The 144,179-nt window shown below is 44.5% G+C and overlaps 2 protein-coding genes and 1 long non-coding RNA gene across 3 annotated transcripts in view; 2 read left to right on the top strand and 1 right to left on the bottom strand.

Moving 5' to 3' along the window:
* Window positions 1–4,825: 4,825 nt before the first annotated feature.
* Window positions 4,826–8,706, top strand: LOC143817747 (uncharacterized). Its single transcript, XM_077299234.1, has 5 exons — window positions 4,826–7,204; window positions 8,106–8,166; window positions 8,245–8,328; window positions 8,411–8,500; window positions 8,578–8,706. The coding sequence occupies exons 1-5, from the start codon at window positions 7,188–7,190 to the stop codon at window positions 8,704–8,706; spliced, it is 381 nt and encodes a 126-aa protein (XP_077155349.1). The 5' UTR covers window positions 4,826–7,187.
* Window positions 8,707–66,846: 58,140 nt separating this feature from the next.
* TNFSF11 (TNF superfamily member 11) lies at window positions 66,847–132,835 on the bottom strand. Its single transcript, XM_077297331.1, has 4 exons — window positions 132,617–132,835; window positions 81,331–81,376; window positions 81,164–81,250; window positions 66,847–69,136 (listed from the first exon to the last, which is right to left on the bottom strand). The coding sequence occupies exons 1-4, from the start codon at window positions 132,779–132,781 to the stop codon at window positions 68,709–68,711; spliced, it is 726 nt and encodes a 241-aa protein (XP_077153446.1). The 5' UTR covers window positions 132,782–132,835; the 3' UTR covers window positions 66,847–68,708.
* Window positions 132,836–140,283: 7,448 nt separating this feature from the next.
* Window positions 140,284–144,179, top strand: part of LOC143818432 (uncharacterized) — a 16,267-nt gene continuing 12,371 nt past the window's right edge. Inside the window, exon 1 of the long non-coding RNA XR_013224540.1 lies at window positions 140,284–140,410. This is a non-coding gene — a long non-coding RNA (uncharacterized LOC143818432). The remainder of the gene's footprint in view (window positions 140,411–144,179) is intronic.

The raw sequence follows: 144,179 nt of genomic DNA, 5'->3' as shown, positions 1-144,179 counted from the left end.
AGTGACTCTAGATTAGAAGCACCAGTCCAGCACTGAAAAAAAAATGCAGGAGTAGTACTTTAATTGATCCATTTAAAAAAAGGGGAAAACACACTAAAGCAACATGTTTTCCATTGGCTCTGTTAAGCTGCATCACTTTATTGTCTACCTACATTACTTCTGCTACTCCTGCATCACCTCTGCTCTTTCCCTTTCTCTGTATCACTTCTCATTTTCCATTATACGTATTAAAAATACAACCTTGAATAAATGGTCATTAATGCTGCTTTTTGTTGTACGCTTTGGTAGAAAGTCCCATACATAGTTACATACGTTGAAAAATGTCCTAGGTCCTTCAAGTTCAATATTTCTCCACCAATCATACCAAAATTAAGCCACCCGAAAATGTGAAAACATATCAGTCATGAGTGGATTGGCCACAAGTTATTTTTCCCTGGTTTCTTGTATTTGCCAGTTATCCTGTAAGTCCCTTGTGTATAAATAATCACATTGCTATAGCAGAAAATGTGGCTGTTTATTTGGATGGCATTAACCAGCAACCCTGTGTTTCTCTAGTGCTTCACTCCAGCCCTGGAGCAATGAGTTTATAGTGTTAAGAAACAAAAATAAAGTGGAAGGGAACACTATTTCATCCTACAGTTTAAAACCACAGGCATATTCCAACATGCAGAGCCAAGTAGGACAATTTCCTGATAGCGATAGTCTTAATTTTTCCTAATTCCAGTCAACTATTATTTTCTGCTGGATACAGGGTCAGAAGGTTTTCACCAACCATAGTTTCCATTTGTTTTTCTATTTATAGTAGCAATTTTGACAAGCTAAAGACAGTTTTACCAACAAAACACAGTGTGCTGTCATAGGGAACAGCATCTGAAAATATGTCCATGCACCATTCTGGATAAATCCGTGGTCTAGTTGTTTGTTATTCTTAGAGGTCATTGTATTATGAAATCCTTCTAAACATCAATTGGTAAGCACAGATCAGCATGGTGTGTCTTTCTGTAGCTTCGCCAAGATGTTATTGATTTACAGCAATATCAACTAATAGAATTCAGCATAAAGAAACACTCAGATTTTATTTTATTATTGTTTTTCCTTTTGTTAGCAATCATGTACAGTGCCTTGCGAAAGTATTCTGCCCCCTTGAACTTTTCAGCCTTTTCCCACATATCATGATTCAAACATAAAGATACCAAATATAAATTTTTGGTGAAGAATCAACAACAAGTGGAACATAATTGTGAAGTTGAAAGAAATGTATTGGTTATTTTAAATTTTTGCGGAAATTTAAAAACTGAAAAGTGGGGCGTGCAATATTATTTGGCCCCTTTAACTTAATACTTTGTTGCAGCGTCGGACTGGAGCACCTTGGGCCCACCAGAGAAAATCATTCTTGGGGCCCACTATGTAGCTACATAAAAATAGATACAAGACCACCAATTGTGCGGTAAAAAGCGCTAATATTAGGGTATAATATAAGGTAGTACACGTCTTAATTATGTAGCAAGGGTTGGGGTAGCCCCCTCACAGAATATAATGTCGCCCCCTGATAGAATATAATGTAGCCCCCTCATAAAATATAATGCAGTCCCCTCTCATAGAATATAATGCAGCATCCCACAAAATATAATGCAACCCCTTCAGGTATAACACAGTCCCCACCATAGAATATAATGTAGCACCCTCATAGGGTATAATGCAGCCCCCCTCATATAGTATAATGCAGCCCACCACAGAATATAATGCAGCCCCCCATAGAGTATACTGTAGCCCCCTCATAGGGCATAATGCTGCGCCCCTCATATAGTATGATGTAGCCCCCCAGAATATAATGTCGCCTGAGAGAATGCAGCCCCACCACAGAATATAATGCAGCCCCCATAGAGTATACTGTAGCCCCTCATACAGTATGATGTAGCGCCCCCATAATATAATGTAGTCCCCTGAGGATAACGCAGTCCCCACACAGAATATAATGTAACCCCCTCATAAAGTATAATGCAGCCCCTCTCCACCCCATCATTGTCCTCATCACCACCTCCATCATTGCCTTCTCCCCCACCACCCCTATCATTCTCCCCCACCACCCCATCACTGCCCATTCCACCACCTCCATCATTGCCTCCTTCCCCACCATCATTGTCCATTTCATCACCTCCATCATCACCTCCATCATTGCCTCTCCCCACCATCATTGCCCATCACCTCCATCATTGCCTCCCCCCACCACCATCATTGCCCATTTCATCACCTCCATTATTGCCTCCCCCACCACCATAATTGCCCATTTCATCACCTCCATCATTCCCTCCCACCACCACCATCATTACCTCCCCCCACCACCATCATTGCCCATTTTATCACCTCCATCATTGCCTCCCACCACCACTATCATTGCCCATCACCTCCATCAATGCCTCCCCTTACCACCATCATTGCCCATCACCTCCATCATTGCCTCCCCACTATCATTGCCTATCACCTCCATCATTGCCTACCCACCATCACTGCCTATCACCTCCATCATTGCCTCCCCCACCATCATTGCCTATCACCTCCATCATTGCCCATCACCTCTATCATTGCCTCCCCACCATCATTGTCCATCACTTCCATCATTGCCTCCCCTCACCCTCATTGCCCATCACCTCCATCATTACCTCCCTCACCATCATTGCCCATCACCTCCATCATTGTCTCCCCCCACCACCACCATTGCCCATCACCTCCATCATTGTCTCCCCCCACCAATATCATTGTCCTTCACCACCCCACACATACACCCACAGCACAGCTCACTGCAGCAGCAGCTCAACACACACACACACACACACACACACACACACAGGTACACAGACACACAGTACAGCTCACCTCCCCACAGCAGCAGCTCATCCCAGCAGCCTCTTCCTCACTGGAAGCTTTCTGTCTGAAACAGCGCTCTGGATGATGACGTCTCAGACAGGAAGCAGGACGCCGGGAGGTGAGCTGCTCTGTGAGTCTGTGTGCCTGCATGTGTGTGCATGTGTGTGGTGCTGTGTGTGTGTGTATGTGGTGCGGTGGTGGGGTTTTACATGCAGGCAGTGTTAGCTGCAGCCTGTGGCTAAAGCTGCCCGCTATTAGAAATTGTATTCACGCCTCTCCATGCCCATAGGGGCATGGGGAAGCATGAATATTCATTTTGCTTTAGCAGCGGGGACAAGATCCTGTCTCCCGCTGCTGCTACGCTGGCACAGGGTGGGCCCCCTTGACTCAGGGGCCCCATAGCCACTGGCTGGGGGCCCCTGGAGCAGTGGGGGCCCTAGGCAGCTGCTGGCCAGTATGCCAGCAGGTGTCACTGCCTGGGCCCACTGGAGAATCCTCCAGTTCTCAGGTGGGCCAGACCGAGAATGCTTTGTTGCACCAACTTTTGCTGCGATTACAACTGCAAGTCGCTTGGGGTATGTCTCTATCAGTTTTGTACATCAAGAGACTCAAATTCTTGCCCATTCTTCCTTGGCAAACAGCTCAAGCTCAGTGAGGTTTGATGGAGATCATTTGTGAACAGCAGTTTTCAGCTCTTTCCACAGATTCTCGATTGGATTGAGGTCTGGACTTTGACTTGGACATTCTAACACCTGGATACGTTTATTTGTGAACCATTCTATTGTAAACTTTGCTTTATATTTGGGATCATTGTCTTGTTGGAAGACAAATCTCCATCCCAGTCTCACGTCTTTTGCAGTCTCCAATAGGTTTTCTTTGAAAATGGTCCTGTATTTGGCTCCATCCATCTTCCCATCAATTTTAACCATCTTCCGTGTCCCTGCTGAAGAAAAGCAGGCCCAAATCATGATGCTGCCACCACCATGTTTGACAGTGGGGATGGTGTGTTCAGGGTGATGAGCTGTGTTGCCTTTACGCCAAACATATGGTTTGGCATTGTTGCCAAAAAGTTCAATTTTGGCTTTATCAGACCATAGCACCTTCTTCCACATGTTTGGTGTGTCTAACAGGTGGCTTGTTGCAAACTTTAAACAACACTTTTTATGGATATCTTTGAGAAATAGCTTTCTTCTTGCCACTCTTCCATAAAGGCCAGATTTGTGCAGTGTACGACTGATTGTTGTCCTACGGACAGACTGTCCCACCTCAGCTGTAGATCTCTGCAGTTCATCCAGGGTGATCATGGGCCTCTTGGCTGCATCTCTGATCAGTCTTCTCCTTGTTTGAGATGAAAGTTTAGAGGGACGGCCGGGTCTTGGTAGATTTGCAGTGGTATGATACTCCTTCCATTTCAATATGAACGCTTGCACAGTGCTCCTTGGGATATTTAAAGTTTTGGAAATCATTTTGTATCCAAATCCAGCTTTGAACTTCTCCACAACAGTATCACGATACTGCCTGTTGTGTTCCCTGGTTTTCATGATGCTCTCTGTGCTTCAAACAGAACCCTGAGACTATCACAGAGCAGGTGCATTTATACGGAGACGTGATTACACACAGGTGGATTATATTTATCATCAGTAGGCATTTAGGAGAACATTGGATCATTCAGAGATCCACAATGAACTTCTGGAGTGAATTTGCTGCACTGAAAGTAAAGGGGCCGAATAATATTACACGCCCCACTTTTCAGTTTTTGAATTTCCACAAAAATTTAAAATAACCAATAAATTTTGTTCAACTTCACAATTGTGTTCCACTTGTTGTTGATTCTTCACCAAAAATTTACATTTGGTATCTTTATGTTTGAAGCATGATATGTGAGAAAAGGTTGAAAATTTCAAGGGGGCCGAATACTGTACGTGTAATAAGCACAACAGACTCACCAGTTGCTGTGTTTAGCTGTTTTTAGCTGTGATCTTGGTCTCGCCGGCTTCATGTAACTTTATTTGTGACCTGTCAAATTGTAGAAATCGCAGGAACGTGGGATGCAGTAACGTGCGGGAGACAGACCAAGGGTTAACAGGTTTATTCACAGGGAAAATACTCCACGCAGGGAAGTAGAGAGTTGAACAGTGTAAGTGGCAAAACTGAAGTATGACGGTACAGATGACAACAATATGGTAGCAACGGGGCCGGCGTTATGGGCAGGCAGACCAGGCAGCTGCCTAGGACCACCGGTCCCCCAGCTAGCAGCACATCACACAGCCGCTATGGGGCCCATGTGAGGCAGGGGGGACCGCCTGCGGCCAATGCCGACTCCCCCGCTGCTGCCGCTTTGAACTGTACCGACGCTCCCTCTCCCATCATTCCCCGCTCTGCCTCTGACACTACAGCTGCTGAGACAGGAGCAGGGAGCAGCGCGGGCACAAGGAGAGTGTGATATTTTTACTATAACAGTGAGTGCTGGACTGTGGGGCCATTCTCAGGGGGGGAGTTGCGGGCTGTGCTATATACTATGCGGGCTGCTATATACTATGCGGGCTGCTATATACTATGCGGGCTGTGCTATATACTATGTGGGCTGTGCTATATACTATGCAGGCTGTGTTATATACTATGCAGGCTGTGTTATACTCTGTGGACTGTGCTATATACTATGTAGGCTGTGCTATATACTATGTGGGCTGTGCTATATACTATGCAGGCTGTGCTATATACTATGCGGGCTGTGTTATATACTATATGGGCTGTGTTATATACTATGCGGGCTGTGCTACATACTATGTGCACTGTGCTATATACTATGTGGACTGTGCTATATACTATGCGGGCTGTGCTATATACTATGCGGGCTGTGTTATATACTATGCGGGCTGTGCAATATACTATACGGGCTGTGTTTATATACTATGCAGGCTGTGCTATATACTATGGGCTGTGCTATATACTATGCGGGCTGTGCTATATACTATGCGGGCTGTGCTATATACTATGTGGGCTGTGTTATATACTATGCAGGCTGTGCTATATACTATGCGGGCTGTGCTATATACTATGTGGGCTGTGCTATATACTATGTGGGCTGTGCTATATACTATGTGGGTTGCATTATATACTATACTGTTAATGATCTATTAGTGATCATTCTGTCCCCATCATTTTTTCTCAGACGGTGGAAAGAGAACGGGATACAAGCGTTGAACGATTTCAATATTGTCTATCACACTCATATAGTGGCCTGAACTCAGCGCATGTAAATACAACTGAAATGCTTCTGTGTGATGTGCAATATGTTAGCATTTGGGGCCCCATTTTAAACTTTGCCTAGGGCCCCACTTTGCCTAAAACCTGCACTGTAAATATAATTTGGCCTGCACTCTAAATTTAGATCGGGGTGCTGGTGAGACAGACCGTAAGGTCTAGTATCAGTATTATTGAAATCCACCGCACTCCCAGGGTCACACGAATTGTTTCTGAGACCACTACAGCAACCACCAGACTCGAAACAATGTCACAGAAATTTCAAGAAAGGAGCTACCCACTGAGATTACTGGACAAAGAGAAAACCCGTGCCCTCACTCCATCTTCACCTCCTCTGCCCACTCAGCACAGAGAAAGGGTGCCATTTGTACACACATACCACCCCCTCATGCCGAAAGTCCATACCATCATTCGGAAACACTGGCCCCTTCTGGCCCAGGCCTACCCCAATATTGAACCCTTTAACACCCCTGCACTGATGTGCACCAAAAGGGCAGCCAACTTGAGGGACAAATTAATACGAGCGGATATAGGCAGTGCACACCCCACAACCACACAAAGGCTATTAAGCACTAGACGTCATGGCACATTTCCTTGCCTTAACTGTGCCTCCTGCTCAAATATTATAAAATCAGAGAATATTGTACATCCAAGAACTGGTAAGTCCTATCCTATAAAAGGTTACTATACCTGCAACTCAAATTTTGTTGTGTATGTCGTGAAATGCCCATGTGGCCTCCTTTATGTGGGGGAGACCACACAACATGTTAAGGATAGGATATCCAGTCACAAGTCCACTATTAGATGTGGCAAAACTTGGCTCCCCTTACCAGACCATTTTCGCAAATACCGCCATTCGGTGGCACAGTTGAAATTTCAAGTGATTGAGCAGATAGATCGCCCTAGGCGAGGGGGTGATCGAATAAGGACCTTGAAACAAAGAGAGGCTTACTGGATCCATACTTTAGACACGTTGGAACCCAGGGGCCTTAATAGGGAAATCAATTGGCTCATCTAAATATCTCTAACCACTCTCCTTTTGCCTTTTAGACACGCTGATGCCATTCGGTTCTAGGTGAGTGTCCACTCCTAACTCCCCTGGATATATTATTTTTATTTTATTTTTTCCTTTTTTCTTTTTCCTTTTTCATTTTTTAATTTATTTTCGTTTTTATCCAACTCTATTTTCATTTTATTTTTCTGTGTTTGCGGTTTTGCATTTTTTCTTTCTTGATACATATTCTTGTCCTTTTATTTTTTCCATTACGTTATCATCCAGGTCATCCACATTTATTTTATTTTTTCCATTTATCTTTCCAGTACATGAATCTATTTTTTCTCAACATACCAAAGAGGTTCATTATTCAGGGGTAAATTCCTTATACTATCTAGAATTCATCACTTAGGGGTTAATCCAGGGGGGCAGACCATGCATCCAGACAGCTACTTTCCTACACAGACTCTTACAACATGGCTCAGGTTACACCCTGCCGAGATCACTCAGTACACAGCAGCAGCTGCTGCCATGGTTACTTAGGGACGCTGGGACATTCACACAAGCTCTTCACAGGAGCTCGGCCATGAGGTTTATCATTTCCAGCTGGGACTGAAGCGATACAATCTCCTGACATGCACAGTCACAAGCGCTATGTCAGCAACCCACCTCCCACTCACTAGGGAGCAGCACCATGGTTACTGAGTACACAAACACTCGGGCATGCGCAGTAGCCCAGTTTTACTGAACACAACGTCATTTCCGGCCAGCAATCCCCATTAGAGCAGTCAGACTATTTAAAGAGCCCCACATGGAACATATCATGCCTTCCCACAGGACGCAGGAGCGCTATCCCCCATCCACTAAGGTAACAAAGCTGAGCACCTTACATTATCTACATTATCTGTTTGAGGAAGCTGATCTGTTTGTGCCTGGTTATGCATGTAATATACTGATTACCGCATTTTGGTGATCCCCTCAGGGTACTAAGCCTACATGTCCACCAGCAAGACGCAGTTGCGCCGCTGTTACCCCACTACAAGGTAAAAACTCACCTTACCTCCCTGAGGACACTGCCCAATACCAACAGCATGGCTGACCAATTATCTATAACATTACAGGCTTTATCCAGAACTGGCAAATCCATTAAACCACATACAACTTACCAGCAATTTAAGGCTGATACATTGGCACCTGCAAGAAAGGTATTTTCTCCCCTCTAGCAACCTCTGGACACCACTAACATATATAGTTATCGCCCCTTACCATTGCAATTATACATTCCAGGTTGTCTCCAGTGACATACCAACTTTCTATTTGAATCACGTATGCAAACAGCAGCAAGACGCTGATGCACCGCTGCTATTCCTCAGCAAGGTGATTATTCATTCTGGATACACCAGGGTGCTACTAGTAACTACCTTTCACTGACACTCATGTATATGGTATTACAGGTCATACTCAGTGAGAAATCAACTATCAGGCCATACTTGGTATCAAAAAGACTGTACCTGGTAAATCACTATTACTTTTGGACGTATGTTGGGCCTCTATGTAACTGCCTATCCATCACAGGCTACTAACATTACTATCATTCTCCCCAGCCCCTTGACACTACAGGGATAACATCCTCACTACCATAAGAGCCACTCATAAATCCTGGATTAAGGTAACAACTATACTTTTTACTACAGAAGCACTCGTAGACACAATGTCACATGACTGATTCCCGTTTGACAGACCCCATGCTATAACTTAGCCTCATAACATAGTCTATTGGGGTATAATACTGTAAACATACTTTTTATACTGTATATATTGTTTTGTATGTGTTGTCTTGTAATTTCTGTATATTATGTAACTAAAGATCTTGTTTATACTGTTTTGTATTCACAGTGCGACTTTAGAGTAAGACCCGGGAGGGTCGAAACGTCAAATCACTCAGTCGCTTATACTGCCTACTATTTGATCTGTCACATTTGATTTTCTGTTTTTCACTTGAATAAATTAGCAAATTTAAAAAAATCCTTTTGTTTCTAAGATATTCCACACAGGGAGTGCGGTGGATTTCAATAATACTAAAACCTGCACTGGGTAGCAAGGGTTACAGGAAGTAAACACTGCAGCTCCTGCTGCGTATTCTATAGCGCCGGCAACGGCAGGCGAGGTGTCCATACTAGTGGGGTTCAGCACACAACAATATCCAGTCTTCTGGTGACAGTGGTCGGTCTCCGGTAGCTTCCACTGCCCCTAGTCCATATACTGTAGTGGCTAACTAACGGTGAAGGCCACAGTCCTGTAAGAGCCCAGTGTGGCTCTGCTAACATATGCTGGCAAGGTTAGGTCACAAATGTCTGGGCCGATATTAACTAGCACAGTCAGGGGTAGCTGACAGTCACGCTCCAGTCTCTGTCAAGCAGCACGCACACGGTACTCTCTATCCTGGAGCGACTGGCACCTGGCTTTATGGCGGTCACTGGGCATGCACTGCCCGTCTGTCTCTCTCTGGTCCCCGTTGTCGATGGTGGGCATCAGCGGTCGCTGGTCTGTGTGGTGCTGGTGCTCACTGGACGGAGCACTCCTCTCTTTGGCTGCTGCAGCACCCGGCTTGGCTCTGCTCTGTGGGAACAGCTCTGCAAGATTCTGATCTGCACGGCTCTGCTCTGCAAAGCTCTCTTCACAGGCAATGGAGGCTCCTTCTATATGGCCCGTCGCCACGTCAGTCATCTCAGGTGAGGGAAGCAGAGCGCACCGCTCACCATTCTGCGCTCTGCTCTCTGCACTGCTCTCCACCGGCACCAGACTGCTCTGCTTTGCGTGCTTTCCTCCTCTCCTACTCCTTCGCTGAGCGTGCTTTTTTTGCTCTTCCCGTCCTCTTGGGACAGCAGGAAGCTCCGTCACACTAGAGCTCCCCCCAGGCTGCAGGGGAAGGTTCACCTCCTCAAAGCTTTCCCCCAGGAACAGAGGATGCAGCCCTTTCAGTTCTGGACCCAGCATGCAGGTATCCGTAGTCCGGTCTATCTCCTTAAAAATTAACACAAAGATTACTGTGTGGAGCGGAGGTCACTTTTTAATTTTATAAATATAAATCTATGAGATTCAGAATGATGCTCTCTAACCTGGTTCTGAGTCTCATAAACTTAAGAGATCCTAGAATTTTCCAATTCAGATTTTCATTAGACTTACCCCTTCAGATTTTCTGTTTTTGTTTACTTTTCTCCCCTTCTTGCATTTCTTTCAAGAACCGTAACTTTTTTAAATTTTGAGTTATCATAGAAGGCTTAGTTTTTTGAGCAACAGATATAGTGTTGAATAGCACCATTGATTGTACTATTCAATTCACTAGAAAACATGAAAAAAAAAAACAAGAAAAAAATCCAAATACAGTGAAAGTGCGCAAACCCCACCTCAATTCCACAATTGTTTTTTGGGTTTTATTTTTAAGGTATTAATTGCTTGGTAAAAGGGACTTGCAAACATGTTTCTCCAGGTCAGTATGATTATACTGTTCTACATATTTTCAAATGTTGTCAGGTTCTGTTATGAAATGTGCTATTTCTTAATGATTTTGACCTAAATTCAAATCTGACAATGACATTTTTGGTTGACCCTTGTTTCTATGATGTCAAAGAGTTTTTCTTTTTACTGCTACATATAATTAATGCATAAAAGTTTCAGCATTTTGAAACATTATTATTTTTGCAAATATAAAGATGCAAAAAATTTTATCACAATTTTCTGATATTTATACAGAGGAAGCTTAGCAAGATTTCAAATAACTAAAACATGTCTAAACGTTATTGCAAATTATAAGCTGTTAGATAAATTGCGCTACACAATTTGGTCCTCGTTCAGTGACAACTCTTTTTTGCTTGTCTGTTGTAATCCTGCATCAGATCATCCCCTACAAATTTTTCAAACGTAATTTGCAAGCTTGTAAGGATTCAATTTTCCTTTATATCTTTTCTCCATAGCTGCAATATCTTGGCTAAATCTCTGACTTTGCTCATCGCTAACTGCTCCACATTTTGGTGGAGTAAAAGTATACATGTGAATGTAAGAAATGAAACCAAAGAAGGAGGTGTCTCATACATTACCAAAGCCTCCTTCACCCTCTCAGATGAAGCCTGGAAAAACTGGCTTTACAGCGCCGGATCATTCTACTGTGTATCTGTGGACCAGCGCACAAACTAAGTACAGTAATCCTCTGCCACCCTGTCTCCCTGTTGCAAGGAACGGATCCTACACTTGGCCAATGAAGTTCTATGAGCATCATCATAGATTAGCCCGAGAGTAGCGAAAAATCCATCCACTGTAAAAAAATAAATAAATAGGTGAATCAGAGGGTAATAAAAAGGCCCATGCCTGCGGGTCCCCACTCAATAGAGAAACAATAATTCCCACCAGCTGTTCCTCTTGTCCAGAGGAATGAGAATGAAACAAAAATACAACTTACATGCCTCTTTGAAAGCAACACACTGACTGTGCTCCCTGAAAATTTCTCCAGAGGAGGCAGTTTGGGTTAAAGAGACGATTGAGCTGCTGTGGCCGATTGAGCTCACTGCTGAAATGCCCTCTTTTATTCAGCCACCTGTGGAGACAAAGCCTGCATTTGGCTAAAAGAGACGTAACCGGATCCATACTGGAGTGTAGGGAAAAGTAAGACAAGCTAAAATGTCACGGTGTGACTGCAGGATAGTACCGTATTTTCCGGCGTACAAGACGACTTTTTAACCCCTGAAAATCTTCTTAAAAGTCGGGGGTCGTCTTGTACGCCGGGAATCGCCTTGTACGCCGGGTGTATATGGTGGGTGGGGAGGGGGAGTGATCCTGATGACGAGGGGGCGTCTCACAGGAAAGTGAGTAATCCCCATTACCTTATCCTAGCGGTGCAGCGTGGGGGTGTCAGTGCTGGGAGCGGCGGCAGCTGCTGTGTTCTGGTGCGGCGGCTCCTCTTCTGTGTGGGGCCTCTGTGCTGTGAGGTGGCGGCGGCAGCGGCGTATCTTTATCCAGTTGGGGCTCCTCCGGCATCTCCTTAGCCCTGGAGGCCCCGCCGCAACTCCATCGGTGCGATGCGGTGGCCTCCGGGAAAATGGCCGCTGCTCAGATTCAGATCTCGTGTCCCGAGATTTCGGGACGAGATCTGAATCTGAGCAGCGGCCATTTTCCCGGAGGCCACCGCATCGCACCTATTGAGCTGCCTCCGGGAAAATGGCCGCTGCATTGCACTCATGGAGTTGCGGCGGGGCCTCCAGGGCTAAGGAGATGCCGGAGGAGCCCCAACTGGATAAAGATATGCCGCCGCCACCGCCACCTCACAGCACAGAGGCCCCACACAGAAGAGGAGCCGCCGCACCAGAGCACAGCAGCCGCCGCACCAGAGCACAGCAGCCGCCGCCGCTCCCAGCACTGAGACCCCCACGCTGCACCGCTACGATAAGGTAATGGGGGATACTCACTTTCCTGTGAGACGCCCCTCGTCATCAGGATCACTCCCCCCCCCCCCAAAAGGCACATATTCACCGGCCCTATAAGACGACATAGGGTGTATAAGAAGACCCCCGACTTTTAAGAAGATTTTATATTTTAACTGGTAAAGTTGGGGGGTCGTCTTATACGCCCAGTCGTCTTATACGCCGGAAAATACGGTAAGTGTGCTCCTAGTCTGGCCCTCAGGCTAGGGGTCCGTAGCTATCCTTGCATTCGGGATTACTCCTGAAGGTGGAGATGCCAGAGCCTCATTCCTTACTCTGCTCCTAAGCAGCACTAGTCAGAAATATGTATGGGATTGCAAAACAAGCCAGACAGGGCAGAACTGAAACACAGTCACACAACACGCTCTGAGGGAAATACACAACGGGACAAGGGAAGGGTCAAAGCCCAAGAGGCAACAAAGTAATATAAGGATACTAGGAAAAAGGAAAGGGTTAACCAAACACTGCTCGCAACTACTTTAGTAATAACCAGTGCATCAGAATGTGTCCACCTCTCCTAGACCAGTATAGGGAAAACTATTGCTGACATGCACTGATCTGTAGAGCCAGCTTAAATAGGGAAAGAGCAGACACCACTGGTTCGCCTGAAACAAGTGACCACAGGCAATCAACAATCTACGGTAAGTTCAGCAAAGATTTAACTCTTTCTAACCTGCCTAGGAGCTGCAGCTCTAGAAGGTGATGTCCACTCTGTTCTGACTACAGCTATCTATGAAGTCACAATGAGGATTGTCTGAATCTGTGGAATCCATATAGACCCTGATGACGACAGTTGGAGCTGTTTGAGAAAACCTCCTTATGACACTATTACATACCGTTCTGTCTGTTCAGGTAGACCACATAGGCAATAATGCCACGTTATTGTGCAGCTGTTATAGCTAAACAAAAACATGTTCATATTAAGAATCATAACTTTTTTTAGAATTTCCTCACATCCTGTTTACATAACATCTCTAAACATAATTTTTTAACCCAAGCATATATTTCATGTTTCTACTAAAATACTTGTGTTGGCACAGATTTGATTTTAGCAATATGACTTTTAATGAGTTTCACCTGATAGGATAAAATGTGTGAAAATGAGTCAGAATTTTCTCAAGAATGAGTTATTCACTATATTCCAGGCAAGAAGACTATATTTCACAAGAACGTTAGGATATCAATTTAGAGAGTTTGAACCAACATCTTGCATTTTTTGCTTTTCAAAAAACCTCCTAAAATGCACTAGATGAAATGATGTCCTCACCTGACTATCCTGATGCCGCTTGCTTACAACAGAATAGGCATGTGACATGAGCAGCCAACCTGGGGCCAAAGCAATGTCTAACGCATTACTGCTCCAGTGATTGTCTGAAGCAGTCACATGTCCGTACTGCCAGAACAGTACGCTTAGATAAGTTACCTCTAGAACCAATCTCCTGCAGCTGAGGCAACACATAGGTACCACAGTGACCAATGTTAGTCTATAGTGGTCACATACCCATCCAGGCAAAATAATAAACATATCTGTGTATGTATTTTAGACCATAGGACTTCTTTGCAAAACCACACCCATTTCCAATAAACCATTTATTAACCAATCATTTATTAAGTGAGGTGAAAAAGGTATCTAAATTTGTGGAGGCAAATTGTGCCAAAAATCTGGTAACTTTAACTTTGTAAATCTCCTCCAATGTGTTTCACACCTACAGTGGTGACTCTTCCTATGTACCACAACACAAAGGCGTTCTTACAACCTATTTTCCTACACTGATCTCTAAGGGCACAGACAGACAAACATTTAAATCAGAATGCATGGACTGGCAGCAGCTCTCCTGACTCGAGCTTGACAGCTTTATATATATATATATATATATATATATAGAAGGTAGACATGCTAAGGCATCCACTATAATAAGGGGGCAAAGGATAATTTATCATGTAATTCATTGGGAGACATGGTCCCTAATGTGACGATCGACCGACATTCAACTTGCGCCAAAATGGGTTTTTGATCGCCACCCCTAATGCCACAATGTACTCTATCTATGCCTATAAATTTATGGTCCGCTGGGTTGCAATTATGGTGCAGCTTGAAATGCCACAGGATTGTTTTCAAGATGGAGTAGTCTTCAACCTCCCTAGCCGCCCTGATGTCACAGACTTGTTCCCTAACTCTAGTGCGGAATTCCGTGGATTAGCCACACAGTGGCTTCTTACTAAAAGATCTCTCAAGTTCTTACTCCTCCTTGCTGTGAGCAGGGGGGTGATCCGGTAAGATCTTTCTAAGGATCTATTCAGATTTTAATATAGGCCAGTGTTTATGCAAAATTTGACATATCAGGGGCCATTGACTACTATAGGTTGAAATGAACCTAAAGAGTGGATCACTGTTCACTGGTCTACGAGGGGTGCCTAGTAGCTGGTTACGAGGTGTTCTCCTGGCATGGGAATAGCCCTGCCTCACACTCCTCCTACTGTTATCCGATCATAGAATCTCTGGGATAGGTCCCGGGCCTGGTCCTCAAAGACCCTGTTGGTAGAACAGATACACCTTATTCTAAGAAATTGACCTGTAGGAATAGTCCATATTGTGGAGGGCATATGCGCTGATGTTGCATGGAGGAGTGCATTAACTGAAGTTTTCTTCTGGAAAACATCAGTTTGGACAGTGCTATCTTCCTGCACCATGATCTTGATATCCAAAAAATCAATCATATTCCTAGAATATTTATACGTAAATCTGATGTTCCGGTTGCTTATATTGAGTGTGTTTATAAAATTATGAAGACCAGGCTTGGGACCTTGCCAGATAATAAATACATCATCGATTTATCTGTACCAGCATAGCACCTTCTCCCAATGACCGAAAAAGAGGTTTGCATATGACAGCATGCACGCCACACCCATTGCCGTGCCTCTTTTTTGTAAGAAGAAACGGCCTTTAAACGTGAAAAAATTATGAGTAATAATGAATTGTAATAGTTCCATGATCAGGGACCGCAGGAATGAGTCAAGGCCACCCATGTCCAGGAAGAACTGTACTGCCTCTAATCCATCGGTATGGCTGATGCTGGTGTACAGAGATTCAACTTCCGCTGTAACAAGGAACATGTCTGGCTCCAGAACTAGGCGATCGATTTTCCTCAGGACTTCGGTAGTGTCCCTGACATAGGAAGGCAAAGTTTTGACCATGGGATGCAGATAATATTCAATGAATTTATACACCGGGCCACACAGCCCCCCTATGCCAGAGACAATAGGATGCCCGGGGGCTCCAGGGAATCCCTTTGGACCTTGTGCAAGAGGTAGATGGTAGGGACCACTGGATCAGCAACCACTAAACCATCGAAGACCACCTTGGGTATAATGCCCTGAGTCGGGGCCTTCTCTAGAATTTCATAAAGGGCACATGAGAAGGTCTTCATAGGATTATGTGGGAGCAGGGTGTAGGCTTCCAAATCTCTCAGTTGCTTGTGGGCTTCTTTTTCATACTTCACAGTCAGCCAGATAAACACATTTCCCCCTTATCTGCTGGTTTGATGACCACATCCCGCAGAAATCTTAATTGTCTAAGTGCCTCATATTGTGCCTTAGTGGGCCACGAATGGATCCTCGTCCCCAGAAGAAATTCAACAAATTCTCCTTTCCCAACTTCAAATGCTCCCCCTCCTGTCTGAGCCCCAGTGTGCCTAAACCACATTTAGCACCCACATGTTTGGCATTTCTTTAGTGATGAGAGCCCGCCTAATTTACAGGTGCATGTCTCCAGAAGCATGGGCAGGGCATAACGTACTGGCTACTACAACAGCAGTTTGCAATTTTCACTCAGCAACATCCACTACTGCTTGTTTCTGGAAAATGCCCATAGAGTCAAATCGTCACTACATCTGTAGATAAATTCTCAAAGGGTTATAATTTCCAAAATGGGGTCACTTGAGGGAGGATTCTGCTTTTCTAGCACTTAGAGGATCTTTATATGGAATCCGCATATTATTCTAGGAAAATGTGTGTTCCAGGAAGCAAATACAGTGCCTTGCGAAAGTATTCGGCCCCCTGGAACTTTTCAACCTTTACCCACATATCATGCTTCAAACATAAAGATACCAAATGTAAATTTTTGATGAAGAATCAACAACAAGTGGAACACAATTGTGAAGTTGAACAAAAATTATTGGTTATTTTAAATTTTTGTGGAAATTCAAAAACTGAAAAGTGGGGCATGCAATAATATTTACTTTCAGCGCAGCAAACTCACTCCAGAAGTTCATTGTGGATCTCTGAATGATCCAATGTTGTCCTAAATGCCTAATGATGATAAATATAATCCACCTGTGTGTAATCAAGTGTCCATATAAATGCACCTGCACTGTGATAGTCTCAGGGTTCTGTTTGAAGCACAGAGAGCATCATGAAGACCAAGGAACACAACAGGCAGGTCCGTGATACTGTTGTGGAGAAGTTTAAAGCTGGATTTGGATACAAAATGATTTCCAAAACTTTAAACATCCCAAGGAGCACTGTGCAAGCGATCATATTGAAATGGAAGGAGTATCATACCTCTGTAAATCTACCAAGACCCAGCCGGCCCTCTAAACTTTCATCTCAAACAAGGAGAAGACTGATCAGAGATGCAGCCAAGAGGCCTATGATCACTCTGGATGAACTGCAGAGATCTACAGCTATGGTGGGACAGTCTGTCCATAGGACAATAGTCTTACACTGCACAAATCTGGCCTTTATGGAAGAGTGGCAAGAAGAAAGCCATTTCTCAAAGATATCCATAAAAAGTGTAGTTTAAAGTTTGCAACAAGCCACCTGGGACACACACCAAGAAGCTACTCTGGTCAGATGAAACCAAAATCGAACTTTTTGGCAACAATGCCAAACGATATGTTTGGCGTAAAGGCAACACAGCTCATCACCCTGAACACACCAACCCCACTGTCAAACATGGTGGTGGCAGCATCATGGTTTGGGCCTGCTTTTCTTCAGCAGGGACAGGGAAGATAGTTAAAATTGATGGGAAGATAGATGGAGCCAAATACAGGACCATTCTTGAAGAAAACCTGTTGGAGTCTGCAAAAGACCTGAGACTGGGATGGAGAGTTATATAACCCAAAAAGATATTCACCAGACCAATTTGAATAATCAATAATATTTTATTAAAATATAAAAATATATATCACCAAAACATTTAATAAAAGATGGAAACTTTATTGTGCTGATAAAAAGATTTATAATTTATTAAAAAAATAATATTAAAATAATGTTACACAGAATATTGGGGTCAACCACAAAACTATGTATGCACAGGGCAGGGCATACTGAAACTGACTGGCACAAAAAATAAATAAATAAAAAATAAAAAATAACTGTGACCTTAATTAAAGTGCATAATATGCATATACCAAATGATACTAAATATATCAAGGAATTTATTAGCAAAACATTTCATCCATTAACCACAATAAAAAGTGCAATGTGCTAATAAATATAAATAAAACCAAATAAATTCATACAATCCAGTGACAAATCCATGTAACAAAGGGTTAGTGCAAACCAGAATATCTCAAGTAAGGTGCATAAATATATAATGAATGAATATGAGGTAACACAAACCGCAATGATTTTATATCAGGATTAATACAATTTGTGCCATATAGTGAGTGCAAAAAAGTGTAAAAAGTAAATGACCCAGCAATATAAAAAAATGGCCACAATACCAACCAGTATCAGGACGCCAACCAGTATCAGGACGCACTCCCTGACGAAGCGGCAAGCGAAACGTGCATTGGAGTGGTGTGTGCAGGGCAGTGGCGTCTTGATACTGGTTGGCATTGTGGCCATTTTTTTAAATTGCTGGGTCATTTACTTTATACACTTTTTTGCACTCACTATATGGCACAAATTGTGTTGATCCTGATATAAAATCACGGCGGTTTGTGTTACCTCATATTCATTCATTTTATATTTATGTACCTTACTTGAGATATTCTGGTTTGCACTAACCCTTTGTTACATGGATTTGTCACTGGATTGTATGAATTTATTTGGTTTTATTTATATTTATTAGCACATTGCACTTTTTATTGTGGTTAATGGATGAAATATTTTGCTAATAAATTCCTTGATATATTTAGTATTATTTGGTATATGTATATCATGCACTTTGATTAAGGTCACAGTTATTTTTTATTTTTTATTTATTTATTTTTGGTGCCAATCAGTTTCAGTATGCCCTGCCCTGTGCATATATAGTTTTGTGGTTGACCCCCATATTCTGTGTACCATTATTTTAATATTATTTTTTTAATAAATTATAAATCTTTTTATCAGCACAATAAAGTTTCCATCTTTTATTAAATGTTTTGGTGATATATATTTTTATATTTTAATAAAATATTATTGATTATTCAAATTGGTCTGGTGACTATCTTTTTAGGTTATATCTTTTGGTTATATTCATTGACTATATAAAGGCTATTATTCTGGTATTTCTTTTCTGTATAGGAGTCTGGGATGGAGATTTGTCTTCCAACAAGACAATGATCCCAAACATAAAGCAAAATCTACAATGGGATGGTTCACAAATAAACGTATCCACGTGTTAGAATGTCCAAGTCAAAGTCCAGACCTCAATCCAATCGAGAATCTGTGGAAAGAGCTGAAAACAGCTGTTCACAAACGATCTCCATCAAACCTCACTGAGCTCGAGCTGTTTGCCAAGGAAGAATGGGCAAGAATTTCAGTCTCTCGATGTACAAAACTGATAGAGACATACCCCAAGCGACTTGCAGCTGTAATCACAGCGAAAGGTGGCGCAACAAAGTATTAAAGGGAACCTGTCACCCCCAAAATCGAAGGTTAGCTAAGCCCACCGGCATCAGGGGCTTATCTACAGCATTCTGTAATACTATAAATAAGCCCCGATGTAACCTGAAAGATAAGAAAAAGAGGTTAGATTATACTCACCTGGTCGGGCGGTCCGATCTGATGGGCGTCGCGATCCGGTCCGGGGCCTCCCATCTTCTTACGATGACGTCCTCTTCTTGTCTTCATGCTGCGGCACCGGCGCAGGCGTACTTTGCCTGCCCTGTTGAGGGCAGAGCAAAGTACTGCAGTGCACAGGCGCTGGGCCTCTCTGACCTTTCCCAGCGCCTGCGCACTGCAGTACTTTGCTCTGCCCTCAACAGGGCAGACAAAGTACGCCTGCGCCAGAGCCGCAGCATGTATTCAAGAAGAGGACGTCATTGTAAAAAGATGGGAGGTGCTGGACCGGACCGCGACGCCCATCGGAACGGACCGCAGCGGGACTGCCCCTGGGTGAGTATAATCTAACCTCTTTTTCTTATATTTCAGGATACATCGGGGGCTTATCTACAGCATTACAGAATGCTGTAGATAAGCCCTTGATGCCGGTTGGCTTAGCTCACCTTCGATTTTGGGGGTGACAGGTTCCCTTTAAGTTAAAAGGGCCAAATAATATTGCACGCCCCACTTTTCGGTTTTTGAATTTCCACAAAAATTTAAAATAACCAATAAATTTCGTTCAACTTCACAATTGTGTTCCACCTGTTGTTGATTCTTCACCAAAAATTTACGTTTGGTATCTTTATGTTTGAAGCATGATATGTGGGAAAAGGTTGAAAGTTCCAGGGGGCCGAATACTTTCGCAAGGCACTGTAGCACTCCGTCCCTCCTAAGTCTCTCTGTATGGCTTAGGCTACTTTCACACTTCTGTCGGTACGGGGCCGTTGCAAACTGTCGGCCCGACGTACCGACGAGCGTTGTGCTAAATTTAACACAACGTGGGCAGCGGATGCAGTTTTTCAACGCTTCCGCTGCCCATTATGATGAGCGGGGAGGAGGGGGCAGAGTTCCGGCCGCGCATGTGCGGTCGGAAATGGTGGACACGTCGCACAAAAAAACGTTACATTGAACTTTTTTTGTGCGGCGCGTCCACCAAAACACGATGGATCCGTCGCACGACGGATGCGACGTGCGCCATTCCGTCGTGATCCGTCGCTAATCCAAGTCTATGGGCAAAAAACGCATCCTGCAAGCACATTTGCAGGATCCGTTTTTTGCCCATAACGACGGATTGCGACGGAGGACAAAAGACGGAAGTGTGAAAGTAGCCTTAGTAGTACTGTACAGCCACACATGGAGTATTGCCATGTTCAGTAGAAATTGTGGGACAAATTTTGATGCCATTTTTACCCATTTCCCTGTGTGAAAATGTAAAACTTGGGGCTAACACACAATCTTGGTGGTAAAAGTATAAATTATTTTATCTTCAATGCTCAATGGTATAAAAGTATGTGACACACCTGTGGTGTCAATATAACCACTGAACCCCTAGACAAATTCATTGAGAGGTTTAGTTTGTAAAATGAGGTCAATTATGGGGGGTCCTGCTGTGTTGGCACCTCAGGGGCTCTGCCAATAAAGCATGGCACCTTCAAACAAGTGCAGCAAAATCTGTACTGTAATATGGCGTTTCCTCCCTTCTGAGCTTTGCACTGTGCTCCAAAAGTAATTTTCGACTACATATGGGCTATCGGTGAACTCAGGAGAAACAACAGATTTTGAGGTCCATTATCTCCTGTTACGCTTGTGAAAATACAAACTTTAGAGCTACAAAGATTTTTGTGGACACAATATGATTTTTTTTTATTCTTACGGCTCTACGTTATAAACTTGTGTGAAGCACTTGGGGGTCCAAAGTGCTCACCACACATCTAGATAAGTTTCTTGGGGGTCTAGTTTCCCAAATGGTGTCACTTGTGGGGGGTTTCCACTGTTTACGCACATCAGGGGCTCTCCAAATGCGACATGGCATCCGCTAATTATCCCAGTAAATTTTACATTCAAAAAATCAAATGGCGCTAATTCCCTTCCAAGCCCTGCCAGGCACCCAAATAGTTGTTTTCCTCCACATACTGGGTATCTGCGCACTCAGGAGAAATTACACAACAAATTGTATGGTCCATTTTCTCCTGTTACCCTTGTGATAGTAAAGAAAATATAGGTCTAAAGGAAAATGTTTGTCAGGACTCTGAACATTTTTTACCTTTTGTGCATTACTGCCCTCTTCCAAGATGGCGTCTTTGGTCTCATGTGCACTGTGTCTTCCTGCTATAAAACTCCACCCCAGCTTTCAGTCTGTGCTAGAGTATTCTGCCTTGCATCCAGCTCCTGACCTCTGATTACTCCCTGGCTATACACCTGCTCCTGTGAACCTGTGTGGTGATCCTGCTACTCTGCTCTGAGTTCCTGCTGCATACACAAGTTTCCAGTAATCCTCCTTCATCTGCTGCTCGTGTTTACTTCATCTGCATTTGCTGGACATGTAAGCTGTTGCTGCTTTGCAATAACCTGAGACTATTAACCAGGCCTCCCTGGTTGAGCTAAGATATGATTTGAACTGCCTATAAGCATATCTATCTGTGTCTGGACTAAGACAAGGATTTATTCGTGTCAAGTATCCTCTAGAATAACTGTGCTTCATAGACTTTCTGCTTGATTGCATTTTTCTCTGTAGACTGCTAAGCTGCGTTTATTATTTGCACCAAGTGTTGTGGACTTGAGTTTCTCTCTGCACCTGTTTGAATCACCGTGTGATAATATAGACTTTACCGCTTATAAAACTGTGTCCTGTAGTTGTCTTGTTCCACGCAAAGAGTCTCCTGAGTTATCCCCTATAATTATTACAGGATACTCTAGCCTAAAAAAAAAAGGAGACTGCTGGAACAATGCCTGCAGAAAGCAGATTAGAGCAGGTGTTTTCCATAATTAGATCACTGCAGAAAGATGTGGAAGGTCTGCAAAAGAAGTTAGGAAGCTTTGAACTCAATCAACAAGTGTTTGGACAGACTTTGCAGGACTTGAGCAACCGCATGGCAGCCCAGGAAAACAAACTTGCTGGCATAGAGTCCCAGTATGGACGGGCTTTTCAGGACATAAGCACGCAAATAGCTGCACAAGTGACTTTACCCTCTGGGCAACCGCCACCAGCTAGCCCACCTAAGTTGCCCCCATTCAGATTTAATGGTGATCGCGACAAATTTCGTGGCTTTGTGAATCAATGTATGCTATATTTTGATGTGCATGCTGACCGTTTTCCTACTGATAGATCCAAAGTATTGTGTGTAATAATGCTACTGACCTCACGAGCGCTCGCCTGGGCGAATCCGATGATTGAGTCTCGTGACCCACGGTTAAATGACTTGGATGATTTCTTGGCCGCTATGGCATTAATGTTTAATGACCCTAATCGCCGTGGAACCGCTAAATCTGCTTTGTTGTCTTTACGCCAAGCTAAACGTTCTGTTATTGAGTATGCCACTGAATTCAGGAGATTGGCGGTAGATACTAATTGGGACAGTTATGCTCAATTGCCTATTTTTAAAAGGGGTCTGTATAGTATTGTAAAAGATGAACTAGCCCGCTCTGAGTCACCACAAGAGCTAGAGACATTTATACAGCATTGTGTGCGCATTGACATTCGCCTTACTGAGCGTAGGCAGGAGAAATTTGCTGCATATAACCGTGTTTCTAACTTTTCCCTTCCTTCCAAAGAGCCTGCAGGTAAAACCTCTCGGGAGGTGGAGGAGGTGCCCATGCAAATTGATTCCGTTCAGAGGCGCGAGATCAATGAGCGCCAGGAGCATCGCCTTCGTGAAAGTCTATGTTTCTACTGCGGCCAGTCTGACCACTTTTTGATCAATTGTCCTAAGTGTCCTAGACGGCCTAACAAGGTGCTAGCAGCAATAGGGGAGTATGACAACTGTGATGATGAATCTGACATCTCTGAATGTAGCCTGCCTTTAAACGCTGTATTCCATTCACTTTCTATGACTTCACCCCCCAAGGAGCTGAAGGAAAAGAACTCTCACTGTTCTCTCCCTTTTAAGATCGTGTGTTCAGGACAGTGGATTTCCAGTTCAGCTATGATTGACTCTGGTGCAGGTGGCAATTTCATGGATATTGCATTTGCCAAGGAACATGGTATTAAAACTCAGCAAAGAGCCTCTCCAATTACCATGGAAACAGTGGATGGGTCAGCTTTAATCTCTGGGCCTGTGGATCAGGAGACCGTACCCCTTGAAATTTTGTTGGAGCCTAATCATCAGGAGCAACTTTCTTTCTAGCTAATTTCTTCTCCTCATTTTCCTGTGATTTTAGGCATTCCTTGGTTGCGTTCTCAGAACCCAATTATCAACAGGGAGACCAAGGAGATTATCTTCCCAACAAGGAGCAACTCAGCGTTAACAGAAGCTGTCCCTGAGTCCACGACTACAGAACCACATGTACAGGTATTTTCTTTACCTCCAGCTTATAAAGAGTTCTCTGACATCTGTGACAAGAAGAATGCAGATCAGCTTCCTCCACACAGGCATTATGACTGTCCCATTGAGTTGCTTCCTGGGGCAGCCATTCCTTTTGGTAACGTATACCCTTTGGCGGCACCTGAGCTTCAAGCCTTAAAAGAGTATATTGATGAAAATCTGGCCAAAGGCTTCATATGTCCTTCTTCCTCACCAGCAGGGGCACCTATCTTTTTTGTAAAGAAGAAGGATGGGACCCTGAGACCCTGTGTTGACTATCGAGAACTCAATAAGGTAACCATACTAAACCGTTACCCTTTGCCTCTGATTCCCGAGTTACTGGAAAGAGTCTGCCATGCTAAGGTGTTCTCTAAACTGGATCTTCGTGGGGCTTATAATTTGGTGCGTATTCATCCAGGGGATGAGTGGAAGACAGCATTCAGATGCCGGTATGGACACTTTGAATCTCTTGTGATGCCCTTTGGGCTTTGTAACTTCAGCCCCCCAGAGTCCTGGTCGTTGCAGTAACGTCGCTCTGCCACTAAGGGGAGTGATGTTACGTCTGATTGCACTAAAAGAGTTCACTTGACCAGGTAACACACACCTACACTTCACACTCCGGCCACCAGGGGGAGTGGTTCTATCTAGTAGGCCACTCCTCACACTCTGGTAAAACTGGGGGTTGGACAGGAAGACAGGGAGAAGTAACTGGGAAGAGCTAGAGAGAGGACCTGTCAGGGATGGGATCCTGACAGATTCCTAAAAAAGGACAAAAAGCAAGGAAACGGGAATACAGCAAAGAGGCGATAGGACCAGAAGGAGTCATGCTGTAAGATCGAGGCAACATCCTTCTGAGGCGCAAACAGTCGGTGGCCGAACGCCGAGCAAGTAAGAGACTCTAAGCATTACTGCAAACCACGGCAGGATAGCCAATTATAGGTTGGCTGTCTCACCTAAGCAGACAACGGAGGCAATTGTGGGAGTGGGGCGACTCTAGGGTCCCGGAAGAACTCCAGGCCTACCCCGTCATACGGGTGCGTCCTAACCATATCATCTGGGGGACGGAGAGAACGAACATCAGAGACAGACAGAATCAGTTGTGAGGACTATCCCGGGGTGCTCAGCAGGGAAGGACTACAACACACAGGCGCTAGAAGGTAGACGCTGATTCCCACCTGTTAAGGGGACTCCTGATGTGCCTTCAGACCGGCCGGTCTCAGACAGCCCTGTTATCAGTGCTCTGGATTGAGTACCTCGAGACCTTCAGTAAAGAGGTAAAGAGACTGCAACTCTGTGTCCTTGTTATTCATCGCACCCCACACCCCAACATCATCACGTTCTATCTTCGCTGGACGCCCCTCAGTAGGGTCACGGACCGGGTCTAGCCACCGTGACCACCCCAGAACTGAGACAGAGAGGCCCGGTACCGGGTACCCCTCGGCCCTGTGGCAGTGGGGGCGCTCCATAACGCCCCTGCAACTTTTCAACACCTTGCTAATGACATTTTCAGAGATTTGTTGGACCAGTTTGTAGTGATCAATTTGGACGATATACTAATCTTTTCTGACCCTGTACAGGAACATGAAGAACATGTCAAAACTGTTTTAAGATGTCTGAAAGAGAACCATCTGTATATTAAGCCGGAGAAATGCGAGTTCCATCGTTCTGAGATACAGTTCTTAGGTTATATCATCTCTCCCCAGGGGCTGAACATGGAAATCTGGTAAGATTCAGGCTATCCTTGACTGGCCGGTACCCAAGAATGTTAAGGAGGTCCAACGTTTTATTGGTTTTGCAAATTTCTACAGACGCTTCACTTGAAATTTTTCTGATATTGTCCGTCCCATTACTTCCTTGACAAAGAAGGAAAAGCCCTTTAAGTGGTCATCACAGGCTCAAGAAGCTTTTGATCGGCTTAAGATCTGTTTCACATCAACACCACTGTTGATACACCCAGATGCAACACAACCTTTCATTGAGGAGGTGGACGCTTCTGATAATGCTTTGGGGGCTATTCTCTCCCAAAGAACTGGAGAGAAGGGTCTGCTACATCCTTGTGCTTTCTTTTCCCGTAGACTAACCTCAGCAGAGAAGAATTACGACGTGGGAGACAAGGAATTGTTGGCTATTATTGCGGCTTTCAAAGAATGAAGGCATCATCTGCAAGGAGCTGCACAACAGATCATAATACTAACTGACCATCGCAATTTAGAGTTCCTTAGATCCACTAGATGTCTTTCTCCTCATCAGGCTCGTTGGAACTTATTTTTAAAATTAATTTAACTTTGTTATCTCGTACCGTCCAGGATTCTCGTACTGGGAAGGCTGATGCTTTATCCCGAATCCATGCTGCGGATTCTGTACCTGGAGCCCGTCCAAGACCATTCTATCTGATGCCAATTTCATCAGAGTTATCCACGATCAGGACTTGTGGAAGGAGTGCAGGGAGGCCTATGAAGGTGATGTATTTCTGGCCAACCCACCTGTGGATATTAATCTTGTCTTTAAGGGTGGCATGTGGTTCAGAGATCGACGTATCTACGTCCCGGAGGTCGTCCGTCTGCAGATCCTCAAGTTGGTACATGACTCCAAGTTGGCTGGTCACAGGGGGGTACAGAAGACACAAGAGTTCCTGAGCCAATTCTTCTGGTAGCCAACTTGCCTGAAGGATACCAAGGACTATGTTCTCTCTTGCGAGATATGTGCCCGTTACAAGACTCCTCATGTGGCACCTACGGGTCTTCTACAACCATTACCGGTTCCGTCCCGCTCTTGGGGGTCTATATCAATGGACTTTATTGTGGAGCTGCCTACATCAGGGGGCATGAATACAATCATGGTGGTAGTTGATCACCTGACTAAAGCTGCTCATTTTGTTCCATGCACCGGCCTCCCCTCAGCTAAAGATACAGTGAACTTGGTTATACAGAATGTCTTTCGGTTGCACGGGGTTCCGGATGAGATCATCTCTGACCGTGGAGTACAGTTCACTTCAAGATTCTGGAAGGGGTTTTGCTCTGCACTCAATATTAATGTCTGTCTATCTTCTGCTTACCATCCCCAGACAAATGGTCAGACTGAGCGTACCAACCAGACGCTGGAACAATATCTAAGATGCTATGTCAGCCATCTCCAGGATGATTGGTTGGAGTTGTTGCCATTAGCCGAATTTTCACATAATAATTCTCAGAGCGCCTCCACTAAATTTACACCTTTCTTTGCCAATCTGGGTTATCATCCGTGTATTTTACCTAGGTCTCCAATTAATTCTCCAGTTCCGGCAGTGGAGGAAAGGCTGACTGCGATGAGACAAAGTCTGGAGGTTCTGAAGGAATCCCTGACCACAGCTCAAGAACGTTATAAGAGATCGGCTGATAGATTCCGTAAACCTGCACCCATGTTCAAGGTAGGAGATTCCGTGTGGTTAGCAACTAAGAATCTGAAGTTAAACGTTCCTTCACAAAAACTTGGACAGAAATTCATTGGCCCTTTCAAGATCAACGGTATTGTGAGCTCTGTGGCCTGCCGGCTGAAGCTGCCTAGGACAATGAAGGTACACCCAGTTTTTCATGTATCTTTACTAAAGCCTGTATCTCCTAACCTTCCAGGGACGTGTTGTGCCACCTCCGCAGCCTGTGGTGATTGATGGGCAAGAACAATTTGTGGTGGAGGAAATTATTGATTCCAGGATTCGCAGGAATCGGCTCCAATATCTGATAAGATGGCAGGGCTATCCCCCTGAGGAAGACTCTTGGGAACCTGTGGAAAACATCAACGCCCAACAGAAGATTTCTCATTTTCATCAGAGATTCCCTGAGAAACAAGGTCCAGGATCATCCTGAGGCCGCTTCTAAGGAGGGAGTAATGTCAGGACTCTGAACATTTTTTACCTTTTGTGCATTACTGCCCTCTTCCAAGATGGCGTCTTTGGTCTCATGTGCACTGTGTCTTCCTGCTATAAAACTCCACCCCAGCCTTCAGTCTGTGCTAGAGTATTCTGCCTTGCATCCAGCTCCTGACCTCTGATTACTCCCTGGCTATACACCTGCTCCTGTGAACCTGTGTGGTGATCCTGCTACTCTGCTCTGAGTTCCTGCTGCATACACAAGTTTCCAGTAATCCTCCTTCATCTGCTGCTCGTGTTTACTTAATCTGCATTTGCTGGACATGTAAGCTGCTGCTGCTTTGCAATAACCTGAGACTATTAACCAGGCCTCCCTGGTTGAGCTAAGATATGATTTGAACTGCCTATAAGCATATCTATCTGTGTCGGGACTAAGACAAGGATTTATTCGTGTCAAGTATCCTCTAGAATAACTGTGCTTCATAGACTTTCTGCTTGATTGCATTTTTCTCTGTAGACTGCTAAGCTGCGTTTATTATTTGCACCAAGTGTTGTGGACTTGAGCTTCTCTCTGCACCTGTTTGAATCACCATGTGATAATATAGACTTTACCAGTTATAAAACTGTGTCCTGTAGTTGTCTTGTTCCACGCAAAGAGTCTCCTGAGTTATCCCCTATAATTATTACAATGTTTGTGAAAGAAAAGTAAATGTTTATCTTTTCCTTCCACATTCCAGAAATTCCTGTAAAGCACCTGAAGGGTTAATAAACTTCATGAATGTAGTTTTTAGTACCTTGAGTGTTGCAGTTTTTAGGGTTTTTTTGTGGGAAATCTTATTTATTAACTATTTTGTGCTATACGACTCTCTGATTTAAGGGCATAAAAAGTAAAAGTTTGAAAATTGCTAAATTTTCGCCAATTTTCCGTTTTTTCGCAAATAAACTCAAGTCATGTCAAAGAAATTTTACCCCTATCATAAAGTACAATATGAAAACAAATTATACCTTGGTTGATGAAATCTGACTTGTGGTTGATGTTTAATTTTTATTTTCAGTTTTGAGTTAATGATATGCTCGTGCTCTGGGGCGGGTCTTTAAGTGATGCTCTGATTAGGTTCTCATACTGATGGCTTATGACAGGTTACTGATCACTGTGGAAGGTTGGTTTCCCGAGGTAGACACAGGAACACAATTAGTTAAAGTCTCTGGGTAAATTATTGCTCATTAAACCAATAAGCCCAAACTAGTCATAGAAAATAGCCTTTCTGCCTCTAATAAAAGTAAAAAATTCATATACAGTCTTTGCTAGTATACGGCAGCTCTAGCAGGAGCTTCAGTCTGGAGGCTTCCTTCCTCCAAACCAATAAAAAGAGAAAAAACTGGTTGGACATTTATCTCCCTCCAGCCACACCCTGGAGGTGGAGATATGTTGGGTAGGTATCCCGCCCATCTCTGACCAACCCACCATGAAAGCCAGAGGCATATAGCGACTGGATTGCTCTCAGCACATATCATGCTGGAGGAAAACTCATGGCTTTCACAATACGCAGGATAGCAATCTTGGCAACACATATCTTCCCTTACACACGGCACCAGTGAGGGTCACATCCCTCAGTGACCTGCTCCCTATTTTACATACTGATTATTATTTGTATAGAAAAAAGAAATAAATAAACACCTGCAGGAGGCAGACTCCGGCAGTGGTGTCTGCGCTGCAGCATGATCGCATTTATAATGTGCATTAAATTGTTTTATTTAGTTATATACATTGGTTCTGAAGGCGATCCAATAGGAGCTACTGCGCAGGCGCTGGTGGCGCCATCTTGATAGAGACAACTTTTTTTCCTGTAACAAAATGGTGCTGTCTATCGGCGATCCAATAGATACTACTGCGCAGTTGTGACCGGCGCCATTTTGAGAAAGCTTTTTTCAGAATCAATGTATAAGACTAAATAAAACAATTTAATGCACATTATCCATGCGATCATGCTGCAGCACAGGCACCACCGCTGACGCCTGCCTGCTGAAGGTGATTTTTTTTCAAAACATAAAATAATCAGAGTGTAAATTAGGGGGTAGGTCACTGAGGGATCAGTGACCTGTCATAAGCCATCAGTATGCATACCTAAGCAGAGCACCACATGCAGACCCCCCACAGGCCGCCCCAGAGCACGAACATATCATTAACTGAAAACTGAAAATAAAGATTAACCCCTTTCTGTCATCGGACGTACTATTCCGTCCATGTGGGGTGGGCCCTAATTCCCAAGGACGGAATAGTACGTCCAGCACGATCGGCCGCGCTCACGGGGGGAGCGCGGCCGATCGCGGCCGGGTGTCAGCTGCCTATCGCAGCTGACATCCGGCACTATGTGCCAGGAGCGGTCACGGACCGTCCCCGGCACATTAACCCCCGGCACACCGCGATCAAACATGATCGCGGTGTGCCGGCGGTACAGGGAAGCATCGCGCAGGGAGGGGGCTCCCTGCGTGCTTCCCTGAGACCCCCGGAGCAACGCGATGTGATCGCGTTGCTCCGGGGGTCTCCTACCACCTATCCCTGCAGGCCCCGGATCCAAAATGGCCGCGGGGCTGCATCCGGGTCCTGCAGGGATCACTTCCGGGTGCCGTGCAGACTGCAGATGAAAGCTGCAGCCTGCACGGCTGTAAGTGAGATCGGAGATCCCACAGAGTGCTATGCACACTGTGAGATCAGCGATCTGTAATGTCCCCCCCTGGGACAAAGTAAAAAAGTAAAAAAAAATTCCCACATGTGTAAAAAAAAAATAAAATAAAAAATTCCTAAATAAAGAAAAAAAAAAAATATTATTCCCATAAATACATTTCTTTATCTAAATAAAAAAAAAAAAAACAATAAAAGTACACATATTTAGTATCGCCGCGTCCGTAACGACCCCACCTATAAAACTATATCACTAGTTAACCCCTGCAGTGAACACCGTAAAAAAAAAAAAAAAAAACGAGGCAAAAAACAACGCTTTATTCTCATACCGCCAAACAAAAAGTGCAATAACACGCGATCAAAAAGACGGATATAAATAAACATGGTACCGCTGCAAACGTCATCTTGTCCCGCAAAAAACGAGCCACCATATAGCATCATCAGCGAAAAAATAAAAAAGTTATAGTCCTCAGAATAAAGCAATGCCAAAATAATTATTATTTCTATAAAATAGTTTTTATCGTATAAAAGCGCCAAAACATAAAAAAATGATGTAAATGAGGTATTGCTGTAATCGTACTGACCCGAAGAATAAAACTGCTTTATCAATTTTACCAAACGCGGAACGGTATAAACGCCTCCCCCAAAAGAAATTCATGAATAGCTGGTTTTTGATCATTCTGCCTCACAAAAATCGGAATAAAAAGCGATAAAAAAATCTCCCGTGCCTGAACATGTTATCAATAAAAACATCAACTCGTTCCGCAAAAAACAAGACCTCACATGACTCTGTGGACTCAAAAAAGGAAAAATTATAGCTCTCAAAATGTGGTAACGCAAAAAATATTTTTTGCAATAAAAAGCTTCTTTCAGTGTGTGACAGCCGCCAATCATAAAAATCCGCTAAAAAACTCGCTATAAAAGTAAATCAAACCCCCTTTCATCACCCCCTTAGTTAGGGAAAAATAAAAAAAATAAAAAAAATGTATTTATTTCCATTTTACCATTAGGGCTAGGGTTAGGGCTAGGGTTAGGGTTGGGGCTAGGGTTAGGGTTGGGGCTAGGGCTAGGGTTGGGGCTAGGGTTAGGGTTGGGGCTAGGGTTAGGGTTGGGGCTAGGGTTAGGGTTGGGGCTAGGGTAAGGGCAGGGGCTAGGGTTAGTGCTGGGGCTAGGGTTAGGGCTGGGGCTAGGGTTGGGGCTAGGGTTAGGGTTGGGGCTAGGGTTGGGGCTAGGGTTAGGGTTGGGGCTAGGGTTAGGGTTGGGGCTAGGGTTAGGGTTGGGGCTAGGGTTAGGGTTAAGGCTACAGTTAGGGTTGGGGCTAAAGTTAGGGTTAAGGGTTGGGGCTAAAGTTAGGGTTAGGGTTTGGACTACATCTACGGTTGGGAATAGGGTTGGGATTAGGGTTAGGGGTGTGTCTGGGTTAGAGGTGTGGTTAGGGTTACCGTTGGAATTAGGGTTAGGGGTGTGTTTGGATTAGGGTTTCAGTTATAATTGGGGGGTTTCCACTGTTTAGGCACATCAGGGGCTCTCCAAACGCGACATGGCGTCCGATCTCAATTTCAGCCAATTCTGCGTTGAAAAAGTAAAACAGTGCTCCTTCCCTTCCGAGCTCTCCCGTGCGCCCAAACAGGGGTTTACCCCAACATATGGGGTATCAGCGTACTCGGAACACATTGGAGAACAACTTTTGGGGTCCAATTTCTCCTGTTACCCTTGGGAAAATACAAAACTGGAGGCTAAAAAATAATTTTTGTGGAAAAAAAATATTTTTTATTTGCATGGCTCTGCGTTATAAACTGTAGTGAAACAATTGGGGGTTCAAAGCTCTCACAACACATCTAGATGAGTTCCTTAGGGGGTCTACTTTCCAAAATGGTGTCACTTGTTGTGGGTTTCTACTGTTTAGGTACATTAAGGCCTCTGCAAATGCAATCTGACGCCTGCAAACCATTCCATCTAAGTCTGCATTCCAAATGGCGCTCCTTCCCTTCCGAGCCCTCCCATGCGCCCAAACAGTGGTTCCCCCCCACATATGGGGTATCAGCGTACTCAGGACAAATTGGACAACAACTTTTGGGGTCCAATTTCTCCTGTTACCCTTGGGAAAATACAAAACTGGGGGCTAAAAAATAATTTTGGGGTGAAAATGTTTTGTTTTTTTTCACGGCTATGTGTTATAAACTGTAGTGAAACACTTGAGGGATCAAAACTCTCACAACACATCTAGATGAGTTGCTTAGGGGGTCTACTTTCCAAAATGGTGTCACTTGTGGTTTTTTTTTACTGTTTAGGTACATTAGGGCTCTGCAAACGCAATGTGACGCCTGCAGACCATTCCATCTAAGTCTGCATTCAAAATGGCGCTCCATCCCTTCCGAGCCCTCCCATGCACCCAAACAGTGGTTCCCCCCCACATATGGGGTATCAGCGTACTCAGGACAAATTGGACAACAACTTTTGGGGTCCAATTTCTCCTGTTACCCTCAGGAAAATACAAAACTGGGGGCTAAAAAATAATTTTTGTGGGAAAAAAATGTTTGTTTTATTTTTACGGCTCTGCATTATAAACTTCTGTGAAGCAGTTGGTGGGTCAAGGTGCTCACTACACCTCTAGATAAGTTCCTTAGGGGGTTTACTTTCCAAAATGGTGTCACTTGTGGGGGGGTTTCAATGTTTAGGCACATCAGTGGCTCTCCAAACGCAACATGGCGTCCCACCTCAATTCCTGTCAATTTTGCATTGAAAAGTCAAACGGCGCTCCTTCCCTTCCGAGCTCTCCCATGCGCCCAAACAGTGGTTTACCCCCACATATGGGGTATCAGCGTACTCAGGACAAATTGTACAACAACTTTTGGGGTCCAATTTCTTTTCTTACCCTTGGGAAAATAAAAAATTGGGGGTGAAAAGATAATTTTTGAGAAAAAATATGATTTTTTATTTTTACGGTTCTGCATTATAAACTTCTGTGAAGCACTTGGTGAGTCAAAGTGCTCACCACACCTCTAGATAAGCTCCTTAGGGGGTCTACTTTCCAAAATGGTGTCACTTGTGGGGGGTTTCAATGTTTAGGCATATCAGGGGCTCTCCAAACGCAACATGGTGTCCCATCTCAATTCCAGTCAATTTTGCATTGAAAAGTCAAATGGCACTCCTTCGCTTCCAAGCTCTGTCATGCACCCAAACAGTGGTTTACCCCCACATATGGGGTATTGGCGTACTCAGGACAAATTGTACAACATCTTTTGGCGTCCATTTTCTCCTGATACCCTTGGTAAAATAAAACAAATTGGAGCTGAAGTAAATTTTGTGTGAAAAAAAAGTTAAATGCTCATTTTTATTTAAACATTCCAAAAATACCTGTGAAACACCTGAAGGGTTAATAAACTTCTTGAATGTGGTTTTGAGCACCTTGAGGGGTGCAGTTTTTAGAATGGTGTCACACTTGGGTATTTTCTATCATATAGACCCCTCAAAATTACTTCAAATGAGATGTGGTCCCTAAAAAAAAAATGGTGTTGTGAAAATGAGAAATTGCTGGTCAAATTTTAACCCTTATAACTCCCTAACAAAAAAAAATTTTGGTTCCAAAATTGGGCTGATGTAAAGTAGACATGTGGGAAATGTTACTTATTAAGTATTTTGTGTGACATATCACTGTGATTTAATTGCATAAAAATTCAAAGTTGAAAAATTGCAAAATTTTCAAAATTTTCGCCAAATTTCCATTTTTTTCACAAATAAACGCAGGTAATATCAAAGAAATTTTACCACTATCATGAAGTACAATATATCACGAGAAAACAATGTCAGAATCACCGGGATCCGTTGAAGCGTTCCAGAGTTATAACCTCATAAAGGGACAGTGGTCAGAATTGTAAAAATTGGCCCGGTCCATAACGTGCAAACCACCCTTGGGGGTGAAGGGGTTAAACAACAACCATAACATGGATTTCATTACCCAGGTATCATTGTAATCAGTATAACGGGGCCGACCAGACACTGTCTGTAGGTTACTGTGCCCAATACTGCTGACAGGTTCCCTTTACTAGTAGAACTACAGTGATATCGTAAGTAACTTTATAGCAGGGGCACTAATGATATCTCTAATATTTCCTATCATATTATTGGATGTACACTTAGAGAACTTTAGAAGGGTTTCATTACACCAATGTGTAGTGCTACTATGTAGGCACCTAACGCCACTGCGCTTAAGGCTTCTTTCACACTTGCGTCAGTTTGGGTCCATCGCTGTGCGTCGGGCTGACGTACCGACGCACGTTGTGAAATTTGTGCACGCCGTGGGCAGCGGATGCAGTTTTTCAACTGCCCATTCTGAAGTCCGGGGAGGAGGGGCGTAGTTTCGGCCGCGCATGCGCGGTAGAAAATGGCGGACACGACGGCCAAAAAAACGTTCACTTGAACGTTTTTTCGTGCCGACGGTCCACCAAAACACGACGGATCCGTTGCACGACGGACGCGACGTGTGGCCATCCGTCGCGATCCGTCGCTAATACAAGTCTATGGGTAAAAAACGCATCCTGCGGGCACATTTGCAGGATCCGTTTTTTTCCCAAAACGACGGATTGCGACGGATTGCTAAAAACGCAAGTGTGAAAGTAGCCTTACAGACATTATCATCACTGTCCCCATTGGCGCTCACAATCTAAATTCTCTATCAGTATGTCGTTTGAGTGTGGGAGGAAACCGGAAGAAACCCCCATAAACATGGGAAGACCATAAAAACATTTTGCTGATGTTGTCCTTGGTGGGATTTGAATCCAGGACCCCAGTGCTGCAAAGTAACAGTGCTAACCACTGAGCCACTCTTGCTAATTTTACATCCTTGTTAACACAACTGTGCATATTAATGTTGACACTACCTATTTTGTATCACTGACATACAGCCCCATGGAAGTAAACATGTTGTGTTGCTTTAATTATGTTCTGTACCTTTATTACAGAATCTCTAAATACAGAAATATCTAAAATAAATATGTTTATTGGTGTATTCTGAAATGAATTATGAGTCAAAATTATGGGTTTATTTATTTTTATTGCTTCTAAATAGAGTGACTGAATCACAAAAAAATTCCTCAGGCATATTTATACCATCTATAAAGTATAGAAATAGATGAGTCATTTTATGAAGAAAGTCCTATAATCCTACACAAGATTGAATCACATATGTAAAATAACCATAAAAAGTGAAATAAAGAAATGACATAATAATTACTAAATGCCATAATACTGAAAACCTTCATTGAGCAATACAGAAAACTGTAGTGACCAATTATGTACGGTATTCCAAGAGAGCTTAGCTTAACCCCTTCATGACCGGAGGTATTTTCGTTTTTGCATTTTCGTTTTTTGCTCCCCTTCTTCCCAGAGCCATAACTTTTTTATTTCTGGGAATGAAGAAAAGAAGCGGAATGCACTCACCGATCTCAAAAAACAGCTTTATTTGATCTTCATGGATAAAACTTCATGGCCAGGGGAAGAGGAGTGGAGTTCAGGCGAGCAGGAGGAGACAACGGCCGTTTCGCGCAGTGCTTGCGCTTCAACGGGTCTTTGTTTTTTTATTTCTGGGTCAATATGGCCATGTGAGGGCTTGTTTTTTTGCAGGACGAGTTATACTTTTGAACAACATCATTTGTTTTAACATATCATGTACTGAAAAACAGGAAAAAAAAAATTTCCAATACCTGTAGCATCTCCATTTTTCGTGATCTCGGGTTGGGTGAGGGCTTATTTTTTGAGCTGATGAGCTGACGTTTTTAAAGATATATTTTTGGTGCACTGCAGATACGATCTTTTGATCGCCCGTTACGGTTTCCTCCCACATTCCAAAAACATACTGATAGGGAATTTAGATTGTGAGCCCCATTGGGGACAGTGCCGATAATGTATATAAAGCGCTGTGGAATTAATGGCGTTATATAAATGAGTAAAATAAGCAAATAAATAAAATGGGGCAAAAGTGGGATGATCTGAACTTTTTTTATTTTTTTTATATTTTTAAAAACATTTTTTTTAACTTTTGGCATGCTTCAATAGTCTCCATGGGAGACTAGAAGCTGCCATAACCCGATTGCCTCGGCTACATACAGGCGGTGATCAGATCGCCTGTATGTAGCAGAATTGCTGGAGACCTCTGGTTGTCATGCCAACCCATCGGCGACCCTCGGTCATGTGACACCAAAGGGAAATGGACAGTCCTTCTCAAAATGCTGTTGAGGCATGTCTAAAGGGGTTCACAAATCTGTAAATAAAAGTGTATCTAGAACTAGAATGAGTGGCATGATCCTTGTGAGGATGATGGAAAACAAGAGGTCATTTCATTCAGATTTGTCGCAACATCATCGTACCGGATTGAGCTATACTAGTTACTTGCGAAGTGGAATCTCTTTATTCCAACATCCGGGCACTCACCTATTTCTTGAACAAACAGGACAACTTTAATCGTATGCACAATTCATTTCTCATCAATTCATTGGATTTTGTTTTGCACCATAATTATTTCTTATTTGACATGCTGTTCCATCGATAGGTTTCCAGAGTGGCCATTGGGGCCCGGTGCGCTACAGCCTATGCTAGCATTTTCTTATGCTGGTGGGAAGAAACAGTGGTCTACCAATCCCACGTGTTCCAGGCACAGGTTTCACATTGGCAACATAACATTGATAATGTCTCCTTTATCTGGCGCGATACTGAAATGGAGTGCTTGCAAATTATAAATGGTCTTAATTGCAATTGGGTCTTAATTGCAATTTCTTGGGGAAAACCACTCTTAAGATTGTCTACAAGAGTGTTTTGATACTCCAGCATGCACGCGTCCCTTCCCAGGGGTGAAGCATCTGGCAAAATTTACTCTTATAACGTGGATCTAACAGAGTGGCAGCCCAATAGTCAGCACTCTTAGTTACCCTCTGAATGTGGGCATCAGGTTGAAGATAGTGCAGCAAGAAGGCACTCATGTGTGGGGCGCTTCCATGAGGTCCAAGTACATGGTGTGCTGATGGCAGGGTAACACTCAAGGCTGCTTCCTCCATCCCCTCCCTCCAACCACAGACAACAGAGAAGGGATCATTATCCTCTTCATCTCCTGACTGTTGCGCATCCATCAGCTCTTCCTCATTGTCCTCCTCAATTTGTTCCTTGAGTCCTTCACCTTCACTAACAGTTTGTGTGGTACCATGAGCCTCCCTTGATCGCTGGTACCATGAGCCTGTGCAATGACAATCTAAAACTTAGAGATATTCCTATCCCATCCGCATCCTTTTATGCTTCCATCTCGTCCTTTGGGAACACCACCACTTCCAGCAGACTATTCAAAGTGTACTCCAACATGTAGATGACTGGATTAATGATGCTGATGGCATCATCAGTGTTAACCAGCTTAATAGCCATTTCAAAACTGTGCAGAAGGGTGCAGAGGTCCTTCATCTGTGCCCACTCTAGAAGCATGATTTGCACCACGTCCGCACTGCCGTGGCCCAGGCTATGCAAAATAACATACTGCACCAGGGCTTGTTTCTGCTGCCACAGTCGCTGCAAAACGTGAAGAGTGGAAATCCACCATGTCTGAACGTCGCAAATCAAATGGTGAATCGGTAGGCCGAAATACCTCTGTAGTGATGGAAGTCGATGACCTGCGTAGTGCGATAATCGGAAACGAGCACACAGACACTGTGGTTTCTGCAACAGCGCATCCAGGCTGGGATAGTGGCAGAGAAATTGCTGTACCACTAGGTTGAGAACGTGAACCATGCAAGGCACATGTGTGAGGTTGCCCCAATTAACGCACACGGCCTTCCCTGGCTCCAGGTTTAGTGGAGACAGCTATTGTTCTAACTCGGCCTGGATAGCTATCCACAACTATTGAGCTGTGGGACTGCAATCTAAAAGGCATATTCATTTTAACACTGCCTGATTGCGGTGAGTCCTGGCTGTGCAGTACGGAACGCGCGTCTCATTAAGGGAGAGGTTGAGGGTGGAGGTCCTAGAGGAGGTGGAGAACCCAGAGGCAGTGGAGAAGTGTTAGATACAGAGGTTTTTCCTGCAAACCTTGGGGATTTCAAGACTTGTGAAGCAGCCCCTTGACTGCCTGCCCCCACAGCCACCAGAGTTACCCAGTGCGCAGTCAGCGAGATGTAACGCCCCTGCCAATGTTTGCTCATCCAGATGTCATAGTTGAAATGCACCCTGGCAGACATAGATTTTTTCAGGGAATGGGTGATGTAGTCTGTGTACATGCTGGTGTAGCACAGGCACAGCTTTCTTAGAGACAAAATGGCAATTGGGCAACTGGTACTGAGGGACTGCGATGGCCAATCAACTTTCGAAAAATATCTGTATCCACCAGGCAGAAAGGCAGCATTTCAGTGGCAAACAGATTGGAGATGGTGGAGTTCAAGCTCTTAGTTTTGACGTGTGGAGGAGGAAATTATTCTTTTACGCGATCACAACTGCGGGACTGAGGGGTAGCTGCTGTGCTGAGAGAGGGTGGAGAAGGGTGAACAGGACAAACTGTTGGACTATGAGTGATTTGATATGTTATGGTGGATTGAGAAAGATGTATTGTGCTAGGTGAAACAAAAATAGCAGGCATGCCCACTTCCATAACAGCTGATAAGCTCTCACTCACCCCGACTGTAAGGGGTAAACAAGTGGAGTTTTTGCCGGAGACATGTGTGAGAACACTTGGCATGGTGACGGAGGAGGAACAAACAGCAGATGTGGTTTATGGGACAGCCGGTGGTTGGCGAGGCCTGCTAGTCCACATTTTAGCCCAGGGAGATTCCCAAACTAAGGCATGTTGATCGCACATGTGATGGTTCATGCATGTAGTTTGTATCTGCTAAGTTTGTTTTGGCAAATTTGGCAGATATCGTGAGTTGGGTCATCCTTTGCAGTCTCAAAAAGGCCAAGGCTGGGCAACCCTTGCACACTGCACACTCGCGACCGATGCTGGCCACAGCCAGAGTTGGGGCTGAGGATGCAGTTCTTGTCATGGTTGCATCACTTTGTCATCTGCCTCCTCCTCTGCTGAGCTACTCAGCTGTGTACCAATGGGTTCACAACAAATAGGATCTACAACCTCATCTTCATCCTCTGTTCCCACACTCCTCACCCTGAGAGTAACCCTCCTCCTCATCCTGCTGTGACACCACAGTACAGTTTGCATGTGCCTTTGGTTTCTGAGTCTCATCAGGATCACTTACACCATTGGTGACTAACATCTGGTGACAAGGGTCTGGATTCTGCTCGGACCCTACTTTGTCTGGCCCCAGATCCAACATAAAAAAAATTGGGCATCGGTGCAGATGCTTTCCTCCTCTGGATTCTGTAATTCTTTGGAGCAGACCTCTGATGCCTATGGAATAGAATGTGTGAACAGCTCTGCAGAATGGTCCATATGTGGTTACCCACTGTCAGTTGGGCATTTGGAAATTTTTGACGAGGGGGGAAACAAGGGTGATTGGGGTTCCATCGCTGAGAATTATACTGTGTATGATGTTAAGGTGGAGGAAGAGGAGGAGAGGCTGCTTCATGGAGCACTTGCCATCCACTGTAGCACATGCTCTTTCTGAGCCTCATTTGCAAGGCGTACCACTGTGCCAAAGAAAGGGGGTCAAGTAACCCGGACAATAACAGATGTTGTCAGTGGTCTTTGAATAGGACGAGACAGAGTTTGTTCAATTGAGCTTTCATTAATATTAACACCTAAGTCACATATATGTCGAATACCAAGCCTATTCCCTCTACCACCATGACATCGCTTTTTCCTAATCATGTTGTAAGTAGCCTTCCCCTCTTGTAACCTGCTGTTTCACAACCTTAGGCCCACAACTGTCAGTCACTTGTCACTAAATGAACAACTACTATTTATATTCTTAGCTAGTGTGCCTGAACCACACTCATATACATACCGATTTTGATGATTGAATGGGGCCTCCTGATTCCTCACTGCAACACAATTATTTAAATTAGCAAATAGGGCCTCCTGGCTGAACTCCAATATTAGGCCTAATGTTTTTTACAAGGAAATGGGGCCTCCTGATTCCTCACTGCAACACCGTTTTATCCCAAATGATTTGCATAAGCAAATAGGGCCTCCTGGCTGAACCCCAATATTAGGCCTAACGATTTTAAGCGGAAATAGGGCCTCCCAATTCCTCACTGCATACAGTTTTATCCCAAATGGTTTGGATTAGCAAATAGGGCCTCCTGGCTGAACCCCAATATTGGGACTAACGATTTTTAAGAGCAAATAGGGCCTCTTGAATCCTCACTGCAATACAATTTTAGGCCAAACAATTTGGATTAGCAAATAGGGCCTCCTAGCTCAGCCCCTACATTAGACATAAAGATTTTTATGAGGAAATGGGGCCTCCTGTTTCCTCACTGCAACACAGTTTTATCTGAAATGATTTGTAAAAGCAAATACGGCCTCCTTGCTTAACCCCAATCTTAGGACTAATGATTTTTAAGAGCAAAGGGAGCCTCCTAATTTCTCACAGCAACACAGTTTTATCCCAAACAATTTGGTTTAGCAAATAGGGCCTCCTGGCTGAACCCAAATATTAGGCCTAATGATTTTTAAGAGGAAATGAGGCCTCCTGATTCCTCACTGCAACACAGTTTTATTCCAAATTATTTGGATTAGCAAATAGGGTCTCCTGACTGAACCCCAATACTAGGACTAACCATTTTAAGCACAATTGGGCCTCCTGATTCCTTACTGAAACACAGTTTCATCCCAAGCGATTTGGCTTAGCAAATAGGGCCTCCTGGCTGAACCCCTATATTAGGCCCTCCTGATTCCTCACTGCAACACAGTTTTTCCCCAAATGATTTTGATTAACAAATGGGGTCTCCTGACTGCAACATAGTTTTAGCACAATCTAGTTATATGCTGAAAGATCGATTTCACACATCCTATCTAGCTAACTGAAAAGTTAACTTTCAGCAGCAGCAGGAGCGGCCTCTCTGCACTATCACACTGAGAAAATGGTGCCAGCAAAGCAAGATGTCCACTGTTTATATAGATAGGGACATGTGACTTTGGTAGCCAATCACAGAAGACCTTTTGTCATGACGTTGTGGATGGTTTCTGCCCACTGGCTGCTGAAATGTACACATTAAGTTACTACAGAACAAAAAAAAAAAATTACACTCTGCAGCTCCTCTGACCTAGACACAACCCCTCTCCTCATAAAACATGTCAAAACAAAAGCTTTAGTGGAAACGCGATCGTTTACCGACTTTGAGGAAAAATGCTCAGGAAACCAAACTTCAATCCGAATGTGCTACAATCGTAACAAATTTGAGATTGGTGACCGTTTTCCAAACAAGTTCGCTTATCTCTACTCCTTAAGGTATTTTGCAGATGCATACCTAGACTATTATTTACTGGTATTGCCTAAACAATATTGTTGACTGTTATATGACTCATTGTCTTATTATTGTGGTGTATCTGTTGGCCATATTTACTTCATATGACACTCACCCTAGCTCTCTTGAAGGGATTACACATAGGCATAGTGAGATAATTATCTATTGGCATTACACTTTAAATGTTCATCGCATTATATATCGCCTGCTAGTACTGTGGTGTGTTTATCATATGTACTTTCAGTGGTGTGGGTGCACTGCACCTTGTGTGTGCTTTTAAATGGTTTTACATCCCCCTGTTTTTCCATTGGTGTTAATAAAGAATATATTTTCATTGATTAATCAGGAGTGCACATCTTATATATATATTGGTCTTTCTCTCCCTTTAATACTGTCATGGGGTTACCACGACGGAGCAGAGCCAGAAGACCAGAAGACCGCAGCGTCTGGTTGCTCCTACTCTGGTGCTGAGCACAAGCACTTCTCTTATTAAACGTGTTAGTTTCTTCCAGCAGAACAGGGGTTAATAGGCTATGATGGAAATCCCTGTTCTCAGCTGTGCTTGGTTAGCCACTCCTTTTCCCTATATAATCTGGGTTCTATTATTAATCCTCTTCAGAGATAGCGTTTTGCTGCATGGCTAAAGGAGGGAGAGACGTTGATATGAAAAGGGGTGCTGGAGGAGTTATAAGTGACTGTTTTTTGGTTTGTACGCTTGGTAATTCCTTATTCTTTCCTATTTTCGTTTTTCTTCCTCTTCCTGCACACCCCAGTGGATTCCTCTGCTATATATGAGTGAATATTTTGTGCGTGGAGTTTTCAGTTACCCCTTGTCTTTGTGGCCCTGTTTGTCGGGTTGGTGTACTGAGGTAGGGGAAGGGAACAGACGGAGGGCTATCTTAGGTGATAAGGCAAGGGCAGAGGCCCCGGCATCTTTGCCATCTGAAGTATTCTGGGGAACAGGGCGAGCTAGGGTGCCCCCTAGTGTTACGGCCATGAAAGAAGCCCCTGGTCTCGGGGTCACCCGACAGCTGTGTCGTGACAGATACTGTGTTTTCCATATATGATGCAGAACCCTTTAGTATTTTTGCTCATATTGTTTACATTCTAGTGCACACCACTTATAATTTTGTTGTCAGTCCTACACAACAGCCACAGTATCTCATATGGCCCCTTTGAGAAAATGAATTGCCTACCCCTGCTCTAAACCATATTACTTATTTTATGTTATATACAGTATTCACACACTCCATTGTTGCCAAATACATTTATTTACATGCATGACAATCACAATGCCATTTCTTTGTACGGAATCGATTTTCATAATTCCAATTAGTTACTCTATTTGCATAAGGGTTATTGGAAACTAAGTTTAAATAGTTACCATTGTATTGAGAGTGCACAGTAGATATAGCCAATTAGTTTAGATTGGTGACAAATCATCCTTAAGTATATTATTTTAGTTCATGGCTTGCATGCTCACTGTGACCCATGGGAACATGTGGGAGTCAAGTTTGTGGTTCCTCGAGTGCATTCCCTTGTGTTGAAGCCAGAAACACCCAAACCTCCAGACAAAGCAACAAACTGTGGTTGAGAAGTCTACATCAGCCAAATATACAACTCCATCCAGATACACAACACAGCCATGTATCCCTGTATGACCGACCTAGGTCATTTTCTTACATTTCAAGAGGAATAAATTCATTTCAAATCGGAATTTTTGTTCACTAGACAAGTCTATAATTTATGGAACTGAAAAAACAACAAGCACATGCTCACAGCATCAACAATTAGATGCATTTGTGAATCCTTTGGCAATTTGATCTTGAATAACATGATAGTACTAAGAATATATTATTGATTATATACAGTTAGGTCCAGAAATATTTGAACAGTGACGAGTTTTGGCATTTTAGCGGTTTACCAAAACATATTCAAAATATAGTTATATAATCAACATGGGCTTACAGTGTAGACTCTCAACTTTAATTTCAGGGTGAATACATCCTAATTTGAGTAAGGGTCTAGGAATTACAGCGCTTTAATACTGTATGTAGCTGCCACTTTTTAAAGCGACCAAAAGTAATTGGATAATTATTTAGAAAGTTCTTTAACGGGCTGCATGGGATATTTCCTTATTAATCCATCAGGTGAGGCATTTGCATTTGGAAGCTGTTGCTGTGAACCCACATAACATGTGGTTAAAGTAGCTCTAGCAGAAATGTTAGGTGAGGCCAAATCAACATTTTGTTACATTCCACAAAAGAAAGAGTGCCCTGTTGAGCTTGGGAACTCAAAAAGGCCTGGACATCCATGGAAGACAACATTGGTGGATGATGGCAAAAATATGGTAAAGAAAAACCCTTCACAATATCCAACCAAGTGAAGAACACTCTCCAGGAAGAAGGTGTTTCCTTATTTAAGTCTACCATAAAGAGAAGACTTCATGAGAGAAAATACAGAGAGTTCATGACAAGGTGCAAATAATTAATCAGCCTTAAAAATAGTAGGGACAGATTAGACTTTGCCAAAAAGCATGTAAAAAAGCTAACTCAGTTCTGGAAAAGAACGGGTTTAGGACCTCCACATCTACCAGGAGGGTTCACTGCGTGCGGTTCCGGCCCTATGGCTGCGTTTTATTGATGATATCTTTTTTATATGGGACGGGGATAAATATGCACTAAACTAGTTTTTAATAGATATTAATAAAAATGATTTTTATCTTCAATTTTCTGCCACCATTAATAAAAAGAATATACATTTTTTGGATTTAAATATTTTTATTGACAAGGGCAAAATTCAGACATGCACATATGTTAAATCTACAGATTCAAACAGCTTTATCTCTATGGGCAGCTGCCATCTACCAAGATGGCTACTCAATGTCCCACGTAGTCAATTCATGAGATCGAACCGTAACTGCTCTAATAATTCAGACTATGACAGGGAAGCCGATACCCTTATTAAAAAAAATGTAAATAAGGGTTACAACCATAAGCATCTAATAGAAACACGGGATAATGTAAGAGATGTCCCTAGGGAACAACTCCTTTGTGATCGTAAAAAGGATGATAAGCATCTTGCTAAGAAAATGGATCAGGTATCTATCCCAATTATCACCCAGTACAATTCAAACACCCAAATACTTAGAAAAATTGTTAACAAACACTGGGTCCTCTTAAAAGACGACAAAGTGATTGGGGACAAATTACCTGACCATCCAAGTTTCGTATTTAGGAAAGCACGGAATCTGGGCACTATTATCGCCCCCACAGTACAGAACCCCATCTCCACGGACAAGCATGTTGGACCTTTTAAACAATTAATAAAAGTTTTTTTTCCATGTCATAAATGTAAAATGTGCAAATCACTACATCTGACAAAATAGAAACCTGTGCTATCCCATAATGGTATACAATTACAAATTACAGACTTAATTAAAAGCACCACACAGGGAGTGATCTATGTGATAGAATGCCCCTGTAGAAAGTTGTATGTGGGGCGAACCAAGCGCCCCCTATGTAAGAGAATCAATGAACACCTACGCAATATAAGAAATAAATATGATGAACATCCTTTGTCCAAACATTTTTCAATTTGCCATGGGGGGTCCCTACAGGGAGTAAAAGTAACAGGTATTAAGGTGGTCCAGAGGGATTGGCGCAATGGGGACTATTTAAAACAGATGTCCAGGGAAGAAATGCAGTATATTTTTGAACTGGACACTCTTAAACCTAAGGGGTTAAACAACGAAGTCGAACTTTTTGCATTTGATTAGTATTTCCATGATGAGCCATGGGTATTTAAAGCTCTCTAACACAGGGGGAGCCAACCCTGATGAAGGAATCCGTTATTCCGAAACGTGTTGGTTTTTTGGCTCCTACAGTGTCCCGTACTGCTCACAGGGGCACCACATGACCAGCGGGTCTTGTGATCTGAACATTACGCAGGTCCTGCCAGCTGCAGCAAAGCAAACTACTGTGCAACGATCTCCACACTTCCTACTCAATGAGCGCCTGTCACCGACCGGGACAGTGTGCTTAGCATGTACACACAAGTCATCTATTGAGGAAGAGAAGATAAGTATAAGCACGTTATCCATTGCTAACAGCAAGGTTGTTTTTAACATTCTCGGAGCAAGCCGCACCCGTACCTCCTATACAGGTACTGAACTTTTAGTCTCTAAGTCCGGCCACCAGATCTCTCCAATGCACGTGGAGACTCCACAACTGGGGGAACATTCATTGTCTTCAGCACACCTTAGTTCACTGCAGTATTGCCCTTTGGTAGCCCACCACGTTTCTAAATACATATATAACCTTTTAAGAAGACTCCAATACACCTAAGATATCCTATAATACCTGGACAGGATACATTTATACTAACTACCCCTCTCCCCTCTTACTCCAGTTCGAGCCAACACATCCCGATCTGAATCCATTCAGTGTCAAACATCATAAAGCTTCCTCCCATCATGATCCAAAGCACACCACATCCTCTGTAGAATGTAGAATGATGACATGGGCATATATGGCTTCCAATAGCACTGGGTCACTAGTGTTTCTTGATGACGTGACTGAAGATCGAGGAAGCTGGATGAATTATGAAGTGTACAGGACTATACTTTTTGCTCAGATTCAATCATATTCAGCACGGTTAATTGGATTGCGCTGAACCTGGTAACAGTTGGTCCTTATGTCAGGCTCCAACACATCTGATATTGATAACCTATCTAAAGGATGGGTCACCAATATCAAAGTTACATATTAATATGATTGCAATATTTTTGCAAATAAGTTTCTGTCACATTCACATCGGACTGCACTGAGATGTCATCCAAGTGATGTATGATGATTTCCACACACTCATTGACTTGGATGGCCAAGTGCAATCCATTTATCAAACTTGGGCAATTTTTTTTCCGTTGGATCAGAGGTCTACGGCCCCATTGAGTAATATTGGTCCGACTGTGATTCGATGTTTAGTCAGAGCGCAGTTAGACAAAAATAACGGTGGTATGAATGTCTCCTTAGGCTTAGAAACTTCTGCAGCAAACCTAAAGTGTGTGAATATACTTTAAATGACCTTTAAAAAATGAGAATTCTTCCCCCTCTCATCAACCCAAACATATTTAAGTTAAAATTGTTATATATTGGATTTCTACAACTTACTATACCGTCAAGGATACAGTATCTTTTTTTTCCTTAATCCGTCATATATTTCCCCCTGCGAGGGGATCCTTGAACTTTATGATCTATGTTATTCATGTTTAATGATATTTTCTGAAATAAAAATTGTTGAAACTATAAAATGAGAAAAATTGAAGAAATAACATGCCAAAAACTGACAAAAGAAAACGTGAGTAGAGTCGAAAGTTTTGCATTTGACAATTAATTGTGTTACTTGAATACATTCCTTTTACACTAGGGCAGCTCTACATTTACCTATTACAGTACAAGAAGGTGTACTGTAGTAAAAAATCAGCTACATTAATATAAGTTTGTATGTGATTAAAAGACTAAGACTACTGTGCTTTAACTGTAAGGAGATAGACAAGTGAGAAGACTCACACAGTTAATGCCCAACAGTGTCTGCAAGTGTACATCGCCATCTGCTAGTCAAATATGATACAGAAAGTGAAGGCAGAAGAATTGCATTAGCAGGAACCAGTAGATGTCAGAAGGTGCTGTCGCTCCGAGCCCCGCTCTCAGAGGAGCCAACCCGAAACTATGCTACCCTTACCTGTATACAGTTAAACACCACAGTCGAGCAGGAAGACATGGTCTCCCTACACTATTGCTCTCTGTTCTGTAGACCGCAGGTCACTTTTAACCTTTGGTCTACAGAACTGCCAAGGTGTGTACACACACGCAGAACATCAAAGTTACGATGCGATGATATCATCGCGCACCGCCGGGACTCTGACATCCTGCGCGTGCGTCTGTGCTATGACATGACAGCGTGTTGGTTCCCCCGAGTCTCACCAATGGAGTCCTCAGGATCCTGGATTAGGTGAGTATGTAAAGTGCTGCACAGCAGTAGCCATAACCAAGCTTCTATCCAGTTTTTCTCTGATACTTTACAGGCAAACGGTGTCCCGATCCCAGTGTGCTGTAGGTTGTGGGGTGCACCACACTCACTTGTAGGCCACAGGCCTCCACTGCCTTGAGGCTTCGGTCTCCAAGAGTCGCCACAAACAATTCAGGGGACACCAAGTTCTTTGCAACAGGCAAACGTTTACTAGACAGATCAAGTTCATTAGGTGGTAACATGTAGGATAGGACACAGCAATTCATGTTTTCTTTCTCCTTAGTACAATTCCTCTTCAGTCCTGCAACCCGTCCATCCTGGACTACCCCCAAGCCCACTGACTCCGTCAGCCTCAGGAATTTATTGTCCACTTCACCAGTGCACCCAGTATAGACCACCTTCCCCCACATAATTCCACATCCACTGACCTCGTGATATCAGAAGACCAGGCCCGCTCCTTGGTACCTGGCCAAAACCTACGCTCCAGACGTTGCAGAAATGCCAATCAGGGAACTCTATAAGGCCTTCCACTGCCAGGAATGGTTGGTCCATGCTGCCCCTAGCAACCCACTGCACCTCATCTTGATTGTCACTATCCACTTCACTAACTCTGTCTTAGCACACACTACCAGGAAGTGCCCCCTTTTTATTAACACTAGTGCCCAAACATTGAACTTGATGTATCATAATTTATTTCCCATCTCATATACTAATCCTATTATCCATATCCTTATATCCTGTACTATACTATATTAACACTCTACATTAACACTTCACATGCTGTACATTACCATAATACATTACATATGACACGCATCACTTTTACACATAAAACTGCACAACAGTATTCACATGACGCGCTTGTTGTCTTCAGGGGCAGGAACAGGGTAAGACAGTCCACATCCCTACTAGTATATGATTTTTTTATCAGAGATCAGAGCCAGGAGAGCTTAGAGTAAGCAGAACCAGGGCTGAAACAGAGAGAGAGACACTATTAGGCAGCAGCGGAGGGACATTGTCTGAATCATTGCTTCCAGCATAGACGTACGTTACACAGTGGGGACCAAGGCCGTGCTCCACGGAACGAAGGTGGCCAGTGTGACGAGTGTGCTGAGTAACTCACTAATCTTGGACTTACGGAATATAAGGTGGTATCGCGGCCCCCGTTGGGGCCTGTGTGATGCATTGTGTTGCCTGACAACAACAGTTATCTAATGGAAATCATCGAATGATAGTGTGTACATAGCAATGTGTCAATATCCTGTTCATCTGAATTACTGTATTCTTTTTCCAACATAAATTGTTCAATTTTCACCATTTGCGTTATCCCCTGATATTGTGATGACACCCTTTTGATTGTTTGAATCAAGTAAATAGTTGTCAGTTTAACCCCCTTCAACCACCTCCAAGCCTGTTTTCACCTTCAAGACCAAGACAAATTTTACAATTCTGATCAATTATTGTGGTAATAACTCTGAAACGCTCTAACGAATCCCACTGATTCTGAAATTATTTTTTTCGTGACATATGGTACTTCATGATAGTGGTAAAATTTCTTTGATATGACTTACCGTATTTTTCGGACTACAAGACGCACTTCCCCCCCCCCCCCCCCGCAAAACAGGGGGAAAAATAGGGGGTACGCCTTATAGTCGTAATGCAGGCTTACCCGCAGTGGTGTGGTGGCGGCGGCAGAGGTGCGGTATGGTGTGCACAGGGTCCCTTCCACAGGTGAGGTGACGCAGCGGCCCGGAATGCAATGTGAGCAGCAGAGCCGGGTTAATCACCGGTTTATCGGTGGCGGTGGCCATCTTCCTGAGGCCGCGCATGCGCAGATTTAGATCTAGGCTTCAGGAAAATGGCCGCCACGATCTCCATCTGCACACGCGCGGCCTCCCGCGGCCATTTTCCTGAAGCCCCGGGAAGCAGAGCACTCCATCTGCGCACGCGCGGCCTCAGGAAGATGGCCACCGCCACCGATAAACTGGTGATTAACCCGGTTCTGCTGCTCACATTGCATACCGGGCCGCTGCGTCACCTCACCTGTGGAAGGGACCCTGCTCACGCCATACCACTCATTATCCCCGCACCTCTGCCGTTGCCACACCACTGCTGCAACCCCCCCATGGACACCAGGCCGTGGCGTCGCCCACCTAAGCAGGAAGGGACCCTGCTCAGGTGCATGCCGTACCGCATCACCCCACCTCTCCAACACCATGCCTCCTGTGACCCTGCTCTGCCACCGGCAGCCCTCAGGTAAGATACTGTAAATTCAGACAATAAGACGGACCCCCATCTTATAAAAAAAATTATTTTTTTCTGCAATTTTCACCCCAAATTTGGGTTGCGTCTTATGGTCTGGTGCGTCTTATGGTCCGAAAAATACGGTAGGTTTATTTGTGTAAAAATCCTACATTTGGTAAAAAAAAAAAATAGAAAAATGTGCAATTTTCAAACTTTTAATTTTTATGCCCTTAACCCCTTCCCGACCTGTGACACAGCGTATGCGTCATGAAAGTCGGTGCCAATCCAACCTGTGACGCATATGCTGTGTCACAGAATGATCGCGTCCCTGCAGATCGGGTGAAGGGGTTAACTCCCATTTTACCCGATCTGCGGAGACAGAGGGAGTGGTACTTCAGCCCAGGGGGGGTGGCTTCACCCCCCCCGTGGCTACGATCGCTCTGATTGGCTGTTGAAAGTGAAACTGCCAATCAGAGCGATTTCTAATATTTCACCTATGAAAATGGTGAAATATTACAATCCAGCCATGGCCGATGCTGCAATAGCATCTGCCATGGCTGGAGACCCCGATCTGCCCCCACCCCACCCCACCGATCACCTCCCCAGTCGTCCTTTTTGCCCCGATCTCCGTTCCGCTCCCCTCCTCCCTCCTGTCGGCTCCCCCGGTCCTCCTGTCCGCTCCCCAGGTCCTCCGATCCCCCCCCCCCGTGTTCCAATCCCACCCCCCCATACTTACCTAGCTCCGATGTCCCTCCCGGTGTCCGGCCGTCTTCTTCATGGGCGCGGCGCCATCTTGGAAAATGGTGGGCGCATGCGCAGTGCGCCCGCCGAATCTGCCAGCCGGCAGATTCGTTCCTGCACATTTTGGTCGCTGTGATAAGTTCTATCACAGCGATCAAAATAAAAAAAATAGTAAATAAATCCCCCCCTTTATCACCCCCATAATAAAATATAGAAAATATAATTATTTTTATTGTTTTTCCATTAGGGTTAGGGGTACGGTTAGGGGTAGGGTTAGGGTTAGGGGTAGGGTTGCATTTAGGGTTGCACTTAGGGCTAGGGTTGCACTTAGGGTTGCACTTAGGGCTAGGGTTGCACTTAGGGTTGCTCTTAGGGTTGCACTTAGGGCTAGGGTTGCACTTAGGGCTAGGGTTGCACTTAGGGCTAGGGTTGCACTTAGGGTTGCACTTAGGGCTAGGGTTGCACTTAGGGTTGCACTTAGGGCTAGGGTTGCACTTAGGGCTGCACTTAGGGTTGCACTTAGGGTTGCACTTAGGGCTAGGGATGCACTTAGGGCTAGGGTTGCACTTAGGGCTAGGGTTGCACTTAGGGCTAGGGTTGCACTTAGGGCTAGGGTTGCACTTAGGGCTAGGGTTGCACTTAGGGCTAGGGTTAGAATTAGGGTTAGAATTAGGGTTAGAATTAGGCTATGTGCACACGGTGTGGATTTGGCTGCGGATCCGCAGCGGATTGGTCGCTGCGGATTCGTATCAGTTTTCCATCACGTTTACAGTACCACGTAAACCTATGGAAAACCAAATCCGCTGTGCCCATGGTGCGGAAAATACAGCGCGGAAACGCTGCGTTGTATTTTCCGCAGCATGTCAATTCTTTGTGCAATTCCGCAGCGTTTTACACCTGCTCCATAATAGGAATCCGCAAGTGAAATCCACACAAAAAACACTGGAAATCCGCGGTAAATCCGCAGGTAAAGCGCAGTGCGTTTTACCTGCAGATTTTTCAAAAACTGCAGAAAAATCCACACAAATCCGCAACGTGAGCACATAGCCTTAGGGTTAGGGTTGGAATTAGGGGTAAGACTAGGGTTAGGGGTGTGTTGGGGTTAGGGTTGTGGTTAGGGTTGGGATTAGAGTTAGGGGTGTGTTGGGGTTAGTGTTGGAGTTAGAATTGAGGGGTTTCCACTTTTTAGGCACATCAGGGGGTCTCCAAACGCGACACGGCGCCACCATTGATTCCAGCCAATCTTGCGTTGAAAAAGTAAAATGGTGCTCTCTCCCTTCCGAGCCCCGACGTGTGCCCAAACAGTGCTTTACCCCCACATATGGGGTACCAGCGTACTCAGGAGAAACTGATCAACAACTTTTGGGGTCCAATTTCTCCTGTAACCCTTGGGGAAAATAAAAAATTGCGGGCTAAAAAATTATTTTTGAGGAAAGAAAAATGATTTTTTATTTTCACGGCTCTGCGTTATAAACTTCTGTGAAGCACTTTGGGGTTCAAAGTGCTCACCACACATCTAGATAAGTTCCCTTGGGGGTTTAGTTTCCAAAATGGGGTCACTTGTGGGGGGTTTCTACTGTTTAGGCACATCAGGGGCTCTGCAAACGCAACGTGACGCCCGCAGAGCATTCCATCAAAGTCTGCATTTCAAAACATCACTACTTCACTTCCAAGCCCCGGCATGTGCCTAAACAGTGGTTTACCCCCACATATGGGGTATCAGCATACTCAGGAGAAACTGGACAACAACTCTTGGGGTCAAATTTCTCCTGTTACCTTTGGGAAAATAAAAAAATCAGGGCTAAAAAAATTCTTTTTGAGGAAAGAAAACGTATTTATTATTTTCACGGCTCTGCGTTATAAACTTCTGTGAAGCACTTAGGGGTTCAAAGTGCTCACCACACATCTAGATTAGTTCCTTGGGAGGTCTAGTTTCCAAAATGGGGTCACTTATGGGGAAGCTCCAATGTTTAGGCACACAGGGGCTCTCCAAACGCGACATGGTGTCCGCTAATGATTGGAGCTAATTTTCCATTCAAAAAGTCAAATGGCGTGCCTTCCCTTCCAAGCCCTGCCGTGCACCCAAACAGTGGTTTACCCCCACATATGGGGTATCATCGTACTCAGGACAAACTGGACAACAACATTTGGAGTCCAATTTCTCCTGTTACCCTTGGGAAAATAAAAAATTCTGGGCTAAAAATCATTTTTGAGGAAAGAAAAATTATTTTTTATTTTCACGGCTCTGCGTTATAAACTTCTGTGAAGCACTTGTTGGTTTAAAGTGCTCACTATGCATCTAGATAAGTTCCTTGGGGGGTCTCCTTTCCAAAATGGGGTCACTTGTGGGGAAGCTCCAATGTTTAGGCACACAGGGGCTCTCCAAACACGACATGGTGTCCGCTAACGATGGAGATAATTTTTCATTCAAAAAGTCAAATGGCGCTCCTTCCCTTCCGAGCCTTACCATGTGCCCAAACAGTGGTTTACCCCCACACGTGAGGTATCAGTGTACTCAGGAGAAATTGCCCAACAAATTTTAGGATCCATTTTATCCTGTTGCCCATGTGAAAATTAAAAAATTGAGGCTAAAATAATTTTTTTGTGAAAAAAAAAGTACTTTTTCATTTTTATGGATCAATTTGTGAAGCACCTGGGGGTTTAAAGTGCTCACTATGCATCTAGATAAGGGCGTCTAGTTTCCAAAATGGGGTCACTTGTGGGGGAGCTCCAATGTTTAGGCACACGGGGGCTCTCCAAACGCGACATGGTGTCCGCTAAAGATTGGAGCCAATTTTTCATTCAAAAAGTCAAATGGCGCTCCTTTCCTTCCGAGTTCTGCCGTGCGCCCAAACAGTGGTTTACCCCCACATATGACGTATCAGCGTACTCGGAACAAATTGGACAACAACTTTCGTGGTCCAGTTTCTCCTTTTACCCTTGGGAAAATAAAAAAATTGTTGCTAAAAGATCATTTTTGTGACTAAAAAGTTAAATGTTAATTTTTTACTTCCATGTTGCTTCTGCTGCTGTGAAACACCTTAAGGGTTAATAAACTTCTTGAATGTGGTTTTGAGCACCTTGAGGGGTGCAGTTTTTAGAATGGTGTCACTTTTGGGTATTTTCAGCCATATAGAACCCTCAAATGTGAGGTGGTCCCTAAAAAAAATGGTTTTGTAAATTTTGTTGTAAAAATGAGAAATCACTGGTCAAATTTTAACCCTTATAACTTCCTAGCAAAAAAAAATGTTTACAAAATTGTGCTGATGTAAAGTAGACATGTGGGAAATGTTATTTATTAACTATTTTGTGTCACATAACTCTCTGGTTTAACAGAATAAAAATAAAAAATGTGAAAATTGCAAAATTTTCAAAATTTTCGCCAAATTTCCATTTTTTTCACAAATAAACGCAGAAATTATCAACCTAAATTTACCACTAACATGAAGCCCAATATGTCACGAAAAAATAATCTCAGAATCGCTAGGATCCATTGAAGCGTTCCTGAGTTATTACATCATAAAGGGACACTGGTCAGAATTGCAAAAACCGGCAAGGTCATTAAGGCCAAAATAGGCTGGGTCATGAAGGGGTTAAATCAGAGAGTCATATCACATAACATAGTTAATAAATATCATTTCCAACATGTCTACTTTACCTAAGGACAATTTTTTTGGGAGTTAAGTTATAAGAGTTAAAGGTTGACCAACGATTTCTAATTTTTACAACAAAAATTTAAAAAAACCCACTTTTTTTAGGGACCACATCACATTTGAAGTGACTTTAAGGAGTCTATATCAGAGAAAATGCCCAAGAAAGACACCATTCTAAAAAGGTGCTCAAAATCAGATTCAAAAAGTTTATTAACCCTTTAGGTGTTTCACTGGAATTAATGGAATGTGGAAGAAACAAATGAACATTTAACTTTTTTCACAAAAATTTTACTTTAGACCTCAATTTTTTTTATTTTCACAAGGGTAACAAGAAAAAAATAGACCCTAACATTTGTTGTGCAATTTCTCCTGAGCACGCCGATCCCCACATGTAGGGGAAATCTACTGTTTGGGCGCACTGCATGACTTGGAAGATAATTGGACTTTTTGAATGCAACATTTGCTGGAATAATGCATGCGATGTTGCGTTTGGAGAGCCCCTGATGTACCTAAACAATGGAATGCGACCCCATTTTGGAGACTAGACCCCTCAGTGAATGTATCTAGAACACCCAGATACTTCACAGAAGTTTAGAATGTTGAGCTGTGAAAATGAGGGAAAAAAATATATTTTTCCACAAAAATTTATTGGGCAATTTCTCCTGCCTGAGTAAAAAGATACCCCACATGTGGTTGAAAATTACTTTTTTTACTTGCTAATTTAGTTTATCTATGGGACCTTCCCATTCAGCAGTCTCATCGCAATTCTAATGCATTGCAATTATTATTATTCATTTTTATAGCGCCATTTTTTCCATGGTGCTTTATAAAAAAAAGTGGAATACATAGACAAGTACAATAAACTTGTAATAAACTATAAGGTCATGAAGGGGTTAAAGGGGTTAAAGGGGTTTTCCCACGGACAAGAGTTAATTTTAGTCAATACATCTTGGAATAATAATAATTTCCACAATTGGATGTGTTTAAATAAAATGTTCCTGTGCTGAGATAATCTTAGAAATGTGTCCCTGCTTTGTACTTTGCAATGGCCGTGTCTGACCATACATGATCATAACCATACAGGAACATGCTCTGATCATAACACATCTCCTGGGCAGGGGAGGAAGTAAAATTGAATATATAGGTATTACAGCATGGGATCACAGGTGATTCTTTTTGTGAGCTGAAACATTTCCCTGCCTGTTTTTAAACAATGTTTTACTTCAAAGAAATCCCGTTCTGTAATTCCTGTATACTTTTTTGCTTCCTCCCCTGCTCAGCAGATGTGGTATGATCAAACTTTGTCCCATGGCCCTGTATGGTCAGACACAGCCATTGCAAAGTACAAAGCAGGGACACATTTCTAAGATTATCTCGGCACAGGAACATTTTATTTAAACACATCCAATTGTGGAAATTATTATTATTTCAAGATCCATTGATTAAAATTAACTTTTGTTCATGGGAAAACCACTTTAAGTACCACTGCCTCCTGTCTCCGCTGTTGCATCCTCGTACCTGTAAACATGACCATAGTGTGCAACCACATAAAAACACTGTTTTCTAAGAAAGGGGCCCCACCAGAAGAAAGATTCTTTGAACAAGTATTCTTACAAGAATCAGATGCACATTTTCCTTTGCCTCATCCTTTGCTGTTCATCTTGTGAAATGGTAACTTAACTATAAATGCAAGTGGCTTGTTTCCTTTCTGTCCTCCATGAATTGACAGAACCGTTATCTATAGAAACCAAGAAGCTTGGAATGACTGTGCACAAATACACAGGCGGGAGTTGTAGACAAGAGTAAACTTACTGTTTTTGGCAACATTTCAACAAAGTAAGAACATATTAACTGGCATTGTGTTGTGTAATAATACTTGTTCATGTGAATGCAATGAGATATAGCTATTGTGTCATACATTCTAAGGAAATGTCACTTGAATTCTTCAGTACAGTGAGCCTTTAATACAGTACTACATAGACAACACTGCACATTTTTTGCTTTTTAATTTTGAGACAAATATTTTGCCTTTAAATAAATTATAACTTTTATTGCTCTTAAGGGGGTTTTAGACAGCATGGCAGCCAAGTAGTGAACTCAACGGCTGTAAGGCCATGTGCACATGTGGAGTATTTGAGTTTTTACCTTAGTATTTGTAAGCCAAAATCAGGAGTGGGTGATAAATACAGAAGTGGTGACGTGTCTCTATTATACTTTTCCTCTGATTGTCCCACTCTGGATTTTGCACACAAATAATGAAGTTAAAAAAACTCACCAAATATTCAACGTGTGCACGTGGCTTTAGTCGCTCAAGCCATTTACACTGGCACAGCCACTGCAAATAATAACAGACACCAGGACCAACAAAGAAAACAGCGCTGGACCAACGGAGGCCGAATAAAGCACACTTTATAAATGACTATCGAAGGTCATTAAAAAAAAAAAAGCTTGACTAAAAAGGGCACAAGCACTTTAAGCGTCCTATGTAAAAAGTATACATTTTAAACTAAATTGACTTATAGATGACCTGTCACCATTATTGGCATGTCTATATAAGCAAATGCTTGAATATATTAGGAAATATAGACTGTAGAAAGTCTTATCACCCTGCATTGTGCCTTTCCACTGTTATGACCTCTAAATGTTTATGAACACCTTGATCACTATGCATTAGCAGCACCTAATGAGTACTATATATACCCTTTGGTCTCGTTCACACTACCATATTTTTGGACTGAGTGCTGTCCATGAAAACAAACAGACAGCACTCGTTCAATGGAGAAGTATAGATGACAGATTTTATCACTGACCAAATCTGTCTATGAAAAAAAATCAGAGTATGCACTAGTTACTTCCATACATCAAAGACTCACCCATTCAAGTCTATAAGTGCGCAAAAAAAAAAAAAAAATCAGAAACAGTATACCATTTGATTTTCATGGCTACATTGTAATTCTGTAACATGGGAAATTGTAAACAGTTTAGTAATTGATTAAAAGCTGATGCTTTAAAAGAAAGAACAAACTAACCACCAACTGTACTAAGACTGAACACAGATGACAAGTCAGAGAAAAAAAACTTTCTGGATGAAACTCTGTATAATTTTTTATACGTTTGTGTGAATCCTATGGTGTGTTCCAAGCGTGTGACACTGTCAGCATATGTAGGAACAGCCCCACAACTGGTGGCAACATTCAGTTATCAGTATGTTCATACAATTGAAGAAATGTTAAAAGAGTTACTGCACATTGGAGAGTTCAAAGCAGCTATGCTCCAAAATTGTTCATTTTGGTTAATATTTGTATTTTTCCTAAACATAACACCTTAGCAGTACCAAAAAGTCCCTGTTAATTACTTGGTGTTAATATCTAAAGCTAAAGTTTCAAGAGAGCTTTGGTCAAATTAAAATGGAAAAGTGGCTATATTAAAACATGAGAATATGTGGTAAGTGATATAAAAACATTATTTTATTTGAAGAAAATTCTATATCAAATAGGTTTCCTGCCATATATTAGAATATATGTCCACTGACTTTCATTAGCCAGATAATTATACAATATGCCAAAAGAGTGTTCTACGTTTAATTTTCTCTGCCCTTAAAAAGGTGTGGGCTCATCTCCGAAACACGTTTGTTGCTAATGAAAAACCTTACTTTGATTGCCAAGACTGCTTCATTTTCGCAGCGTGGCCCGTTCATCATGATACATTTAATTTTTTAAAAGAGTGTTTTTTTGGCATACTGTATATTTAGCAAATAAATCTGACTATTGATTCCTACAAGGAAATGAAGCTCACTCAAAAAGAAAGTTTGGATTGGTTGCAATAGCCATTGCCTTTATAATTAAGGCCAAATATTTTTCTACTTAACACTTAGAGGCTATGGACACCTTTGACATTGAAAAAAAATAATAGTGGATCCCTTTGGTTACAAAAAATATAGTTCTTACCGATAACGGTATTTCTCTGAGCCCATGACGGCACCAAGGAGAGAGGGGATCCGCCCACCAAGGACAGGAAACCTACAGATAAAAAGGCGGTACCACTCTCCTGCATCAGTTGTTTTACATAGAGAATGATGGGAGACTACTAAAACATTTGTTAATTTTATCTGTTTAGTATAACGAGATACCGCGTGACTTTAAAACTATGAATAGACTATGGCACTATTTTAATGTGAGCACCCACAAGTGAAGGGAGGGAATGTACGGGTGCCGTCATGGGCTCAGAGAAATACCGTTATTGGTAAGAACTATATTTTTCTCTGATCGCCCATGACGGCACCACGGAGAGAATTGCATAGATAGTACATTCAGGGAGGGACCACCGCTTCCAGAACCCTTTTACCGAAGGTAAGATCTGAAGAGGAGATTAGGTCCAATCTATAGTGCCTATAGAATGTGGATGGTGAGGACCAGGTAGCAGCTCTACATATCTGGTCTATGGAGGCTCCGGCCTTCTCCGCCCAGGAAGTTGCCACTGCCCTTGTCGAGTGAGCCTTAACCTCCCCTGGAACGGACATCCCACTTGCCGAGTATGAAAGACTGATGGCGTCCGTGATCCATCTTGCTATGGTGGCTTTAGATGCTTTTTTCCCCTTCCGGGGACCCTGGAAACACACAAACAGAGAGGAATCCTCCCTACTCTCTCTAGTGACTTCTAGGTAATGTAAGAGACACCTTTTTACATCCAGTGTATGTAATGTTTGCTCCTCCTTATTTTTAGGGTTGGGACAGAAGGATGGGAGAGATATCTCTTGAGACCTGTGAAATTTCGAAGCCACTTTCGGGAGATATGCTGGGTCTGTTTTCAAAATGACCCTATCCTCTAGAAATTGTGTGTAAGGAGGATTAACTGAGAGAGCCTGTAAGTCGCTAACCCTACGGGCAGAAGTGAGGGCGACTAACAGAGCGGTTTTATGAGATAGGTTTTTTATTGAAGTTTCGTGTAATGGTTCAAATGGTGGACTAGTCAGGGCTTTAAGGACCAGGTTTAAGTCCCATTGAGGAACAGTTTTTACCGGAAGAGGCCTCGATCTTCCTGCTGCCCTGATGAATCTAGAGACCCATCTATTTGCAGCCAAGTCAAAATTAAATAGGGCTCCCAATGCCGCCACGTGAACTTTTAGGGTACTAGTGGCTAACCCCATCTGCAACCCGTTTTGTAGGAACTCTAATATGGAATTAAGGGGAATTTCTTTCCCTATTTTTGTACCTGATGAGGACAGAAACTTTTTCCATATTTTGCCGTACTGTTTTGTTGTAACCGGCTTCCTACTTTGTAACAAAGTTGAAATTAACCCCGGGGAGAACCCCCTGCTTTCTAATAGTTTCCTCTCAAGAGCCAAGCTGTCAAGTGCAAGTTCTTGACTCGTGGATGACAGACCGGGCCCTGCGACAATAGATCCTGGAGATCTGGTAATACCCAAGGGTCGGATATTGACATCTTCCTCATCCATGAGAACCAAGGTCTCTTCGGCCAGAACGGGGCAATTAAGATGACCAGCGCCCCGTCCTCCCGAATCTTCCTCAGCACTGCTGGAATCAGAATAAGGGGAGGGAAGGCATAGACCAGGTGGTGACTCCAAGACATCAGGAAAGCGTCCACAACTACTGGGTTCCCCAGAGGAGATAGGGAGCAGAAGGAGGCTACTTTTTTGTTTAGATGACTCGCAAAGAGATCTATTTTGGGAACACCCCATTTTTTCGTGATCTGGGTAAATATCGCCTGATTTAGTTCCCATTCTCCCTGTTTTAGGCTGGACCGACTGAGGAAGTCTGCTTTGTAATTGTCTACTCCCTTTATGTGTAGGCTTGTTAGGGATAGGAGGTTTCTCTCGGCTATTTGCAGGATTAAGTTGGTCTCTTCCATTAGATTTTTGGAACGGGTGCCCCCTTGGTGATTCAGGTAAGATACTACCACTCGGTTGTCCGACATCACTCTTACGTGATGAGAGTGAAGGACCTCCAGGAATTCCTGAAGGGCAAATTTGACCGCAAGAAGTTCCTTCATATTGGAGGATTTGTTTGCTAGACACGGAGGCCAAATGCCCTGGGCTACTAGATCGCCCAGATGGGCCCCCCATCCTGAGGGGCTTGCGTCCGTGGTCAGGACCTTCGAGATCTGAATTACCCATGGGATTCCCTGGGAAAGATTTTCCTGCGATTTCCACCATGTTAAAGAGTGATTGGTGTGAGGAGATAGACTTAACAGCCCGTCTAAATGCCCTCCTAGATGTATTTGCTCTGACAATATCTGCCATTGGAGATCTCTTGAGTGTAATTGGGCCCACTGTACCGCGGGGATGCAAGAGGTCATGGAGCCTAAGAGGGACATACCCTGACTGAGTGTTATGGAGGGAAGAGATTGAACTCTTGACACTAAACTTTTCAGTTTCTGTATTTTGTTCTCCGGGAGCCGACATTCCATTTTTTTGGAGTCTAGAGTGAGGCCTAGGTACTCCTGGACCTGAGAAGGCATTAGTCTGGATTTTCCTATGTTTATCAGCCAACCCAATTCCTTTAGGGAATGAATTACTATCGCCAGTTGACTCTCGCAATGTTGCGGGGAGGAGCCTATCACCAAGAAATCGTCCAGATATGGTACAATCAAGGTATTTTCTTTTCTGAGGTGAGCTATTACCTCCGCGATCAGTTTTGTGAAAACTCTCGGGGCTATGGCTAGACCAAATGGTAGGGCTGAGAACTGGAAGTAACTTAGGACTCCCCTGATGTGAACCGCCATCCTGAGGAATTTCTGGTGGTCCTTGTGTATTGGGACATGATAATATGCGTCCTTTAGGTCTAGGACCACCATGAAGCATTGAGGAAACAATCTTGATAGATGATTTTATTGTTTCCATCTTGAACGCTTGAACCTCTAGGTAATCGTTTAGGTTCTTCAGATTTATAATGGTCCTGAAGGAACCGTCTGGTTTTTTCCTCAGAAATAAAGGGGAATAGTACCCTTGCCCTCTTTCTTGAGGGGGAACCTCCAGGAGTACCCCCTTTTTTACTAACCCAATGACCTCTTTCTCTAGTGCCAACTGCTCTTCTGCCGAAGATCTTGTAGATGTCATCATAAAAGAGGGGCGGGGGCATCTTTTGAACGTTAACCACAGTCCCGATTCTATGATGTTCAGTATCCATTGACTGGAGGTAATTCTCTTCCAGGCTGGGAGAAAGAGAGATAATCTCCCTCCCACCTGGGGCGAATCTTCATTGTGGAGGTTTCTTGTTATCGCTGGGGTTTTTGTTGAAGATAAACCCCTTATTTTTGTTCCTCTTATCCTCCCATTTTCCCTGGCTTTTCCCCGGGTTCTTACGGAAAAACCTCTTGTTCCGAAAGGGCTTCCGGTAAGAGGGGAGACCCAGAGAGGGAAAGGACTTTTTCTTGTCCCCTGCTTTTTCCAAGATGTCGTCTAGGGTAGAACCGAACAAGAATTCTCCTTCGCAGGGGATGGTACACAGTTTTGTTTTTGTCTGCAGGTCGCCCGGCCAGTTTTTAAGCCAGAGGGCGCGCCTGGCTGCATTAGCAAATGCTGCTGATCTGGCGGCTAGTCTGATGGAGTCGGCCGAGGCGTCAGCCAGGAAAGCCGCAGCCCCCCTCATTACTGGTAAAGTATTCAATATCGAGTCTCGGGAAGTTTTCCCTTTTAATTGACCCTCTAGCTGACTCAACCAGATCATTAGGGAGCGAGATGTACATGCAGCTGCTACTGCTGGTTTCAGACCTCCTCCCGCTGCCTCCCAAGAGCCTTTGAGGAAGGCATCCGCTTTTTTGTCCACAGGGTCTTTTAGGACCCCCATGTCTTCAAACGGAAGGGCGAATTTTTTGGACGCTTTAGCTATTGCTACATCTAATTTGGGGGCTTTCTCCCAAAATGAGCATGATTCATCCTCGAAGGGGTATTTCCTTTTTGGAGTTAAAAGATGGGGTTTTTCCATTCTTTTTTAATTAAAGCTGCAATTGCGTCATTAAGTGGAAAAGCTCTTCTCTTTTTTTGTTCTAGGCCCCCAAACATAATGTCTTGTACCGATTTTTTAGGGTGGGAGTCTATTAGCCCCATAGTACTCCTCACTGCCTTTATGAGGCCATCGGTGTCCTCTAGTGGAAAACAGTTGTGCCCCCCTGAGGAAGAAGCGGATGAAGAAGATGAAGAGGAAGAGTCGGAGGATACTGAACTCGCACTATCGCTGTCAGATTTTGAGACTGGAGACGGGGACCTGTGTCTGGTCCTTCTCCGTTTTTTCCCCCTTTTTAGGGATCTAAAGGTGTCTTCCACTTGCTCTTTAATCAGGTTTTTTAGATCAGTTGCAAACCCGGGCAGGCTCTCAGATACTGTCTGTTGTATGCAAGTGTTACATAGCCTCTTCTCCCAGGTGGGTGGAAGATCCTCACTACAGATGGCACATATTTTATGCTTCGTTTTACATGCGCTTTTCCTCCCCTAAAAGAGACAAATAATAATCTTACTGTCTCTAACTTTCACGAAGATCAACTTACCACCTCCAGGACCCATAAATACCGGTTGGGGATTCTCTGCCTCTGGCTTTTTCCCCGACGCCGTACTGGAATCCTTACTGTACTGGGACCTTTGGCGTTCTTTGCTGGTGTCCTGGTGTCCTTTCTGCTGTCGCCTCTTTTGCTGCTGCTGCTGCGGCGGCGGCGATGCTATAGGTGGAGGAGATTCTGGCACGGGTGATGCCGGGTCGCTCATACTGCTGCTGGTCTGCGGTCGCTGCCCTAATAACGCTTACTGCGTTGGTGCTGCGGCGACTAGTGGCTCTTGAGGCTCTTGCCGATATATTTGCAGAGCCACTGGGAGGATGCAACTTGTCTCATTTAAAGCTTCCCGCCGCTCTGCTTTTTTTTTTTTTTTGCGCCTGCGCAGTAGCATCCGGCCGACGGCGAGGAGCGCCGAACGCCGGCGCCTGCGCAGTCGAGCTTTCTGCGGCGCCTGCGCAGTAGCGCCCGGCCGACGGCGAGGAGCGCCGAACGCCGGCGCCTGCGCAGTCGAGCATTTGCGGCGCCTGCGCAGATTGTCTATGCGCCCGAGCGGCAGCGCCGCCACCTCGCGAGACCAGCGTAATCCCGGGCATGCGCCAGCTTTCAAGATGGCCCCGGAGTGCAGATATGGCGCTGCTGACCGACACCCCCGGTCCTATGCAGACCCTACCGCGCGGCTCTGCACGCCCGATGGGGGTGCAGTGTGCAGACTGACGCTTGTTTGGGGAGGGCCGCGCCACACCTCCCGCAACCACAGAGGGACCCCCCTGGATGTTGCCGCTGCTGCATCTTACCTGGGGAGGTGACCGCAAACTCCTTGTCACCTCCCCCGCACACCCTAGAGGCCCACTAGCCCCCAGCGGTGGCGCTTCGGGTCACCACCCTAGCCGAGGCAGAGGGACCCCAGCTGCCTGAGTCGGACTGGTTGGCCCCGGAATTCCAACGTCGATCTGGTAAGTCCGTAGGTCTCCCATCAAGGACAGGAAGCCAACTGATGCAGGAGAGTGGTACCACCTTTTTATCTGTAGGTTTCCTGTCCTTGGTGGGCGGATCCCCTCTCTCCGTGGTGCCGTCATGGGCGATCAGAGAAAATTGAAATTACACTAAGTTTCAGTCTGCAATTTTCATTTCTTTAATTTACAGCGTTTGATTTGTATCTTGTGGAAGTGACCTTCTCTTTCATACATACTGGGTATGATCTCTGTGTGTATCCTAGGTGCTACGTTCTTCAATAGCTCATAAATCAACACAGCTTCCACCCTTCAGTAATTTTGCTTTATGTGCTTTCCATTTTTTCTGTAGCTCCATATTTCTGCCTTCCTTCCATACTGTGAATAGCTATAGAGCTCTTTCCCCCTTCCTGCTGCCATCTCTGAAATTGAGAGAAGGCGATAGAAGGGGAGAACGATCCAGCACAAGTGGTGACTGATTTGTAACATTTTTGTAGAGCATTCAGCTATATAAAGGGATTACAGAAACTACAGTACTAAAACAGTAGAAATGTTCTAATTGCCGAACTCCGCATTTAGGAAGTAAATTAAAAATAAAAAATCTGCAACAAAGTATTTTTCTAGTCACAAAAATACTGAATTTACCTTCCATATTTTTTGTGGCTAGAAACAAATGCTGGTGCTTAAAAGTTTTTTGATGGTTTTTATTCTAATACTGAAAATTCACTCAAGTCTTGTAGTCTGTAATCATGTTATCTTTATTTGGCAGGAATACTTGACATTTTAGGATATGTTATAAGTTATTACATAATATATAATGAAGCAGATTCACAATAACAAAATATATTAATTTTAATACAAAATGTTTTTTTTGCTGCAAGTATCAAAAAATATATGTACAGTTAGCACAAGTTAAATATATATACACACATATAAAACAATAACACTACAGTACAAAAAAATTAAATATTTGATGTGAAATAGAAATGTAGAAAAACAAGAAAACTTACAAATGTTAATATGTTGTAACATTGTACTCATTTGTCTAAAATAGTTTGCTAGTTATTTATTTATGCCTGATAATAAAACTAACATGATTTTAAGCTACGGTAAATATTGAGATTCATAAACTGCATTAATAAATGCACCTAAAACCCTAAAGTTATTGCCAAAATAAAATCATATGTTCAAGATACAGGCAGATTTGATATTCTTTAGCATTTACAATATATACAAAATAGGGAAAAAACATGTTTATTTACCACGTACTTAGAAATCATTATACCTCAAAATAAGTGAGAATGTCCAGAGTCAGTGTCTAGAGACCAAACATTCACTTGCCATTATATGGACTGTTATGTCTTGGGTTGCCATCAGCTGGTAAAAGGAGACAATGTTACAGGGAATCTGTTGGCAGGCTTTTGCTACCTCATCTGAAAGCAGCATGATGTATGCAAAGATACTCTGAATTCAACAATGTATCATTTTGATAGTTTACTGAATGCAGCAGATTGGACACAGTTCTTAGATTTAGCAAGAAGCAGGGCTGAGAGAGCTAACCCCACCAGGCTCTGTATGTACATTATCTATTGCCAATGAGCTGCTTATTACAGGAGAGGGCGGAGTCGGACCACTGCTGACACAGACAGGTAGTCTCTATAATGTCCTAGTGATAAAACCTTCATTGTATGTAAACAGCACACAGTCTGATAAGTGACACATCAATGAAATCTGTGTTTCATCTCCTAATGCTTTCAGATTACATAACAAAAAACCTGCTGACAGATTCCCTTAAATTAATAAAGAACTACAGTTAAGACCCAATTTTTTTACCAAGGCAAAGCTATATAAAATCACTTCTTGTTGGTTGATCTGTGCCAGCAGAGCCGAAAATGAATCAACTCAAATGTCAGTGGAGTAATTTATTTATAACCTAAATGAATAACTAAACTTTTTTTTTTTATTTAATTACTGGTCAATCTTTATGAACATTTGTTTTGTAGTCCATGACTTTTCCTTGCTTCCTGTTCTTACCAACTCCATGCTGCAAGGGCTGTTTCATCTGCCTTGTTCATACACTTAGAGTTACTGATTTGAACTACAGGTCTACCACATATCAGTCCCCCCAGACATGGAGAGCGTTTGTAAAAATGCATGGGAGAGGAAAGCAGAGAAGATCACACAGGAGAACAGATATTTGCATGATCTACTGTTCAAAACATCTACTTTAAGTGCATGAACAAGGCAGCTGAAACAGCCCTTCAGCAAGGAGTAGAAAACGTAAGTAAGATATGGTAATGAAGTGTATTGCAAAGATTCATAACTTACCAAACACAAATCATTAATGACATTTTAAGAAAGTTTAGCTACTTTTTAAATGTTAAACAATCTCACCAAAAGCAAAGCTTTTATTTAAGGCTAAAACCATTTTTAACTAAATCACATATATTAAAAAGGTTAACATGAAAGTATTTGTTAGGGCGCAGTTAGACAGAAGTATAACACTGCCGATGATCGCACCGCAGTGCATGGATTGGTCGGCACCTCAACTGATCGGAGCATTATAGCGTCATGTATTTCTATGCAGCTGTCACGCTCAGGTCAGGAGAGGTTCCGGACAGTCCCTGCGATCATTGTCCCTGTTATACGTCTGTCTGACTGAGACCTAAAAGTAAAAATGGGGCAATACAGATAAGGTTAAAGGTGGGTATACCCGGAAAATAAATAAAATCCTAATTGGTCATACATAGTGTTGAGCATTCCGATACTGCAAGAATGCAGTGAGTGTAGGACCTTCGATGATGTCGCGGCTTGTGATTGGTCGCGTGAGCGGTCACATGAGCGATCACGCGACCAATCACAAGCCGCGACGTCATCGAAGGTCCTTCACTCTGCATTCTTAGGAACGGAGGCTGCCGGTTAACACCGCTAGGTCCAGGGTCCGCCGGAGGGGTGAGTATATCCATATTTTTTATTCTTTATTTTTTACATGAATATGGATCCCAGGGCCTGAAGGAGAGTTACCTCTCCTTCAGACCCTGGGAACCATCCAGGATAGCTTCCCATTGACTTGCATTGGTATCGGGTATCGGTATCGGCGATATCCGATATTTTTGGGATATCGGCCGATCCCATCCGATACCGATACCTTTGAGTATCGGAAGGTATCGCTCAACACTAGTCATACACAGATATGTGCTGCAAATAAAGGGGCAATCCAAAATGTATAATAACATATCTTTATAAAAACATTATGTGGTGGAAAATAAGAGAAAAATACTATTATGCATAAGTTTATAATATTTTTGATATCAATAAAAATGCTTTTAGCCATAAAGAAAAGCCTTGATTTTTGTGAAGGTTTATTTATAAATAGTTTTTTTTTGTCTTAATTATAAGGATTGTGGGTATAGGATTGTTTTTAAATGTTCGTTTAAGGAGAGCATAGTCTTTACTCTTTGATAGCCGACACATTGTTGAACATGTACGGCTCATTGATTTCAATAGGCGTTGTATAAAGATTAATTTCCCAAGTGACAGTACTGAAGAGGAATTTAATACTTGTTGCCAGTCTCCTCTACATATTACAGCTGATAGCTACTGTGATCAACTTATTTTTAGAGAGGGACGGGTTTCTAAATAAAGAGGTTATCAAAATGTTACATTATATATAAATTGTATATAAAGAGTCCAATATTAGAAGAAATGAAGACTAATTTCTTCCTCAGATTATATGCAAGTCTGATCACATATGTCTAGAGATTCGGGCACATTTGCTAAACAAACACAAGTTATCTATGGTATACACATTTCAATACAAATTCAAAAGGAAAAAAAAAGCTCTTCCTGTCGAAACTCCCACACACACTTGAAAAAGAAAAAAGTTTATCAAGTAAAGCTGAATAGAACAGCTGAACTTGTCGAGTGCAAATGTCACTTCATACGACACAGAGGACAGAGTCTATTGTTACTATTATTAAATGCGGTTTGTAGAAGTTCACTTTAGGAATTTAAGGATAAAAATGTATAACATAAAGCCTAATACAAACATGAATTATTTTATTATAGCTGGAGTACTGGATACAAGGGTCTTCGTACCATAGAGTTGGTCTATGTGGTTACTATGGGTCACTTGGTGAAAGAGACCTCATTCCAAGTTGGAAGCAGTTTTTTTGTATTCAGTTTCAGATAGGGCAGATTGATCAGGTTTTATTTGGTTTCAGATAGCTTCAAAAAGGCTGAAAAATCTCCTCATTTTAGCACCTACTGGCCATAGAATGCCAAAGTAATGCACCATTTGAGAAACTTGCTAAAGACATAGCCACTGAAAACTGCAGAGATAATGTGCCTTCATAACCCGGTTACCAGTTGTATAGATCGAGTATGAAAATTAAACATTTTTTTCTATCAGCAGACATTATATGACGAATTTGACAACACAGAATTTTTTCGATAAGCATTGTATACACCTAGTACAAAATAATTAAATAGCTAATAAAGAGAAATATCATGCCAGCATGAACACAATCATCTTTTTATGTTCAAAGGTTGGTTATCAATTACATAAATAAGGCAATGTACGATATGCACATAAGTAATACCAATGTGTTTTTAAAAACAAAGGATTTACAGTACCTAGATACCAACAATATCAAACACTAAGTAAAAAAAGAACAAAACAAAAAATTGGGATTACCCACTGTTAGTTTTGTAGCTTCCAATAAAAATACAAAATTACAGGTGAATATCAAGGATCTTAAAGGCTCCAAAATACGTTGCTTCCTGAGCAGGGTCCAATAGTGCTGGATTTGATGCCCTGATAAATATTTCCTCTCCAACAAGTAATTTGAAAATGCCACCTTGGTAGACTGAGTAGAAGTTGAACGTTGAATTATTAGACCACACTGTAGTGCTACCACCCTTTAGTAAGGTTTCAGGAGGTTGTCCGCTCTTTTTTAATTTACTGACATAAAGCATGAGCTGCAAATTGCTTTGGGTGGTCTTCGGAGATCCTTTGTGATGTCTGAAGCAAATATTAGCATACACGAAATAATATCCATCTTGCAGGACTTTTAAGGTTCCATTGTTATAGCTCATATTTTGTATATTTCCCCAACCTTCTTTATGATTCCAAGACCTCAAGTGCACTATGGAACTGTCACCTTGAAAAACAAAACAAAATGCGTCATTCTAGTATTCCACTCACTCTTATATAAAGGTATACTACTAATGTCAATAGAAAGTCTTCAGGTATGGACTTTTTATGGTTTGTAGAAATGGACTGAAAGAAGTTGTTCTGTTCAGGACATTTAGGGTATATCAACAGGATGAAAGTTCCAGATGGGTACACCCATTTAACTATATGAATTACCCAAATTAGAAGATCCTGGTTCTAAGCAACATATTTTTAGCTTTGCAATGCTTACCTAAAACAGGAAACAAATGAGTGGAGCCAAGCTGTGGGTGCTCAATTAAATGTGATTGGACCTGTCATTGTCAAAAATGAATATGTCTGTAGTCTTTATATATCTATTAATTATTGGACTACTAATCTATGTTTTTAAATGTGTTTTTGGAAACATGCAGTGGGTGAAATAACTAGTACAAATTTTCTAAGTACCGTATATAGTCGAGTATAAACCGAGAATTTCAGCCCATTTTTTTAGGCTGAAATTGCCCCTCTCGGCTTATACTCGAGTCATACCCAGGGGTCAGCAGGGGAGGGGGAGTGGCAGCTGTGTAATACTCACCTGCTCCTGGCATGGTCCCTGGTTCTCCTGCACCGGCAGCTTCTTCCTGTAGTGAGCAGTTACATGGTACCGCTCATTACAGTACTGAATATGGACCGGACTCCCATAGGGGTGGAGCCGCATATTCATTACTGTAATGAGCGGTACCATGTGAAGGCTCACTACAGGAAGAAGCTGCCGGCGCCGGGGAACCAGGGACAGCACCAGGAGCAGGTGAGTATAACGCAGTGCCGATATTCACCTGCTCCGCGTTCCACCGACTGGTGCTGCTGCGTCTTCCCCATCCTCTGCAGTGACGCTCAGCAATGATGCGATTAGTGTGCGCGCCTCCCTTTCCCTGAACAGTCAGTGCAGAGGATGGGGAAGACACAGCGGCGTTCAGCGGTAGAACGGGAAAGGTGAGTATAGCAAGTGCCGAGGGCCTGAGAGGTGAGTATGTCTTTTTTTAAATCACAGTAACAGCATATGGGGTAAATGTCTGTATGAAGCATCTTATGGGGCCATGTGCAGCATTATATGGGGCAAATATCTGTATGGAGCATCTTATGGGGCAAATATCTGTATGGGGCCATGTGCAGCATTATATGGGGTAAATATCTGTATGGAGCATCGTGCAGCATTATATGGGGAAAATATCTGTATGGAGCATCTTATGGGGCCATGTGCAGCATTATATGGGGCCATGTGCAGCATTATATGGGGCAAATATTTGTATGGAGCATCGTGCAGCATTATATGGGGCAAATATCTGTATGGAGCATCGTGCAGCATTATATGGGGCAAATATCTGTATGGAGCATCTTATGGGGCAAATATCTGTATGGGGCCATGTGCAGCATTATATGGGGAAAATATCTGTATGGAGCATCTTATGGGGCCATGTGCAGCATTATATGGGGCCATGTGCAGCATTATATGGGGCAAATATCTGTATGGAGCATCTTATAGGGCCATGTGCAGCATTATATGGGGCAAATATCTGTATGGAGCATCATGCAGCATTATATGGGGCAAATATCTGTATGGAGCATCTTATGGGGCCATGTGCAGCATTATATGGGGCAAATATCTGTATGGGGCATCTTATGGGGTCATGTGCAGCATTATATGGGGCAAAAATCTGTATAGGGCCATATGCAGCATTATGGGGCAAATATCTGTATGGGGCCATGTGCAGCATTATATGGGGCAAATATCTGTATGGAGCATTGTGCAGCATTATATGGTACAAATATCTGTATGGAGCATCTTATGGGGCAAACATCTGTATGGGGCCATGTGCAGCATTATATGGGGCAAATATCTGTATGGAGCATCTTATGGGGCCATGTGCAGCATTATATGGGGCAAATATCTGTATGGAGCATCTTATGGGGCCATAATCAGCATTTGTGGAGCATTATACGGGGCAAATGTCTTTATGGAGCATCTTATGGGGCCATAATCAACATTTGTGCAGCATTATATGGGGTATATTTTAATATGGAGCATCTTATGGGGCCCATCATAAACTGTATGGAGCATTATATGGGGTATATTTTGTATGGAGCATCTTATAGGGCCCATCATGAACTGTATGGAGCATTATATGGGGCGTATTTTGTATGGAGCATCTTATGGGGCCATCATGGACTGTATGGAGCATTATATGGGGCTCCTGATTCAATATGGATATTCAAAAACACTTAACCTACTGATGTCTCAATTAATTTTACTTTTATTGGTATCTATTTTTATTTTTGAAATTTACCAGTAGCTGCTGCATTTTCCACCCTAGGTTTATACTCGAGTCATTAAGTTTTCTCAGTTTTTTGTGGAAAAATTAGGGGTCTCGGCTTATACTCGGGTTGGCTTATACTCGAGTATATGCGGTAAATAGATTTCTAAATGTGCTATTAACATGAAATTCTCACCACATGTCAGTAAAAAACCCATCCAATCAACACAGGCAAATAAATCGAACCATAGATGTCCATAAATTAAGTTATGTGTAATAATGAAAACGTACACAGGAAAAAAGTATCAAACACGCTTATTGAAATTTATGTAATACTTTGCACAAAACCCTTTATTGGCGATTCCTCCTGTAAACTAGTCGCATGCATTGCTCAGGTGTGATTTTGGCCCATTTTTCCACATAAACACTCTTCAAATCCTGAAGGTTCTGTGGGCTCCTATGAACTCTGAGCTTTCGATCCTTCCATAAATTTTCTATTGGGTTCAGGTCAAGTGATTGGATGGGCCTTTCTAGCAACTTTATTTTATTTCTCTGAAACCAATTGAGAGTTTCCTTAGTTCTTTAGCTGTGTGTTTGAGATAATTGCCTTGCTGAAATGTACACCCTTGTTTCATCGTCATCATTCTGGTAGATGGCAGCAGATTTTTATCAATAAACTCTTAGTACATTTGTCTAATCATCCTTCCTTCAATTATATGAAGTTTACCAGTTCCGTATGGCGAAAAACAGCCTCACACCAGGGTTGTAACGACCGCAATCAGGCCCGTGCAGGTGGGGGCCTGTGCGGGAGAGCATCCCACTGACTTCAGCAGAAACTTCAACTGGATGCACATCCTCGGACGCACATCCAATTAAACTGTATTGCGGAACACACTGCCTGCCAATAAGAGGCCAGCAGCTGACGTCAACGTGCACGCGAACGTTGGTCAGTGTCAGTGACATCATGCGCTCCCCTCGCTTGCATGCTGAAGTCAGTTGGCAGCTTCAGAAAAGGATGCTGCAGGGCAGCGAAGCAGCAGAGGTAAGGTGAGTATCATGGTTTTCTCTATTTCTATGCAATAAAGAACAGCTGTAGAATGAGGGACATACTGTATATATACTAGGATGGGGCCCAGGATAAAGAACATATTACAATCAAGGAGGTATATATATATATATATATATATATATATATATATATATATATATATATATATATTAGACTGTGGCCCGATTCTAACGCATCGGGTATTCTAGAATATGCATGTCCCCGTAGTATATGGACAATGATGATTCCAGAATTCGCGGCAGACTGTGCCCGTCGCTGATTGGTCGAGGCAACCTTTATGACATAGTCGTCGCCATGGCAACCATTATGACATCTACGTCGATACTGTGCCCGTCGCTGATTGGTCGAGGCCGCCAATCAGAGACGTGGGATTTCCATTATGACATCATCGTCGCCATGCTGTGCCCGTCTGATTGGTCGAGGCCGCCAGGCCAGGATTTCCAGGACAGACAGACAGACAGACAGACAGACAGACAGAAAGACAGACAGAAAGACAGAAAGAAAGACAGAAAGAAAGACAGACAGACAGACGGAAAAACCCTTAGACAATTATATATATATATATATATATATATATATATATATATATATATATATATATATATATATATATACACACATACATACACACACATATACATACATACATATATGTACATATATACGGTGGGGCAAAAAAGTATTTAGTCGGTCAGCAATAGTGCAAGTTCCACCACTTAAAAAGAGGAGAGGCGTCTGTAATTTACATCATAGGTAGACCTCAACTATGGGAGACAAACTGAGAAACAAAAATCCAGAAAATCACATTGTCTGTTTTTTTATCATTTTATTTGCATATTATGGTGGAAAATAAGTATTTGGTCAGAAACAAAATTTCATCTCAATACTTTGTAATACATCCTTTGTTGGCAATGACAGAGGTCAAACGTTTTCTGTAAGTCTTCACAAGGTTGCCACACACTGTTGTTGGTATGTTGGTCCATTCCTCCATGCAGATCTCCTCTAGAGCAGTGATGTTTTTGGCTTTTCGCTTGGCAACACGGACTTTCAACTCCCTCCAAAGGTTTTCTATAGGGCTGAGATCTGGAGACTGGCTAGGCCACTCCAGGACCTTGAAATGCTTCTTACAAAGCCACTCCTTTGTTGCCCTGGCGGTGTGCTTTGGATCATTGTCATGTTGAAAGACCCAGCCACGTTTCATCTTCAATGCCCTTGCTGATGGAAGGAGGTTTGCACTCAAAATCTCACGATACATGGCCCCATTCATTCTTTCATGTAACCGGATCAGTCGTCCTGGCCCCTTTGCAGAGAAACAGCCTCAAAGCATGATGTTTCCACCACCATGCTTTACAGTAGGTATGGTGTTTGAAGGATGCAACTCAGTAATCTTTTTCCTCCAAACACGACAAGTTGTGTTTCTACCAAACAGTTCCAGTTTGGTTTCATCAGACCATAGGACATTCTCCCAAAACTCCTCTGGATCATCCAAATGCTCTCTAGCAAACTTCAGACGGGCCCGGACATGTACTGGCTTAAGCAGTGGGACACGTCTGGCACTGCAGGATCTGAGTCCATGGTGGCGTAGTGTGTTACTTATGGTAGGCCTTGTTACATTGGTCCCAGCTCTCTGCAGTTCATTCACTAGGTCCCCCCGCGTGGTTCTGGGATTTTTGCTCACCGTTCTTGTGATCATTCTGACCCCACGGGGTGGGATTTTGCGTGGAGCCCCAGATCGAGGGAGATTATCAGTGGTCTTGTATGTCTTCCATTTTCTAATTATTGCTCCCACTGTTGATTTCTTCACTCCAAGCTGGTTGGCTATTGCAGATTCAGTCTTCCCAGCCTGGTGCAGGGCTACAATTTTGTTTCTGGTGTCCTTTGACAGCTCTTTGGTCTTCACCATAGTGGAGTTTGGAGTCAGACTGTTTGAGGGTGTGCACAGGTGTCTTTTTATACTGATAACAAGTTTAAACAGGTGCCATTACTACAGGTAATGAGTGGAGGAAAGAGGAGACTCTTAAAGAAGTTACAGGTCTGCGAGAGCCAGACATCTTGATTGTTTGTTTCTGACCAAATACTTATTTTCCACCATAATATGGAAATAAAATGATAAAAAAACAGACAATGTGATTTTCTGGATTTTTTTTTTCTCAGCTTGTCTCCCATAGTTGAGGTCTACCTATGATGTAAATTACAGACGCCTCTCATCTTTTTAAGTGGTGGAACTTGCACTATTGCTGACTGACTAAATACTTTTTTGCCCCACTGTATGTATATGTATATATGTATGCATGTATATATATATATATACACATATATACACACACATATATATATACATATATACACATATATATATATATACATATATATATATATATATATATATATATATATATATATATATATATATATACACACACACACACATACGCATACGGATGGGACACCCAATCTAAATCTTGCACCAGGGCACATCGGACTCTAGTTACACCACAGCCCCACACCATGCTGTTTCTACCTCCAAACTTTACTGTTGGTATGGTATTTTGGGGTATGACATGCAGTGTCATTTTGGCCTCCGAAAATGGTGTGTATTGTGGCATCCAAGGAGTTCAATTTTGGTCTCATATGATCAGGCTATATTATTCCATTATTTCACAGGCTTGTCTAAATGTTGTTTAAATATAATTTTTAAATGAGCTTGAACATGCTATTTGTTCAGCAATGGAGTATTATGTGGTGATCGTGCAAGCAGGCCATGGTGGCTGAGTGCATTACTTATAGTTTTCTTTGAAACAATTATACCTACTGATTACTTACAGGTCTTTCTGCATCTCTCCACAGGTGGTCCTTGGCTCTTGGACAACTCTTCTGATAATTAGTTTCACTCCTCTATCTGAAATATTGCAGCACCGCTTTATGGTGAAATTATGTTTTTTTCCACGTCTGGATTATGGCCCCAACAGTGCTCACTGGAACCTTTAGTAGTTTAGAAATTCTTTTTCAACCAACGCCATCAGTCTGTTTTGCAAGAATAAGGTTGGGAAGGTCTAGAGATAGTTCACTAGTTGTACCCATCATAAAATGTTTCTTGGGTGTCACTTTGGTAATGAGACACCTTTGTAAAGGCGATCAGTTGAACCAGCTGATATTATATTTCACTAAGTGGCAGGATTTATTTCTAATTGCTCATAGATTTAAGCCGGTGTCATGACTTTCTATGGCTTTTGCACCTTTCTTTCTTCATGTGTCCAATACTTTTTAGCTGTATCGTTTGTTATTATTACATATAACTTTATTTATGGACATCTATGGTTTCATTTCTGTGTCTGTGTAGATTGGACAAGTTGTTACCAATATCTGGTGAGAATTTCATGTAAATAGAATATATAGAAATATATTTACTTAAAAAATTGGTGACTTGTTCAATTCTTATTTCATCAGATAAACCATAGTATATGCATGTAAAGATTTCAAGTTAAACCTTATACTTTTATATTGATGACTTATTCTTACTAATTAAATCAGGTCAGTGGGGGATCTGACACTTGCCACCCCCACCAATCAGCTGTTAGCAGTGCCAGCTCCAGGCAAATGTTAACACTTGTCGAGCTGAATAGTACAGCTACGTCAACCGTGTATTTGCCGCTGCTGGGCATTGCAGACCTGCCCCTATTCTATTAAATAGAATTTTATCTGCACTATCCAAGAGCGACCACTACACAGTTGATGGAGCTATCAAGGTTGGTAACTTCTAATATCTAGAATACAGAACAGCTGATCGGTGGAGAGTACGGGCTATCAGACCCCCACTGATCTGATACTGATAACCTATATTATTGATAAGTTATCAATAAAAAAAGAAGTGAAGCAACCCTTTAAGCATTTAGGTGTGCAGTCAAGTTTCTGCTGACATTAAAATTCAAACCCAGAGTGTCCCATTAAAGGGGTTATTCGACCATTAGCTACAAGTCACTATGTAACTGTAGACATGTGAATCCTCACAGCATGCACAATGCACGCTGTGAGGATTCTCCAGCGCTAGCATCAGGGATTTCCATACATGGTCAAGTGCAGACTAGACGTGCACAGCATCGCTCAATGCAAGTGTAAAGAAAGATGCGATACACATCTAGTCGGAATACGGCCGGAACTAGGCAAATAGAGTAATTGCAGTCACATGACCACCAGCTTCCAGCATCAGAGAATCCTCACAGCATCGACTGTGCAAGCTGTGAGGATTCACAAGTATGCAGTCACAGATTGACTAAGGCATGACAACCGCTTTAAGAAGGGAAGATTTAGGAAAGGACCAGGTTAAAAATAATGTACTGGTTTTATTCCACTATGAAATTTATTGGCTCTTTTCTGCACAAACTTCCTTTAACATTGACTGTTGGAAAAAAAAAAAAAAAAAAAAAAAAACTTAGCCAGGAGTTGGAGTTTATTTTCCAAATCCTGCACCACAATTTTGTGAACTGTTTCCATTAGTACTGGTTCCAAAAAAAAGAAATGAGAAAAAAAAATAGGGCCATGAACTTATGTCCTTACATGGTGGTTAAATATGGAGATTTATTTATGCAGAAACATCCCTAACTAATGTCATTCATAAAAGGACTGATAAAACTGCAAGCTTTGAAAAACATTTAAATAAGAGGACCACGTTGAAAAATGCTTTTGCTCAGTGATTAGGCAAGTGGTTGAGTGGTCAATATTTATTTAGGACAGACAGACTAAAAGCTAGCAAAAAAATTATATATTTGAAGAAGAATATAAAAAGCTCTCAACAATTTTTGGCAAGATGTGCTATGGTTTGGTTAAAATCATGTAATAATTTAAGCCAAGTTTTGGTCACTATATTACTATGTGCTCTAACAGACCTTACGTCTGGGTGGTCAAAAAAGATTTCTCAAGTGATAACATTTTTAGGAAGAGTTTTCCAGAAGAAAATGAATTAGAAGGTCAAAAGAATAAATATGCACTAGACAATAGACTGAACTGATAAAGGGTTGCCCATCATCCATAAGCTAAATATAAGGCAGTATGAACAAATCTATAGAACACTATAGAAGTCAGTGTGTCGCCAAAGTTTTAGCCAAAAAAGTCTCAGAGATAACGTCTCCAATGCGGAGCTCTTGCAATGATTAGGCTGAAGTTACACAGTACAATTGTGGTGAAAGCTTTTCTAGGAACAATCGTTACAACCGTTTCCCTATAATCATCCAATGTAAACAGGCTGCCAATGACCCAATGAAGGTGCTCATTCATCAGTGCAGAGTCAGGAGTGATAACATGTACCCCAGGTCTGTATCCATGATAAGAATACAACACATTTGGACATAGCTTTTACACAGATACCACATATATAGTGAAAGTAACCTGGTTGCACTGAATCTGTGCACACAAGATGATCAGTATATAGCAAAGATGAGGACACAAGACTCCGTGAATGGGAAGGGCAGAGGGAATAATCAGCACAGCAGGATTAGTATACACAGCATTGACATGAAGTGCAGCCTGTCATCAAACATATACCATCCCCTGACTGCTCCTCACTCACCAGTGTCTCTAATACATGTACCTGCCGAGCTCCAACATAGTAATGGCAGACAATGAATGTGCCCATGCTCTGTCCTATCATACATATACCATGCCTCGACTGATATACCATCCCCAAACTGCTCTCCTCTCACCAGAACATGTGAGTGCCAGCTCCACCATAGTAATGGCAGACACTGTATGTGTCCATGCTGTTTCCTACCATACATATACCATCCCCCAACAGCTCCCATCTCACCAGTATCTATTACATGTGGGTACCCAGCTCCACCGTGGTAATGGCAGACACTGTCATGGCCGATATCTGCTCACAGCCCTTGTTTCCCATATTATACAGTCAGTAGCACCCAAAACTCATGAAGACTCTTTATAATATGGCAGTAATGTGATATATCAGCCATTTCTACAGGAGCTGTCTCTGCAGTGTGTGAGGTAACTTGTAGCAGCCACATGAGGGAACATGGAGGCTACATGAATTTCTGATGTAATGTTAATCCCATATATGATGTAGGAGCTGATACTACACTAATACACAATGTCTGAGGTGAATGTGCTCCTATCAACTGTAATGTAAAGTGATAACCCCAGTATTATGCTTCCCTGAAACTGCAGAGATGATGATTCCTTCAGTTCATCCGGTGAAAGGGAGAGAGACGGATTTACCTCCTCTATATAAGCCCCCACCCTCCTCACAGAGAGAGACAGTTACCTCCTCATATAAGCGCCACCCTCTTCACAGTAACACACCATGCACATAACATACTGTGCACCTTCGTCTTAAAGCAACATCACTCTTGCTTAAAGTCTACACCGCTATACAAACAAAACTGCAGGAGTTAAAGGTTGACCCTCCCAAAATCATGTCCTCCTCCGCTAAGTGCTCCGGTGGTTTCTTTACAATCGTTTCCCTATAATCGCCCAGTGTAAACAGGCTGCTAATGACCCAATGAAAATGCTCATTCATCAGTTGAAATGATCTTTAAGCTGACTTGAAAATCATTGTTTTCAGCAGAAAACAATGGCATTCTGTATTCATAGGAAATGCACTTTGCCTTTCATCAAACAAGTAGCTGATCAGCAGGCATTTAATGCCACATGTTGGGCGGTGTAAATCCCTGATTGGCTAGGGACACACAGCAGTACATTCTCTTACCCAAGAGAATCAGGCCAATTATCCTAATCACACTCTGATCACACTGATTAGAGTATGATCCGATTCTCTCAGTTGAGGAGAAACTAGAGAAAAAAATTCTCCAACTTCTCCATTCTTTCAGTCAATGGATATCGGACCACACTTGCATGTCACCCGAGTACAGCTCGATGTTTTCCACGGACTTATTAACTTGCATGGCCAAGAGCGGTTCTAATATCCGAATACCGACTCAGTCAAAGGAAAATATCTGACGTGTGCAGGGAACCATAGAATAACATTTGTCAGAGTGCAATCCGATGTTTTGTCAGATTGCAATCGGACCAAAAATATGCTTGTCTGCACCTGCCCTTTAGCTAACTGACATGGGCTACCTCTCATCAAACAGTTGATTTCCATTTTCCCTGCAGTGGCTATCAGATGAATGAATGTCATTCAAGTTTAGAGAGGGTGTCTGAAGTGGAGCACACCCCTCTATGATACCCTTAACAGACTGTCTTCATGAGTGATTTTGGTCCTGGTCTGTGTGCCACTGATTTTTCAGACAATATAACATCTATGTACCCTGCCCTAATATGATATGACAGCAAATATCATGTGCATCACTTCACTTATTAGTGTGTGACCTCTATTTGTCTCTCTTTGTATATAAAATATATATAAAACTAGCAAAAGTGTGAGATGAGTCACACCTATACAATACCCTCGGGGATTACTCACGTGTCATTTGTGTCATGTTAGTTTGTCCATTTTATTTTAGTGATTAAAAGTTAAGTTTTATTTTATTGAGAGACTCTCCGTGCTATAGTCTCTTTGTATATGTATGTATGTATATGTGTATGTATGTATGTATGTATGTATGTATGTATGTATGTATGTATGTATGTATGTATGTATGTATGTATGTATGTATGTATATGTATATGTATTGGTGCACCCAACCAGGAGCAAAAAGGACATTAACAACAGGATTAAAAGAAGAAGAAAGAGCCCTGTGAACATGCAAATGCTCATGAGTTAAAGGGGATGTGTCACTAGGTTTTTGCCAATTAATCTGAGTGCAGCATGATGTGGTGACAGACAAGGAGACTAGAGATGTATCACTTAGGCTACTTTCACACTAGCGTCGTGCACTGCACGTCGCTATGTGTCGTTTTGTACAAAAAACGCATCCTGCAAAAGTGCTTGCAGGATGCGTTTTTTCTCCATTGACTTGCATTAGCGACGCAGTGCGACGCATTGCCACACGTCGCAACCGTCGTGCGACGGTTGCGTCGGACCGTCGCCACCAAAAAACGTTGCTTGTAAAGTTTTTTGGTGCGTCGTTCCCGTCTTTTCCGACCCGCATGCGTGGCCGGAACTCCGCCCCCGCCTCCCCGCACCTCACAATGTGTGGCGCTTGCACAGTATGCGTCGGTGCGCTGCAACGTCGCATTGCGACGTGCAGTGCACGACGCTAGTGTGAAAGTAGGCTAACTGGGCTACTCTGTGTAGTTTTGGTAAAATCACTGTTTTATCAGCAGGAAATAATCACTAGAGGACTAGGATACCTGCTGAGGCATAGTCCTCCATATTCATGAGTTCTGTATAACCCCCACCCCCATCAATGATTGGGAGCTATGTACACTGGACATAGACAAAAAGCTGCTAATCAATCGTGTGGGTGGGGTTATACAGAGCTCAACATTCAGAGAACTGCTATATCTACAGCAGATAAAACAGTGATTTTATTAAAATTGCAACAAGCAGCCCAGTAAGTGATATGTCGATGGAATCAGGGTATCAACCCCTGGAATCAGGGTATCAACCCCTACAAGCTACTAACAGATGGGATAGCAAAAGCCTGGTGACAGATTCCCTTTAAGAACAAAGATTTTTGAATATTTTTGCAAACGAGGCTACATTTTGTATAGCCTACCACTGTGCAATATTTCAACTTACCTGAAGTGCTGTTACCCAACGTAAGATGTGCAGCTGGCCACGTCTCGTGGTTATGGCTCCTTGACAATACTGGATCCTGCATTATTTCTAAAAATGAAATGGAAATTAAGTGATGTCAAACTTTTACAATCGAGTATAATGTTTAATGTGACTGAGCTGCAACTTACCATTCCCTATATGATACTGCTTTTGTGACATTGGTCCTTGTACTGCCTGGAAAGTTCAAAATACAAAACATTATAAGAAAGGAGGAGAATAGATATAATTGTCAGATAGAGTTCCTTCACTAGTAAAATATTAGTACTATCACTGAACTAGTGTCCATCATGCTTGCTTAGTACACTGGGTAACTATGAATATCTGTCCATCATACACTTGTATCCAACATCCATATATGCAATTTATATAGCTTTTAACTCATTTTAAGTTGATTTAGTTCTGTTGGTGACTGGGTTAGGGATTACTACACGCACACTTTTTGCAGCATTTATGTATTTTTAAAAGGCATGTAAAATCTTTTTTTTTTTTTTTTTTTTAAAAAAGAAAGAAGAAAAGAAACGTTTTTGGAAGTTTTTTCTTATTTAGAAAAATACTGTGCAATTTTTAGTGTTTTTTGCATTTTTCAAACGTACAAGTTGAGTGCGGGTGTACAGAGTGGACTCAGGCTGAGCCTGCTCCTCATGGGGTTGACAAACTTTCAGTATCTTTGGAGCAAATTGCAAGGGTGATTTTATTACTTTGTATTTGCAATCTGTTTTTTTTTTTTTTTCTTTTAGGAAATCTGACTTTATCTCCAGCAAACTATAACAGCAAAACCATTCAATGTGACAGAGAGAATGAGTATCGGAAGAAAGCAATTGTAAATTCTCCCCACAGGAAGTGGAATCTTCAAGAGTCATTCAATATTTATTTCAGGGTAGATCCCTTTTCTACCGCTCCATTAAATGCCAGCTGTGTTCCCTCACAGCCATTTCCGTCTTCTTTAGCAAATGGCTCCACCTTATGAAACAATGGTTTTGACATTAAAATGTAGAAATACGTTGCACGCTGATTAGAATTTATGATGTTAGAGGAAGCAACAGAAATACTACTACGTCTCACACAGTCAAAAGTAAAAGTTTGGTAGCGTGTGAGCCAGTTGGAAGACGTTTTATTGCGCAAAGTAAGACTGCTCAGTCATTTTATTTTTCTGGTTTTTTTTTTTTGTTTGTTTTTTTTAAATACCGTAGGTGCCCTTTGCATCAGTTAGGCAAATTAAAGTAGTGGGGCCCATTTATTATTATGGGGTCAGTGTGGATTCTGGTATTTATAATGGAAGCAAACGTTCTGCTATTTTATGTGTTTGTCATTTACTTTGTAATACCAGGTCTGGTAAGGAAACCTAAATTGTCTCCAAACCTTGCTCTGTAAAATCATTTCTCTTACTTTTGCCTTGTACACATGCAGCGTGGGGTCTTGGATTCAAATAACACTAAGGCCTCTTTCACACATCAGTGTCTCCGGTACGTGTGGTGACAGTTTTCACACATACCGGAGACACTAACACACATAGACCCATTCAAATGCATGGGTCTGTGCATATGTCAGTGTGTTTCCACGGACCATGTGCCCCACAAGTAGACATGTCCTTTTTTACCATCAGCATGGGCAGCAAAACGTCCCACACATGTGCACACGGAGAACACACATTGATGTCATCCATATGACACGCATCGGCACTGGGGAAGAAAAGCTACAGTAAGCGCTGTTCCCCAGCGGCAGGTGTTGAAGACGGCTCTCAATCTCCACTGCTCGCGCCAATCGCCTTCAGAGCAGGGGAGAATGATGAGAGCCATCTTCAGCACCTGCCAGCGGGGAACAGCGCTTACTGTAGCGTTTCTTCCCCGGTGGCCGTCCCTGTGATACTGATGCGGCACATGGCTGCCACACGTGTGCCGCAAGTATTACACACACACAGACACATCTCCGGTACCATTTTTTCTGGTACCGGAAATATCAGGACGTGTGAAAGAGGCCTAACAAAACATCTGCAAAGAGTTTGCATGCTCTTCATGTGTTTGCGCTGAGTTTTCCCAGTTTCCTCTCACACTCCAAAACATACTAATAGGAATTATCGACTGTGAGCCCGAGTGGAGATAGTGATGTTGTTTGTGAAGTGCTTTGAAAATTAGTGGCGCTATTTAAGCAAATAAAATAAAATCTCATTTTGTTACTCAGGCTCAATTCAGATGCCTGCGTTTCACATACATGTTCTATCCGTGTTTGTCACGGATACAACCTATACCCATTATAGTCTATGGTGTTGTTTACATGTTGGGTTTTCCCTGTGTGTTTGTGCAAACCTCACAAAGGCATTTCTATTTTTCTCCAATATCATGGATGAACAGTGCCACTACAAGTCTATGCGTCCGTTAATAACACCAACAGCACTCGGATGGTATCAGTGTGCTATCCATGTAGCATTGCAATGGATAGGAGAAGCTTTATAACTAGTGTTGAGCATTCCGATACCGCAAGTATCGGGTATCGGCCGATACTTAGCGGTATCGGAATTCCGATACCGAGATCCGATACTTGCCGCGTATCGGATACCGGAATCGGAAGTTCCCAGGATTCAAACTGCACAAATTTGTACGAAATCAGCCAATGAGAATGATTCCAAGTGTGGGCACATCCTGTTCAGCATGGAGGGCCTGAAACTACTGGCAAGGCTGTGATTGGCTGCTGAAATGATGTCATGATGCAGTTTAAAAGTCTCTGGCGCCATTTTGCGATCACTCTGCTGTGAATTCAGTTAGTGACAGGACGCTGTTTGCTGACTGAGGGCCAGTTTAGAGATAGCGATTTGCTTCTTTGTGCTTTTCAAAGGCTAATTTAGCAGCCGCTGTGTTCACCTACTAATCACCTTGCTTTTGCCTTGTAGCGCTGTTTTCACAGCGATCTGCAAGGTCTGTGTGTGTGTGTGTGTGTGTGTGTGTGTGTGTGTGTGTGTGAGTGCAGCCCACTCTCTAGTCTGAGTGCAGCCATAGGCCATCCATAGCTGATTGTATTCAGTTCAGGGAGGGTGGTTCATTGCCTCATACTGTTCTTTTTTTTTTTTTTTTCAAGTAGTGTAGTCTGCTGCTCATTTTTTTAAAAAAATCCTATTAGTGTCTTTCCACCCGTCTCCAGCTAATTTGTGGAAAAACACTACATAGGATGACGTAGAGGAGGGTTTTTGGGCCTTGCAGCGCCGTTTACGGCTGTCTGCACGGTCTCCGTGTGACTGCAGCTCGCCCTGTAGTCTGTGAGCAGCCATAGCCTGGTTGTCTCCAGCTCAGGGTTCTTCACTGCGTCATACCGTAAAATCAATTTTCCTTTTGTTTTAAGTAGTGCAGGCTGCTGCACATTTTTTTAAAAAATTCCTATTAGTGTATTTCCACCCGTCTCCAGCTAACTTGTGGAAAAACACTACATAGGATAACGTACAGGAGGGTTTTTGGGCCTTGCAGCGCCGTTTACGGCTGTCTGTACGGTCTCCGTGTGACTGCAGCTCGTCCTGTAGTCTGTGAGCAGCCATAGCCTGGTTGTCTCCAGCTCAGGGTTCTTCACTGCGTCATACCGTAAAATCAATTTTCCTTTTGTTTTAAGTAGTGCAGGCTGCTGCACATTTTTTCCAAAAATTCCTATTAGTGTCTTTCCACCCGTCTCCAGCTAACTTGTGGAAAAACACTACATAGGATAACGTAGAGGAGGGTTTTTTGGGCCTTGCAGCGCCGTTTACGGCTGTCTGCACGGTCTCCGTGTGACTGCAGCTCTCTCTGTTGTCAGTTCAGCCCCAAAAAAATAAATAAATAATAAAGTTCACCAAACACACCAGTGACACATTAGCTCATATTAAAGTCTAGTCCACACTTTAGAAAATTAGTGTTTCTTATACCTGTTAGGAGTTGTTCAGGAATAAGCACACAAAGCCGTTAGTACTTTTCTGCTTATCTTTATCAGTCAACCAAGATGAAGAAGGCAGTGAGTAAGGCACGTGGGCGCGGAGCAGGGAGAGGACGTGGGGATTCTGTGCCTGCTGCGGGCACCGGTGACTCATCAGCACCCACTTTCACCAGGGAACAGTCCTTCATGCGCAGCTTTGTCGCAGAGCGCCGTACACCGCTGCTGCGTGAAGACCAAATTGAAGCCGTTGTCGGATGGATGGCAGCTACTGCATCAACTTCAATTAGTGCCACATCCTCTCAGACACAGAGCACTGGAGAGCAGCCATCTGTCTCTTCACCACCTGCCAAATTGCCCAGGCAGACAGAGATCCCAGGACAGGAGCCGTCTCTACTTCTGTTCTCTGAATCTCTTGGCTTGGAAACAGGGGGCCAGCCAAGCAGCATTGGAGAAATGGAAGAAGAGGCAGGGTGCAGTGATGCCCAACAGCTTTTTCTCTCTTCCTCTGAAGAGGTGGGTGGGCCAGTGGCGCCGGTCACCACATCGCAGGACGCATCCGCTGATGACACTCAGGTGCCACTTTCTGGTGCGTGCTCTGCTGCTGAGACTACCCAGGAGGAGCAGTTGGGGGCAGAGGGTAGTGTAGATGATGAGGTCCTTGACCCATCTTGGCGTTAGGGACAGGAAGGTGGTGGGAACAGCTCTGAGGAAGAGATTCCCCATACGGCCCAAAGAGGGAGAGGGAGGGGGAAGTCTGCGGATCCTGCAGCCTCCGCTTTGGCACCCGTTAGGAGCATGTCTCTTCCAAAAGCCAAAAAGGGCGCTCCCAAGACTTGCAGTGCCTGGTCCTTTTTGACACAGTTGCAGATGACATTTGCTATGTCAAATGCAAGGTGTGTCATCACAAAGTCAAAAGAGGTCGAAATGTCAGCAACCTCAATACCTCCAACATGTGGAAACATGTGCGCACCAGGCACGCGGCGGAGTTAGAAAGACACACTGAAGAGCTAGGCCAACCAACAGCGGCAGCTACCACCTCTTCAGCTCGTGTTGCCTCTTCCTCCAGCTCACACGCAGCTGGTTCGGCTTCCTCCCAGGATCGCCGTGGAAGAACCTCTGGCCCTGTTGTCCAGAGACCCGCTGTAATTCCACCCGCAGCACCACTTTCCCAGTCATCCACACACTCCCAGCCCAGTGTACAGCCATCGGTAGTACAGGCATGGGAGAAAAGGCAGCCTTTCTCGTCAAACCACCCACGAGCACAGGCTCTGACTGCAGGCATTGCCAAACTTCTGTCACTGGAAATGCTGTCATTCAGGCTGGTGGAGACTGACAGCTTCCGTGACTTGATGTCATTGGCAGTCCCACAGTACAATGTGCCCAGCCGCTTTTACTTCAGCAGGCAAGCCGTCCCTGCCCTGCACAAGCATGTGGAGGGACACATAAAACACGCGCTACTGAATGCCGTCAGTAGCAAGGTCCACCTCACCACCGATGCGTGGACCAGTCAACATGGACAGGGGCGATACCTTTCCCTCACTGCCCATTGGGTTAATGTCGTTGAGCCGGGTACAGATCGTGCGAGTGGCGCAGGACGTGTCCTGCCCACTCCAAGGATTGCAGGAATCCATTCTGTACGCATTGACTCCTCCTCTTACACCAGTTCCTCAGAATCATCGCTGCAGGAGCCGTCACAGTCCACCTCCACATGGACCCGTGATGAACGTTTACCTGTTACGACCGACATGAGCACAGCCGTGGCTCAACAGGCCGTCTTGAAATTAATTTCTTTGGGGAATCGAAGCCACACAGCGCAGGAGCTCTGGAATGCCATCAAGCAGGAGAGCGATGTGTGGTTTGTGCCAGCGAATCTCCAGCCAGGCATGGTAGTGTGTGATAATGGCCAAAATCTGGTGGCAGCTCTGGGCCTCGGCAACCTCACTCACATCCCATGTCTGGCACATGTGCTCAATTTGGTCGTGCAGTTTTTTGAGGGACTATCCGGATCTTGATGCACTGCTGCACAAGGTCCGCCTAGAGTGTGCTCACTTGTGGCGTTCCAGCACGGCAAAAGCGCGCATTGCGGCTCTGCAGCGCCGACACCGCCTGCCGGAACATCGCATCATATGTGACCTAACTACCAGGTGGAATTCCACGTTACATATGTTGGAGCGGTTGTGTGAGCAGCAGCAAGCTGTAATGGAGTACCAGCTGCTTCAGGCGCAAAGAAGTCGCACTCAGCGCCGTTCAGACTTCACAACCACAGAGTGGGCCACTATGAATGACGTCTGCCAGGTTTTGCGTCCCTTCGATTATTCCACGCGGATGGCGAGTGCAGATGATGCACTAGTCAGCATGACTGTCCCCCTTATCTGCCTGCTTGAAAAATCACTGCAAGCGCTAAGGGATGATGTTGTGGAAGAGGTGGAGGATGAGGATTCACCATTTCCATCTTCTTCTGGACAGTCAGCGCCACGTGGTTCCTCACAAACGCGTAGGCAGGGGACAGTTTGTGAGGAGGATGAGGAGGAGTCAATGGAGGAGGATGAGGAGGAGTCAATGGAGGAGGAAGACATCCGTCCAGAGGAGGGAGTTACACAATTATCCAGTAGTCAGTGTGTACAGCGAGGGTGGGGTGATGACGAGCGGGCAGAGATCACGCCTCCAGCAGGGGACAGCGTTTCTTGGGCAGTTGGCAGTCTGCAGCACATGGTGGATTACATGCTGCAGTGCCTGAGAAACGACCGTCGCATCGCCCAAATTCTCAACATGTCTGATTATTGGGTGTTCACCCTCCTCGATCCTCGCTACCGGGACAACGTAGAAAGCCTCATCACACCGTTGAACCGGGAGCGAAAAATGCGGGAGTACCAAGACACACTGGTGAATTCCATCATCTTCTCCATTCCAAGTGAGAGAAGTGCTGCTAGTGCATTACAAAGCAGCTCAGTGCTTCCAGGCAGTGGTGGAGGCTCTGCACAAAGAGGGAGCAGAAGCAGTGCCTCTGCCCAAGGCAAGACCAGTATGGCCCAACTGTGGCACAGTTTTCTGTGCCCGCCACAAAAGTCTACACCATCACAGACGGCTCCAGTCAGCAGGAGGCAACGGTTCCGTCAGATGGTGACAGACTACATGTCTTGCCCTCTTGCTGTACTCCCAGACGGCTCTTCACCTTTCAAGTTTTGGGTCTCAAAGCTGGATACATGGCCAGAGCTAAGCCAGTATGCATTGGAGGTGCTGGCTTGCCCTGCGGCTAGTGTATTATCGGAACGCGTCTTTAGTGCTGCAGGTGGTGTACTAACTGACCGTCGCATGCGACTATCCTCCGATAATGTTGACCGGCTTACTTTCCTGAAAATGAACAAGGCCTGGATCTCGCAGGAATTTGCCACTCCTCTTCCTGATTAAATAATTAGGTCACTGTCTACAGTATCCAGGTCTCCTGTTGTGTTCATCTTTCTACCACCTGAACTTAAATTCCTGGGCTCCAACACCGCCAGTTGAGGCTCTGAAGTGCCGTCTGCACAGTCAAAACATACGACCCAGTGTTATTGGGTTTCAGTAACGTCAGCTGATCCCCAGCTGTGTAGCCGGCAATGTGTCCTGCGACCGCCACGCTGACACAACAACTGAAATGTAAGGGAACCTGTCCCCCCCCCCCCAAGGCGTTTGTTACTGAAAGAGCCACCTTATGGAGCAGTAATGCTGCACAAGGAAAAGGTAGCTATTTTTGTTTAGCTCCTTGCACACGCAGAACTTAACACTTATAAAATGTGTCCACTGATACAGTAAAACCGTCCCGGTGGTGGGATTTTCCTTCGTAATATGACGCAGCACAGCAGTCATTCCTACCCCCTTGGCACCGTGCCCTGGCTCCTCAGCGTTGTTTGATTCCGTCACGGAGCCTGCGCTGTTATGTTATCCCTTGGCCAGGCACACTTAGCGCTGCCCATCTTCTGACATCATTTGGTGTCAGGCTGGCTGCGCCTGTGCGGCCGCGCTGGCCGAGAGCCCGCCTCGCATTGTCTTCTGATTTAATCCCACTGGGGTCCGCGAAATCCATGGACATGCGCAGTGCATATCTGAACCTCCGCCTCTCACTCATCTCCCTACGCCTTCTTCAGACTGTGCGCCGTCAGCTGATCCCTAATAGCATGCCACGGCCGTGACGCCGCACAGTCTGAAGAAGCCGTAGGGAGGGGAGTGAGAGGCGAGGATATGCACTGCTCATGCCCATGGATCACAGGTCCGCAGAGTGATTACATTAGATGACACAGCGAGGCGGGATCTCCTCCAGCGCGGCCGCACAGGCGCAGCCATCCTGACACCAAATGATGTCAGAAGATGGGCAGCGCTAAGTGTGCCTGGCCAAGGGATAACATAACAGCGCTGACTCCGGGACAGATTCAAACAACGCTGAGGAGGAGGCGCACGGCGCCAAGGGGGTAAGAATGACGGCTGTGCTGCGTCACATGACAAAGGAAAGTTCCACCGACCGGACGGTTTAACCGTGTGAGGGGACACATTTCAAAAGTGTTAGGTTCAGCATGTGCAAGGACCATAATTAAAAGAGCTAAGTTTACCTTTTCCAGCATTAGTGCTGTACAAGATGGCTCTTTCAGCTACAAACGCCTGGGGGGGGGGGTTAAAGGTTCCCTTTCAACTTGCTCCAGTGCAGGCTGCGGCCTACACTCTGCTCCACCTGCAGAGCCTGGGCTCCAACACCGCTAGTTGCTGTCCGGAAGTGCTGGCTGCACAGAGAAAAACACCAGCCAATGTGTCAGTGGGGTTCAGCACCGCCAGCTGTTCCCCTGCTGTGTAGCCGGCAACGTGTCCTGCAACAGCCACGCAGACACAAGAACTGAAATTGAAGGGAACCTGTCCCCCCTCCCCCAGGTGTTTGTATGTTTTACAGCCACCTTGTACAGCAGTAATGCTGCATGTGTGCAAGGTGGCTCAGAAACTTATTCTCCTCGCACATGTGGAACTGAACACGTCTGAAATGTGTCCTCTGTGTGACCATTTAACCGTCCCGGAGGTGTGACTTTCCTTTGTAATGACACGCTGCAACCCCCTTGGTAGCGCTGCCCGTCTTCTGGCATCATTGTTTGGCTGCCTGCGCCTCTGCGGCCGCCCTGCCCGACACAACGCCCCTCGGTGTCTTATTTATTTGGACTGCGAGGGTGTGATTGATGGGCATGAGCAGTGCATATGTTCGCCTGTCCCTCATCTCCTTCCGCCTTCCTCAGACTGTGCGGCTTCATGGCCGCGGCATGCGATAAGGGATCAGCTGACGCCGCACAGTCTGAAGCGGGTGTAAGGACCCGAGTGTGAGAGGCCAACATATGTACTGCGCCAGGCCATGAATCCCAGCCCCGCAGTGTTTTAACTATGTCAAGACACTGCGGGGCTGGGATTCATGGTCATCGCAAACCGCAACGGCCGACATTAAATGATGCCAGAAGATGGGCAGCGCTAACAGCGCAAGGCCAAGGGATAAAACGACAGCGCAGACTCCTGTACAGCAAATAACAACGCTCAGGAGGCTGCGCCCAGCACCAAGGTGGGATTCTTGACATCTGTGCTGCATCTCATTACGAAGGGAACTCTCGCCTCCAACACAGTTTGACTGTATAAAGGGCTAAATGTTATACGTGTTTCATTCAGCGTGTGCAAGGAGAAAAATTAAAAGAGCAACCTTTGACTTGTGCAGCACTACTGCTGCATAAGCTGTGGCTCTTCTACTTTGTAACACCTGAGGGGGGGTTAAAGGTTACCTTTAAAATTGGTTCAATTAGGCTTCGGCCTACACTCTGCTCCCCCTGCAGAGCCTGGGCTCTAACACCGCCAGTTGGGGCCCGGTACTGCTAGCTGCACAGAGAAAAACACCAGCCAATGTGTCAGTGGGGTTCAGCACCGCCAGCTGTTCCCCTGCTGTGTAGCCGGCAACGTGTCCTGCAACAGCCACGCAGACACAACAGACCCAAAGCTGCCGCCAGTGCAGGCTTCGGCCTACACTCTGCTCCCCCTGCTGACCCTTTGCTCCAACACCGCTAGTTGGGGCTCTAGGAAGACAAGCTTGAATAGGTCCCCATCCTGGTTCCAACACCGTCAGCTGGTTCCGGGCAGAGCCTTTGGCTTAGGTGCCTCCCTCTGGGTATCGGAGTTCCACCAACGTCAGGTGGTCCTTGGTAGTGCTTTCAGCACGGGTACCTCCTGCTTAGTAACCGGGTTCCAGTAATGTCAGCTGGTCCTCGGTAGTTCCATTGGCTCTTGGACCTTCGGCTACCCATCCGGGTTCCAGTACCGTCAGCTGGATCTCGGCAGTGTCTTTTGCTCTTGTACCTTCTGCTCCCCATCCTGGTTCCAGTACCGTCAGCTGGTTCCGGGCAGAGCCTTTGGCTTAGGTTCCTCCCTCTGGGTATCTGAGTTCCACCAACGTCAGGTGGTCCTTGGTAGTGCTTTCAGCACGGGTACCTCCTGCTTAGTAACCGGGTTCCAGTAACGTCAGCTGGTCCTCGGTAGTTCCATTGGCTCTTGGACCTTCGGCTACCCATCCGGGTTCCAGTACAGTCAGCTGGTTCTCGGCAGTGTCTTTGGCTTAGGTGCCTCCCTCTGGGTATCTGAGTTCCACCAACGTCAGGTGGTCCTTGGTAGTGCTTTCAGCACGGGTACCTCCTGCTTAGTAACCGGGTTCCAGTAACGTCAGCTGGTCCTCGGTAGTTCCATTGGCTCTTGGACCTTCGGGTAGCCATCCGAGTTCCAGTTCCATCAGCTGTTTCTCGGCATTTTCTCAGCCTACTTGTACCTTCTGCTACATTTCCAAGTTCAAGACCCTAAAGACGACGACCCGGAACACCACCCCTAAGATGACGACGACACCAGAGACGACAACCACTGAGATGACGACGACCCTGGAGACGATGACCCTGAAGACCACCCCGATGACGACGACCCCGGAGACGACGACCTGGAAGACCGAGAAGCAGAAGAACAAGAGGCTGCAGAACAAAGAGCAGAAGAACATTAAGCATAAGACTAAATATCAGAGCAAAAGATATTATCTAAATTATAAGCAGAAGAAGACTAAGCAGTGTATGGGGGTGAGTCCGTTCCTCCTCGTGGTGCCCCTGGATAAAGCCTGATGATGCAGGCCAAACTGAACGCGGACAAATGTAACTGTTTTGTGACAGGCAGAACGGAAGGTGTAATCTTCAAACTTTTATAGATAACAACTACGGGAATGCCTGTCACAAATAAGAATATGATGAAGAAGTTGAATATGAAGAAGATAATAGTAAAATAAAAATAATATGAACAATGTAACAAAAAAAATAATAGGTAGAAGATGAAGAAGAAGATGAATAAGGTGAAGAAGTTGATGTCAAAGAAGCTGATGATGAGGATAATGAAGAAGAAAGTGTGGGAGAAGTAAAAAAGAAGGTGAAGGGCATGGAAGTAGTGAAACATCAATATCTGACAAAATAAAAAAAAAATTAACATAGTCAAAATCTTTCTAACGCCGAACGTCATAAAAAACAAAACAAAATCCTGCTATTCTATTAGATTGGGCTAAACCTCTGTGCCTTTAATGTCTCCGCCAAGTCCCCCAATACATCCTACATTATTCTTAGTTGTTTTCCTTCATGTAGAATGAACCTACAAGTTAAGAAAGGGTTTATTTTAATTCCGATATTTTCGTCCCATTGACTTGCATTGGGATCGGGTATCGGTATCGGATTAGATCCGATACTTTGACGGTATCGGCCGATACTTTCCGATACCGATACTTTCCGATATCGGAAGGTATGGCTCAACACTATTTATAACTAATTATTTTATCCATCCATGAAAATCACTGATGAAAGTGATGACACACGGACCAAGTACTGATGACACACGAATAATAAAACCACTGATGACACCAGTACCATTTCATTTTTTTGTATATGTGAAAAACACGGACGTCTGAATGAGGTCTTATTACTGAGAATGTTTTATTACATCTTACTAATAATCTCACAGACTGTTCTGCCTAAAAAACAAAACTAAGTGGTACCAGCTCGATAGCACCACAATAATGCCATTATTTCCAGGTTAAGTATGGACATGCCCTGTACATTTATATGGTGTTTACAGCAAAGATCACTTGAGGTTAGATTTTCACATTCCATAATCCCCCTATAAAACCTCACTTATAATTACCAGGGTTTGCCTTTACCACAGTTCAGTGATCTGATTTGACCCTTATATGATTTCTTCTGGAATTACAATACTAAACATCAGCAGTGTCTAATTTACAGTAGAAAACCCCAAATTATTGTTTCATGTTTTTTTATAGAACAATGAGAAAAAAAAGTGTTCATGCAGAATATAATAATAGAAGGGTTGTCCAGCAGTTAGTTTGATTTTTTAATGGGCCGAGAAAGGTGTAACCCCTTAGTGACAGAGCCAATTTTGTACTTAATGACCAATCCAATATTTACAATACTGTCCACTGTCACTTTATGTGGTTAATGGTTATAACTCTGGAACATTTCAATGTATCCCACTAATTCTGAGATTGCTTTTCGTGACAAATTGTACTTCTTGTTAGTGGTAAAAGTTCTTAGATATAACTTGTGTTTATTTATGAAAAAATGGAAATATGGCAAAAATTTTCAACCTTTGAATTTTTATGCCCTTAAATGAGAGAGTGATGTCACACAAAATACTTCATAAATGACATTTCCCACATGTCTGCTTTACATCAGCACAATTTTGGAAACCAATTTTTTTTTTGTTAGGAAGTTATAAGGGTTTAAAGTTGACCAGCGATTTCTCATCTTTCCAACAAAATTTACAAAACCATTTTTTTTTAGGGACCAATTTACATTTGAAGTGACTTTGGAGGGTCAATATAACAGAAAATACCCAAAAGTGACACCATTCTAAAAACTGCACCCCTCAAGGTGCGCAAAACCACATTCAAGAAGTTTATTAACCCTTCAGGTGCTTCACAAGCACTAAAGCAATGTGGAAGGAAAAAAAATGAACATTTTACTTTTTTCACAAAAAAAATTAATTTAGACCAATTTTTTTTTATTTTCACAAGGGTATCAGGAGAAAATGGACCACAAAATATGTTGTGCAATTTCTCTCGAGTACGCTGATACCCCATATATGTGGAGAAAAGCCAATGTTTGGGAGCATGGCAGGGCTCAGAAGGGAGGGAGCACTATTTGACTTTTTGAACGCAAAGTTGGCTGGAATCAATGGTTGCGCTATGTCACATTTGGAGACCCCCTGATGTACCTAAACAGTGGAAACCCCTCAATTCTAACTCCAACACTAACCCACTTCAGCCCAACCCACTTTAGCCCAACCCACTTTAGCCCAACCCACTTTAGCCCAACTCTAACCCTAATGGAAAAATGGAAATAAATGTATATTTTTTATTTTATTATTTTTCCCTAAGTAAGGGGGTGATAAAAGGGGGTTTTATTTACTATTTTATTATTTTGATCACTGAGAGGGTCTATCACAGTGATCAAAATGAACCAATAGGAACAATTTCCTATTGTTGCTGGGTGCCAGCTGGCAGATCTTGGCGGGCGCACTGCACATGCGCCTGCCATTTACTCCCAGAAGAAGACGCCGGCGGCCCGGGGGACATCACAGGAGGATGCTGAAGAGGATGTTGAAGGATCTATGGACAACGGAGGTATCGGGTGGGGGGATCAGGGGACCCCATTTCTCTCTCCTCTGATGTGCGATCACATCACAGGAGAAAGAAATTAAATGGAAAACCGGACTTTTTTTTGCGGTCGTCATTATACCGCTGATAACGGAGATCGCAACACCGGGGTCAGGAAAAACTGACCCGAATAATGTTCTCTGGGGTCTCCAGAGAAATTCTGACTCTAGGGGGTGCTATACCCTTAAACCTCAGCACCGTTTTAAGTACCCTTAACTACAGCCGTTAAAAGGCGTATTGGCAGTCATTAAGCGGTGTGATGCAGTGACCCCTGTAGCAGCTAGAGGGTGCTGTGTGTGCTCCTCAGGATATGCATGGAGGCGTATCTGTGGTTATAATGGTGGTGAAACAGCGATTGGCAGAATTGTAAGTGGCCGATATGTGTTGCAGAGGGAGTCTGCACGGTAAGTCTGAAGTAATGTTGTTGTTCTGGGACCTGTAGTCCTACAAGTAAATTGTGTTTAACAAGGGAGACTTACTGGGCTAGTTATGAGAGATGGGCGGGTCGAACTAGCCCCACACACACACACACACACACACACACACACTCCCACCTGTGAGAGTCGTTACAGCTACATAATGTGACCAGGGTGTGGGTCACATGGTCTCTGAGTGTGGATCTGAATAGTTCATGTACTGAAGGTCCTGGAGAGCCTATGTGTTGGGAGGGCTATCTCCTTGAAGAGCATGTGGTGGGGCTTTGGACAAATGTCCTGAATAGCACCCGGATATGTCACACGTCTCTGTGTTGGATGGTCCCCGGTAGGGACGGATGTCCTGAATAGCGCACTGAATAGCCTGTGTTGGATGTCCTGGGAGGAGTCCTGAAGAGCACATGCCAGTGTGTTGGATGGTCCCAGGTGGGATGGACGTCCTGAATAGCGCACAGTGAGACGGTGGTCCTAGACGGTCTGTGTTGGAAGCTCCTGTGAGTGGAGTCTTCCTGGAGCACCTGAGAGACCATGGACCTGGACGGTCTGTGTTGGGGAAGCTACCGACCTTCGGTGGCTCTGGACTAACTGATGTGTGCCTGCCAGGCAAGTTGGTGAACCCCATAAGGCAGCTTCCCTGAGAGAGGACTGACAGGAGGTCAGCGTGTGGAGCAGGAGCTCCAGAAAGGCAACACCCAGGAAGGGGGGCTATCATAACGGCAGAGACGTATCTGCCAGTTGAACAGACTATTGGTGATTGTTGTGTTCCATGGATAGTGACGAACTGTGTGGTCTCCCACAGTAACTGGATGAAGTGAGGTCCAGCGTGTTTTGAGACGGCGAACCAATGTCGTGTGCGCTATATGTCATGGACATTGATACGGCGTACGGACAACCCCGAGAACTAGTCAAGGAGGGCTGGCGGGTGTAGTGTCTTAACTGAGTTAAAGCCGTATATGAAATATCTGAGTCAAAGCTGCAACTTAATGTCACCGGTTGGTGCCTGTTGTGTTCTATGGAGTTTATAACGAACTGTGCATAACCCGGTTTATGATGCTATAATAAACCGCATGGACTGTATTTGTGTTAAAAAAACGTGCCTGTGTGACTTAATCCCGTTGCTAAGCGAGTGTCCCCCTACACATGCAGTAAGCACAATCTTACAGGGGTTAAAGAGGTTGTCCAACCCCGAAATCCAAATTTTTTTAAGCTATACTGTACTGTGATGTAATATACAATACCCTTATAAACTTAGTTTTTTGTTTCTCTCTTTCACTCCTCCTGAATTTCACTTCATTCCCTGAATCAACTTTGCTTACCTGCGGCTCTACCAAACTTGATAGCTCCCTGTGTGTTATTATCTAACTTCATGGCCAGAGCTGGCACCGCCTGGTCTCAGTGCCCAGCTCCGCCCTCTGCATACTCATTGGCTGTCAGTGATGTGACCTCTGTCACATCACTCCAGTATTGAAAATAACAGAGCAGTTTCGCGTGTCCTCATCTGTGGAAAGCAGCACAATCACTGCACGCCACATCCACAGTTGTGATAGAGCGTCACATGTCTCCACATCACATCCACAGTGGTGACAGAGCGTCACATGTCTCCACATCACATCCACAGTAGTGATAGTGTCACATGTCTCCACATCACATCCACCCACATCACATCCGCAGTGGTGATAGATCGTCACGTGACCACATCACATCCACATTGGTGATAGAGCGTCACATGTCTCCACATCACATCCACAGTGGTGATAGTGTCACATCTGTCCACATCACATCCACATTACATCCACCCACATCACATCCAGTGGTGATAGATCGTCACGTGTCCACTTCACATCCACAGTGGTGATAGAGCGTCACATCTGTCCACATCACATCCACATCACATCCACCCACATCACATCCACAGTGGTGATAGAGAGTCACATCTGTCCACATCACATCCACATCACATCCACCCACATCGCATCCACAGTGGTGATAGAGAATCACATGTCTCCACATCACATCCACAGTGGTGATAGAGAGTCACATCTGTCCACATCACATCCACATCACATCCACCCACATCACATCCACAGTGGTGATAGAGAGTCACATCTGTCCACATCACATCCACATCACATCCACATCACATCACATCACATCCACAGTGGTGATAGAGAGTCACATCTGTCCACATCACATCCACATCACATCCACCCACATCACATCCACAGTGGTGATAGAGAGTCACATCTGTCCACATCACATCCACATCACATCCACATCACATCCACAGTGGTGATAGAGAGTCACATCTGTCCACATCACATCCACATCACATCCACCCACATCGCATCCACAGTGGTGATAGAGAGTCACATCTGTCCACATCACATCCACCCACATCGCATCCACAGTGGTGATAGAGAATCACATGTCTCCACATCACATCCACAGTGGTGATAGAGAGTCACATCTGTCCACATCACATCCACATCACATCCACCCACATCACATCCACAGTGGTGATAGAGAGTCACATCTGTCCACATCACATCCACATCACATCCACCCACATCACATCCACAGTGGTGATAGAGAGTCACATCTGTCCACATCACATCCACATCACATCCACCCACATCACATCCACAGTGGTGATAGAGTCACATCTGTCCACATCACATCCACATCACATCCACCCACATCACATCCACAGTGGTGATAGAGAGTCACATCTGTCCACATCACATCCACATCACATCCACCCACATCGCATCCACAGTGGTGATAGAGAATCACATGTCTCCACATCACATCCACAGTGGTGATAGAGAGTCACATCTGTCCACATCACATCCACATCACATCCACCCACCCACATCACATCCACAGTGGTGATAGAGAGTCACATCTGTCCACATCACATCCACATCACATCCACCCACATCACATCCACAGTGGTGATAGAGAGTCACATCTGTCCACATCACATCCACATCACATCCACCCACATCACATCCACAGTGGTGATAGAGAGTCACATCTGTCCACATCACATCCACATCACATCCACCCACATCGCATCCACAGTGGTGATAGAGAATCACATGTCTCCACATCACATCCACAGTGGTGATAGAGAGTCACATCTGTCCACATCACATCCACATCACATCCACCCACATCACATCCACAGTGGTGATAGAGAGTCACATCTGTCCACATCACATCCACATCACATCACATCCACAGTGGTGATAGAGAGTCACATCTGTCCACATCACATCCACATCACATCCACCCACATCACATCCACAGTGGTGATAGAGAGTCACATCTGTCCACATCACATCCACATCACATCCACATCACATCCACATCACATCCACAGTGGTGATAGAGAGTCACATCTGTCCACATCACATCCACATCACATCCACCCACATCACATCCACAGTGGTGATAGAGAGTCACATCTGTCCACATCACATCCACCCACATCGCATCCACAGTGGTGATAGAGAATCACATGTCTCCACATCACATCCACAGTGGTGATAGAGAGTCACATCTGTCCACATCACATCCACATCACATCCACCCACATCACATCCACAGTGGTGATAGAGAGTCACATCTGTCCACATCACATCCACATCACATCCACCCACATCACATCCACAGTGGTGATAGAGAGTCACATCTGTCCACATCACATCCACATCACATCACATCCACAGTGGTGATAGAGAGTCACATCTGTCCACATCACATCCACATCACATCCACCCACATCACATCCACAGTGGTGATAGAGAGTCACATCTGTCCACATCACATCCACATCACATCCACATCACATCCACATCACATCCACAGTGGTGATAGAGAGTCACATCTGTCCACATCACATCCACATCACATCCACCCACATCACATCCACAGTGGTGATAGAGAGTCACATCTGTCCACATCACATCCACCCACATCGCATCCACAGTGGTGATAGAGAATCACATGTCTCCACATCACATCCACAGTGGTGATAGAGAGTCACATCTGTCCACATCACATCCACATCACATCCACCCACATCACATCCACAGTGGTGATAGAGAGTCACATCTGTCCACATCACATCCACATCACATCCACCCACATCACATCCACAGTGGTGATAGAGAGTCACATCTGTCCACATCACATCCACATCACATCCACCCACATCGCATCCACAGTGGTGATAGAGAGTCACATCTGTCCACATCACATCCACATCACATCCACCCACATCACATCCACAGTGGTGATAGAGAGTCACATCTGTCCACATCACATCCACCCACATCGCATCCACAGTGGTGATAGAGAATCACATGTCTCCACATCACATCCACAGTGGTGATAGAGAGTCACATCTGTCCACATCACATCCACATCACATCCACCCACATCACATCCACAGTGGTGATAGAGAGTCACATCTGTCCACATCACATCCACATCACATCCACCCACATCACATCCACAGTGGTGATAGAGTCACATCTGTCCACATCACATCCACATCACATCCACCCACATCACATCCACAGTGGTGATAGAGAATCACATGTCTCCACATCACATCCACAGTGGTGATAGAGAGTCACATCTGTCCACATCACATCCACATCACATCCACCCACCCACATCACATCCACAGTGGTGATAGAGAGTCACATCTGTCCACATCACATCCACATCACATCCACCCACATCACATCCACAGTGGTGATAGAGAGTCACATCTGTCCACATCACATCCACATCACATCCACCCACATCGCATCCACAGTGGTGATAGAGAATCACATGTCTCCACATCACATCCACAGTGGTGATAGAGAGTCACATCTGTCCACATCACATCCACATCACATCCACCCACATCACATCCACAGTGGTGATAGAGAGTCACATCTGTCCACATCACATCCACATCACATCCACCCACATTGCATCCACAGTGGTGATAGAGAATCACATGTCTCCACATCACATCCACAGTGGTGATAGAGAGTCACATCTGTCCACATCACATCCACATCACATCCACCCACATCACATCCACAGTGGTGATAGAGAGTCACATCTGTCCACATCACATCCACATCACATCCACCCACATCACATCCACAGTGGTGATAGAGAGTCACATCTGTCCACATCACATCCACATCACATCCACCCACATCACATCCACAGTGGTGATAGAGAGTCACATCTGTCCACATCACATCCACCCACATCGCATCCACAGTGGTGATAGAGAATCACATGTCTCCACATCACATCCACAGTGGTGATAGAGCGTCACATCTGTCCACATCACATCCACAGTGGTGATAGAGAGTCACATCTGTCCACATCACATCCACAGTGGTGATAGAGCGTCACATCTGTCCACATCACATCCACAGTGGTGATAGAGAGTCACATCTGTCCACATCACATCCACATCACATCCACCCTACCATTTAGTCTATGCTAGAAACCGTTGGCATCGGACACATAGCAGCCACCTCCCAATGGAGGGGCGCCTTTTCTAAATAGCATATCCCACAATTTTGTATTTCCCCTGATGAATCTCACAGACGTGAGAGGAAACGCGTAGGGTTGTTGAATCCTCCTGTGGTGGGTACAAGTATTTAGCCTGACTTGGGTACTGCCCTTGTCAGGGCAGGAGCAATACAGGGGCACGACTGGGGTAGTGTAGTGATCTCCCTTCTCCCCCTGTCCCCTTAAAGCATCAATTGGCTCCTGTCAAGCATTTATCATCAATTTGGTGAGACAAAACCATTTTTTTATTCAGCACTGGTATGCACTGTTTGCACTTTATCACGTTTTTTGTGTCCATAAAATGTTTTTAGGATAATGGTATTAAAAGTTATGTTTTAGTTATTTTACAAAAGGATTCTCTTGGCTATTCATGTACGTTATTTTCTGGAGATTGTTCAGTAGTGTCAAGAATTGATACACCTAGCTTGTCAGAACATCACATCCACCCACATCACATCCACAGTGGTGATAGAGAGTCACATCTGTCCACATCACATCCACATCACATCCACCCACATCGCATCCACAGTGGTGATAGAGAATCACATGTCTCCACATCACATCCACAGTGGTGATAGAGCGTCACATCTGTCCACATCACATCCACAGTGGTGATAGAGAGTCACATCTGTCCACATCACATCCACATCACATCCACAGTGGTGATAGAGAGTCACATCTGTCCACATCACATCCACATCACATCCACCCACATCACATCCACAGTGGTGATAGAGAGTCACATCTGTCCACATCACATCCACATCACATCCACCCACATCACATCCACAGTGGTGATAGAGAGTCACATCTGTCCACATCACATCCACATCACATCCACCCACATCACATCCACAGTGGTGATAGAGAGTCACATCTGTCCACATCACATCCACATCACATCCACCCACATCACATCCACAGTGGTGATAGAGAGTCACATCTGTCCACATCACATCCACATCACATCCACCCACATCACATCCACAGTGGTGATAGAGAGTCACATCTGTCCACATCACATCCACATCACATCCACCCACATCGCATCCACAGTGGCGATAGAGAATCACATGTCTCCACATCACATCCACAGTGGTGATAGAGAGTCACATCTGTCCACATCACATCCACAGTGGTGATAGAGTCACATCTGTCCACATCACATCCACAGTGGTGATAGAGCGTCACATGTCTCCAAATCACCCCTGACATATGAGTATCAAAAAGTGAAAAGTCTATAGTGATGTGTGTGCGTGTATACCTACACTGCAGCTGCTGCAGAACCTCAGTCTATAGTGATGTGTGAGTGCAAGAGTGTAAATATGTGTGTGTATATATCTACATATATACCACATAATATCCTCATAATACACTGCAGTTGCTGCAGAACATCACAATACAATTTAAGGCCTCTTTCACATGTTCACGTGAAAGTGTGGCCCAGTCCATTTTTAACATCTGTGTGACCCATACCAAAATAAAATGCATACAAGAAATTACTGATTTTAAAGTGTTAAAGAGAAGCAGTCACCTGAAAAAAAACCTTTCAACCTACAGATATGGGGTTAATTTGCAGGTTAATAGTGTTACGAACCTGCCTGGCGCCTGCACTTAGCCAAACACTGCGGGGAGAAAATGAACTTTATTCCCCCCAGCAACGTTCCAGTTTCAGTCACCGCTCTGAGATTACAGAACGTCTGCTGTAACCGCAGCCCCGATCCTGACTGATACTTGCTCTGCATAAAAGCCAGCTGTCAGTCAGGGCTGTGGGTGCAAGCCTCCACTCTGAGCGGTGACTCGCCAGTGACGGCGCCGCCCCCGTGGCTGAAACTGGAATACTGTGGGGGGAATAAAGTTAATTTTCTACCCGCAGCGTTTGGCTACGTGTGGGTGCCAGGGCAGGTTGATAATGCTATTAACCCCATATCTGCAGGTTAGTAGCCTTTTTTTCTCTTCTCGGACTGGTAGTAGTCACAGCGGGGAGATTCAGACTGCTGGGTGACGTAATGTCCCAGACGGAAGGGGGAACAGTGAGAAGCAGCTGCTGTCACATGGAATTACATCTCATTTTTATACTTTATGAGGGCAGGAACAGCAAAAAAAAAAAGTTCTCCCTGGAATACCCCTTTAATTTATCAACATACCAAAAAGACAAACAGATATCAAAACGTGATTAAAATGCAGGCAAAAAAACAAAAAAAAACGCAAGTAACCTAATAGGTGCGGAATTGCTGTAGAAAATCTGCCAACATCAAAAACTCACCAACTACTCATCATAAAAATGAAAGCTGAAGAAGACAAACCGTGAAAAATGAAACCCATTTCTTATGACTAGCCATGTTGCCATAGCTTTAATGTTGGAGGGATATTTGTCGGATTCCCATAAATGCCTGCCAGATCAATGAAGTAATAATTGATTACGTACTTGTAAAACATGTTAGACAAAGAGTTAGTAAAACAGAGGCCAAGTATTTAAGCTATATATAATTATAGGCAAAGGAAACATTATTTTAAAGGTCTTTAAAAGGCATCGTTTATCTACCACTTCCTCTTCTTGAGCTCAAAGGAAACCAGCCAAAAGATGCAAAGCTTACAACCCATCATGGGAACCAGGTTTTGCCTGTGAGAGCTTCCACGAAGCATAATATCCTGTCAGATTTGATCACAACTTTTCTTTCAGCTGTACATGTAAACCCAACCACTACCGGTTCAGCAATGCAGCCACTCATTAGGAGCACTTTTGTAACACTAGTGCCACATTTCTAAAATTGTGCAAAATTTCCATCATGAAGAACTTGTACCATTGAAGACCCAAACTTGAAGCCCACCACAAATCAATGAGGGCAAGGTCTGAAATGTACAAATGTTGAAAAAATACAAGTGATCGCTAAATCGATTATTATTATTATGTTTTCTACGAACTAAACATATGGGTACAATTCATTAAGAGTGGTGCTGTTCATTCCAGTGTTAACCAAAGGGCTGGGCAGTAGTAAGATGCACCTAATTCATTAAGCGGTGCATGTTTACCACTGGTATGGGCATCTGGTTTAAGCTGTGCCACTAACGGGGTTTAACTGTTAAAGAATTTGAAGTGGCGAAAACACTTTGGAGAATTGGGGTCATGGTATTTGTATTGAACAATGTCTTAGTAATAATTCTAAGGGACGTTTCACATCTGTGTTGTAGCTTCAGTCTGAATCATAATGTTCATTGGGTTCCACTGAGGTGTCCATCATTGCAAGATTCTGCAAAGGAGGGTCCGACTCCTTGCTGATCACATAATATCTACCGGCCCTGTTTCACAATTCACCAGTAATACGTTTTCGGAGCCTTGAGGAGCTATAGCCTGCCTGGCATTTATTCTGCATACAAGACCTCTTCACATGCCCCAATAAAAGATGTCAGACTCTATATGCCCCACAAAACGACACATTCAAAAGTCTGACCCTTTTATTATACTCTTCACCTAAAACAGCAACTTGAAAAATTAAAATGAGATTACGGTACCGTAATTTTTTGGAAGCCAAATATAACCCCTTTAGTATTAGATCCTATTAAAATTTTGCTAAAAATGTGTCCCTTTGTTACATCCACTACCATAACCACCAAAATTGCCCATAAAGGTGCAGATTTTCTAAGCTGTGTTACTTTTAGACAGTGCAAGCTTAGAGTAGACCATGTCAAAATGCACCAGATTTATCAAAAGCCTGCAGCATCTTTATACTATTGAGTTAACACATATATAAGCTGGCTTTCTTTGGCAAATTAACGCCAAACTGTAGTACAATTTCACAGTAGTTTGGGAGTTAGTCAATGGGTTTTTGCTATGTAATCTGAGAGCAGTGTAATGTAGGGGCAGAGAGCCTGATTCCAGGGATGTGTCACTAGTTTAGCAGCTTGCTGTAGTTTCCATACAATCAGTGTTTTATCAGCAGGAGATTATCAATGTAGCACTAGGTGTTGCATACAAGACAGTCCAACTAATCTGTATAATCCGCCCCCACCACTGATTGACAGGTTGCTAATAATGTACAGTGCACACAGGAAGCTGCCAATCAGGGGTGTGGGCAGAGTTATACAGTATTCTGACCATTGCTAAATCCGCAGCAGAGAAAATAGGGATTTTATTACAACTGACCCAAACAGTCCAGTAAGTGATATATTGCTGGAATCAGGCTCTCTGCCCCTACCTCATGCTGGTCTCAGATTTCATAGTAAAAACCTGCTGATAGATTCCATTTATTTCTACTGATCCAGCAGAAAGCGGATGCCACATTTAGGAAGCGACTTCATGATATACTGTACAAGCGCTGGGCACTGTGTGACCCTCAGCCTCAATGTGATATCCACCCTAAAATGGCCAGGTACATAAAGCATCTGATGATCATTTATTACTGGTTGATAATGTAAAAAAAAAAAAAAAAAAACTCACAATGCTGTGTATGAATTGGCCTGAAATTATGCAAAGAAATGGAACCTTTTATTCATACTCTTAAAATATGCTGCGAGGGTTATTAATGGATATTTGATTTAATAAAAAGACTATTTGACTAATTCAAGTCATTTACCCCACTTGAAGCACCAGTGACCGGGCTACCGTGCAGTCTAATTTTAATCATATTATGAGAAGACTTAACTATTTGTAAATAAAATAATGCTTGGAATATCTCAAGACAAAGGAGGAAGAGATTAACCAGTAATGTGGATTTATATGCCCACAATAATCATGAAGAGGTCACTGAGTATTTTGAAACTCAAACAGAAGGCACAGAATTACAGCAAAGTACTAAATCTGTTACTAGCACACAATAATAATAATAAGCATAATAAACATTGTTTTAGGCCTAAACTAATGCCAACCATTGGACTATCCCAAAACTGCAACTTTACATAAATTGAGATCTAAGAGCAGAGGATTTACAGGACAGGCAAACTAGAAGAGATCTCCACAAGATAAATGAGACTGCAAGGCTGGAATAATAATTTTAAAGCCTGAGATTAACATTCTGTCTCTTTTCCACACATCCTGTGACTGATTTTTGTGGTTATAACATAAGCTTATAGAGTAGAGCTTGCAAAACCTTATAAACTTTCACTCATCTTTCATTTCATTGTGGTTGTCCAACACATTCTTCTTACAAGAACTAAATCATTTTAAAGTGGAATTGAGTATAAATATGTCATAGAGGAACAAACTTTGCCGGCTATTGTTTTCTAGAAAAGCACATTCGGTTTAATCTAAAAAAATTGGGAAATATTGATTTAGATGTCATTAAAGAGGTTGTCCGGCCTTAGGCTACAAGTCTACAGTCACTATGTGACTGCAGACTTGTGAATCTTCATATCGCGCACTGCGCGCTGTGGGGATTCTCTGTGATTTGCATACATGCTGTCATGTGCCAACTAGATGGGCGCTGCCTCATCCAATGCAAGTGTATTGAGCGAGGCCAGACACGGTCTAGTCGGAACGTAGCCGGAAGTATGCAAATCGCACACTTGCAGTCACAAGCTCCCAGTGCCATAGAATCAACACAATTTGCAGTGAGTGCGATATAGAGATTCATAAGTCTGCAGTCACAGAGTGATTGCAGACCTGCAGACTTAGGGGATGCAATACATTTAAGAGGAGAAAGAAGATAATATCTTTCTATCATGGATCCCTAACTTGCATGTCCCTGAGTTGTAGCTTAAAGTGGTTGCCCAAAAATGGTCAAAGGAAAGAAAGCAAAAAAAATGAGCAAAGGAAAGAAGGTAATGCTGTAAATCAGGGGTCCCCAACCTGTAGCTCGGGAGACACATGTGGCTCGCGGTCCCATGAATTCTGGCTCGCGGCTGTCTGTCAGCTTGGAGCATTAGCTCCAGTTCTAGCAAACAGGTATGAAGAGCACATCTGAAAATGGCGAATTTTGTGAGCAGCCCTGCACAGAAGAGCAGATCTGGGTACACATCTACTAGTCTTAGGGGTTTTGAGATGATTTAAAGAAGTTGTCCACTACAATAAACATTTTTTTTTTTCATAAATCTTGCTATTATGTGCCACTGAAAACATCCACTGTCTTTATTTTAGCAATATTACCTTTTATCATGCTGTAGCAGCACATCTTCAGTGCTGGATCCAGCTCTCGTGGGGTTAATCGACAACTTCCTTTCTCCTGACTTACTGTGCTCTAATACTACAAGTTCCACAATGCTTTGCACAGGCTTCTAAGCCCGAACCTACCACACCCAATTTTCTGCGCCAGAGGGGGAAAGCCGACGGCCGGGGGCCAATATTTGTTGCCTGCTATGAATATCAGCCCGCAGCTGTCTGCGTAGCCTTTATTGGCTATTAAAATAGGGGGATCCCCCCAAAAAATGACGTGGGGTCCCCCTATATTTTATAGCCAGAAAGGCTATGCAGACAGCTGTGGGCTGATATTCATAGCCTAGAGAGGGGCCATGGATATTGGTCCCCCCCGGCTACAAATGTAAGATGCGCCAATTCCGGCACTTAGCCCCTCTCTTCCCACTCCCGTGTAGCGGTGGGATATGGGGTAATAAGGGGTTAATGTCACCTTGCTATTGTAAGGTGACATTAAGCCGGGTTAATAACGGAGTGGCGTCAATAAGACACATATCCGTTATTAATCCAATAGTAATAAAGGGTTAATAAAACACACACACATTAGGGAAAAAGTATTTTATTATTCTTCATTTAACCATACTTACCATACTTCAGCGCCTGCAAAAAAGTAAAATAATAAACCGTATACTACCTGTCCGCCGTAGTCCAATTAATAACGAGTGTCCCACGACGATCTCTGTTATGATCCCTAGTGGCTGAGGATCACAAATAGATCAGCAAGTGATTAAACTAAGGACGAGCTCTAGGGAGAAGGTAACTGGACTGATCGCAAATCTGAACCTATCCAAAACAACTAGAGGTAGCCGGTGAACGTGCCTAAAAAATTACTAGACGTCTCGAGCCAGCCTGAGGAACTAGCTACCCCTAAAGAGAAAGAAAGACCTCGCTTGCCTCCAGAGAAATAATCCCCAAAGATATAGAAGCCCCCAACAAATATTAACGGTGAAGTAAGAAGGCGGCACATACATAGGGATGAAATCAGATTCAGCAAAAGAGGCCCACTAGTACTAGAAAGCAGAAAATAGAGCAGGGGTCTATGCGATCAATAAAAAAACCCTTACAAAATATCCATCCTGAGATTTCAAGAACCCACACACCAACTAACGGTGTGTGGGGAGAAACTCAGCCCACTAGAGCAACCAGCAAGCGAGGGAATTACATTTTAGCAAGCTGGAACAGAAAACATGATAAACACTGCTGATCAAAAAATGAGCAAACAAAACTTAGCTTATCCTGGATGGACTGCGAGCAAGGTAGTCAGAAGGAATCCTAGTAGCACTGATTACATCGACAGCCGGCAACAAGTGGAAGTAAAACAGAGCTATATAGGAACCTCCCAGAGAATAACGAACCAGCTGATAGCCAGAGACCAGCAGGATAACAGGCAAAGCCACCAGGGGGAGCCCAAAGCAAAAGTCACACCATACCACCAGTGACCACAAGAGGGAGCCTGAACACAGTTCACAACAGATCTCCCCTATAGAACAGTGACATCGGGTGATGTCACTGCTCTATAGGACCCTCAGTGACAATGACAGGAGACAGTGGCTCCTGCAGTGCATCACTGAGGTTACTATAGTTCACTGGTCTCACTTTATGGCAAAAAGCTGCGTGGGAACTTTCTCACACAGCAATGCCATAAAGTGAGACTAGGGACTATTTTCTCACAGGGGCGTAGGAATACATTGTGGGGAATACATTGTGGAAGGATACCTTCCTCCCCTCATTGTGTTCCTTGAGCCCCTGGAGAGCGGTCGCATCAGCTGATGCTCCTGCTCTCCACGGGAGATCGTTGAGGGACACTCGTTTTAATTGGATTTCTGCGGATCAGGGAGTATAGTGTTTGTTTATTATTTTAATATTTTTTACAGATGACACTGGCTTCGGGGAACAAAGTGACAAGTGATGTGAGTATGTACTCTATGTTACATGTACTGTATGTCTATGTATGTTGTATGTATGTACTGTATGTATGTACTGTATGTGGCATGTCGCATTTTGTCACATGTCACATGCTGCATGTCATCGCATGTGTATGTCGTCGCATGCCGTCACATGTCGCATGGTGCATGTCGCATGATGTCACATGCTGCATGTTGTCACATGGCGCATGTCGTCGCATGGCGCATGTTGTCACATGTCGCATGCTGCATGTCATCGCATGGCGCATGTCGTCGCATGTTGTCACATGTCGCTTGCTGCATGTCGTCGCATGGCGCATGTCGTCGCATGTTGTCACATGTCGCATGCTGCATGTCGCATGATGTCGCATTTCGTCGCATGTTGTCTCATGCTGCATGTCATCGCATGGCGCATGTTGTCACATGTCGCTTGCTGCATGTTGTCGCATGGCGCATGTTGTCACATGCCGCTTGCTGCATGTCGTCGCATGGTGCATGTCATCACATGTCGCATGCTGCATGTCGTCGCATGTTGTCACATGTAGCATGTCGCATGGTGCATGTCACTTGTTGCATGTCACATGTAGCATGCTGCATGTTGTCGCATGGTGCATGTCGTCACATCGCGCCGCATGGTGCATGTCATCGCATGTCCTGTATGTGTGTTCTATGTATGTATGTACTGTATATGTGTGTGTTTTTTTTTTTGTTTTTTTTTTTTTTACATTCAACACATTAGCCGGATGATGGGACTACTACTGTCCCATCATTGGCTAATGTGTCACTGTCACTGTAGCAGAGCCCGATGGGACTTGTAGTCCCATCGGACGATGCATGCACACAGACGACGACGCCACCACCACCGCACATCGTCGCATGCCGTCACATGTCGCATGGTGCATGTTGCATGATGTCACATGCTGAATGTCGTCGCATGTTGTCACATGTCGCATGGCGCATGTCGTTGCATGGCGCATGCCGTCACATGGCGCATGTCGTCGCATGGCGCATGTCGTCGCATGGCGCATGTCGTCGCATGGTGTCACATGTCGCATGCTGCATGTCGCATTCCGTCGCATTTTGTCGCATGGCGCATGTTCTCATGTCGCATGCTGCATGTCGTCGCATGGTGCATGTTGTCACATGTCGCTTGCTGCATGTCGTCGCATGGTGCATGTCGTCGCATGTTGTCACATGTCGCATGATGCATGTCGTTGCATGGCGCATGTTGTCGCATGTTGTCACATGTCGCATGCTGCATGTCGTATGGTGCATGTCGCATGTAACATTTCGCATGCTGCATGTTGTCGCATGGTGCATGTCGTCACATCGCGCCGCATGGTGCATGTCATCGCATGTCCTGTATGTGTGTTCTATGTATGTATGTACTGCATATGTGTGTGGGGTTTTTTTGTTTTTTTTTTTTACATTCAACACATTAGCCGGATGATGGGACTACTACTGTCCCATCATTGGCTAATGTGTCACTGACTGTCACTGTAGCAGAGCCCGATGGGACTTGTAGTCCCATCGGACGATGCCTGCACACACACGACGCCACCACCGCACAGCCACACTCCAGCACCTTCGGTTTCACCGTGCAGACCCCCGCCGTCGCACAGGCCACCACCACCGCACCGGCCGCCGCAACGCCACCGGCCGCCGCACCGGCTGCCGCCAACGCAGCGGCCGCCACAACTAACGCCGCCACGGGACCGGCCACCGCCGACGCAACGGCACCGGCCACCGCCACGGCACCAGCAGCCGCACCGGGCACCACAACGAACGCCGCCACGGTACCGCCGCCGACGCACCGGCCGACGCCACGGCACCGGCAGCTGCACCGGACACCGCAACGAATGCCGCTACGGCACCGGCCGCCGCCAACGCACCAGCTGCACATCTCGGCACATGAGCGCGGCCGGCCAGCAGATCCCAGCACAGCCCCGCCCGCCCCCAGCACAGCCCCACAGGCAGCCCACAGCCCTGCCCACAGCCCAGTCACTCTTGAGTGACTGCTGACTGTGCGGCTGGGACATGCCTGTTGCTGACGTCACGTCAATTTCCAGAGTCTGGAAATTGACGTGACGTCGGCGGAAATAAGCGGCGGCTGCAGCCTGGGGTCACATGACCCGGACTCAGCCGCCGCCATAGCGCCGCTCACAGGCGAAAACGGCAACAGAAGGTATTTATAAAATTCATTAGGGGCCTCGGGGGGATACATTGGGGGATTAACTGAAAGTAGTGGACAACCCCTTTAAGTATGGTACGCTGGAGACATGATGACACTACCTGTCAGAGGAGGTGTTTGAAGCTGGATGTGATAATGTCTTGGGAGTGCTTTATAGGAGAATACTGAATGGGGGTATTGTAGGATTGATTTTTGTGGAAAAGCTTTGGTTACCAGTATGCCTGTTATGAGGCTTGGGTTGCCACTATTGTGAGGGGGTAGGAGCTGAATGTGGCTCGCGACCCTCTCTCAAGGCTGGATGTGGCTCGCGACCCTCTCTAAGAGATGAATGTGGCTCTCAAGGTCAGAAACATTGGACCTCTGCTGTAAATTAAAATAAGTATTACTTACCTGCTGATTTCCCTGCTGCCTCTCCACGGTCTCTCCACTGTTTCCGGTTGCTTTTTGTTTACAGAGTTGCAGACATGACACCCCTTCTTCAACACTTGTCCGATGCAGCCAATTACAGTTCTTACTGGTCTCGAGCCATTTACAAAGGCATCACCACTGAGGCGTAAGATTAGCTGCAGCGGTCATGTGCTGTAGATACAAGACCGCTCCAAGTAGTTTTGGAGAATGAGTATGCATACATTCGGTATATTACCATGTTGCCAAGGGACTAAATCCATCTACAGCTGGCTGAGTAGATTACAGGAACACAAATATGATGCAAATGTAACAAGAAAATTAGCCATTATGGCTTGCTGACACCGTGTTTTTACCGAGCATTTTTGTCACAAAAAGACACTGTCGCAGCAAAGTGAATGAAATTTCTGAAATCTTGTGTGCACACTGTTTATTTTTTCATTGTAGATTTGAAGCATTTTCAAATCTGCAGCATGTGAATTAATCACCTTTTACCCATTCAGTAAATCGTAAAAAAACCAAAACATTAAAAAACAACACAAATGCGCATCTTTTAAGTAGCGTTTTCCTGACAAGACCGTTTTGGTGCAGAATTTTCTTCTGCAAACACTTAAAGGGAACCTGTCACCTGAATTTGGCGAGACCAGTTTTGGGTCATATGGGCGGGGTTTTCGGGTGTTTGATTCACCCTTTCCTTACCCGCCAGCGCAAGGCAATATTGTCTTATGCAGGCGTGTACTACGGAGGACACAGCATGAACTTCAATCCAATATTGCGGCCAGCATGCAGCCAGCGGGTAAGGAAAGGGTGCATCAAACACCCGAAAACCCCGCCCATATGACCCAAAACCGGTCCCGCCAAATTCAGGTGACAGGTTCCCTTTAAAAAAAAAGTTAAAAAAAATGTGAAAAAAAAAATATATAAAAGTTTAAATCACCCCCCTTTTGCCCCAATCAAAATAAATCAATAAAAAAAATATCAAATCTACGCATATTTGGTATCGCCGCGTTCAGAATCGCCCGATCTATCAATAAAAAAAGCATTAACCTGATCGCAAAACGGCGTAACGAGAAAAAAAATCGAAACGCCGATGCAATAACGGGCGATCAAAAGAACGTATCTGCACTGAAATGCTATTATTAAAAACGCCAGCTCAGCACGCAAAAAATAAGCCCTCACCCGACCCCAGATCACGAAAAATGGAGACGCTACGGGTATCGGAAAATGGCGCAATTTTATTTATTTATTTTTTTGCAAAGTTTGGAATTTTTTTTCACCACTTAGGTGACAAATAACCTAGACATGTTTGGTGTCTATGAACTCGTACTGACCTGGAGAATCATAATGGCAGGTCAGTTTTATCATTTAGTGAACCTAGCAAAAAAAACAAACAAAAAACCAAGTGTGGGATTGCACTTTTTTTGCAATTTCACCGCACTTGGAATTTTTTTCCCGTTTTCTAGTACACGCCATGGTAAAACCAATGGTGTCATTCAAAAGTACAACTCGTCCCGCAAAAAATAAGCCCTCACATGGCCAAATTGACGGAAAAATAAAAAAGTTATGGCTCTGGGAAGGAGGGGAGTGAAAAACGAAAACGGAAAAACGAAAAATCCCACGGTCATGAAGGGGTTAATCAAAGATATGGCACAGAGACCAAAGGTAACCTGAAAAGGCTGCAGTGTTCCAAAGCAGAGACTGGAGAGTCATCTGTCCATACAACCACAATAAGTCATACTGTCCATAGAGGTGGCCTTTTATGTAACAGTGGGCAGAAAAAAAAGCACAAAAATTATAAGTCTCATTTTGAGTTTACCAAAAAACATGGGAAACTCCCCAAATGTATGGAGGAAGGTGCTGTGCTCAATGAGACCAAAATTTAACTTTTTGTCCACCAAGGTAAATGCTATGTCTGGCGCAAAACCGATACAGCTCATAACCCCAAAAACCGCATAGTAAATCATGGTGTGGGGATGTTTTTCGGCAGCAGAGACAGGGAAAGTGGTCAGAGTCAAGGGGAAGATGGATGGTGCGGATTTTCTTGAGCAAAACCTGTTTCAGTCTGTCAAATGTTTTAAAGGGAAACATGTAAATGTTTTTGGGTGGCTTAGTCAAAGCCAAACCTTAAAGGGAACCTGTCACCTGAATTTGGCGGGACCAATTTTGGGTCATATGGGCGGGGTTTTCGGGTGTTTGATTCACCCTTTCCTTACCCGCTGGCTGCATGCTGGCCGCAATATTGGATTGAAGTTCATTCTCTGTCCTCCGGAGTACACGCCTGAATTTGGAGGGAACAATTTTCAGTCATATGGGCGGCGTTTTTGGGTGTTTGATTCACCCTTTCCTTACCCGCTGGCTGCAATATTGGATTGAAGTTCATTCTCTGTCCTCCGTAGTACATGCCTGCACAAGGCAATCTTGCCTTACGCAGGCGTGTACTATGGAGGACAGAGAATGAACTTCAATCCAATATTGCAGCCAGCATGCAGCCAGCGGGTAAGGAAAGAGTGAATCAAACACCCAAAAACCCCGCCCATATGACCCAAAACTGGTCCCGCCAAATTCAGGTGACAGGTTCTCTTTAACTTTTGCCATGCTTCTATAGCCTTCATGGGAGGCTAGAAGCAGGCACAGCCCGATCGGCTCTGCTACATAACAGCGATCATCAGATCGCTGCTATATAGCAGAATTGCAGGTGTGCTGTGAGCGCCGACCACAGGGGGGCGCTCACAGCCACCGGCGATCAGTAACCATAGAGGTCTCAAGGACCTCTATGGCTACAATATACAAGCATCGCCGACCCCCGATCATGTGACAGGGGTCGGCGATGACGTCATTTCCGGCCGCCCGGCCGGATGCGGTAGTTAAATGCCGCTGTCTGCGTTTGACAGCGGCATTTAACTAGTTAATAGCGGCGGGTGATCGCGATTTCACCCGCCGCTATTGCGCGCACATGTCAGCTGTAAAAAACAGCTGACATGTCGCGACTTTGATGTGCGCTCACCGCCGGAGCGCACATCAAAGCAGGGGACCCGACATCGGACGGTATAGTACGTCCGATGTCGGGAAGGGGTTAATGTCCTCCTTCCCCAGGCTGAGAGTTTTGGTGGGCGGCCCTCTCTTGGCAGGTTTGTTGTGGTACCATGTTCTTTCCATTTGATGATAATAGATTTGGTGGTGCTGCGGGGGATCAGAGATTGGGAATTGGGAAGTGACTTATAAAGTCGGAAATTTGTAGGTGCTTCATAGCAAAAGGAGTGAATACATATGCACATTCCAATTTTAACTATTTAGTGCCATACAATTAAATTATGCCTATATTTTTCTCACTTCATCTTAGACTATTTAGTGCTGATGCATCACACACAAATCGGATTACAAAAATATTTAACCCCTTCCCGATGTCAAGTCCCCTGCTTTGATGTGGGCTCCGGCGCTGAGCCCACATCAAAGTCGCGACATTTCAGCTGTTTTGAAATCGCGATTCACCCACCGCTATTAACCTGTTAAATGCCGCTGTCAAACGCTGACATTTAACTACCGCTTCCGGATGCGCGGCTGGAAATAAGCGCATCGCCGACCCCCGTCACATGATCAGGGGTCGGCGATGTGTCAGGACAGTAACCATAGAGGTCCCTGAGACCTCTATGGTTACTGATGCCGGCCTGCATTTCAGCTACATGGCAGCGATCTGATGATCGCTGCTAAGTAGCTGAGACGATCGAGTGGCGCCAGCTTCTAGCCTCCCATGGAGGCTATTGAAGCATGGCACAAGTTAAAAAAAAGTTTTAAAAAATGTGAAAAAAAATAAAAAAATCTAAAAGTTTAAATCACCCCCCATCTTAAAAAAAAAACAATAAAAAAAAAAAAATCAAACCTACACATTTGGTATCGCCGCGTTCAGAATCACCCGATCTATCAATTAAAAAAAACATTAACCTGATCGCTAAACAGCATAGCGAGAAAAAAATTTGAAACGCCAGAATTACGTTTTTTTGGTCGCCACGACATTGCATTAAAATGCATTAAGGGGCGATCAAAAAACGTATCTGCACAAAAGTGGTATCATTAAAAACGTCAGATCGGTACCCAAAAAATAAGCCCTCACCCGAACCCAGATTACGAAAAATGGAGACGCTACGGGTATCGGAAAATAGCGCTTTTTTTTTTTTTTTTTAGCAAAGTTTTGAATTTTTTTCACCACCTAGATAAAAAATAACCTAGACATGTTTGGTGTCTATGAATTCATAATGACCTGGAGAATCATAATATCTGGTCAGTTTTAGCATTTAGAGAAGCTAGAAAAAAAGCCAAACAAAAAACAAGTGTGGGATTGCACTTTTTTTGCAATTTCACCACACTTGGGAATTTTTTTCCCGTTTTCTAGTACAAGACATGGTAAAACCAATGGTGTCATTCAAAAGTACAACTCGTCCTGCAAAAAATAAGCCCTCACATGGCCATATTGATGGAAAAATAAAAAAAATGAAAAAGGGCCACGGCGGGAAGGGGTTAAACATAGATTGCAATGTAACATAATTGGTAATAGCCAAAGGGGTGAATAGTTTCACAAGCCACTGTAGCTGGCTGCAGAAATCACTGTTTGAACTGCCAACCTAACTTTGCCTCCATTCATGATATCAGTTTGTAACCTTGTAACCATTTTATCCTCTTTTCAAATTTGTCACGTTTGTGCTTTTATTTTCTTCCCGTTGCTTCCCTTTTTCATGCTTTTTTAAATCCATATTGATCCAGAGACATGAGCCTTTTAATTTTTAATTTTTATAGTGTTTTCCAATGGGGCGTTGCATCTTTGGGGTTCTGTTTTTATACTGCATAATCGCTCTATGATCAATACCCCCTTGTGGTAAAGACTATAGAAACAAGTATCCTAGGCACACTAAATTAAAAGGTTCATATCTCTGGAACCATATGATGAGTATGAAAAAAGAAAAACAAAGTGGAATACTGAGGGGAGCAGGGCAAATAAAATAAAAGGCAAAATGTGGCCAATTTTGAACATGTCTTCTTTCAGCTAATTCATGAACACACTTTCATGTTTATGAATCTGTTTAGAGAAACGTCCAGAAGAAGTGAGATAATGAGTAGGTATGCAGTGATAACACCCCCCTCCCCGAAGGTGTCCATATCTGTTAAAGGGAATCTGTCAGCAGATTTTTGTAAACCTACTGTCACAATTCATTTTTGGATTCACGATAGCTCTGGTTCTGCTATAATTTAAATGATGCTTTTTTTTTCCTTTTGGGCCACCAAGAGTTAATGTCAATTTCTTTGCTGGCAGCTATTTTGTTGCTGGTCAGCTGATGTACAGTAGGTGGTGAGCACTCCCACTGACCTTTAAATAGTCAGCTGACTGTTAGTAATAGAGTTATTCTATGAAGACCAGCCTGGAGATTGTTGCTCTCTGGTGCCAGCAGTGTATCTACTGCTTCTGGTGCCTCATCCTCTGCTGTTTGGAGCTTTGAAGCAAAGGCAGTAGCTAAGTATCATTTTCCCTTTCCTTGTCTGTCTTGTGTTTGACTTCCCCTGTGTTGATACCATCTGCAGTGGTGATATCGACCTTGCCGGCCAGTGCACTAGTGAGGTGACAGCTAGGGACTAGGCACATGACGGTTCCGGGGGTAAGGACCCGCATAGGGCATTAGGGGAGCTTAGGGATAGGCACAGGTTGGAGTCAGGAGGTTCCCCATCTCTCACTCCTTACTGTTAGGGCCTTCCTCTCTATCCCATCCCGTTGTTTGTGGATCTTGTGCCATCCTCTGGACTTTCCCATCCTGAGCGTGACATTATTACCAACCCAAAAATTCTTCTGGTGAACCTATGGCTCAAGCGGAAGCTTTTGCACGCCTGATCCAGACACTCACAGGTGAGGTTACGAAGTTGCGATCTCAGGTGGTGCAGCAGCTTCAGCTTGCGTCTGGGTTCCTGGTCACTGTTAATGCTCAGGCTCAACCGGAACCCAAAATATCTCTCCCTGACAGGTTCTCTGGAGGGAGAGATAAATTTATAGTCTTCAAAGAAGCCTGTAAATTATATTTCAGGCTTCACCCTCGTTCCTCAGGGAGTGAGGAACAGCGTGTGAAGATGGTAGTCTACTTTCTCAGGGGTGATCCCCAATCCTGGGCCTTCTCCCTGCCGACCGATTCACCATCTTTGCGGTCGGTGGACAAGTTTTTTGTGGCATTGGCGCTGGTGTATGGGGATCCTGATGGCGTCTCCCTGGCTGAGTCTTGACTCCATCAAGCAGGGTGACTGCCAGCTGAGGAGTACTGCTCAGAGTTTCGCACATGAGCTACTGACACTCAGTGGAATGACCCTGCTATTACCAACCATTTTTGTCAGGGTCTGTTAGCAAGGCTTCAGTATACTTTAGTGCAGCATGCTTCACCTGAGTTGTTGGAGGCCGCCATGGCTCTTGCTATCTGGGTGGATAGATGCCTCAGGGAGAGACATGTACTGTATCTACCCCTGTTCTTTCTAGGGAGGAGGACACACTGGTGCAGATGGCCTAACCCATGCAGGTGGGAGGAGTCACCTCTCAAACTAGGTTGCCTGCGGTTCACCGTAGGACGGGGCACGTTTCTTCTGTGGCCCGACTGATCATTACATTAATGTCTGCCCATCTTGCGCCAAAGTTGGTACTTCATCACAAAAGCCGCGTTCCCCTGGTCGTGTGGAGGGAGACGACCAGGGTGTGTACTTTTTCTCCACCTTCACGTCTCAGTTTACCATTTCAGCTGAAGTGGTGGTTGGTGGGGAAACCGAGACTGAATCGGTTCTTGTGGATTGTGGAGCTGGAGTCAATTTGGTGGATTCTCGGTTTGTTCAGACTCATGGTCTGATTGATAGGATGTTAGCGAGACCCATTTCCATTCATGCAATTGACTCTGTCCCTCTCAGGCAAAGGAGTTTGAAACAAGTCGTAGACAATATTAACTTGTGCATATCAATTTTTCATGAAGAGTCCCTATCATGCTACGTCATGGAGGGTATGCCAATTCCCATCCCCTGGCTGAAGAGACAATCTGGTCATAGTTTGGTGGTCCTGAGAATTAGTTACTTGGGACAAGTCTTGTAAAGGCTGAAGCCTGGGAGCTACAGTATCTACCATCCTTCTCAAATCTGCCTCTTCTTCTACGGTGGAGGCAGCTAAGGTGCTACCAGGGAGCAGAGGCAAGATTCAACCCTCACCACAAGTAAACCCTGAGTCTTGGTGTCCTCTCAGGAGGAGGGATCAGGGGAGGGTAGTGGTTCCCTCTGAATATAGAGAGGGTACTAGTTTAGTGACACGGGGGACTATTACGGCACACGGTGACACAGAGGGGTCTCCAACAGGACATCACAGGAGGCTGGGGCTGCACTCACTTCCCTGCAGCAGCTATCGCCCCTGCTGGTACATGACGTCATCAGGGCTGCAGTTACTTACAACAGTTTCTTTTATTGCCGCCCTCTGAAGTGGTCTTGGATCCATTGTGATGGAAGTTGTGGCAGAGGTGCATCATCAGCACTCTACTTCTATCTCAGCTGCTTCTAACTGTGAACAAGATGCTGTTAGAGGGCAGAGACAGATGCAGTGAGTGACACCAGTGCTGTCTTACAGCTTCCTCTGGCAAAAATTATGGAATCACCGGCCTTGGAGGATGTTCATTCAGTTGTTAAATTTTGTAGAAAAAAAAAGCAGATCACAGACATGGCACAAAACTAAAGTCATTTCAAATGGCATATTTCTGGCTTTAAGAAACACTAAAAGAAATCAAGAACAAAAAATGTGGTAGTCAGTAACCGTTACTTTTTTTAACCAAGCATAGGGGAAAAATTATGGAATCACTCAATTCTGAGGAAAAAATTATGGAATCATGAAAACCAAACAAACAAAAAACCACTCCAACACATCACTAGTATTTTGTTGCACCATCTTTGGCTTTCATAACAGCTTGCAGTCTCTGAGGCACGGACTTAGGCTACGTTCACATTTGCGTTGTGCGCCGCAGCGTCGGCGAAGCAACGCACAACGCAAACAAAAACGCAGCAAAACGCATGCACAACGCTGCGTTTTGCGACGCATGCGTCTTTTTTGCTTGATTTTGGACGCACAAAAAATGCAACTTGTAGCGTCCTCTGCGCCATGACGCGTGCGCCGCAGGGACGCATGCGTCGCAAAACGCAAGTGCAACGCATGTCCATGCGCCCCCATGTTAAATATAGGGGCGCATGACGCATGCGGCGACGCTGCGGCGCAGAACGCTAATGTGAACGTAGACTTAATGAGTGTCAAACAGTACTCTTCATCAATCTGGCTCCAACTTTCTCTGATGGCTGTTTCCAGATCATCTTTGCAGGTTGGAGCCTTGTCATGGACCATTTTCTCCAACTTCCACCAAAGATTTTCAATTGGATTGAGATCCGGACTATCTGCAGGCCATGACATTGACCTTGTGTGTCTTTTTTTCAAGAAATGTTTTCACAGTTTTTGCTCTATGGCAGGATGCATTATCATCTTGAAAAATGATTTCATCATCCCCAAACATCCTTTCAATTGATGGGATAACAAAAGTGTCCAAAATATAAACATAAACTTGTGCATTTATTGAAGATGTAATGACAGCCATCTCCCCAGTGCCTTTACCTGACATGCAGCCCCATATCATCAATGACTGTGGAAATTTGCATGTTCTCTTCAGGCAGTCATCTTTATAAATCTCATTGGAACGGCACCAAACAAAAGTTCCAGCATCATCACCTTGCCCAATGCAGATTCGCGATTCATCACTGAATATCACTTTCATCCAGTCATCCACAGTCCATGATTGCTTTTCCTTAGCCCATTGTAACCTTGTTCTTTTGTTTGGTGTTAATGATGGCTTTCGTTTAGCTTTTCTGTATGTAAATTGCATTTCCTTTAGGCGGTTTCTTACAGTTCGGTCACAGACATTGACTTCAGTTTCCACCCATTCGTTCCTCATTTGTTTTGTTGTGCATTTCCTGTTTTGGAGACATATTGCTTTAAGTTTCCGGTCTTGACGCTTTGATGTCTTCCTTGGTCTACCAGTATGTTTGATTTTAACAACCTTCCCATGTTTGTATTTGGTCCAGATTTTAGACACAGCTGACTGAACAACCACCATCTTTTGCAACATTGCCCTCTTAAGAGTTTGATAATCCTCTCCTTTGTTTCGATTGATATCTCTGGTGTTGGAGCCATGATTCATGTCAGTCCACTTGGTGCAACAGCTCTTCTGTCAGGACTCTGAACATTTTTTATTACCTTTTTGTGTATTACTGCCCTTTTCCAAGATGGCGTCTTTGGTCTCATGTGCACTGTGTCTTCCTGCTATAAAACTCCACCCCAGCCTTCAGTCTGTGCTAGAGTATTCTGCCTTGCATCCAAGCTCCTGACTCTGGTGGCTCCCTGGCTATATACCTGCTCCTGTGAACCTGTGCGGTGATCCTGCTACTCTGTTCTGAGTTCCTGCTGCATTCACCAGTTTCCAGTAATCCTCCTTCATCTGCTGCTCGTGTTTACTTCCATCTGTATTTGCTGGACATGTAAGCTGTTGCTGCTCTGCAAAAACCTGAGACTATTACCCAGGCCTCCCTGGTTGAGCTAAGATATTATTTGAACTGCCTAATAAGCATATCTATCTGTGTTTTGGACTAAGCAAGGACTTATTCGTGTCAAGTATCCTCAAGAATAATTGTGCTTCATAGACTTTCTGCGTGATTGCATTTTCCTCTGAAGTTCCTTATAGACTGCTAAGCTGCGTTTAATATTTACACCAAGTGTTGTGGACTTGAGTTTCTCTGCACCTGTTTGAATCACCGTGTGATAATATAGACTTTGCCACTTATAAAACTGTGTCCTGTAGTTGTCTTGTTCCATGCAAAGAGTCTCCTGAGTTATCCCCTATAATTATTACATCTCCAAGGTGTGATCGCTCCTTTTTAGATGCAGACTAACGAGCATATCTAATCTGATGCAGGTGTTATTTTTGGGTATGAAAATTTACAGGGTGATTCCATAATTTTTTCCCTATGCTTGATTAAAAAAAAGTAACCATTACGGACTACCACATTTTTTGTTCTTGATTTCGTTTAGTGTTTCTTAAAGCCAGAAAGCTGCCATTTGAAATTACTTTAGCTTTATGCCATGTCTGTGATCTGCTTTTTTTCTACAAAATTAAACAACTGAATGAACATACTCCAAGGCCAGTGATTCCATAATTTTTGCCAGGGGTTGTAGCACCGCCAGGAGCCCTCATATGAATCATCAGAGGCAGTGTTAGAAGCAGTGATTGACACCAGAACTGCCCCACATATTCTAGTAAAACTCTGAAACAAATTGTCACTGGGGCAGCACTGGTGTCACTCTCTGCTTTTATCACTGCCCCTGATGACAATTTGTTTGAGGGCGGGTGCTAGAAGCTGTTGGGCAGCACTGGTGTTACGCACTGCTTCTGTTGGGCAGCACTGGTGTTACCGCCTCCTGACCACATTTTCTTTCACAGTTTGAAGATGCTGCAGCAGAGATTGAAACAGAGTTCTGGCGCTGCACTTACGTCTCCCCAAACATCTATCACCATGGATCCTGGACATATTCAGAGGGTGACGATGCAAGAAATCGTAGAAAGTAACTGAAACACTGCCCCCTGATGACGTCCTTTTCCAGGAAGAGCGATGGACATCGCAGTGAAATGAGTGCAGCCCCAGCCTCCAGTCCTGTGTGAGTCTCCTCTCAAATGAAACATTACAGGAAGTGACGTAAATAAAACTTATTTAGCGATCAGTCAGAAAGGGAGAAGTGTATGGTATTTTATAATAACGTTAATTACAAAAGTATTTAGGATGCCAATAGTGATATTTAGAAAGTACATATTTGGTGCCAGACCATCCCTTTAACAATGCAATTCTCAGTAGGTCATGTAGAAAGAAAACTACTGAGAAAGGCCTCCTTCACATATCCTGATATTTCCGGTACTGCAAAAAACAGTACCTGTGCTATCCGTTTCCGTGTGTCATCTGTGCAGGCTTGGACTGGCCCATAGCAGAACAGGAGAATTCTCTGGTAGGCCTCTGTGCAAGAGTAGGCCCCCTCTTAATTAAGTGGTACTTAGTACAATATACCTAAATCACTATGTCCAGACAAAGGCAGCATCTTAGTCATTTAACAATATACCCAGTTCATTGTTATATAAATTTGTGATTAAAGATAATGTCACATTTGCATGTTGTTGAAAAGTGGGGCTCTGGAGTTGGTTTACTGGTGGGCCCTTGGCACCCCAGTCCGACACTGCATCTGTGTGCCCCATCCGTGTGACACGTACTGGAATAGAATGCAGATTAGAAATGGCAGATGTTTAGGTGATAGATGTGCAAATTCAGGGATACAATAGATAGATAGATAGATAGATAGATAGATAGATAGATAGATAGATAGATAGATAGATAGATAGATAACCACTGCTTTGCACTTGTAGTTTTCTGTACATGTATTTAGCTAACAAATAAATGAATGATTGATTGAATGAAAAAAAAAATGATGATCAGAGCTTCATGGGAACATTTTTACAAATAAATTGGGGAACAAGGGACTGTCTCAGGTTTATTTCTCTAATTTTATGTTTTTCAGATATCCATTTCTGGACTAAATCAGATTCGGTGAATTATGGCAGACCTACATGAGTTTTTTTTTTTTTTAAATAAATTGGTGAACGAGGGATGGTGTGGGGTATCTTTATTGAAATAAAGTGTTTTTTTCTGTGTGTGGGTGTTTTTATTTTTTATTACTGGGTTAGTATTGGGTGTGTCTGATGGACACCTCTCTACTATTTATCCCAGGGTTTGATGGCAGCCGTGATTTTGACAAATCACAGGTGTCATCAACCCCAACTACCATTACCCCAATTGCCAGTACACCAGGGCAATCGAGAAAAGCCGGGCAAAGCCCCAGAATTGGCGCATCTAATACATGTGCCAATTCTGGGGTGGCAGTGGGCTGGTATTTTTAGCCTGGGAAGGGCCCAATATCCATGGACCTTCACAGCCTGATAATATCAGTCCACAGCTGTCTGCTTTACTTTTGCTGGTTATCAAAAATAGCACGCTGTTTCATTCATTTGATTTTTTAGTAGTGATGAGCGAGTGTACTCGTTGCTCGGGTTTTCCAGAGTACGCTCGGGTGACCTCCGAGTATTTGTTAGTGTTCGGAGATTAAGTTTTCATCACCTCAGCTGAATGATTTACAGCTAGTAGCTAGGCTGAATACATGTGGGGGTTGCCTGGTTGCTAGGGAATTCCCACATGTAATCAAACTGTCTAGTAGTACTAGTCACAAATCATTCAGCTGCTGCAAGGAAAACTAAATCTCCGAGCAGTCAAATACTCGGAGACAACCGAGCAACGAGTACACTCGCTCATCACTATTTATTAGCTAAATACAAGTACAGTAAACTACACACACGACACTCGGATATGTATCTATCTATGTACACCATATCTATCTATCTCTAAGTTTGCACATCTAACACCTAAACATCTGTCATTTCTATTCTGCATTCTATTCCGGTACGTGTCACACGGACTGCCCACGGATGTCACACGTTATGTCATCCGCGTGCACGTGTGCGGGACGTATTGCCATATGGTCCATGTGAATACACGGACATGTGCACGGTCCCATAGATTTTAATGGGTCTACCTATGTAAGTGTCTCCACTATGATCGAAACCTTTCACCCACGTACCGGAGACACTGACGTGTGAAGGGGGCTTAGGAGCCTTACAAACACTTCATACATCCCTGGTTTATGATCTGAGATTTCTTGGCCAGGAAAAGTTTACACATTCCATCTCTTGCAAAACAACATTTAACTTACCTCCACTGTGCAATTACAGTGTGACGTAGGTAGCATCAGACACAAGTACAACAGTTGATACTTGTGCTTTGAAAAGTCTTAAGTCTCATGCGTATTGACAAGCTCAGAGTTTTATTGAACACAAAATCTTTGAGGCCATACTGTATTTCTGATTTTAACCCCTTTCTGACATTGGACGTACTATCCTGTCGAGGTGGGGTGGGCCCGTATGACCTCCGATGGGATAGTACGTCCAGCGCGATCGGCCGCGTTCACGGGGGGAGTGCGGCCGATCGCGGCCGGGTGTCAGCTGACTATCGCAGCTGACATCCGGCACTATGTGCCAGGAGCGGTCACGGACCGCCCCCGGCACAATAACCCCCGGCACACTGCGATCAAACATGATCGCAGTGTTCCGGCGGTATAGGGAAGCATTGCGCAGGGAGGGGGCTCCCTGCAGGCTTCCCTGAGACCCCCGGAGCAACGCGATGTAATCGCGTTGCTCCGAGGGTCTCTTACCTCCTCCTCCCTGCACCAGGCCCGGATCCAAGATGGCTGTGGCATCCGGGTCCTGCAGGGAGGTGGCTTCACTGCGCCTGCTCAGAGCAGGCGCCGGGAAGCCTGGAGGAGCTGTGCACGTCAGATCGCCGATCTGACACAGTGCACAGCAAAGTGTCAGATCGGTCATCTTACACTATAACATCATGCCCCCCCCCCAGGGCAATGTTGTAGTGTAAAAAAAAAAAAAACAACATGTGCAAAAAAATTAAAAAATTCCAAAAAAAAAAGCCAAAAAAAAAAATATATTGTTCCTATAAAAACATTTCTTTATCTAAATAATAAAAAAAAAATATAAAAGTACACATTTAGTATCGCCGTGTCCGTAGCGACCCGACCTATAAAACTGTCCCACTAGTTAACCCCTTCAGTGAACGTAAAAAAAAAAAAAAAAGAGGCAAAAAACAACGCTTTATTATCATACCGCCAAATAAAAAGTGGAATAACACGCGATCAAAAAGACGGATATAAATAACCATGGTACCGAAGAAAACATCATCTTGTCCCGCAAAAAACAAGCCACCATACAGCGTCATCAAAGAAAAAATAAAAAAGTTATAGTCCTCAGAATAAAGCGATGCAAAAATAATTATTTTTTCTATAAAATAGTTTTTATCATATAAAAGCACCAAAACATAAAAAAATGATATAAATGAGATATCGCTGTAATCATACTGACCCGAAGAATAAAACTGCTTTATCCTTTTTACCAAACGCGGAACGGTATAAACGCCTCCCCCAAAAGAAATTCATGAATAGCTGGTTTTTGGTCATTCTGCCTCACAAAAATCGGAATAAAAAGCGATCAAAAAATGTCACGTGCCCGAAAATGTTACAAATAAAAACGTCAACTCGTCCCGCAAAAAACAAGACCTCACATGACTCTGTGGACCAAAATATGGAAAAATTATAGCTCTCAAAATGTGGTAACGCAAAAAATAATTTTTGCAATAAAAAGCGTCTTTCAGTGTGTGACAGCTGCCAATCATAAAAATCCCCTAAAAAACCCGCTATAAAAGTAAATCAAACCCCCCCTTCATCACCCCCTTAGTTAGCGAAAAATTAAAAAATTTAAAAAATGTATTTATTTCCATTTTCCCATTAGGGTTAGGGTTAGGGCTAGGGCTAGGGTTAGGGCTAGGGCTAGGGCAAGGGTTAGGGCTAGGGCTAGGGTGAAGGCTACAGTTAGGGTTGGGGCTAAAGTTAGGGTTAGAGTTTGGATTACATTTACGGTTGGGAATAGGGTTGGGATTAGGGTTAGGGGTGTGTCAGGGTTAAGGGCGTGGTTAGGGTTACCTTTGGGATTAGGGTTAGGGATGTGTTTGGATTAGGGTTTCAGTTATAATTGGGGGGTTTTCACTGTTTAGGCACATCAGGGGCTCTCCAAACGCGACATGGCGTCCGATCTCAATTCCAGCCAATTCTGCGTTGAAAAAGTAAAACAGTGCTCCTTCCCTTCCGAGCTCTCTCGTGCGCCCAAACAGGGGTTTACCCCAACATATGGGGTATCAGCGTACTCAAGACACATTGGACAACAACTTTTTGGGTCCAATTTCTCCTGTTACCCTTGAGAAAATACAAAACTGGGGGCTAAAAAATAATTTTTATGGAAAAAAAAAAGATTTTTTATTTTCACGGCTCTGCGTTATAAACTGTAGTGAAACACTTGGGGGTTCAAAGTTCTCACAACACATCTAGATAAGTTCCTTGGGGGGTCTAGTTTCCAATATGGGGTCACTTGTGGGGGGTTTCTACTGTTTAGGTACATTAGGGGCTCTGCAAACGCAATGTGACGCCTGCAGACCAATCCATCTAAGTCTGCATTCCAAATGACACTCCTTCCCTTCCGAGCTCTGCCATGCGCTCAAACGGTGGTTCCCCCCCACATATGGGGTATCAGCAGACTCCGGACAAATTGGACAACAACTTTTGGGGTCTAATTTCAACTGTTACCCTTGGAAAAATACAAAACTGGGGGCTAAAAAATAATTTTTGTGGAAAAAAAAGGAATTTTTATTTTCACGGCTCTGCGTTATGAACTGTAGTGAAACACTTGGGGGTTCAAAGCTCACATCTAGATTAGTTCCTTAGGGGGTCTACTTTCCAAAATGGTGTCACTTGTGGGGGATTTCAATGTTTAGGCACATCAGTGGTTCTCCAAACACAACATGGCGTCCCATCTCAATTCCTGTTAATTTTGCATTGAAACGTCAAACGGCGCTCCTTCCCTTCCGAGCTCTCCCATGCGCCCAAACAGTGGTTTACCCCCACATATGGGGTATCATTGTACTCAGGACAAATTGTACAACAACTTTTGGGGTCCAATTTCTTCTCTTACCCTTGGGAAAATAAAAAATTTGAGGTGAAAAGATAATTTTCTGAAAAAATATGATTTTTTATTTTTATGGCTCTGCATTATAAACTTCTGTGAATCACTTAATGGGTCAAAGTGCTCACCACACATCTAGATAAGTTCCTTAGGGGGTCTACTTTCCAAAATGGTGTCACTTGTGGGGGGTTTCAATGTTTAGGCACATCAGGGGCTCTCCACACGCAACATGGCGTTCCATCTCAATTCCTGTCAATTTTGCATTGAAAAGTCAATTGGCGCTCCTTCGCTTCCGAGCTCTACCATGCGCCCAAACAGTGGTTTACCCCCACATATTGGGTATCGGCGTACTCAGGACAAATTGTACAACAACTTTTGGGGTCCATTTTCTCCTGTTACCCTTGGTAAAATAAATCAAATTGGAGCTGAAGTAAATTTTTTGTGAAAAAAAGTTAAATGTTCATTTTTATTTAAACATTCCAAAAATTCCTGTGAAACACCTGAAGGGTTAATAAACTTCTTGAATGTGGTTTTGAGCACCTTGAGGGGTGCAGTTTTTAGAATGGTGTCACACTTGGTTATTTTCTATCATATAGACCCCTTAAAATGACTTCAAATGAGATGTGGTCCCTAAAAAAAATGGTGTTGTAAAAATGAGAAATTGCTGGTCAACTTTTAACCCTTATAACTCCCTAAAAAAAAAAAATTTTGGTTCCAAAATTGTGCTGATGTAAAGTAGACATGTGGGAAATGTTACATATTAAGTATTTTGTGTGACACATCTGTGATTTTATTGCATAAAAATTCAAAGTTGGAAAATTGTGAAATTTTCAAAATTTTTGCCAAATTTCCTTTTTTTTCCACAAATAAACGCAGGTAATATCAAAGAAATGTTATCACTATCATGAAGTACAATATGTCGTGAGAAAACAATGTCAGAATCACCGGGATCCGTTGAAGCGTTCCAGAGTTATAACCTCAAAGGGACAGTGGTCAGAATTGTAAAAATTGGCCAGGTCATTAACGTGCAAACCACCCTTGGGGGTAAAGGGGTTAAAGAGCAGGATACAGAAGTGCTAAACAAAGTGCCTTGAGAACAACAGGGACTCAATAGGGTGCTACCCTATGAACTCCATGAAAATGGAGCATAGGCCATTATCTATGCAATAGAAAACTCAACACTTTGTAGGAGATTGAGGCTATGTTCACATGGAGTTATTTAAAAACTCTTCCTATTCATTTATGAGGGAAGTCCAGTTTTCTGCTCATATGAGGGGTTATTCAGTGTTTTTTTTCCCTGAAGAGGATTTGAAAACCGGTGGTAAAAAAAAAAAAAAATTATGCAGATCCTGATACAATCCAAACTATGCACTGACCTATCCAAAGGCTGCAAAAAACATCTTCATTAAAAAAATTAAATAAAAACCCTTCCAAAACTACTTCAGGAAAGGAAAAACTCCAAAAAGTCCTAAAGCAGGAGCATTTCTTGAAGCTGTCTCTGCTTCAAAAACTCATTTTTGAATGACTCAATAAAAAGTGTCAACATAGGCTGAGTGCACTTTCATGAATAGAAAATAACTTTCAAACTTGAGAATACCCAATTAAGTTCTATGGATTTGTGACTTCTCTATTTGGTGCATTTTTGATGTTACAGATTTTGAGCACAATTTCTGCCCCTGTTATGTTAGTTAGGTTACTTGTGTTTTTTCTATGTGTTTTTATTGCATGTGTGAATCTGCGTTTTTTGTCTTTGATTGGTATGTCGAATCGGCATGAGAAAATAATCACAGATGTGAGCTGCCCCATAGAACAACACTGGGCCAAGTGCAATCCGATATTTTTATCGGATTACACTCGTCTGATTTCATCACAAGTGTGAGCGGGCCCTAAGGAACAGATTCCTCAACACAAATCAGAGAATGATTTAGGAGAATTCTCAAGTGATCCTGAAATTTCAAACTAAGATATTTATCATCATGTCATGCTAGAATTCTGTTTCCGCCATCCTTGCTATAATTAGGAAGGCAAGTGACAACTGCTTGTAGATTAAATAAGCCATGCTGATCTCAGAAATGTGGCTAGGTTGTAGCTGTAACATTCATATTAAATATAACTGAAGCTAGTACCAAGTAAATACATTATTTCCTATCCATCAACCACATGAGAGGAATTATACTCTGTTCACATTTCTGTTTTTTTGTGGATTAAGTGGTCGGCACCAAAATACAGAGAAATGTCTGATCAGGGTCACTGATGGAACTCATCAATTCATGTCTATGTGTCTGTGGAAAAAAAAAAAATAAGCATCCCTTGGATACCATCCGTCTGTAATCTGTGTACGGAGTTTCAGGTTTATTTTTTGTCAAGGGAAGCTTGTGAAAACTTGTACACAAATAATGACATTCTCATAGCAAAAATGGACACTGATCAAATATGGATGAAAATCTGATCAAAACACTGCTGAAAAATCAATTTGTGTTTTTGCGTGCAAGAAAAATCACCGACACGTGAATGAGTCTTTACGTAAAGGCTTCTCACTGAATTTACATAATGACTACAAAAGAAGCAACCAATACTCATTTTGAACTGGACACTAGGAAATACGTGCAGACTATAGAAGTACATCATAATTCCTGGAAAACAGGTATCATTAATTGGCATGCCGATATTTCACAGTATAGTTAAGTTCACACAACCGATTTTCTCTCTGAATATGGCAATTACACTCTAATCAGAGTTTGATCCAATTTTCTAGGATGTGGAGAAGATGGAAAAAAAAAGTCTCATTCTTCTCCATTCAGTCAGACCGTGAAAATCGGACCGCACTTGGATCCTATCTGTGTGTGGTACGATTGTTTTTTTTACAGACTCCTTGACTTGCATGGCTGAGTGTGATCCAATTTATGGATGCAAATTGTGCATGATGCGATTTTTTTTCCTTGGACAGGCTTGGTCCGAGGAAAAAAATTACAAAAATTGCATGTGTATAACAGCATAAAATAACATTGGTCCGAGTACGATCTGATGTTTTTTCTGATACCACTCAGAGCTAACATGCGGTCACCAGCACAAGCCTTATTTGTAAGCCAAAATCAGTAGCACCATGCACAGGATGAGAATAAATGAAGGGTTTGCACCTATTCTGTGTTTTGGAGACACTCTTGATTTTGGTTTGCAAGTAGTAAAACAATATTGACCCAAAATACAGATGTGTAAATTGGGCTTGGGGCCACCTTGATGTAAGATTATTATGGGTGTATTTTTGCACTGATATTACACCTGAGTGTCTCTGAAGCTTGAGGCCATGTGCACACGCGGCGGATTCCATTGCGGAATTTTCCGCAGCGGTTTGGATAAATCCGCAGTGCAAAACCGCTGCGGTTTTCACTGCGGATTTATCGCGGTTTCCGCTGCGGTTTTTCACCTGCAGTTTCCTATTGGAGCAGGTGAAAAACCGCTGCGGATTCCGCACAAAGAATTGACATGCTGCGGAAAATAAACAGCTGCGTTTCCGCGCGTTTTTTTCCGCAGCATGTGCACTGCGGATTTCATTTCCCATAGCTTTACATGGTACTGTAAATGCATGGGAAACCGCTGCGGATCCGCAGCTGCAGAAACGCTGTGGATCCGCAGCAAAATCCGCAGCGTGTGCACATACCCTTAAAGAACTGAACCAGCAGCATCACAGGGACCTAAAGAATAGGATACTGGCCTTAACCATGAACTAGCTAATCAATCCTCCTGAGTCCTGATTCAACGGATTGTGAATCCTTTCCAATTTGCCTGCACTGTGGTTAATTCTGAAAATGAAATTTACATGTTTAAGATCAACTTTTACTCCTTTTAAATGTTTTTAACTTACTGAGACTAGGCAAATTCAAGAGCCTATTTAATCCTAAGAGCTGTGAGACATGCACCCTTGCATAGGTTTTGCCCCCTACGGACCACAGAGGTTACCAGTAAACCTCTGTAACCAAAGGAAACAAGCCTGTGTTTGCTCTCCTTCTACACAGCAGCTTCCTGTACACTGAATACTATAACTACATGATGAAACGGAAGTCAAACTCTACTGAAATTTCATTTCCAGAGTAGTGTAAAATTCTGAGAAAGAAGAAGTAGGTATTCTATGAAATACAAATACATCACATATTTACTGTGTATGTAAGACTGAAGATTATGAGCGGTGTCAGGACCCTACATGGGCTATGTGGGGCATGCCATACAATATATTTAAGTAATGCTTGGAAGCTGCCGTCACACTAGCAGTATTTGGTCAGTATTTTACATCAGGATTTGTAAGCCAAAACCAGGAGTGGAACAATTAGAAGAAAAGTATAATAGAAACATATGCTCCACTTCTGCATTTATCACCCACTCCTGTTTTGGCCTACAAATACTGATGTAAAATACTGACCAAATACTGCTAGTGTGACGGCAGCCTAATATGGATGTCACAGATTACATCCAGAAATTAGTATGTGTCTGATCAATTCTGATTAAATTGTAAATATAAATCACAAAAATATATAAAACAACCTCCTGGACATAGAGGACTTTACACGCAATGTCTTTCCATATGTGACCCGCAGTTTATACTTCTTCACACTTTTTAATGATATACTAGCAACTATATATTGTACAGACTAATATCCTGGGTTATACAGTGATGTATACTGGTCATTAAAGCGGCATAAAATGCAAAGATGGCTGTGATTTTCTGTATGGAAAACTATTCCCACGGGCCCACGGCTGCATTCAGACATCTGTTTTTGGTGTAGTTCTACCCACATTTTACACAGATAGCACTCGTACCTATGACAGTCTATGGAGCTGTTCTCGTGTCCGTGTACTTTGGTGGACCGAGTGGTCTGCACAAAATCCCAGAGACATGTCCGATTTTGATCAGTCTCGGATGAAACTGGCCATTGCAAGTCTATAGGTCCGTGGAAAAAAATAAATAAATCGGCCAGTGCTCAGATGCCATCCATAGGCCTTGCAAGTGTGTATTCATGGATAGTTTGATAAGAGAAGCTTGAGAAAAAGAAATGATGAACTTACTGAACACTGATGGAAATCCCAACAATAGCACTGACGACACTCGGATCAATTTTTGGCGTACGAGATAAAACACTGAAGTGTGAATAAGGCCTTACACGGACACACAGGATGGGGTGACATTAATTGGAGCCTCCTTGCTAACAGCAGCCATAGGGATGACATGACCCATGCAGAGGGCTGGCACGAGGCTGAAGACATAAATACAGTAACGTCCTCCTCCGGCTCATAGCGCCTTATTCTATGGTAAAGTTTTCCAAAGTTCCCTCTAGTCACAACACATGCTGCAGCAACACCTCCCTACAGCTTCATGTACATTACCTGTGCCTTGACGTAGAAGAATAAGCCCAACGTGCAGCCAACCTGTAGCAGTGCCAGGAGCAGGAGAGCAATGAACACAGACCTGGGAAAGGTGTGCGGTCTGTCACGGATCTCCGGGCGACCCCCAAGCTCCGCTGCCCCCGGCTGGTACCGGCTGGGGCTCATCCCCGCAGCGTTCACAGGAGGAGCCGCAGCACCCAGCGCTGTCACCACCAGACTGGCAGCTCCGCGCCCGGCTCCAGCTGTGATAAGAGTACCTGCAGGGGGAGGAGCCAGGGGCGGGGCTATCACCGTGGAGTACTACTCCGTACAGAGCTGAGGAAAGGCTGAGGGACTCACTGCGGGGTTCCCCGGTCATTACTGAGGGAAGTGAGAGGCGAACGCTGCAGTGCGGGAGAAACTCAGTGCTACAGTGTGCCAAGAGTGACCTTACACTGTAGATAGGGTTGCCAGAAGTGACCCTGTACTGTACACGTGTGCCAGAAGAGAACCTGCACTGTACACAGGGGTGCCAGGAGTGACCCTGCACTGTATACAGGGGTGCCAGAAGTGACCCTGCACTGTACACAGGGGTGCCAAGAGTGACCTTACACTGTACACAGGGGTGCCAGGAGTGACCCTGCACTGTATACAGGGGTGCCAGAAGTGACACTGTACTGTACACAGGGGTGCCAAGAGTGACCTTACACTGTGCACAGGGGTGCCAGGAGTGACCCTCCACTGGACCCTGCACTGTACACAGGGTTGCCAGGAGTGTCCCTGCACTGTACACATGTGCCAGAAGTGACTCTGCACTGTACACATGTGCCAGAAGTGACCCTGCACTGTACACGTGTGCCAGAGGTGACCCTGCACTGTACACGTGTGCCAGAAGTGACCCTGCACTGTACACGTGTGCCAGAAGTGACCCTGCACTGTACACGTGTGCCAGAAGTGACCCTGCACTGTACACGTGTGCCAGAAGTGACCCTGCACTGTACACGTGTGCCAGAAGTGACCCTGCACTGTACACGTGTGCCAGAAGTGACCCTGCACTGTACACGTGTGCCAGAAGTGACCCTGCACTGTACACGTGTGCCAGAAGTGACCCTGCACTGTACACGTGTGCCAGAAGTGACCCTGCACTGTACACGTGTGCCAGAAGTGACCCTGCACTGTACACCTGTGCCAGAAGTCACTCTGCACTGTACACGTGTGCCAGGAGTGTCCCTGCACTGTACACATGTGCCAGAAGTGACCCTGCACTGTACACGTGTGCCAGAAGTGACCTGCATTGTACACTACACAGAGGTGCCAGAAGTGACCCTGCACTGTACACGTGTGCCAAGAGTGACCCTGCACTATACACGTGTGCCAGAAGTGACTTGCACTGTACACGGGGTGCCAGGAGTGACCCTGCACTGTACACAGGGGTGCCAGAAGTGACCCTGCACTTTACAAGTGTACCAGAGGTGACCCTGCACTGTACATGCAGCACCCCCAGGTAACCAGTTGCTGCAGTGATGTTGCCTTCCTTTTGGGGAGGGTGATGTCACGCTTGGAGGCAATGGAGATTCTATCTATCAGGTAAGGCACTCACATTTAACACATCTGAGTCTAGGCCAGGAAGAGGAGATCGGGACCCGGATTCAGGGGAGCTTCCTTACACTTTATGTATCCTGGTCTGGAGGAGGAGCTAGTTAGTTGGTCCAGGGAGACTAAGGCTATGTCTCCACGTTCAGGATGGCCGGCGGTATCGCCGCAGCGGCGAAGCCGCTCGGCGCTAAGCCCCGCCCCCTTTCTGGGACGCGATCATGCCGGATGTGTTAACTCTTCACATCCGGGATGATCGCTCGCTCCCATAGCGCCCTGTGATATGCCTTGCGGGGACGCTGCGTCCCCGCAAGGTGTACGGACATGCTGCGATCTGAAAAGACGCGCAGCCTGTCCGTAGTCGCAGGGCCGCCGCGTGCGGGTTTCCACGCATAGTGGAGACGGGATTTCATAAAATCCCCTCCACTATGCTGGAACATCTGGACGCTGCTTGTTTGACGCTGCAGCTCTGCGCAGCGTCAAACAAGCAGCGTTTCCTGACCGTGGAAACATACCCTAAGGGAACAATAGTGGAGAGGAGGAGTGCAGAAAGACATCTGGAGCAGACATGGGGGCCGAGTAGCCACGAGGGAGCTGCTACCCCTGGAAAGAAAAGCAGAAGGAAAGTTGAATTGTGGAGGAGCTTAGAGGAAAGAAGCACTGAGGAGGAGATGGCTCAGGAGGGGAACAGCAGAAGGACACCCTCAGAACCAGAGTGCAGAAGTCGGGTACTGGGAGCCCAAGGTCATGTTGTTCTCCAGGACGTGCGACAGAACCGGAAAGCATAGTACTTTATGTCAATTGCCTGTAACAAGTCTGAGGTGAAGCAGTGACCTTAAAGGGCCACTGTCACCCCCTCCAGCCGTTATAAACTAAAAGAGCCACCTTGTGCAGCAGTAATGCTGCATTCTAACAAGGTGGCTCCTTTAGTTTTTGCTTCTGTTATTCCCTCAATAAAGCGTTTTATAATTTTCCTCAAATACCTGTCTTTGTACCTGGAGGCAGGTCTGAAGCCCCCTCTGTGAAGTGCCCAACTGCCGTCACTCATCTCTTCTGGGGCGATGGTCGCCGCCCCCTGCGCGCTGTTCTTCTTAAATCCGGCGCCTGCGCTGTGCGTGCCTGCCTGGGGCTTGCGCAGTGTTCATTGGCCGTCCTAGCGCTGATGCCGGGTTCCGTTCTGTGCCTGTGCGGGCAGTGCGGCCACCCTGTTGCTGAATCCCCACCCCGGACTGTGTTATGCATTATGCACAGTGCGGGGCTGGGATTCCTGGGCAGATTCCTGCACAGACCGACACTGGAAGGCTGGGAACCTGGGGGAGCGTCTGACAAGCGCAGTGCGCATGCCCAAAAATCCCAGCTCCGCACTATGCATAATGCATAACACAGTGCGGGGATTCAGCAACAGGCTGGCCGCACTGCCCGCACAGGCGCAGAACGGAACCCGGCATCAGTGCTAGGACGGCCAATGAACACTGCGCCTGCCCCAGGCAGGCACGCACAGCGCAGGCGCCGGATTTAAGAAGAACAGCGCGCAGGGGGCGGCGACCATCGCCCCAGAAGAGATGAGTGACGGCAGTTGGACGCTTCACAGAGGGGGCTTCAGACCTGCCTCCAGGTACAAAGATAAGTATTTGGGGAAAATTATAAAACGCTTTATTGAGGGAATAACAGAAGCAAAAACTAAAAGAGCCACCTTGTTAGAATGCAGCATTACTGCTGCACAAGGTGGCTCTTTTAGTTAATAACGGCTGGAGGGGGTGACAGTGGCCCTTTAACAGCCGGGTCATCTAAGAGATCCTATAAACAGGCTCAAACTGCCTATCGTACAGACATCTGTCTTAGGACAGGAGAGAGGGGACTTGCACTGAGCTTCAAGCAGCAGGGACCTTACCAACTAAACGGCGCTAGCAGGAAAGGCTTACGGACCTCACCTGGTAAAGGGATCTCTTATTGCCTCCAAGCTGGCCGGACCGCAGCTACCCTGCACTTGGTACCCCTGGACTAGGGACTACTACTGCTACCATCAGTAAACCAGGTAAAAGACTGCAAACTCTGTGTCCTCCACTTATTCGTCGACATACACCATCCTTGCCACACACCTTGGGAAGCCCCGGGGACCCCGCTTCACCTGTGGGAAGCGTCACAATCTTTCTGCATACCATCACCCCAGAGGACCCCTTTTAAGCAGCGTCGGTCCCCATTGACCGAACACCACAGGTGGCGTTATGAACAATAGACTTTATTCACAATACCCCTTAAAAGACCTTTCTCCTTTAATTGGACGCCCAGGGCCATGGACCGGGTCGCAGCCACCGTGACATCCCCTTTAAGTACTGGACCCAGTACTGAGTTCCCCGCTGCCCTGGTAGGGTGATCCATACACGTGTGCCAGGAGTGACCCTGCACTATACATATGTGTGCCAGGAGTGACCCTGCACTGTACACGTGTGCCAGGAGTGACCCTGCATTGTACATAGGGGTGAGAGGAGTGACCCTGCACTGTACAAGTGTGCCAGAAGTGACCTGCACTGCACACAGGGGTGCCAGGAGTGACCCTGCACTATACACATGTGTGCCAGGAGTGACCCTGCACTGTACACGTGTGCCAGGAGTGACCCTGCACTGTACACAGGGGTGCCAGGAGTGACCCTGCACTGCACACAGGGGTGCCAGGAGTGACCCTGCACTATACACATGTGTGCCAGGAGTGACCCTGCACTGTACACGTGTGCCAGGAGTGACCCTGCATTGTACATAGGGGTGAGAGGAGTGACCCTGCACTGTACAAGTGTGCCAGAAGTGACCTGCACTGCACACAGGGGTGCCAGGAGTGACCCTGCACTATACACATGTGTGCCAGGAGTGACCCTGCACTGTACACGTGTGCCAGGAGTGACCCTGCACTGTACACAGGGGTGCCAGGAGTGACCCTGCACTGCACACAGGGGTGCCAGGAGTGACCCTGCACTATACACATGTGTGCCAGGAGTGACCCTGCACTGTACACGTGTGCCAGGAGTGACCCTGCACTATACACAGGGGTGCCAGGAGTGACCTGCACTGTACACAGGGGTGCCAGGAGTGGCCTGCACGGTACTTGTGTGGCCAGGAGTGACTCTGCACTGTACACGTGTGCCAGAAGTGAACCTGCACTGTACACGTGCCAGAAGTGACCCTGCACTATACACAGGGGTGCCAGGAGTGACCTGCAGTGTACACAAGGGTGCCAGGAGTGACCTGCACTGTATACAGCTCTGACAAAAATTAAGAAATTAATCTTTGCGAAGGAGGTATGAATCAAGCCGCATACAAGGTTACTCTCACAAATTGGACACACTCTCCACTGCCATGCTATCATGATGAACCTCTCCTGATGAACCCGTTTGTGGGGGAAACGCGTCGAGAGTCTGCTTTCTTTATCTGAAGAGCCATATCATCATGGGCTCCAGTCACCTATATGAAGCACCATACTCCAGTAGATAAGTACAGTGTTATCATTGAAACTTTGCCTTGAGTCTTTACTGTTTATCTGACATTTTTGGAGTGTATTTGGTGCTCCGGTGTTTAATTATATATGTTTAGGTATATGTTCATGTACCATTGTGAGAGTTTGTATGTTTACATTGGCACCACATGATCCCTCTGTATATGATGGGTTGGGGATGCTAATACAGTTATGCATATGGTGCTACTATAGCACCTGAATACCAATTTTTGTGACCCTGCATCAGTTATCATTGTGTGTATTGGCTATGATTGGTTTGGAATGCCTGACTGTCCCTTTTTTCTCCATATCTACATATTTTGATCTTGGCCGGTTTAATTTTTCATAGCAGTGCATATATCACCTTAGCTATTTTATCATATAAACCAAAACATGCCATCTGGCCCTCTGTTTCTGACTGGAGTCTTATAGGGTGTAGTAGGAGAATAGGGACAGCCATAGTACAAGCGGGGGCGCCATTCTCGTGTTCTTAGGGTGCCAACCTCCGCACATAGGTAGGCATCCAGGCAGATTGGTATGTAGGGGCAGATCATTTATTTCTGCACATCGACTGAGTGAGACTGTTGCTATATGTAAGCACAATTGTATCACCTTATATAAGGGTAACTGTTTTTGGTACTATTTTCCTTGTGAGGTATAAAAAAATGGGCTCATATTTGCATCTACTCCAATTTTGAGTGGAGGTGGGTATTAGTTTGACTGGCATTGGCTAGCTAGATCAAAAAGACTAGAGTTTTTCTATCAGTCTGTAGCCCATTTTTAGGCATTTTTTGTATTTGAGGGATATCTAGATGTTGTATTTCATTTTTTTAATATATGCATTAAAGTTTATATTTTAACTAGGGTTTTTTTCTAGTGAGCCGCATACAAGGTTATCCTGGAAAAACAGTTGATTCCTTCTGCTCAGGCAATGTTCCCCAACTCTGAGGACTGTTTTTTCCAGCAGGAATGTCACAAAGCTAGGCCAATCAAGGTGTGGATGAAGGACCACAACATCAAATCCCTGTTATGGCCAGCCCAATCTCCAGACCTGAACTCCATTGAAAACCTCTGGAATGTAATCAAGAGGAAGATGGATAGTCACAAGCCATCAAACAAAGAAGAACTGCTCACATTTTTGTACCAGGAGTGGCATAAGGTCACCCAAATGCAGTGTGAAAGACTGGTGGAAAGCATGCCATGACGCATGAAAGCCAGGGGCGTAACTACCGCGGTCGCAGGGGTCGCAATTGCGACGGGGCCCGCAGTGCTTAGGGGCCCACCCAGTCCAGCAGACTGGGCGGGCTCCTAAGAACTCTAAGCTACAAAATGGGCCGCCGGCCCTTTAAATAATTCTTCCTTACAGGCCCTGCTGCGCGTGCACTCGCGATCACGGGTGGGACTGCACTTGACCCGCAGCAGAGCCCCTCCACCGCAGAGAGCCGCACACCACTACTATAGATGCCACTGCTCTGTGCGCACAGGACCTGTGATGAGGTCACAGGAGGGGAGGAGTTGGAGTCACATGATCAAGGGCTTCCGTGTAGTGCAGGACAGTAGTGCAGTGCTGTTTGTCATCATGCTGGAGGAGGGTAAGCTTTTGTGTGAGGTCAGGAGGGGTTTGGGTGGATGTAGCAGAGCAGTGTGTGTATGAGGTGTATGGAGCGGAGCCGGGTGTGTATGAGGTGTACGGAGCGGAGCCGGGTGTGTATGAGGTGTACGGAGCGGAGCCGGGTGTGTATGAGGTGTACGGAGCAGAGCTGGGTGTGCATGAGGTGTACGGAGCGGAGCCGGGTGTGTATGAGGTGTACGGAGCAGAGCTGGGTGTGCATGAGGTGTACGGAGCGGAGCCGGGTGTGTATGAGGTGTACGGAGCAGAGCTGGGTGTGCATGAGGTGTACGGAGCAGAGCCGGGTGTGTATGAGGTGTACGGAGCGGAGCCGGGTGTGTATGAGGTGTACGGAGCAGAGCCGGGTGTGTATGAGGTGTACGGAGCGGAGCCGGGGGTGTACGGAGCGGAGCCGGGTGTGTACGAGGTGTACGGAGCGGAGCCGTGTGTGTACGAGGTGTACGGAGCGGAGCCGGGTGTGTATGAGGTGTACGGAGCAGAGCCGGGTGTGTACGAGGTGTACGGAGCGGAGCCGTGTGTGTACGAGGTGTACGGAGCGGAGCCGGGGGTGTACGGAGCGGAGCCGGGTGTGTACGAGGTGTACGGAGCGGAGCCATGTGTGTACGAGGTGTACGGAGCGGAGCCGTGTGTGTACGAGGTGTACGGAGCGGAGCCGTGTGTGTACGAGGTGTACGGAGCGGAGCCGTGTGTGTACGAGGTGTACGGAGCGGAGCCGTGTGTGTACGAGGTGTACGGAGCGGAGCCGTGTGTGTACGAGGTGTACGGAGCGGAGTCGGGTGTGTACGAGGTGTCGCATCTCTGCTTCAGGAAAATGGCCGCCGCGATCTCCATCTAGGCACGCGCGGCATCCTGCGGCCATTTTCCTGAAGCCGCGGCCAGCAGAGCGCCGCTTCTGCGCACGCGCGGCCAAAGGAAGATGGCCGCCCCCACCGATCACCAATGAAATGTCGCACATCACGCTATTTTCACTCCCCTGTGCAGTGGATTCGGGACCTTGGACATGCGCACACCACTACGCCACCAACGGAAAACTAAGCAAGATCTGGGGGAAGACACCACGCCCATCTGACCAGACCAGCCTGATTGACAGGCGAAAACGACTACTTTGGTAACGTATTTCGGCAGCATAGGTGGGGAATCGGGGTCCACAAAATACACTATTGCAATGCACAGCTCAGGCCCTATTTAACAGTATTTTTATCTCATACGGAAAAAACGGGGTGACAGGTTCCCTTTAAGAGAAAGCCAAAATAACCCCGGGACAGAAGGCGAGAGCAGGGGGGAGGTGCGGGACAGAGCCGCTTTAGGCTAGTTTCACACTAGCGTTAACTGCAATACGCCGCAAATGCGTCATTTTGCCGAAAATACGCATCCAGCAAAAGTTCTTGCTGGATACGTTTTTTCGTCATAGACTAACATTAGCGACGCATTTGCGACGCATTGCCAAACGTCGCGTCCGTTTTGCGACGCTTGGGCGTGTGGTAGTGGACCGTCGGGAGAAAAAAACCTTACATGTAACGTTTTTTGCTCCCGACGGTCCACTTTTTCCGACCGCGCATGCGCGGCCGGAACTCCGCCCCCACCTCCCCGCACTTCCCCGCACCTCACAATGGGGCAGCGGATGCGTGGGAAAAATGCATCCGCTGCCCCCGTTGTGCGGCGGAGACCACACTAGCGTCGGGAACGTCGGCCCGACGCACAGCGACGGGTTGTTCCCGACGCTAGTGTGAAACTAGCCTTAGTCAGGAGAAGCTGAGGAGCTGCAGCCGGTTTACATCAGCCACCCCTGTACCAGAGAGGAGATTGTGAGTTGTGTATATGAGCTGGTATCTCTGGTGTGTGTGTGTGTGTGTGTGGTATCTGTAGTGTGTGTGTGATAACTGTAGTATGTGTGTGATATCTGTAATATGATGTGTGTGTGATATCTGTAGTATGATGTGTGTGTGAGGCAGCGGCGTAACTACTACGGTCGCAGCTGCAAGCGGCTCTGGCAGGTCAGGGGGCCGTGAGTCCCCTTGAGCCTGTCTCCCTTATGCTTGTGTCCCCATGTGCCAGTCTCCCTTGCCCATTAGTCCCTGTGTGTCCCCATGTGCCTGTCTCCCTTGTCCCCTTATGCTTGTGTCCCTTGTCCCCGTGTGCCAGTCTCCCTTGCCCATTAGTCCCTGTGTGTCCCCTTGAGCCTGTCTCCCTTATGCTTGTGTCCCCGTGTGCCAGTCTCCCTTGCCCATTAGTCCCTGTGTGTCCCCATGTGCCTGTCTCCTATGTCCCCTTGTGCTTCTGTCAGTCTCCTTTGTCCCCTTGTGCTTGTGTCAGTCTCCTTTGCCCACTAGTCCCTGTGTGTCAGTCTCCCTTTCCCACTTGTCCCTGTGTGTCCCCTTGTGCTTGTCCCTTGTCCCCGTGTGTCAGTCTCCATTGCCCACTAGTCCCCTTGTATCAGTTTCCCTTGCCAACTATTCCCCGTGTGTCAGTCTCCCTTGCCCACTAGTCCGTGTCCCCGTGTGCCAGTCTCTCTTGTCCACTAGTCCCCGTGTGCCCTTTGTGTCAGTCTCCCTTGCCCACTTGTGTCAGTCTCCCTTGCCCACTAGACCCCTTGTATCCTTCTCCCCTGCCTCCTAGCCCCCATGTGTCCCCTAGTGCCTGTCTTCCTTGCCCCCTTGTTCCCTCTCCTCTGCCCCCTCGTCACCATTTGCTCGTGTCTTTGTCACTGCCCCTGTATGGAGGGGCTGCATTATACTATGAGGGGGGGGGCTGCATTGTATTCTATGGGGCTTACATTGAATTTTATGGCGGGGGGGGCCCCATTTGGAAGTTCGCACCGGGGCCCATAACTTTGTAGTTACGCCACTGATGAAAGCTGTGATTAAAAATCATGGTTATTCCACAAAATATTGATTTCTGAACTCTTCCTGAGTTAAAACATTAGTATTGTTGTTTCCAAATGATTATGAATTTGTTTTATGCTTTATTTGAGGTCTGCAAGCAATTCAATTTTTGTTATTTTGACGATTTCTCATTTTCAGAAAATAAATACAAAATTTATTGCTTGGAACTTCAGAGACATGTTGTCAGTGGTTTATAGAATAAAAGGACAATTTACATTTTACTCAAAAATATACCTATAAAGAGAAAAATCAGACAAACTGAAAATTTTGCAGTGATCTCTTAATTTTTGCCAGAGCTGTACGTGTGCCAGAAGTGACCCTGCACTATACACATGTGCCAGGAGTAACCCTGCACTGTACACATGGGTGCCAGGAGTGACCCTGCACTGTACTCGTGTGGCCAGGAGTGACCCTGCACTGTAATTGAGTTGCCCGCCAGGGCCGTGGGGTACTCGGTACCGGGTCCTGCGTTCACAGGGGGATGTCACGGTGGCGACCCGGTCCGCGGCCCTGGGCCCCCAAGTAAAAGGGAATTATCTTTAAAGGGAATAAAATTAATGTTTGTGACACCACCTGTGGTATTCGGTCAGTGGGGACCGACTCTGCTTTATGGGGTCCTCTGTGGGCAGCTAGACGGTATAACTCCCCACAGGTGAAGTGTATCCCCAGGGCTCCCGGTGTGTAGATGGAAGATGGTGAATGGCGCAGTAAAGAATGAGGACACAGGTTTGCAGTCTCTTTACCTTGTTTACTGAAGAATTCAGGCAGCCACAGTCCAGGGCACCAGATCACAGGGCAGGCAGGATCCGGCCGGCTTGGAAGCGAATCCAGAGTCCCCTTTACCAAGTGGAGTTAAAACCCTTCCTCCAGCGCGGTGATGTTGTAGTCCCTTACTGCCTATGGCTTCAGATAAGGTCCTCACAGATGTTCTCGCTCTGTCCCCCGTATAGGATAGGAAAATAACCCGTATGACTGGTGACTTGAGTATGTTTATAGGGACTCTAGCACGCCCCGGGCTCTAAAGGTGTCACCGTGTCTCCTGGGTATTAAGGCGGACAGGTAACTTGCAATTCAGCTGTCCTGCCAGTCTCTGCTGTAAGTCGTAGAGTCCTTACAACCTCGGTGGTCCGGCTACCGGTTATCTGCGCTCCAGAGGGAGGCAGCCTGATCTTAGCTGGTCTCCCCTGATGTTACTCTCCTGTGCTTCGCTCTCCTGCACACTCACTGAACATTGTTTGGCTTTCCGTATGTCTCTTCCTCCAGGAGCTGCAGTACTTCAGACTACAGGCCCCTTCAGACCTTCTGACACTCTATGTCGGTCTGCTCTCTTCTGTGTCTGTCACTTTCTGAACTGAAACTGAACTCTTTCCCTCCAGATCAGGATGTATTTATAGGGGAGTTCACCCTAAACTAGGCTTAGAGCTCCCCCTTCTGGTCTGGAGTGTGAACATGTTGTATACATTGTGGATACCTGATAAAAGATATTCATCTTCATCGCTTCCAAACGTAACATCACTCTCCCTGTGAGTAAAGCAATGCTACTGTGACGACCAGGACCCTGGGGCGCCACACTATTGTGTGGCCAGGAGTGACTCTGCACTGTAATCGTGTGCCAAAAGTGACCCTGCACTGTACACACGGGTGCCAGGAGTGACCTGCACTGTAAACACGGGTGCCAGGAGTGACCTGCACTGTACACACAGGTGCCAGGAGTGACCTGCACTGTACACACGAGTGCCAGGAGTGATCTGCACTGTACATGTGTGTCAGGAGTGACCCTGCACTGTACACACGTGTGCCAGGAGTGACCTGCACTGTAAACACGGGTGCCAGGAGTGACCTGCACTGTACACACAGGTGCCAGGAGTGACCTGCACTGTACACACGAGTGCCAGGAGTGATCTGCACTGTACATGTGTGTCAGGAGTGACCCTGCACTGTACACACGTGTGCCAGGAGTGATGCTGCACTGTACAGTACACGTGTGCCAGGAGT

Source organism: Ranitomeya variabilis, chromosome 3, assembly GCF_051348905.1.
Source record: "Ranitomeya variabilis isolate aRanVar5 chromosome 3, aRanVar5.hap1, whole genome shotgun sequence".
NCBI lineage: Eukaryota > Metazoa > Chordata > Amphibia > Anura > Dendrobatidae > Ranitomeya > Ranitomeya variabilis.
The sequence above is the reverse complement of the archived record's forward strand: the minus strand, read 5'-3'. Positions and strand labels throughout refer to the sequence as shown.

Excerpts from the sequence above, each read along its gene's own strand:
- LOC143817747 (XM_077299234.1), top strand. Across the intron at positions 8,167-8,244 it reads CGCTGTTACCCCACTACAAG|GCTTTATCCAGAACTGGCAA; the intron begins GTAAAAACTCAC and ends ATAACATTACAG. Across the intron at positions 8,329-8,410 it reads CATTGGCACCTGCAAGAAAG|GTTGTCTCCAGTGACATACC; the intron begins GTATTTTCTCCC and ends TATACATTCCAG.
- TNFSF11 (XM_077297331.1), bottom strand. The coding sequence starts at position 132,781 with ATGAGCCCCAGCCGGTACCAGCCGGGGGCAGCGGAGCTTGGGGGTCGC. Across the intron at positions 81,377-132,616 it reads TCTTCTACGTCAAGGCACAG|GCAGTACAAGGACCAATGTC; the intron begins GTAATGTACATG and ends TGAACTTTCCAG. Across the intron at positions 81,251-81,330 it reads GCAGTATCATATAGGGAATG|AAATAATGCAGGATCCAGTA; the intron begins GTAAGTTGCAGC and ends TTTCATTTTTAG.